Source organism: Juglans microcarpa x Juglans regia, chromosome 7D, assembly GCF_004785595.1.
Source record: "Juglans microcarpa x Juglans regia isolate MS1-56 chromosome 7D, Jm3101_v1.0, whole genome shotgun sequence".
Classification (NCBI taxonomy): domain Eukaryota; kingdom Viridiplantae; phylum Streptophyta; class Magnoliopsida; order Fagales; family Juglandaceae; genus Juglans; species Juglans microcarpa x Juglans regia.
In genome coordinates, this window is record NC_054606.1 from 19481393 (window position 1) to 19625571 (window position 144179).

General features: G+C 35.4%; 13 protein-coding genes and 2 pseudogenes across 16 annotated transcripts in view; 8 read left to right on the top strand and 7 right to left on the bottom strand.

Annotated features, from left to right (window-relative positions):
• The first annotated feature begins 6577 nt into the window (after positions 1 to 6577).
• Positions 6578 to 9695, top strand: LOC121239422 (40S ribosomal protein S14-3). The gene is made up of 6 exons (XM_041136674.1): positions 6578 to 6734; positions 8045 to 8164; positions 8263 to 8308; positions 8634 to 8719; positions 8867 to 8996; positions 9391 to 9695. Exons 1-6 carry the CDS (start codon positions 6732 to 6734, stop codon positions 9456 to 9458), a joined length of 453 nt encoding a protein of 150 aa, XP_040992608.1. The 5' UTR covers positions 6578 to 6731; the 3' UTR covers positions 9459 to 9695.
• A 1043-nt stretch (positions 9696 to 10738) lies between these two features.
• On the bottom strand, positions 10739 to 11599 carry LOC121239418 (germin-like protein 9-3). Its single transcript, XM_041136671.1, has one exon. It carries the CDS (start codon positions 11541 to 11543, stop codon positions 10911 to 10913), a length of 633 nt encoding a protein of 210 aa, XP_040992605.1. The 5' UTR covers positions 11544 to 11599; the 3' UTR covers positions 10739 to 10910.
• A 4852-nt stretch (positions 11600 to 16451) lies between these two features.
• On the bottom strand, positions 16452 to 17081 carry LOC121239420 (germin-like protein 9-3). The gene has a single exon (XM_041136672.1). The coding sequence runs from the start codon at positions 17079 to 17081 to the stop codon at positions 16452 to 16454; it is 630 nt and encodes a 209-aa protein (XP_040992606.1).
• An 829-nt stretch (positions 17082 to 17910) lies between these two features.
• LOC121239421 (germin-like protein 9-3) lies at positions 17911 to 26670 on the top strand. Its single transcript, XM_041136673.1, has 2 exons — positions 17911 to 18087; positions 26218 to 26670. Exons 1-2 carry the CDS (start codon positions 17911 to 17913, stop codon positions 26668 to 26670), a joined length of 630 nt encoding a protein of 209 aa, XP_040992607.1.
• An 11319-nt stretch (positions 26671 to 37989) lies between these two features.
• Positions 37990 to 48485, bottom strand: LOC121239691. Of its 4 annotated transcripts, none has more exons than XM_041136980.1 (8): positions 48431 to 48485; positions 41337 to 41399; positions 40739 to 41017; positions 40349 to 40617; positions 40055 to 40264; positions 39858 to 39950; positions 38282 to 38377; positions 37990 to 38150 (listed from the first exon to the last, which is right to left on the bottom strand). In XM_041136980.1, the coding sequence occupies exons 4-8, from the start codon at positions 40412 to 40414 to the stop codon at positions 38061 to 38063; spliced, it is 555 nt and encodes a 184-aa protein (XP_040992914.1). In that variant the 5' UTR covers positions 40415 to 40617; positions 40739 to 41017; positions 41337 to 41399; positions 48431 to 48485; the 3' UTR covers positions 37990 to 38060. The 4 variants fall into 4 exon arrangements, with proteins under 4 accessions (XP_040992914.1, XP_040992915.1, XP_040992916.1 ...); XM_041136981.1 differs by lacking the exon at positions 48431 to 48485 and adding an exon at positions 41925 to 42515 and having other exon boundaries at positions 38282 to 38374; XM_041136982.1 differs by lacking the exon at positions 48431 to 48485 and adding an exon at positions 41925 to 42515 and having other exon boundaries at positions 37990 to 38147.
• Positions 48486 to 50576: 2091 nt separating this feature from the next.
• On the top strand, positions 50577 to 51209 carry LOC121239962 (germin-like protein 9-3). Its single transcript, XM_041137377.1, has one exon. It carries the CDS (start codon positions 50577 to 50579, stop codon positions 51207 to 51209), a length of 633 nt encoding a protein of 210 aa, XP_040993311.1.
• A 15209-nt stretch (positions 51210 to 66418) lies between these two features.
• Positions 66419 to 67145, top strand: LOC121238183 (annotated as a pseudogene).
• A 4222-nt stretch (positions 67146 to 71367) lies between these two features.
• LOC121239961 (germin-like protein 9-3) lies at positions 71368 to 71994 on the bottom strand. The gene has a single exon (XM_041137376.1). The coding sequence runs from the start codon at positions 71992 to 71994 to the stop codon at positions 71368 to 71370; it is 627 nt and encodes a 208-aa protein (XP_040993310.1).
• Positions 71995 to 72596: 602 nt separating this feature from the next.
• LOC121238184 lies at positions 72597 to 73286 on the top strand (annotated as a pseudogene).
• A 6894-nt stretch (positions 73287 to 80180) lies between these two features.
• Positions 80181 to 80567, bottom strand: LOC121238185. The gene has a single exon (XM_041135025.1). The coding sequence runs from the start codon at positions 80565 to 80567 to the stop codon at positions 80181 to 80183; it is 387 nt and encodes a 128-aa protein (XP_040990959.1).
• Positions 80568 to 113937: 33370 nt separating this feature from the next.
• On the bottom strand, positions 113938 to 114570 carry LOC121238418 (germin-like protein 9-3). The gene has a single exon (XM_041135266.1). The coding sequence runs from the start codon at positions 114568 to 114570 to the stop codon at positions 113938 to 113940; it is 633 nt and encodes a 210-aa protein (XP_040991200.1).
• A 648-nt stretch (positions 114571 to 115218) lies between these two features.
• LOC121238419 (germin-like protein 9-3) lies at positions 115219 to 115845 on the top strand. The gene has a single exon (XM_041135267.1). It carries the CDS (start codon positions 115219 to 115221, stop codon positions 115843 to 115845), a length of 627 nt encoding a protein of 208 aa, XP_040991201.1.
• A 3115-nt stretch (positions 115846 to 118960) lies between these two features.
• Positions 118961 to 121670, bottom strand: LOC121238420 (peroxidase 60). Its single transcript, XM_041135268.1, has 4 exons — positions 121458 to 121670; positions 120337 to 120516; positions 119860 to 120019; positions 118961 to 119376 (listed from the first exon to the last, which is right to left on the bottom strand). The coding sequence occupies exons 1-4, from the start codon at positions 121668 to 121670 to the stop codon at positions 118961 to 118963; spliced, it is 969 nt and encodes a 322-aa protein (XP_040991202.1).
• Positions 121671 to 126895: 5225 nt separating this feature from the next.
• Positions 126896 to 127690, top strand: LOC121240097. The gene has a single exon (XM_041137573.1). The coding sequence runs from the start codon at positions 127078 to 127080 to the stop codon at positions 127627 to 127629; it is 552 nt and encodes a 183-aa protein (XP_040993507.1). The 5' UTR covers positions 126896 to 127077; the 3' UTR covers positions 127630 to 127690.
• Positions 127691 to 136868: 9178 nt separating this feature from the next.
• Positions 136869 to 144179, top strand: part of LOC121238844 (rho GTPase-activating protein 1) — an 8065-nt gene continuing 754 nt past the window's right edge. The window contains exons 1-5 of the mRNA XM_041135899.1: positions 136869 to 137751; positions 141167 to 141287; positions 141698 to 141817; positions 143402 to 143632; positions 144113 to 144179. The exon at positions 144113 to 144179 is cut by the window's right edge and continues 754 nt beyond it. Coding sequence (XP_040991833.1) covers positions 137312 to 137751; positions 141167 to 141287; positions 141698 to 141817; positions 143402 to 143632; positions 144113 to 144179 — 979 coding nt within the window. The 5' untranslated portion in view covers positions 136869 to 137311. The remainder of the gene's footprint in view (positions 137752 to 141166; positions 141288 to 141697; positions 141818 to 143401; positions 143633 to 144112) is intronic.

The window sequence follows — 144179 nt, forward strand, 5'->3', positions numbered from 1 at the left end:
CAGTCACTTTTTCTACCCATTCCTTTCATTACTCTCTCTCTCTCTCTCTAATTTTTTTAATCCAAAAAAGATAAGAATAAAAAAAGTTCTTAAAAAGACTTGGCTACCATTGAAGTGACGTAAAATTAAATCAATCTAATCCTTGCTACCTTCCCATTATCCTGTCCCCTTTTACTCTCTCTTTCTCTCTCTCTCTCTCTCTATCTCTTTTTATTTTCGAGACAATGGGTAAACTTCTTCTGCTTAGTTTTCCCAGCATCTTCCTCCCAACTTAAAGCACCCCCCGTCTAGTTATTCTACCTTGCCCACATTTTCTTTTTTGGGTAATCCTCGAACTCGAAGCCAACCAAAACGATCACTCTGAGCTTAATGGACCAAAAGCAATCTAGTTGGAAGCTGCTTCAGAAAAATAACTCTCTTTCCCATGAACCTCCCAGCAGGTATGATTAGAACGGTACCCAGAGTAATACTAGCCTTAAGCTTAATGGTATTGGGTTTCCGTTTGTTGAAGAGGGGCTTCTTGACATCATTCGCAGGATAGAACTTGGGGGGCTTCTCGGTTGGAAGGGTTGCCTTGGGCTTGGCAAGGAAAAAGGCCACCGTTTTTGGCCTTGATGGCCCAAAGGCCCCTCTTGTGGTACATCTTCGACCTCAAGTATTTGTCAATACCACTAACCAGATCAGGGTTCCTGCTCACCTTCGGGGTTCTCTGCATCGGTGCCATTGATTTCTCTCGCTCGCACGCCACGAGTGAAAATGGAACGTCAGGCCATGATCTTAGCTTATGACTGTCAAATGGATATGAGATGAAGAAGGGAATGGCGAGGGCTAGCGTCTAGGGTTGATATGAAAAAGCTTTAAGTGATTTTTTCTTTTAAACGCTAGTCGGTTGAAACAGGCATTTATCGAGTTCAATCTGAAAGCTTGTTTAAACCGTTTGGTCGGCTCATTCGGACGGATCGGATATTTAATTTTTCTGCACAGGCCTACTCTGAAGTCTCCAAGATTTGATGGATATGGGCCATGCTTTTATCAAGGATATTGGCATTTAGTTGGAGATGTAGTTTCTGAAGCAATGCTAGGTTTTCTAAATGATGGAAATTTTGATGAGAAGATTAATAGTACTCATATTGTGCTAATTCATAAAGTGGACAAGCTTATTTTAATGAGTGATTTTAGGCCTGTAAGTTTGTGCAATGTAATGTATAAACTTATGGCCAAAACACTAGCAAATAGGCTAAAAAAGGTACTGCTTGATATAATTTATCATAACCAGAGTGCATTTATACCTAGAAGGCTTATAACAAATAACATTATGATAGCTTATGAAGCTTTGCATACTATGAAGACTAGGCAAAAAGGAAAAAGGGGAAGTGTAGCACTCAAGCTGGATATGTCAAAGGCCTATAATAGGGTATAATGGCCTTATCTAGGGCAGTAATGGAGAAAATTAGTTTTTGGAATCAATGGATAGAACATATAATGAGATGTGTATCCACAGTGAAGTACTCAGTTATGGTGAATAGGCAAAATAGCAAAGTGATCACTCCTACAAGAGGATTGAGACAAGAGAATTGAGACAAGGGGATCATTTATCTCCTTACTTGTTCCTTTTGTGTGCAGAAGGGTTAACTAACTTCAGTGTTGTATAAAACATAAGGTAATGGGTCTATAAAGGGTGTGGAGGTGAGTAAGGGGGGACTAGCATTAATCATCTATTGTTTGCAGATGATTACATAATTTTCTTTAGGGCTAAAATGCAACAGTGGAGGGCTAGGGAATCTATACTGCATAAGTATGAGGAGGTATTAGGTCAGAAACTGAATATGCAGGAAACATCCTTATATTTCAGTGCTAATACAAAATTTGAAATTAGAGATGAGTTGACACAAGCTGTTGGGGCAATGGTTTGTAGGGATGCAGTGAAATATTTAGGTCTACCTACTATGGTGGTAGGTCAAAATATAAAACTTTTCGAGGAATTAAGGAAAGGTATGGTAGAGAATAAATAGTTGGAAAAACCAGTTTTTATCATAGGCTGGTAAGGAGGTTCTAATAAAGTCAGTCATACAAGCTATTCCAACCTATGCTATGAGTGTCTTTAAATTACAAAATCAGTTATGTAAAGAGCTATCTTAAATGATGGCTAAATTTTGGTGGGGACATATGAACTAGAACAGGAAAATCCAATGGAAGCAGTGGAGTAAGGTTAGAATTAGAATGTCAAAAAGTCAAGGAGGGATGGGGTTTAGAGATATGGAGTATTTTAACTAGGCCATATTGTCAAAGCAATATTGGAGGTAGCTCATAAATCCTAACTCTCTCATAGCTAAGATTATGAAAGAGAAATATTATAAGCATGGTGACATATTACAAGTGAAAGTTGGCAGTGCCACATCACAGATTTGGAGGAGTAGAAGGGGATCTGGACATCTGGTCAAAGTAGGGATGAGATGGAGAGTGGGGAATGGGGAGAAGATCAAGATATGGGATGACAGATGGTTACCAAGTCCTTCTACTCACATGATCCAGTCACCAATCAAAATTCTACTAAGGGAAGCTTGTGTTAAGGATTTTAATGATGCTAAGGGATGCTAGAAAGTAAATCTTATAAATGAAGTGCTCAATGAAGAGGAGGTAGACATGTTGAAGAGTTTGACAGTAAGCATAAGTGATTATGAAGACAGACTGATATGGGGCCCTACGAAGAATGATATTTTTTCAGTTAAGTCAGCTTACTTTATAGAGTGTCAAATGAAAAGGTCTGTTATGGGTGAGACTTCAGCGATTAACTTGGGCTAAGTTGTATGGAAGAAGATATGGGATCTACAAGTTTCAAATGTGGTAAAAGTTTTTATGTGGAAAGCTGTAAGTGAAATATTGCCAACAAAGAGAAACCTGTTCAGAAGGAAAATCACTGACAATGGCCTTTGTCCAATATGTGAACAACACGAGGAGACCAAAAGTCATACCTTGTGGAACTGTGTTGCAGCTCAAGATGTCTGGATAGATTCATCAAGTATTTTATAGAAATGGAAGTGTACATATGGGAATTTTTATAACATTTGGGAAGATCTGGTCTCAGGTTTACAAAAATCTGAGATTTAAAAAATAGCTTGTGTATTTAGAAGGATATGATTGAGGAGGAATAAGCTTGTTTTTTAGGAAAAGTTTGACAGCCCTTTGAATTTGCTACATGGAGCGAGGATGGAAGTAGAAATTATCAGCAAGCTAAACTGAGTACGAAAGATCAAGTAGCAGTGGCAAATCAGAGAAGCACTGGAGTTAGATGGAGCAAGCCTAAAGTTAATTGGTATACGGTGAATTGGGATGCTATATTGGATGTGAAGAAGTCTACTATGGAAGTGGTATAGTGGTAAGGAATTGGGAATGTGAGTTGGTGGCCTCTGCAGGTATGCCAAGGAGATTTATACGCAATCCACTATAGGTTGAAGCTTTGGCACTTGAGAGAGCAACATAATTAAGCATGGACTTAGGTCTTCAGCATGTGATATTTGAGGGGGATGCCCTTGAAGTGGTTAATGATGTTAAGAGTAGATAAGAGAACTGGTCTTGATATGGATAGATTGTAGAAGATATCAACAATTTCTTCTGTCATGGAGAGGTAATGAAGATTTAGTATGTTCCAAGAGATGGTAATCAAGCAGCACATCAACTAGCTAAGTTAGCATTAGACTATGGTGAGGAAATAGTGTGGATAGAGGAGGGGTTGGGTGAGATTATGCACTTGTAAGAAATAAAATATAAAAGGCCTATGGTATTTCCTAGGCCCAGCCCAACATGGGAGAACTCATCAAGACAGAAGAAAGACAGACGGAAGAAGGATACAAAAGGTTGAGAAGGGTGTCAGAAGGAAAAATATGAGAGTGAACATAAAAGAAAGATGACGTGACATAAAGCAAATGAAAGTGACACAAAACAAAAGGAGACATGAGATAAAAGGCAAGGGCATATACGACTTCGGGGACTTTTGACCAAGCTTTTTCTCAAAGGCTTCTTCAACCCTAGGAAAGGATGAGAGACTGTAAAAACAAACTTATTATATTGGATTATCCCCTCCTTAAACCTCTATGGACGTAGGTCTAGTGCCGAACCACGTAAATTTGTGTCTCATTTTCTTTATTTCTCCTGCATTTATTTGCTGTTCACCGCCATGCATGTACGTTGGACACTGTATAGTTGCACCGGACTACTGTCAGGGGCTCCACACAAGACAGATCCAAACCCAGGCCCAGAACAATATCATCGGGGTTGAGAATATATATTTCTCCCATTCTAGATTGTTGCACTATTTTTAGGCGTTAACACAATACATTAATAGTAAAAATCATTGTACAGATGTTCAGCTCAATGAATAAGATTGATCTTTGTTTGTTTAAAAAAAGAAAACTAATATGAAGGCCAAATAGTTACACAACTTAAACAAAGAAACCTAGATTTTATAAAAATCAATTCGAATCATTTTCTTTTTTAAAATTTATATAACTAATTAAAACATTAAAAAATATTATATAAAAAATTATTTAAAAACTCATAGATTAAATTTGATCTACCTGGGGTGAAAAAATCCCACCTTGAAATAGGGCTAAAAATCGAATTTTTTGAATTTTTTTGACCAAGACTAACTAGTCCTTTAATTTATCTTATTCAGAGTGATTGAAATTGCAATATCATAAGTAATAATTTATCCGAATATATATTATAATATATATGATTATATATAATTATAATTTATAAAGTAGATTTTTGTAAATAATAACAGATTTTTAATAAAACATATATTTTAAAAGCAGTTTTTTTTTAAACAGATTTTTTTATAACAAATTTACAAATGATTTAAACCAGACCGAATCAGACCGGAAACTAGTAAAACCCGAGTTACCGGTTTAGGAGGGTAATTGGTGCGTAATCAGTTTTAAAAAATATAAAATCGGTGCATACCGGTTTGATCCTAAATTTTATCCAAAATTAGACTGGACCGGAACAGTTATACCCTTACTTAAATGAATAATTCTACATTTCTACTGTATTTTTATCTTACTATATACTATATAAATAATAACAGATTTTTAATAAAACATATATTTTAAAAGCAGTTTTCTTTTTTTTTTTTAAACAGATTTTTTTATAACAAATTTACAAATGATTTAAACCAGACCGAATCGGACTGAAAACTGGTAAAACCCGAGTTACCGGTTTAGGAGAGTAATTAGTGCGTAATCAGTTTTGAAAAATGTAAAATCGGTGCATACCGGTTTGGTCCTAAATTTTGTCCAAAATTAGACTGGATCGGATCAGTTACACCCCTACTTAAATGAGTAATTCTACATTTCTACTGTTTTTTTATCTTACTATATACTATATAAATGTGACACTTCATCCCTCTTAAATTATCAAACTTTTTTAAGTAAAAATTAACAATTGATGAGTAATGCCACCTCATTATAATCGAATAAAAATGAGACGAAAGTGCAGTACGTAGAATGTTTTATTTAAATTGATAGGCCAATAAACCAATAATTAGGGGTGTAACGGGTCCGGTCCGGTCCGGTTTTGGACAAAATCTAGGACCGAACTGGTATGTACCGGTTTTGTATTTTTCAAAACCGATTATGCACCGGTTACCTTCCTAAACCGGTATTTTCGATTTTACTGGTTTTCAGTTCGGTCCGGTCTGGTTTTCTAATTTTTTTAAAATGTAAGTTTCACAATTTGTCATTAAAAATTTGTTTATAAAAAAAAAACTGATTTAAAAAAATCTGTTTTATACTTTTATTAATATATTAGACTATATAATAGTATTAATATTAGATTATTGGTATAGTTATAAGTTATATATTAGTATTAGTTATAAACTATATATTTAAAATTAATATTAGTTATAAACTTTTAGTAAAAACTTGTAGTATTAATTATAAGTATAACTATAGCCATTAGTTTATATTAGACTATTAGTATTAGTTATAAACTTTTAGTGATTTAGTATTAACATTTTATGTAATAATTTATAAATTATAATAAGAAATTATTTCATATATGAATATATATAATTATATATATTATATATAAAAATTTCACATAAAAATTTATAATTATACAAATATATAAAACTTATATATATTAATATATATAATATTTTGTATAAAATTTATATATACAATAATAAAAATATTATTTTATATGTATATTTTTTATCAACCGGTCCGGTCCGAAAAATCCTAAAACCAGAACCGGACCGGAACCTGCCGGTTTTCACATTCTAAGAATCCGTCCCGGATTGGACCGGTTCAAAACCAGTAAAATCGGTTTGGTCCGGTCTGATTTTTCGATTTTCCGGTTTGAATTTACACCCCTACTTATTATTAGCTGAGTTTTGTGTTTATTTTATTCTAAATTTGTTTATGATGAAGAATACATTTAGTGGGTTTTAAATGGGAAAATATTATTGGGAAAGAAAACAAAAAATAGAAAATATAAGGAGGGGTCCAAGGCCTATAATAAAATGATACCCCAAGTCAAGGCGTTATTTCATAATAAAGAAATAGATGGAGACTTCCTCAGTAATTTACAAAAACTTTTCCTCTGCCTGTAAAACCCTAAGTCCCAGTCCCTCATATAAAGCGAAGCTTTCTTCTCGATGAGAAAGCCGTCCTCCTCCGCCAATAGTTACTCTCGATCTCTCTTAAGTCTCTCTTCTACTCGAAGCAACCATGGTATGCAAATTGAATCCCATCTCTAATATATTCAGCAAATCGAAGCTCAATGTTATTCTTTTTAATATTCTGGTTGATTATCGAGAAAGGGTTGTAAAAATAGTGGGAAATTATTAATTGTATCTGCAAGGGTTATTGCAAAAGGTGGTAAGGTGAAACACAGTCGGATTCTCGTGTACGTTTGGATGCTGAATGAAGTTAGAAAGTGAAACAATGTTATTGATATTTTAAAAATATCGTCTTATTTTCGAAGCTCTCTTAGGTTGCTGAGAAACCTACAAAAACAATAGGTAAAGCTGAAGGATTACGTATAGTTATGCTTTTAAATTTATTCGTTTAGTTTCATAAGAGCAGGTTCTTGCAATTCTTCGTACTGATGTTGTGGAATCTTTGAGATGAGAACTCTGAATGCTTTTCCAACTTTAAAATTCTGATATGTACTCACGGAAGTAGTGGAACAATGTAGTTTTCTTTTTAGTAAATAGTTGTTTATTTCGGAAAGTTAATGAACATTAGTTAGACAAATACTAATGATGGCAATAGTGATTTAGTAGTATATGTATATCAATAACCATATCTAAGTACAGTCACTTTTGGACATGTGGCGTTTATGTTTCTGTTGGTGGGATATTTGCCTTAGTTTTGTCATGGCACTTACTATTTGGACTGAAGAGGATGGACCTCCCAATTACTTGGATCTTTCTTAATAGTTTATAATGCCGCCATGTATTTTTTTTTTTTTCATTTTTTCTCTTTTGAAAATATGTTAGAATGATTGGACTTAACCCATCATTTTTTGGCTTGACTATTAAGAGAAAATGTGCATTGGATTGTGCTACCTTTTTAAAGCTCACACACGTTGATTCCCTTCTATCTTGATCTAGATTTGGGTAGTGGTTTGGACAAACGAATGTTATCCCTCATAAATGGTTGCATATTTTGTGTGAAACACTGCAAAATTTAGCATGTAGTATAGTTGGACCAGGCACTTTATTCAGCAATTGGACTGTACTTTGTAAATTTTGTCTCATAGAAGCTTTTATTTTTAATAAGTATCCTGGATTTTTCTGTTTCTCAAAGTCACCATTTCCACTTGATAGGTTTGCACTTTAATTTAGGCCTATCAAAGATGTGAACTTCTACTTAGCTACTGGTTTACCACCCCAGTGCATGCATGTATTCACTTTTTCGCATGCTACTTTCCTCATTCCCTTGTTCAAGATTTAAAGTTTATGAGGATATGAAATCTTGATATTTGAGAAATGACATGAAATTTTCAATTTTTCCGTACATTTATTGGGGTTCCTTAGTCGAAGCGAAAGACAAGGGAGCCAAAGGAAGAAAATGTGACCCTTGGGCCTGCTACGCGTGAAGGAGAACAAGTTTTTGGTGTGGCTCACATTTATGCATCCTTTAATGATACCTTCTTGGTAAGTACCATTATTTGTTTTTGCAAGTAGATATTTGTTAGTCCAACTATAATTTTTTTGAGTTAATTATAAATGATTTGTTTGCCTGATAAAAACAGCATGTGACTGATTTGTCTGGACGAGAGACACTAGTTCGCATCACTGGTATGACTGATCTTGCTTCTTATGGTTTAGTTGAACACCGAATGCCTATTTTTTTACAGTATATTTAGACTTGAGCATTCACATGTGCATTGCTTGGTCTGTATTTGCACATTTGGTTAGTGTGTGATTTAATCCTTCTTCAAAACCTTGGAAAAGTAAATGATTTTAATTTTTTTTTTTTTGGTGCAACCATGTAATTGTCTTGTATAATTAATTACCTTGTGGTGCCTGTGAATTTGTCTCACTCATGGATCCTTTTGTATGAGGTGAAATGAATCTGGATCCTCCCATGAGACGTGAAATTGAATCGTTCTTTAATTTGTAGGTGGCATGAAGGTAAAGGCTGATAGGGATGAGTCCTCACCGTATGCTGCCATGCTTGCAGCTCAAGATGTAGCACAGAGATGCAAGGTTTTCTCGTTTCCTATTCATTACTTCAAACTATAATTATTTGATTTTCAATGCTGCATTGATAAGTAGATATTTCTGGATTTTGTTACGAAGTGATACGTCTCCAGTGTTTGCTAGCTTGATCAATTGTGATTCCATCCCATACAGGAACTTGGCATCACTGCTCTTCATATCAAGCTCCGTGCTACTGGAGGAAATAAAACCAAGACTCCAGGTCCTGGTGCTCAGTCTGCACTTCGGGCCCTTGCTCGTTCTGGAATGAAGATTGGTCGCATTGGTAAGGCTCACACATTTTTAAATGCCTAAAGTGTAATCACCAGATCTGGCATATGTAACCATAATTACCTGGTGGACACCTTGAAAGAGTTTGTCCTACATAAAGGCTTTGGACAAAAGATCCCAACATAGGATGAATATTTAGGATTTCCTTTTTTCTTATCATGGCTTCCTTTTCGAAGTCCTGCCCCCTTCCCCCCTCTTAGCAGTTTGTTTAGCGGGGTGGGCATCTTCCTGCCTTTCAGCAACCAGAGAAAATCTCATGTTGGATTGCTAAGAGCCATCCCTGTCAGAGTTTTGATATTTCTTTTATCCTACAATTTTCTTTTTTAAAAATATTTACTTTTGGGAATCTGAATATGGCCTTGAATCTTACATTGGGTTTATACTTACAGAGGATGTGACACCAATTCCCAGTGACAGCACACGAAGAAAGGGTGGTCGAAGAGGGAGAAGACTGTAGATTGGCCTTTTTCGCCCAATTGTCCCATCATTCAACTTTAGTGCTGGTGATGTGGTTGCTTCCCAATCTTGGGTGGTTTACTAGATGAACATATTTTTATTTTTATTATTTAACATTTTGCGGGTTTGCTTTCGTTCTCACAATTGACTTGTGTTCATGACTTGTGGTGCTTCCTGCTTCCTGCTCCCTGTGAGATTGTTATTCTTAAATGACTAATCTATGAAAACCATTTTGTTACTCTAGTAGCAGACAACAAAGGTTAAAAAGCTCAACCTTTGAGATCCATAGTCTTTTGAGATGCTTCATTCAGCAAACCTAATGTTGATTCTGTTTTTTGCTTATATTTGTTGAGTTGTGGTTTTCTAGGTTTTGGACAACTATACTATGTTGATGTCCCATTTCTATGATTATTATACATGACTTGACTTTGTTTGTGCACTAGTGTGTAAACCTGTTGTGAAAATCTCGTCACTTTGTTTGGGACAGTGTTATTCTTAATCAAGGATAAATTTAACTTGGAACATAGGCATTTTCCCTCTAATGTAGCATCAAATGAGAAAATAACAACTGTCTTTTCAAATCATATGATGGAGCGATGGAAGAATATTGGTCCAAATGATGATAAATAGCATTGCTCTTTTCCTTTGACCTTTCGTCAGTGTCTTTCCAACTCCTCAACTTTTTTTGATTGGCACCGGGTATCCAAGACCAGCGTCCCGACTAATCCTGAGGGTGCACAGGCCCTCAGCATGGAGTTTTCCGCAAGTGCACCTTGGATAAAATTCAAGAAGAAAATCTTCCAGTTCGATGACCCTCGGCATACTTCCAAACCGAAGGCCTTTACCACTTGAGCCAATCTCTAGGGGTTCACTTGAGCCAACCCCTAGGGGTTTCTTTCCAACTCCTTAACTTCTCAGAACAACATTTGAGTTTTGTATTTTATTCTTTTAGCTCTGCATATAAGACTGCATCTCATTTGCCTGAGCTCAAAGTGGCCGTCCCATTTTACCCTTACATGCTCATCACTGAATCTCTCACACTTAAATCATAACTCCAGAGTGCAATTATCAGGTTACTTCATGTGCATATACATTGTGGCCGAAAACAGCAATGCAGTTGAGTTTTTTATTTACTTTGGCAGCTGGTCCCAGCGGTGGTGCAAGAGAGAGGGCTTCCTTGTATGTCGAGATACTAGGGCCTTTGAGCACATCAACACCATTTAAATGGCAAATCATTGAATGCATAAACATCCATATCCAACACTATTAAAAGAGTTTTAAGTTTTATGTATCTTTGTTGATGGAGAAGAGACAACAATCAATGTGTTGATAATGGTAAATACTCTTCTTAACAAGAAGGATTATTATTTAACACTAAAAAATAAACCCCAAAAAGGAGAGCAGCACAAAGGAATGAAAGCATAGATTGCACTAATAGAAAGGAATGCTATCTTCAGGGCTTGGGAGCACCAAGAGCAGCCTTAAGAGCTTGAATGGTGGCAACGTCAGTCTTGAAGGATTTAGCCAACACATTATCGTCAATGCCAGTGGTGAACAAAGTGTTAGGAATTGAAACAGTTCCAGCATTTGCGCTACCAAAAGCTGAAAGTGCTAAAGCAAAACCTTGAGGGTCAGCATTGTACTGGAAGTGCACAAGTCCTTTGGGAAACACAAACAAATCACCCGCTTCCAATGTTTGAGTAAATAGCTTATTGGTTGTATCAACAAATCCTACCTGAAGGGTACCCCCAAGTAGGAAAAGGAGCTCGGCAGAGCGAGGATGGATGTGGGGTGGATTAATGGTGCCATTAGCAAATTCCAATACAGCATAGGAAACACTCTGCCCGTTGAGAGCTGGAAATTCAGCCATGCTTGCTTTCAATACCTTAAAGGTTGTGGGAGGGCTAGACAAGAAAAGGGAGCGCATGCCAGTAAATGTGAAGAAATTTCCATCAATTAAAGTGGCATTTTGGGGGAGTACAAAATCGGAGATGATATTTGGATCTCCGGCTGTCGCCATTCCGATGATGGCAATCGAAGAAATAAATAATGAGAAGAATTTGATGGAAAAGATTGTAGAGGCCATGGAAGAGAACTTGATGCAAGGGATATGGTATTTTGATGATTTTGAATGTGGTGGACTGAGGTGCATAGGCTTAAAAGAAAGGCTCTCTTAAATAGGGTGTTGTGAGTCCCCTATGGAATATTAAGGAAAGGGGATATATGTTTTACACCTGCAGGCCTTCGGGATGACAAATTTGAGATGAAAACTATGAGCCATTGCTCTTGTGACTGCCTGCAGTTCTACAGTCATTCAGCTCGTACAGGACACCAAGAAACTACAAAATTTTGCTTATCCTTGTAACTCATGCATGATATAGAATAGTTAAAAAGTATATGCTCAATTATTCTTTATAGTTGGGTAATTCTTAGGTTGTGTTTAATTGTTCAACCAAACTTAACTCATCTCAAACTAATCATTGATGTGACTCACTACTTTTTTAACTTCTTATAAAAAATTTAAATGCATCTCAACCTATTTCATACATTTCAACCTAAAAAGTTAAACTCATTTCAATAGGATATACAAAGAAAAATTCTACATATAACCGTGAAGTGCGTAAACGCCGCGTAATTGTTTTGAAAAAGAGTGTGGTTCACTATTAAAAAATTAATTTTTTTCATGTACGTCTCATGTTTTATTCACTTTTTTCAAAGCGATTACGCGACGGTTGCACAATTCACAGTTGCAAATATCTTTTCTTATTAAATTAATAGATTGATGTTCATTTCTTTTAAGGAATATTTAAAAAAAACTTAGGATCAATTTAATGTTAGAAAAAATATGAAGGAAGAAAAAGACACAAATAACTAATTTTTAATATATGAATAATGCTAGATACAATTTTAGGGTGTACAAGTCTCGGACACTCATTTTGAAAAAAATTAGGAGCCACCGTTAAAAAAATAAATTTTTCATATGGATCCTGAATTTATTCAATTTTTTCTTAAAGGGAGCGCGGAGATTTCACTAACATTGTAAATATCATTTATTATGATTGAAACTTGTAATTTTAAAGAATACTGTTGATAGACAATTTAAACGAGATATTAACAGAAAAATTAAATTTTAAAGAAAATTATTGAATTTCAAATGTTAATAGATAAAAAAAATATTCTGATCTCTACACTAAAATATTCATCAAGATACATGAAGTTCCGAAAAAGGGAAAAGTTTTTCGAGAAAAATAAACTTATTAAAATACCCATCGAGGAGTAAAATGAAAAAAAAAAAAAAAAAATGCGATGGAGACACTATCATCAGCTTCTTAATTATTATCATCTTTCTTTTATTTAAATTTATTTTCTTATAAAAGCGACTGTAGAGTGGTAGACTAATTTTTATGGGCTAAACTTAAGTTTTGCAAATATACATGTGGATAATGTTTAGTAGACCGAAGAAGTGTACCTCAGGCAAAAAGTGTACTGATAACTGCTTTTTTTACTTTTTTTTATTTTTTTTTTCAAGGTAAGCATAACATAAATTAATTAAGTGGTTATAAAGATATAAGAAATGAGGTGAGAGTCTCTAATAATCATCTCAAAATAAGCAAAAACAATACCAGAAAAAATAAAAAAGCGGGATTTAGAGTAAAAAATTTGACTCCCACCCATTTCCCACTAACGGGAAGCCGTTTAAAGCGGATTTAATATAGTTTGATAAACAGACTATAAAACTACGACTAAAAGTCGTAGTTGAGAGTTGCGTGATGCATTTTGCTGGTCTATTACGGCTGAATGAGACTTTAATGACCACTTTATCTTGATCATTAGTTAGGAAAAACAGAAACATAAAGAAATATCAACTTGAAAATGAGTTGATACGTTGGTGTATGACTGTCACTGGTGGTGGTGGCGCATGAGGCTCATGCACCACTCTAGGGAAGAAGGTAGTACTCGGAACTAAGAGATCCGAAGCCGCTAACTTCGATGATGTCACGTGTGGCGGCAAAAGACTCACCATGGCATGGCAGCGCGTGAGTTTCACACGCACTGTAAGCCGTGCGTGAGACACATGCGCCACTCGTTTGGACAGTTTTCTCCTTCAGTCTAACAGATCGGCCAATGGGGAGTCCGATGGTGGGGCGTGTGGCAATCGTAAAAGGCCGGTAAGCAACAGATCGGAACATCTTGGTACTATAGCCGAAAAAGTAAAAAAAAAGATAAAAAAAAATCGATATACATGGCTGTCGATGGCTGGATAGTCGTTGGGAGGGAGGAGCCGAAGCTCCAACCCCTGGGAGAAGAGGTTGAGATAGCTAGTTGTTTGGGTAGAGAGCAAACTCGTCTGGAGAGAGAAAGAAAACTTACCAACCAAATGAATTATTTTGTATTTAGAAAAAAAACAAACACTCCATTTATGAACTATACTTTATTTTTCTATCCATACATCACATGTTGCGGGACAAGTCCATAATGCATGCTGAATTGTTTCAGCCTCCCTATAACAGATTGGACACAAGTCATCATTTACAATCTTCTTTTGAAATAACATCTGCTTTGTTGGAGGAATAGCTATTAAAGCCTTCCATAAAAACTGTTTTGTTCATCCTTAAGCATCCAAACCATCTCCCATACTGGCTTTTGTTCATATGATTTTGAAGATGCCCTAAGCTTTTCCTTCTCTAAGCTCATCCCTAAATGATAGGCACTCTTAACGGAAAATTTGGCATCCTTAGAAAAGTTCCAAATTGCTTTATCATCTGCCTCTCTTTTACTCAAGGGTATGCTACATATTTTGATCGCTTCTTCCTTCTAAAAAATTTTGTGTATGAGCTTTTCATTCCAACAACCTAATTCCTCAAAAGTAATTCTACAGATGAGGGTGATAAACGGTCGGTCCGGACAGGACCGGACCGGTCCATGTTTTAGAGGACCGAAAAGTTTCAGTCCGGTCCCAGTCTAGGGTTTTTCCATCCCAGATCAGACTGAATGAAAAAAAATATTTTATGCATATTATTTATATAATAATTGTACAATTTATTATGTAATTTTCATCTAACCTATCAACATTAACAATATAAAATTTTAAATATGTTATTAACACTTGTTAATATTCTATCAATTAACTAATATATAATATTAATTAGCTAATTACATAAATTAATAATATAATTTCATTTAATTTATTATCATTGACCATATAAAATATTTTTTTATTGAATTAGTTATATAATCTACATTAATAAGCTACTTAATTTTAATTTAGTATTTTCAATAAATTTTTTTATTAATTGATTTAAAAAAATAAAAAAAATAAAAAATAATTAGGTCGGACCAATAGCTACTAGTCCAATCCAGATAAGTGATGGTTTGGTCCATCACTGGATTGGACTGATCGATTTGCACCATTATCTACAGATCAGCCACTGTAAACACCTCACACGTCATACCTATAGCTTTTTCATAGAGTATGAGGATGTTTTTTATAGGGTATGTGAGTATTTTTTATAAGATGTGAGGTGGTAAATAGTGACTGATGAAAATAATTTTTCATTCCTCAATGATTGGTGCCCTGACCTTTGCATCATCTTGCAGTATCTTAACTGGGGATTTAATTTGAAATGAAAGAGACTGTGGGATCCATTTTTGACCCCATATTGAATTTTTATTTTTTTTCCACCCTCCGAACAATCCCAACTCTTAAATCGGTTTACTAGCACTTACAAGCCGCCACTAAAAAACTTAAACGTTTTAGACTTTAGTTGCAGTTTAGAAGTGCCATGATTGATAATGTCAATGGTGGTCTTTTTGACGGTGTCTAGAATAATTAACTAATTTATTTTAATAATGGCTGTTATTTTAAAATTATCATTTGTTCTTAAAAATAAAGTATTAGATTCATAAAAAAAATCTCACTAAAATAAAATTCATCAACTAATATGACTTGTTGCGCAATGTTAGATTATAGAGAAATTCTTTAATCACACACAGATTACACGAAAGTAATTCTATAAATTGATGTGACTTGATATGATTCGTTAGATTGTAAAGTTACTTTTGTTGTAAAGTAGATTTGACAGATTATATAAAATTATATCAGTTTGTGAGATTATTTTATGTAATACGTTTATAGCTGCAGCACTCCTCTTATTAATAGTAAACTATGCTCATCAATTTATAAAGTCTACTTTTAGAAAATCTCGTTCAACAATAATATTTTCGCTCTCCATTTTTTTTTATCAATATTATAAAGCATTTAAGAAGAATAAGAAGATCACCTCTTTTTCGTTTCTACCACCCTAGCTCCACTTATAAAAATGAATCCCTCCAAATCCGTTGCATTCTCGTAGCAGTTTTTTTTTAAAACTTTTATTGAGTGGTGTGCCCCACAAATTAGGTCTCGTTTGAATTCAAAACTCATCTCAACTTATCCCATCTCATTATTACAATTTTTTTAAATTTCCACACAAAATATAATAAACAATTCAACTTTTATTTTACTATTTACAAACCATCTCAACTATTCTCAACTCATTTCTGAATCCAAACTACTCCGATATTGTTGATGAATCATGTTAGCCATGTCAATACGCATGCTTGAATGCGACCCACATGCATAATATCTCCACCTTGTTAGCGTACGTGCTTCTTGACAATGGTTAAACTCTCTCTATTTATCTTTAGGCTTAAATTTTATTTAGAAATACAAGATAAGCCAAAATTGTCACAAGTTAGAACAATTTAACTACATTTTTTGCCATATATTCATACCCCAAAATGTTGAAAAAGTGAAAGATGATCTCATTTATCATTAATGGAAGAGTACGTAGATAAACACAAGTTCATGCTGAAAAAAGTGAAGATACATCATCCTCTTGGAGGTTTATTATTCAAAGCTCAAAGAGAGATAGAAAGAGAGAGCACGAAACAGTACCAAATAACAATGAGATTTCATAAAAGTTCTAGCTTCTGTTGGTAACAAACCCTATCCTCATGGCTTGGGAGCAAGAGCAAACTTAAGAGCTTGAATGGTGGCAACATTGGTCTTGAAGGATTTGGCCAACACAGTATCATCAATGCCAGTGGTGAACAAAGTGTTGGGAATTGAAACAGTTCCAGGATTTGCACTCCCAAAAGCTGAAACTGCTATAGCAAAACTTTGTGGGTCAGCATTGTACTGAAAGTGCACAAGTCCTTTGGGAAACACAAACAAATCACCCTCTTGCAGTTTCTGAGTAAAGAGCTTGTTGGTTGTATCAACAAACCCTACTTGAAGGGTACCCTCAACTAGAAAAAGGAGCTCAGCGGAACGAGGATGAGTGTGTGGTGGATTGATGGTTCCATTTGCATATTCCAGTACAGCAAAGGAAACACTCTGCCCATTGAGAGCTGGGAATTCAGCCATGCTTGCTTTCAACGCCTTAAAGGTTGTGGGAGGATCAGACCCGACAAGGGAACGCATGCCAGTAAATGTGAAGAAATTTCCATCGATTATGGTGACATTTGGGTGGGTTAAAAAGTCAGAAAGGATATCTGGATCTCCGGCTGTTGTCACTTGGATGATGGCAAATGAAGAAATCATTAGTGAGAAGAATTTGAGGGAGAAAACTTTAGAGGCCATTGAATAGAACTTGAGATAACTGACAATTGAATTTCAGTAATGGTTAATGTGGTGGAGTGAGTGCTTAGACTTGTAAGAAGGGCTCTATTTATGGGGTGTTATCTTTCTGTTTTGGACTTGAACGAAAGGATGTAGTGTTTGTAATCATTCTGCAGGCCTTTTGGATGACAACTATACATGGAAACTACAAAGTGCTTCTTCTTGTGCTTCGGTTGTTCAGTTTGGCATTTGGCTGCTAAAGACAACAAGAAAGTATAAGTTCTGCTCATCTTTTGACTTATATACTTTAGCTAAACTATACGCTTGGTTATTCACTACGGCTACTTTCTTAAGCTAAAGAGGCACGATGGCTATTGTTCTTTAACACTTTGGACCTGAAGCAGCAAAACAGAACAAAGGTCCGTTTCGGTTTATGCTTGGAGTTTGGAATGAATATACCCTTAAAGGGCTTCTCATGCATTGAAACTTCCATCTGTCTTTGATATCATCCAAATTCATAATACATATATATCCATGTAACCTTATTTAGAATATCAAAGTGACAGTCAAGTTGCATTTGCCATCACAGCCAGTTGGAAGAATACTATTATATAGATATATATTGGACAGTACCCAGCTGGCTACATATATGGTTGAACATCTATTTACTTTGTGATCATCTACTCCCAGCTGTGATTCATTTGTGAATTGGATTCCCCCGAAAACCCCAGTCAATCCATACATATATACACGGCCAAAGAACCGATACTCATCAAAAGCTAGCTTTCTCTTTGGGTGAAGTATCAAAAGCCTTTCCTTGTACTTAGCCTCATCTATTTGTCATCAACAAATGGCCTCAACTTTGCTGGAAAATGTTCTCCTTTCCCTCCTAGTTGTCTTTGCTGCCTTTTGGGTTGCAAAAGCAAGTGATCCAAACATCCTATCTGACTTTGTAGTCCCACCAAATTCTACAAACATTGATCGAAATTACTTCACTTTCATTGGACTTCGTGGAGTACTATTCAACATGTAACACCCCTTCCCGTAGGCTAGGTGTGTCACGTATTTTTCATAAAAATAAACCCGGCAAGCGATTCTCTAATTTCATAATTGAAAAACAAACTGAAATAATTTATTATGATATAAAAGGTCTAATAAAATTGTCTTCCAGAAAACATTAAAGGAATAAACTGAATAAATTCTTGTCATAAAAGATACGTTTTATTTTAGAAAGTCTGAACTAAAACTAAAATGCTCCTTCTACTCCTGGCCTGCCTGCTCGTAATTATTATCTTCACCTGGGTGGTTAAAAACATAAAAATAAACTAAAATGAGTCGATGACTCAATAAGAAATCTATCACAACGTAAACGTAATAAACATAAGATTTTCATAAGAACTTTCATGCTGAGCTTAAAATTCATGACTATTCATGTTGATGCTTATGCTATGTATGACTGGTTTATCTGAACTAACTAACTAATTTATCTGACTTATCTGACTGGCCAGCACACTTAACCCTGTGTGCAAGGTTGTGCACCAGCCCCACATCCCGCTGCAGCAAGGGGAACTGCTGATAGTATTCTAGCATACTATGGTGGACCACGACTGAGTTCGTGGCTTGCACACCACCCTGAAACTAAACTGCATTGGTACCATGCATCTGAATGGCCATCTTATTAACTGATCTGAACTTATCTTACACTTGAAATTAAGATGGCTTACGTGTCTTATACACATGAGATGCATGACATATTACATACATAAATCATAATTTCTGAATTTAAACATGATGCGGAATGACATGATCGTATGCTATGCTGAATGGCATGCTTGCACATGAGCGATTCATAAATAATGGCTGTTAATGAACTGGCTTGAATAATACATACATATAAGCTAACTGTGATGACCTAATTTATGATCAAATTTACTTACCTCGATGCGTTTCTTCTTGAATAATACTTCGTAACTTGAGACCTATATTCAATAAATAACTATCACTAAATTGTTTGGAAATAAATAAATGCTAATATCTTACTTAACTAATTTCGGAATTCTAAAATATAGTCAAACCAATATTTGTTTAACACTAAAATCAATAATTCATAGTATTTAAATTACTTAAAATACTAATTTATAATTTAGTAGAAATACTCGAGCTATTTTAAAATAATTCACAAAAAAACTTAAATTCTTAAACTAAGTTTCATTTCTCAACATAATTATTAAATCTTATAAGAAACTTAACAAATTCTACTAAATTCTTAACATAGAAATTTTATTAAAATCTTACTAAATTGACAAAGGAAATTTAACTCAAATATTAGACTTAACATTATACTTTAAAACATATTTCCAATTCTTTAAACATTTTTATTAAAATGAACCTTTAACTAAATATATTTATTTAATAAACTCAACTAGTAATATTAAACTCAATATAAATCACTAAAACAATTATTGAAATAAAATAAGATCAAGTCTAACTTAAAATATAAGTTCAATTAAACATCATTATAATCTATAAAAAGGTTAAAAACTCTGGCCCATAATAATAATAATACTACAAGAGCCCAATCAAAAGAATCACACGTACGCACAAGGCCCAGGGCCCAAAGCCCATCAAAACTTACAGGTTTATTCGGATTCATTCAAGAATCCGAAAACACGGCAACAAAGGAAAAAAAAACAGAGAGCTGAGAGAGAGGGAGAGGGTCTACGATGGTGGCTCACCGAGGGAGGGCTGAGGCGATGGCGGCGCTGGTGGCTGGGAGTGACCGGCGGCACGACTGGGGGTTCCTATGGTGGTGCGGCACTGAGTGAGAGAAAGAGAGAGAGAGTTTAGAGAGAGAGAGATGTTTACCGAGAGGAAAAGAGGGAGGTGAGGGTGGCGGACGGCAGTGGGCTGTCGGAAAAGGAGTAGGTGCCACGGGGGAGAGCTGGTCGGCGGCTTCTGTGGTGGCTGGTCGGTGGTTCGACGTCCCTCTAGGTGGCTACCGTTGAAGCGAAACAGAGGCTTCGGCCTTCACGTCCGTGGCTGCTGCGGCGTGTCTTCGCGGCTGGGGATGGTCCGGTATCTTCTAAGGTAGCTGGTGGTGGCATCGGCGTGTTCTGAGTAGCATGGAGTCGCCGTGGTTGATGGTGGTTTGCGGCACGACATATTGGGTGCTCTGTTTCGTGAGAGAAAAACAGAGTCATTCTTTTCTGTCATTCCTGTTGGGGTAATCAACACAGCGGAAGGGATAAAAGCGGTAATAAAAGAGTACACTCTACGCACTCAGTGACACCAAGAATTTAATGTGGTTCGGCAACTGCCTACATCCACAGAAAAGAGCTTCACTATTAAATAGTGGTACACAAGAAAATATTACAGAGGAGGAGGATCACACTCCACTCAACTCAACTCTCTTCTTTTCTCTCAGAACTCTCCAAGCTCTCTCTCTTTTCTCTTCTTGGGTGTGAATTGAAGCTCTCGCATGGAGCTTCAATTTATAGGCGAGGATTGTGTATGAATGCATTTAATTTTGCATTCATTTGCTGGGCGTTGGGGCGTTGAGCGTTGGGGAGATGAGTGCTGAGCAGTCAACAATGACTGCTCAGGGCATGGACTTCAACAATTCTCCCCTCCATGCCCATTTACCTAGATGCTATCCATTCCAGCTATGTCTCTACATAGCTCAAGCTTCTCACTTGTAACCACCTTCGTCAGCATGTCCGCTGGATTCTCTTTCGTATGGATCTTCACAAGCTTCAATAGCTGTTATTCCATCACTTCGCGTATCCAATGATAGCGGATATCAATATGCTTGGTGCGAGAGTGGTACATTGAATTCTTGCTCAAATCTAGAGCACTTTGACTATCACAATGTACCTTGTAATCTTCTTGACTAACCCCTAGTTCTTGGAGAAAACGCTTCATCCACAACATCTCTTTTCCAGCTTCCGTTGCGGCAATGTACTCTGCCTCAGTTGTAGATGAAGCAATACACTTCTGCAATTTAGACTGCCAAGAGACAGCTCCTCCTGTAAAAGTGAAGAGAAATCCTGAAGTAGATTTCCTGCTATCCAGATCTCCTGCCATATCTGAATCTGTATAGCCTTCCAAAACTGGTTTAGCTCCCCCAAAACACAAGCACATCTTCGATGTACCTTTTAGGTACCTGAGAATCCACTTGACTGCTTCCCAATGATCCTTTCCTGGATTTGAAAGGAATCTGCTCACCATGCCTACATCATGAGCAATATCTGGTCTGGTACAAACCATTGCATACATCAGGCTTCCTACTGCTGAAGAGTAGGGAATTACTTCCATTTCTTCAATCTCTTTCTTTGAAGAAGGACATGAGCTCTTGCTCAACTTGAAGTGGTTAGCAAGTGGAGTATTGACTGGCTTAGCATCTCCCATGTTGAAACGTCTGATGATCCGTTCAACATATTTTTGTTGTGATAGCCATACCTTTTTGACTTTCCTATCACGAACAATCTTCATGCTCAAAAGTTATTGTGCTGGGCCTAAGTCCTTCATGCCAAAGGACTTGGATAGTTCCTTCTTTAGTTTGTTAATCTTGGATCTATCCTCACCAATGATTAACATATCATCAACATAAAGAAGGAGTATGACAAACTTGTCATCCTGGAACCTTTGAACATAGACACATTGATCTGCAACAAGTCTCTTGTAACCATGACTCATCATGAATGAGTTGAACTTCTTGTACCATTGCCTCGACGCTTGCTTGAGGCCATAGAGACTCTTCTTTAGCTTGCAGATTAAGAGATCTTTCCCTGGAGCTTCAAACCCTTCTGGTTGCTCCATTTCCTCCTCCAAATCTCCATGGAGAAAGGCTGTCTTCACATCCATCTGTTCGAGTTCCAAATTCAAGCTGGCTACCAATCCGAGTATGACTCAGATTGACATCATTTTCACCACTGGGGAAAATATCTCGTCAAAGTCGATTCCCTTCTTCTGTTGGAATCCTTTAACAACCAATCTGGCATTGTGCTTTATCAGCTTTCCCTGGCCATCTTTCTTCAGCTTGAACACCCATTTGCTCTTTAGGGCTTTCTTTCCTTCAGGAAGTTTCATCAACTCATAGGTCTGATTTTTCTGCAAAGAACTCATCTATTCTTGCATTGCCTGCACCCATAGGCTTCTATCAGCATGAGTTTGAACTTCCTGAAAGCTCTCCTGCTCCCCCTTATCAATAAGCAGAATATAGTCTGATTCCGGATATCTCATCGACGGAATCAGTAGGCAGCCTCTTGCCAATCTTCTTGGTTGAGTTTCATCAACCAAAGGAGGTTCATCACCATCTAACCCTTGTGGTGGTACACCAGCTGCTGGTGGAGAGGGTTCTTGCTCCCCCTGCTCAACACCCTGAGCTTCTTCTTCTGCTTCTGGATCTCGATCCTGCATATCCTCATTATCTGTGGCGAACTGTAATGGTGCAGGATGTGCATAAGAACTAAGCTCTACTGACATTGAGGAAGCTTCAGTTCCTATATGCTGGTTTTCATGGAACACAACGTCCCTACTTCTGACAATTCTCTTTGTCACTGGATCCCATAATTTGTATCTGAATTCTTCATCTCCATATCCAACAAAGATACACGGAGTTGACTTGACATCGAGCTTCTGTCTCAGCTCCTTGGATACGTGTGCAAAGGCTTTGCACCCAAACACTCTCAGGTGAGAGTAAGAGACATCTTTTCCAGACCAAACCTTCTCAGGAACTTCAAATTCTAGTGGTGCGGAAGGTGATCTGTTGATCAGGTAACAGGCAGCACGAACAGCTTCACCCCAGAATGGCTTTGGTAACTTAGCCATACTGAGCATGCATCTTGTTCTTTCAATGATGGTCCGATTCATTCTTTCGGCTACACCATTGTGCTGAGGGGTATATGGGACCGTCTTCTCATGTCGAATACCGCGATCAGCGCAGTATGCAGCGAACCTTTTGGAAACATATTCTTCTCCATTGTCCGTTCGCAGGCACTTCAACTTCTTTCCCGTCTCTCTTTCCACTAGGGTGTGGAAATTCTTGAAGTGCTCGAAGACCTGATCCTTTGACTTCAAAACATATACCCAGACCTTTCGTGAAGCATCATCAAGGAATGTCACGAAATATCTGTTACCTCCCAATGACTCTTCTTCCATGGGACCACATACATCAGAGTGTACCAGACTCAACAACTCTGATCTTCTCTTCGTAGAGGAATTGAACGAGACTCTGCATTATTTGCCAAACAAACAGTACTCACAAGGGTTTAACGCTATTCCTTTGGCAACCTTGATGAGTGCCTTTTTCGCAAGCGTATCCAACCCTTTCTCACCCATGTGTCCGAGTCTCTTGTGCCACAGATTCGGTGATGCCTCGTCTTCCGCTGCATTGAGGCTATCAGTATCAATCTTCACATGGGTCTTGTACAACGTACCGCAAATATGTCCTCGGGCGACAACCATGGCACCTTGTGACAGCTTCCAAGTGCCATTGCTGAAGTAGCTGTCATAGCCCTGTCAATCAAGGGCTGTTCCCGAAATCAGGTTGAGCCAAAGGTCAGGAATGTGTCGAACATCTTTCAACACCATGGTACAACCAACGTTGATTTTTATCTGCACTTCGCCAACTCCCACGATCTTCGAGGAACTGGCGTTCCCCATCCTTACCGTACCAAAGTCTCCTGCTTTGTACGTAGTGAAAAATTCACTATGGGAAGTGGCATGGTATGATGCTGCTGTGTCTACCACCCACTCAACATCATGGCTTGCAACGTGCAGACACGTCTCGTCACTGGTGGAGAGTATTGCCACAATCTCCCGAAAGAGTGACAAGGGTTTCACCATCTTCTTTCTTCAGCTTACTGCTTTGACCTTGCTCCTTTAAAAACTTGCGGCAGTTTTTCCTTATGTGGCCTTCTTTGCCACAATGGTAACATTTCATGTTACCCGTCTGCTGGACCTTCCACGTGGTTGAGACTTCTTTTTGTTTCTACTTCCACTTCTCCCTCTATCATCACCTCGAGGCCTTTCTCTACTCTCGGTGACAAGGACATGAGTGTGATTCATGCTTGTCTCTTTTCGTCTGGCCTCCTCATCAAACAGGGCATCCTTAACCATCGTCATGGTAAGTTTGCCATCTGGAGTAGAGTTACTGAGGGAGACCACCAGCGTCTCCCAACTATCTGGTAACGAACTGAGAAGTAGCAGGGCTTGTTCTTCATCGCCAAGATTCAGGTTGACGGATCCGAGCTGGTTAACTAGGTTTTGAAACTCGCTAGTGTGCTCGGCAACAGAGGTGTCGCTCTTCAACTTCAAGTTAACAAGCCGTCTCATCAAGAGGGCCTTGTTTCGAGCAGTCTTAGCTTGATACATATCCTTCAACTTTTTCCATAGGCTATATGCATCTGTCTCCTGGGCCACGTGGTGAAAAACACTATGGTCAATCCATTGTCTAATCTCACCGATAGTCTTCTTGTGCATCTTTCTCCACACTTGATCCGTAACTTCATCTGGCTTCTTCCCTTTATCTTCCAAAGGGTCAGACAGATCTTTATAGTTCAATAGATCCTCCATCCGAGGCCTCCAAAGACTGTAGTTTGAGGCAGTCAGCTTTATCATGGCGCCTGATGCTGAATCCTCCATGGATTTAGACTGATTCTAAATACAAAATGCAAGTACAAGATCTTTGAAGTGAAATATCGCAAAACGGACAGCACCGTTGTGTCCGGAACGCTTGATTTTGTTGGAAACGAGTCTTGTTTCGTCAAAATCGGACTCAGATAGCACAAGGAATGAGCAAAAGAACCAAAACAGGAACACTGTCGCGCGTGCAGCACATGGCGCGACTAATAGCGCGTAGGCGCGTGTTATTCACGCGCCAGAACCTCAATGGAGCGCATGGAACGCGTAGGCGCGTGTAACTCACGCGCGTTCTGGAGTCAATAGAAACGTCAGGCGCGTGAACTTCACGCGCAAGGGCCTCTCTGGAGTGCGTGCGGCGCGTTCCGAGAGTGGGTATCACGCGCTTGTTCCTCTCCTGGGCGCGTGCAGCGCGTGTCGAGAGTGGACTCACTATCCAATTTTCAGACGGCGCGTGGGAGAGCGTGTGGCGTCCGTCCGGCCTCTGGTTTTCACCGCTTTTCTTGTCTCGATGAGACGAACACAGTGGTATGCTCAAATTTGAAAACTGAGCTACACACTAAAATCGAGTTTTCTGTAAAAAAAAACTCTTCCCAACAATCGCTCTGATACCACTTGTTGGGGTAATCAACACAGCGGAAGGGATAAAAGCGGTAATAAAAGAGTACACTCTACGCACTCAGTGACACCAAGAATTTAACGTGGTTCGGCAACTGCCTACATCCACAGAAAAGAGCTTCACTATTAAATAGTGGTACACAAGAAAATATTACAGAGGAGGATCACACTCCACTCAACTCAACTCTCTTCTTTTCTCTCAGAACTCTCCAGGCTCTCTTTCTTTTCTCTTCTTGGGTGTGAATTGAAGCTCTCGCATGGAGCTTCAATTTATAGGCGAGGATTGTGTATGAATGCATTTAATTTTGCATTCATTTGCTGGGCGTTGGGGCGTTGAGCGTTGGGGAGATGAGTGCTGAGCAGTCAACAATGACTGCTTAGGGCATGGACTTCAACAATTCCGTGCGACGGTGGTTTCCGTTTTGGTCTAACGAGGTCGACGGCACTACAGGTAGCGGGGCTGAGCATGGGCTGGGCAAGGCTAGAAGTGGTTCTTGGTCTGCGGCGTGAGGTTTTCTTCATGCAGAAGATCTAGCGTATAAACATATATATATATATATATATATATATATAAATAGGTGGTAGAGAACACCCTAAAAATAAAACCCTAGGAAAAGAGACGTGCATGCATGGGAGTGGAGACGTGCGGGGCGGAGAGGAGGGAAAACGTGGAACTTAAAATATGAGAGTAGTTAACCTAATAACAATAAAATCTTAAATAGTAATAATAATCATAATACGATAATAATTCTATTAAAAATTTACACTTTATTAATAATATAAAAATTTGATAAAATAATAATAATAATAATAACAAATATAATAAATTTATAGCTATATGAAAAAAATTTACATAAAACTTATCTTATATCCTAATCTTAGGATCGGGTTGTTACACAACAATACCCTACCAAACTTCAAAGTGACAAAAGCTAACATGGCAGAGTTCCCAGCTTTGAATGGCCAAAGCGTCTCCTTTGCCATTCTCAAATACCCTGCTGGTGGTCTTAACCCGCCTCACACCCACCCTCACTCTGCAGAACTTCTGTTTCTTGTGGAAGGAAGTCTTGAGGTTGGTTTCATAGATACTACCAACAAGCTTTACAATAAGACACTCCAAGTTGGGGACATGTTCATATTTCCCAAGGGACTTGTGCACTTCCAATACAATGCAGATGGCAATGCAACTGCCACAGCAATATCTGCTTTCGGTAGTGCAAATGCTGGAACTATTTTAATCCCTACTAATGTTTTCACCACTGGCATTGATGATACAATCCTTGCAAAGGCTTTCAAGACTGATGTTGCTACCATTCAGAATATCAAGTCCGGTCTTGCACCCAAGGCTTAGTATTCAAATGCAAAGCAACATGTTTTGATATGAGGAAAGAAAATAAGACGATGTGGAGTATTAGACTATATCACACCAATGAAATATTGCATAATACTCCTGCAGTTTGAAGTGTGTTGTGTTTCAATTGCATGTATTGAATTAGTTTTTCAGAAATTTTCATATAATAATTGCCTAATTAATGATCATGAGGTTCATGGTTTGGAAAGAACGATTTAGAAATGCAGTTGATTTGACAAACTTGTGTCACTGTTAATTATCCAAAGACACTTCACCAGTTTGTTTTGCTGCCTTCTCAAGTTGAACTGAAGCAACTTGAATGAACCGGTATGGCTTATTGTGCCTAAAAATATGTCTTTTATTTATTTATTTATTATTTATTTTTAAATGTATTATTCTCGGTCTTTGATCAATAGCAGGTATCAGTAGCTGTGGTATCTAATTAACTAAATACTAACTGAAGGTTAATTTTTTTTTTTCAAATATTCTCAAAGTTATGTGAATATGTGTGTGTGTGTGTGTGTGTGTGTGTGTTGTGTGTGTGTGTGTGTGTATATATATATATATATATGTATATATATATATAATGTGAACTCATGGGAGTTAGTACTTTGGACAAGGATCTCGATTTTTGTTCGAATTTGATGGTTTCAAGTGAGAAAGATAAACATTAAGTGGCTCTAGTACAATATTTATTAAACATTTTTCGGATCACAGATCCTCTCTGAACATAAAAGTACTTAAATTTCAAGTAAGTGAGAGATAGACACATAAGTGAGCTAGCTATACACAATCTATTGTCCATTTAATGTTTGAAATATTTACACTTTAGCACTAAATAATATAGGCCCCATTTAATATGTATATTTATCTCTTCCACTCAAGGGGACATTTGATTATATGTGATTATCTCTTTTACATTTGATTATACCCTTTATATAGTTAGAGTCAGCCAGAACTTGTAGATATGTTTAATCTTTTTTTTTTTTCCTTCTTCTAAGCAAGCATATTATAGATATATTTAACAGTTACATGATATAAGAGTCAACAAGATGAGAGACCTCAACATTCATCCCAAACCAACAAATACAATACAAGAAAGAGAAAAAAAGAAGGATCTTGGGGCAATGACTTGACTCCACCCATTTTCCACAAAGGGAAGCTGCATGAAGCGGTTTTGATACAGTCCGATAAACGAACTATTATACTATGACCGGAAGTCGCAGTGAAATATTATGTTATGCATTTATCTAGTTTGGACTGGTTGAAGGAGACTTTCACTAACTCTTTCTCATAATCCTTGGTTAGGAGAAGTGAAAACATAGGAAGAAAGCAAGCGAGAGATGTGTTGAATCACCGGGCGGATGACTGTTAGGGACTGTGGAGGTGTGTGGAGACCACATGCCATACTAGGAGAGCAGTGCGGTGGCACATGGATCTCACGCTCAGCTTGAGCCATGCGTGAGATGTACGTGCCGCTCTGTTCTAAATTTTGCTTTGACCGTTTGAAAGATTTGCAGCTGGGGAGTCTTGTAGTGGGGCACATGGCAGTCGTGGGAGGCTGAAAAGTAGTATATTGGTGCTTCTCCTTATAATGGAAAAATCGAAAAAAATGGAGTTGGATAGTTTCGGGACAAGCCAAATGGGAGAAGCTCCACCCCCTTTGGGCGGAGAAGATGGGATGTTTAGATTTTTGGTTAAGAGCAAAATTGTCGGGAGAGAGAAAAACTGAACTTGTGGATATGTTTATTTTATATATTAGTAAGTGAGACTCACCAGGAACACGCCTTCAAAAAGTAAACAAAAAAAGTTCATTAATATATACCAAACGAATTCTTAACTTAATCTCTAAAACAAAAGAACTCCAAACTATTGTTTTGTAAAGCACTAAGTTTGGTGCTTTGATGATGATACAAATTTAGTTAATATATATAAATATATATATTACAAGAAAACAACTTATTTGCGACCAATTTTTTTAGCGAAATGACTATTTCTAGTTAAAATGAGCCTGTTTTCGTTACAAATAATTATTTTCGTAACAAAAAAATAGTCACAAATACCCATTTTTCTTGTAGTATATAATATTTCTCTTTCTTGGTAACACATTCATTGCTATATACAATACATTAATCTTCTCGAATTATTATCACATTTTGTTTTCTTGTAAAAGCACAATTTAAATACATTAAAAAATAATTCAATCGAATTATTTTATTTATGGATAAAGAAAATTTTTTCTAAAATCAACATTCCAAACATATTTTGCTAGTCTATGAACCACTTCATTTCTCTATCTACTGACATGCTGGATCTTGTAGCTTTTAAATCTTTTCATCATTATTTTAATTTCTAGAACAACATTAACTAGCAATGACATAGATTCCTCTTCAGCTAGCATAGAATCACTCTTAAGAATCAGGTCTGCAATTCCCATGTGCATGCATAACTGTAGCCCCCGAAGCATAGCCAACAGCTCAATGTCTTCAAGTGCTTTAACTTCATGATCTTTTTACCAGCCGCCATTAACACTCCTCCTTGTGCATCCCTTAGTATAGCTCAATGAACATTGCAACATCTACATTAAGTTTCAGCGTTCCCATAGGATGTTCCCAATGACAGTAAGAGCTCATCCTTTTTTGTTTGTCTACCTTGCAATTCTTATAAGCTTTTTGCAAAGCTAGAGCTTGATCAACTGCTTGCCATGGTTCTATACTAATCTGCTCATGCAACATCTTGTTTCTATTGAACCATATGCCCCAAGTGATAAGAAATGATTGTTCCAAATCAACCCTAACTTTAGCTAACTAGTCAATAATTTCAGGAGTGTAGTGTAAGAAGTGAGTTGTTTGATCATTTCAAGACTAGTTAGAGTATCTCAATACTACACGAGTACCCTGTTTGACTTGGGTGTGTCCTAGTCATTTGTGTCCACTACCTAGGGAGAGGCTGTCTATAGGCATCATTGATGCAACAAAAGGTTTCTGTAGCATTGCCTAATGGAGAGATGATATTTTGCACTAAAATGATTGTAGAGTATCTTTTGGAGATAGAAGGAGTTATCTTGGAAGCGGCTTTGTTAGTATTCAAGTTATTGGGTTTCAATATTATCCTAGGGATGAATTGGATTTTTAGGCATTTTGCGAGTATGAATTGTCGAGAAAGAACGGTAACATTTCGAGTGTAGATTGGAGGATATGGTTTTTTGGAGCAGTAAGTTTTGATCAATGCCAGGGGTAGTTACCTCACTACAAGCCAAGAAGGAGTTAGCGAGTGGTGGTGAGGCCTATTTAGTACACTTAGTACTTACGGAGAAGGAGCCCAAGGAGGTAAGAGGCATATAAGTAGTAAGTGAGTTCTCATAAGTGTTTGGAGAATTGCCAAGATTACCACCTCCTAGGGAAGTTAAATTTTCGATCAAGTTGGAACCTAAGATAATTCCAGTACATAAGGCACCTTATAAGATAGCCCCGACAAAGTTAAAAGAGCTAAAGAGCCAACTATAGATATTATTGACAAAAAGGGTTTATTAGGCCTAATATATCACCTTGGGGAGTACTGGTGTTATTTGTTAGAAAGAAGAATGAGACCCTTAGAATGTGTATCAATAATCGAAGAAGGTGACCATAAAGAATTGATACCCTTTACCAAGGATATATTATTTGTTTGACTAGTTGTGAGAATCTGTTGTATTTTCTAAAATTGATCTTAAGTCTAGTTATCACTAATTGAGGATTAGGAAAGACAACATACCAAAAACAGTGTTTTAGAAGAGGTATGGCCATTTTGAGTTTACAGTGATGACATTTGGGTTAGTTAACGCCCCAGCAGTGTTCACGGATATCATGAATAAGGTGTTTAGAATAATGTTTTAAATTCCGTTCTGGTGATCATTCCGGTTTAAGTACTGAAACTGAATATTTCGATACCGGTGTGTTTCGGTGTACCCTTTCGGAATTAACTATATATTATATATATATATATATATATATATATATATATAAACTATCAACTAATAGAATAAATACATGTATATGTAAGTGTATATCTTGTATATGTGTATATATATAGAAGAATTGAAGATCTATTAAATGAATACATGTTGAAAAAACCACAAAATTGAGTTGAGACAAAAAAAAAAAAAAAGAAAAAAAAAAGAAGAATAGAGAATTAAAAATAATGATAGTTAAAAAAAAGAGAATGATGAGACATATTTAAAGTTACAAAAAAAAATTCAAAATAATATAAATACATTTTATATTTTAGAATTAATTAAATACCATCTAGATTTAAAATTTACAAAAAGGTAATCCAAGTACAAGAAAATTATAAAAACAGTCTGAAACAGAATAGGACCCGAAATTTCAATTACGGCTGGAATGACTAGAATTCAAATGGAATGGACGAAATGGACCAAAATAGGTCCGAATTTAGAGCGAAATGGAATAAGGAGGTATAGTGTACCAGATACTACACCAGAACAAAAAATTTCAGCCTTTTCAGCTAGAACAAAATGGAATTTAAAACCTTGATTTAAACAATTATTGGATATGTTTGTGGTGGTGTTCATAGATAACTTTCTAGTATATTCCAAGAATGTCGAAAATTATGAAAGTCACCTAAGGTTGTTAATTGGGAAGCTTAAGGAACATAATTGTTTGCCAAACTCAACAAGTGCGAGTTTTGGCTAGAGGAGGTTAAGGGTCACATGATATCCAGGCAATGAGTCACAGTGGACCAAGTAAGATTGAGTCAGTCATGAATTGGCAGTGTCCTACCACGGTACACAAGGTTAGGAGTTTCTTGGGACTAGTTGGTTACTATAGGAGATTCGTGGAATGATTCTTCAAAATATCCAGTTCTCTCGCAACGTTTACTAGGAAGAACGCCAAGTTCATTTGGAATAAAAAGTGTGAACATAGCTTTGAGGAATTGAAGAGAAGGTTAACCACAACCCTTGTGTTAGCATTACTAGAGCCTTACAAGCCACTTGTGGTTTATAATGACACATTGAAGTATGGACTAGGACTTGTTTTAATGCAAGAAGGAAGGGTCGTGGCTTATGTATCTAGGCAACTGAAGGACCATGAGAAGAACTACTCCAATCGTATGAAGGTGAGAAAGGCTAGACAAAGGGTGAGATACGAGTCTAAGGTGAGCAACGGTTAAGGAGAAAAGCCATATGATCGTAAGGCTTTTCGAGATAACACAAAAATGCTCAGAAGGTAGTAGTGTCTTATGCAGAGGCCCATACTCCACCTGAAAGGTCACATTTGGAGTGGGTTTGCAAAAGAAAAATCATGACGTGCACATCATATCATCTGAACCTAGAGGTATGGTTTAGCGCCACGTGGGAGACCCACATTCGAGGAGGTATTACAGACTGGACTAAAGACAAGCCGTAGGAACGTGCATGCCTTGTCTCGTTAGTCTGTCTCTGTCATCATACACATCAATAGTAAGAAGGACACTTGAAGATCCTGCCCTATAAATGGCTTAAGGTAAAATTCAAAATCTCACTTTTGAGATAGTAGGTGTTCGAGTCTTCAAAGAAAGCAAGTGGCGTTGGAGGGAGTAGTGAGAGGAGCAGTGTTAGTGTCACCTTAGCATTTTAAATACTTTGAGGTAGGTTAGCTTTTAAGACAGTACTCAGAAATGCGAGGTAAATGTCTTGGGTATATTGTAAGTTCCAGCATTGCATATTATGTATCTTTTACCCTTTCTGTACATGAATTAATAAATATTTTTCTTCATTATGTTTACAAATATCTTTATTTTGTGATTTTAAGATTTTGACGTTTGAATGGTACAAATTGGTGATGTGATGATTTTGGGTGTGTGAGTTTTACTGTGAGTCAATTATTGTGGATTGGTTGAGGATTCCCTGGGCTATTCCTATGACATGTTGTCACAAGTTTCATACAGGTAGAGAGAGAGAGTCCCTGTGATGATTGGGGTTGAACACTTTTGTATTGGCCTCACTTGATAGATGGGTCGAGAGATTCTCCAGGCGTATCATGTGCAGTGTCATTGAGTTGGTAGACATGGTAGAATGTGTTCCCGGTGCAACATGTATACTTCGGTGTGTGTATTGGATGACTTGAAACAGGTGAGTCAATTTGCATGTTGGTCAGATGTGAGTGATTTCCCGAGCCGAACGGTGAAGTGATTTCCCCTACTTGCCATTTTATGAGATGAAGCTTTATGTGATGACAATCTATATGATGTGTCGAGATGAGTTTTACATGCTTGAAAAGAGGGTGATTCCTCGCTTCGGTGATACATATATATATATATATATATATATATATACACACACACTTGAGTTTTGCATAGAGGGTAATTCCTCAGAGGGTGAACTTTTGCCATACTTATATAATTGTGTTTTTATTCAGAGGGTGATTCCTTAGCATGACTATGAATGCGTACTTTTTGTTTTCCTTGTCATGCACAAATATGTGTTCGTAGATCTTTTACATAAAAGTGTGCATTACATCTTCACGTGCATTGTCTCTCATTAGCAGTCTTATCATAGCTATTTGACATACTTATGATTTCATATATCGGAACCGTAGACTTGCAAAGTTAGCTCTGGGAGAGGTACCCGAGGAAGAAGGACCAGACCCACCCAAGTAATAGCAATGGAGGCTTGTATCTGTTAATAGCTTTTGTATTATTTTTGAAATTTAACATTTAGTTAGGCGACAAATCACATATGACTTGTTGAACTTGGATGTAGGGAATCAACAAATAGTGTTGTATAATATTATTTGGATAGTGACAATGACATATGGATATTTGTGTTAATGAATGATTCTATTTATGGTTTAGACCTTTGGTATGAATATTATTTTAGTCTCCGACTAAACCTTTACTTATTCCACTACAATATAATTGAATAGTTAATGACACGTGCACTGCCTTAGGAACATTGTATGCCTAATCCCAATTTAAATCCTTGGTGTTGTCGATCGGCAGCACCCTTGGCACCACGGAACCTCGCCAAGTCCTTTAATGAGGAACAAGGTGCCATAGCATCCGCCACTCTGCTTAATGCCTCGTTGTCTTCCTCATTCTTCACCTGCAAGTGGACACTGCCCCTCGCCATCGAGTGATCCTCATCAAGGGGTTCCTCGCTATCATGTCACTGCGACTACGACCGAAAACTAAAAAAAATAAATAAGGTTCCTACTCAATTTTGTCAAAATCAGTGCGAAATTGGATTCAGAGCTGAATTTTCGATTGGATTTTTGCTCAGCCCTAAACATAGCATGCCACCATAGGTTGTCGCATTCACACAAGAACATTAAACATATTCACGTACCAACATGATTAATTGGTATATCGCGCTCAAAACATAGCCCTAAAGGGTTTTTCCAGCGCTCAAAATCGACGCTAATACATACCATAATCGCTGCAGTTAATCTCTTCTGGCGATTTTTACCTCGCTGCACGTTTGACGAAATAAAGATGCATTTTCTGATCAATCGCAATGAAAAATAAAATTCGCTTGGAATAATAATTTTTTCCGGTGAATTTTATTTGTCCCAAACCATATCATAACACGCTGCAAAAGAGCTTGTCCGTTTGGTGCGATATCATTGGGAAAAGTAAAATGCAACGATTTATATCGTCGTAAATGATACGTAAAATCACTGCAAAAAATTTTCTCTTTCCCAGCGATATTGTGATATCGTCGCGACTAGTATTATTTACGGCGATATTAGTCGATGTAAATGCGCCGACAATGATCACGACGATCTCAATTTTCGTCGCGGATTGTGATGTTCCAACGGATGAAAAGTTGCCGCAAAGTTGGTCTATCGCCGCAAAAATATTTGCGTCGATTTCACAAGTCGTCGTAATATGTATTTGATGGAAGTCTTGCAGATTTGCAGTGCATATAAATCGCTGCAAGTAAGTAATCGACGGCGATACATAGTCGCCGCTAATACTTAATTATTCTTAATTCCAGCGAGTTTGAATTCGCCGAAAGATGCTTTAGTTCAATTTTTTTTTTCCATTCGCCGTTTTGGCTGGGTTTTGTTATCATACTAATGCAGGTAATGTTAGTAACACATATTGCACATCTTATTAAATTCAAGTCAATCACTAAATATATATTTAGCATCTGACTTGAAATAAGATAAATTATACTTTAAAAGAATATTAAACACCACACATAAAATAGGAAACAGAATCAGCTCCTAATCAAATACATTCATTCATCCAAAGTCGATCAGTTACATAGAATTCACATTAATGTAATTATAGGCTACACTAGGGTGTACCAATTGGAGTCCAAAACCTACAACTCAACTACTAAATATATGTTCTAAACAATATTATCTGAAAATGGGCACATTCATTCAATATTTCTCAATTGTCTTGCACCTGAATTGAGCATTAAAAATTATATCTACTCAGCTATTTCAATATGCACCTGGGCTTAAGGGGTGGGTAGAACAAGCTTCAACATGACTTCAACAATGCCCTTATAGCTAAAATTTTTGCATATTGAATATTTTGATCTCTCCAACTCCAATCTGGTAATGATACACAAAAAAAAAAAAAAAAAAAAAAAAAAACGTTACAACAAAATAAACTTCACTACTGTGTATTGTTATAAAAATACCAAAGCAATGATCTTTTCACAAGCAATAAATTGACTAGTTCCCAAGAGGCTATGATTCTACCATACCCCACCCTTTTACGTGGTTTCTATAAAGGTTTCTCTAGTGTCATATATTGAGATTTTAAAGTCGGTATTCATAATAGTGAAATTCTAGAAATGATATACACAACTCAGTGTTAGAATCTATTGTGAATTCTCTTATTGTTTGCTTATGGGCTCCTCATAATTTCTTCATTTCTTCTTACATGAGACTCCACCATTGAATCCCCTCATACGCTCATGATTAAAGTTAGTCAATAGCTACATAATTGAGCCCAAACAGAAGCAAAGCAGAAAATAAATTCATGAAAAACAGCAGAGGAAAATAACTTCAGCTCAAACCAGTACATTTAATTCCCTATTCTCTTAACATTTCAACCTCTTATTTTTCATTTTCTCTTCCTTTATTCCATCCCTCCATCTCGCACCGAATGAGGTGACATGAGAAGTACCAAGTGATACTCATATACACAATCAAGAATTACCAGTTCTAAGCAACCAAAAACAGAATCTATATTATGCACATCCAAATGAGATGTTCTTGCTAAAAAAAGAACTGATTGCGCAAGTTAGGGAAGCACAAAACCTTAGTTCCAAATGATCTAAAAACTAATAACATCAGCTCACCAAGCAAGTAACATATCTAACTTGTTAAAAAGCTTGCAAAGCAAAAAATATATTCATGAAAACAGCAAGGAATTAGTTCAACTCAAACCAGTACATGGGATGTTCTTGCTCAAAAAAGATCTGATTGCACAAGTTAGGGAAGTACAAAACCAAACGTATCACCAAGATCTAAAAACTAATAACAAGTATCACCAAGGATGTATACAAATCTGACTTGTATATATATGACCCAAAGCAGAAAATAAAAGAATGAAAACAGCAGAGGAAATTAATTCAGCTCAACCCAGTACATTTAATCTCTCTGTTCTCTTAACATTTCAACCTCTTATTTTTCATTTTATCTTCCTTTATTCCATCCCTCCATCTCACACCTCAAGAGGTGACATGAGATTTACCAAGTGAACTTAAAGGCACAACCAAGAATTACCATTTCTCCTTGACCAAAAATAGAATCCATATTATGCACATCCAAATGAGATGGAGGGATAAAAAAAGAACTGATTGCACAAGTTAGAGAAGCACAAAACCAAACTTAATTGCTCTAAAAACTAATAACATCAGCTCATCAAGCAAGTAACATATATGACTTGTTAAAAAGCATGCAAAGTAGAAAATATATTCATGAAAACAGCAAAGGATGGGGTTCAGCTCAAACCAGTACATGACTTTTCCCTGTTCTCTTAACATTTCAACCTCTTATTTTTCATTTTCTCTTCCTTTATTCCATCCCTCCATCTCACACCTCAAGAGGTGAGATGAGAAGTATCAAGTGAACTCAAAGGCACAACCAAGAATTACCAGTTCTAGGTAACCAAAAACAGAATCCACAAAAAATTATTACACATCCAAAATGAGATGTTCTTGCTCAAAAAACCCATTACACAAGTTAGGGAAGCACTATATCTTCTTTCTAACGATCTAAAAGCTTATCACAAGTGTCACCAAGCAAGTAACATACATATCTGACTTGCTTAAAATTAATATGTGCAATACCAAGCCAAAATAACTAATCATTCATCAATGATCTACCCGTTTTGCCAGCTTTACCAGCAGGTATAATGCTTGAAATATCCTTCCTGAAACAATGGTAATAAATGACTAGGGTCATAAATAATTCTAAACAGGTTTAAGGTACCAAAATCTAAAACTAAAACATGAAAATATATAAGTGCACTTCTGACAAATATTGACAGCAAAATAAATTATTAATAAAAAAATCATAACATCCTCCCGAAGACAAATGGAAGACAAATCTTACTTTCTTTGCTGATTTTGAACCAAACCTTTGCAATCCAGCTGCTCCATCAAAATTTCCCTTTCCTGAATTGAATGAACGGTTTGTTAAAGCCTATCAGATTCTAAGAAAATTCAATATTATTTATAATCAGACAATATGATATTTGACAAAATACTTATGTCAACCACAAATTCATAAGAGAAGGAATCAAAGGATTACATAACTTATACTTTGTACCTTCACCATGCTGCACTGACAATAACCATTCACTTAATGTCCGTTCAAGGTGTGGTAATTCATTGGCTCCCATACGAGTCCGATCCTTACCCAACAATATGGCTATCTAATTGGAACTACTCATCATGATATAGCCAAACTCTCCATTTCACCAACAAGTCCAAAAAATCCCCCAACTGCCCAGACCTCTCCCACAACACAAAAGTAGACAACCTTGGTCTTCATATATATATATATATATATAAATATATATATATTTATATATTGGCCACCCACGATCTCTGACTACCAAAAATAGCCCAAAATACACAAAAAAAACCCTTCCCTCATTTCATAACTGATGTTCACTGGGTCTCTCCAGGACCTAGAAGAATGGAGAGACCCACTAGAAGGATGGAAATTGAAGAAGAATATCATCATCTTATCAGTTTCATTTTGCCTCTCACGAAGTTCTCTCAATTCATCCTTCACTTCATCAAGCTGCGTCTTGTAATTGTTGGCATCTTTCTTGTGTTTTTCAATTAAGGCAAGGTACTCTCTTTCTCAGTCACGGTCCCGTTATCTTGTCGACTCCGGGATGACCATCTCGCCTAGCCCCCTTGTGTATCTGGGTCTCTAACCAAGTACCTCCCTAAATACACTCGCAGTTGCCTCATCGGTGCGTTGTTCAGGCTCTAGACCATCCATCTTGCCAACCATCTCCTTCTACACATGGAAATTAATTATATGGTTATTCTTCAGTCTTGTGATGGCTCATGAATAAGCCACTTTCAAGTATAAAGTAACTAAACAATCCTTTTGGGCAGGAAATAGTTTTGAATATAGATCGCACTCACATAAGTGTCTTCAGCGGCTGAGGTGACAAATTTACCATTCTTCTTTGACCAGCGGGTCTCCTTATAGAACTCCACCAAATTCGCGTTCGTAGCCCGCTACAATTGTGTGGAATTAAAAATATTATTAGACCGAAATTTTGTTGAAAGGGCCAATCATATAAAAAAAAACCCATATAGTACAACCACACAAACACTTCTTTACAAAACTAAATTGAATCATACCTTACAATGCAAATGAGTGGACATGAACATTTCTGTGTAGTTCACTCCACAAATGCAAGGAAGAGATTCAGACTATATTAAACCAATTTGTTGAAAAAAGCTTCACACTGAAGATCAATCATCTTTAAACTAGAGTTTGACAAATTGTATGCACCTTGAAAAAATAGTTCACTCTCTCAAACCGAGAGCCTCTCTCGGTTTCTCATTAACTGAAGAATATCTCTCCTTCAAGAGATATTCCTTACAGCAGCAGAAAACTAGAGTGCTTTGAGTAAATGGATAGTTTTCTTTGTATTTGTGTTCTAACAACTATTACAGGGTCCCTAGCCCTTCCTTTTCTATCTCTAGTCTTAGAAAAATTACTATCTTGCTCTAAAAAACATTTTTGAGCTTTTAAAGCAAGTAGAAAAATTTAACATAAATTTATATAGACACATTTTTTAGCGATGCTAACGAGATTACCAATCTTGCTCGTGATGCAAATCCCTTATCATTTTGTAAAATATTGCACACACACTGGACCATCTCGATTGCTGCTCACTTCTTTTCACCTATAATGGTTTTCTATAGAGCCACACCCAAATTGTTCCGGACAAACCAAGCATTCATGTTTGCTTCAATCATCATAAGTTCTATTCATGTCCTTAATATATGTCAGAATTTTTTCAAGTTTAAGATACAGTAATAAAATTGTACTGTACCAGCTATAGTAAAGTTTTTCTGCTGCGCCTTTTCATTTTGTTTAAGGAGACTGCTCACTTCTTTTATCTGATGAGTCCTCTATTTCGCAATGGAATTATCTCCAAATCACACTAATCAATTAAAATGACCAAAACTTTACTCAAAATCCAAAAAATATGACTAAATTGAACACAATGGGTATACCAGATCTAAACACACAAGATCTAGAGAGAAAATCACTAATCCAGCAGAAAAATAACACTGAAAAATATTCTAGCAAGCAACAGACCAAGATCAGCAACATCCTGCTCCCATCTAACATATTTATTTTCTCTAATTCTAAATAAGAGGTCCTTCTAACCAATTATTATGTCTTATGTTATGTAAGCAGTCCCCAACTCTATTATGAAGAATCACATTCTAAGACCTTTATGTTTTGACAATAAACTTGTATTGAGTTTAGATCAGCGAACTGTATAAACTGCGAGATTTTTTTATAGGAAACATGAATTTTTTGCGTTATGAAAATGGATATGACCTTAACCAATGTGATTCTTCATGTTATGAGCACCCTTACAAACTTCTAATGAAATTAGTGGACTAGTATAAGTGCAGTAAATGGGTTGTGACCATACAAGTCTTACGGCAAAAATCCATTTAGTTATAGTTGTACCTTCTCCTCCAACATCCTAACAAAGGATTTGCGGCCTGCTGTGTGGTTAACGGTTAGTCTTTTTCTATTCTCCCGATTTTGTGCTGAGATTTTCTGCCATTACCATACAATGTTAGCTTACACACAAGTTGCGTAAGCACCTTGAAAGGACATGTTAAATTCCCCATGTTTGTTATTTTGAATAACCAAATGATTACCTTGAATTTGTCGGTTTCCCACCTCTCACACAACTTAACCCAGATGTTGTCGTTGACCATGGTACACCCAGAAGCCAATGCTTCTTCGTGACTTCCATATGATAAATATTTTTTGTGTAGTTCGTGATGGAATGCATTGAACAGCTTACGCAACGGCTTCAAGACGGCCAATCTATGATTCTCCCGATCCCAGTCCAAAACGAAGTCACCCTACATGGATGAAGTTCACGTTAACGTCATCTTGTATTGTACGCCCACTTCCTTACCCTCAATATGAAATAACAATTGTCTTACCCTCACACGTTCGATCAACTCATTCTTTTCAGCATCAGGCACATCAATCCACTTTGCACAACTCATGTCGCAATGTTATTTTACTATCCGTGTTACCCGTGTCGTGAACATGGATGCATTCTCGCAGCACGGGGCTGTTTCACCATCATTAATCTTCAAAAGCACTTTGCCATACTTTCTCGCTTTCTCGAACTCAATACACTTAGCAGGTCCACGTCTACGTTTGGGCTATTCTTGATTTGCTTTAGGCATTGTGGGGGCTGTCACATCTGTATTTCAAGTTCATAGAAAAAAATATGGCTATCAGTCTTCATAATTAATTTGACCTTGTTTACACATATATGTCCTACGGGTTTTGTATTGAAAAAAGAATAGAAATGATATTTGTACCGATATTGTCTCCATTAGGTGGGGGTTATATTACGGGTGACAATTCTCTATTTGGCCCGGGTGAGACTATTGGAGTTGGACATGGTGGCTCCCATGGATGACTGGGAGGCTGCGTTGAGTCATCCGAGCCTGACAGATCTGCATCTGAGCTAGTGGAATGGTATGAAGCGATGTGAACTCCACGTGGTCGGCGGGCTCTACATGTATATGGTACAAATCATCGAGCACGAATACCTTGTGCAGCCCCTCTTCCTAAAAAACTCTCTCCCGTCGCATCACCTACATTTGTACCACATTCCATTTGAGTTACAAAAAACCCCAATCCATTTAATAAATCATATTATCCACCTTAATTTTGACATGACTCTAATACCCATCTTGTAGATGACTAATATCTACAAACCAAATGATGTATATTTTATTTTGTTTAATACACCTCTATATATAGCAATCTCTTTAAAATTCTAATATGAGTTGAGAAACAACATTAAAGATCCAATGATTGCGTTTGTTGCAATCATGGATTTCATGAACTAGCATACAAGAAAATGGGGGAAACAACCTACTATAAGAACGTACTTAATCGTTTATTGTCTACCTTGAATGTTGATGCTCCTCATTTCTTGTACAATAAATGCAACGCCGTCTTTTTTCCCCCCACCTGAGAGATAATGGAATCAATATATAAGTAACATAATAACTTAGAAATTCCAACAAATATTTGATATTATAATGCAAACTATAAAACACACAGGGTTCACTTAATTATTAGTTCAGTCCCCTCATCAATGGGTTGTAATTCCATAGTTATTAAGAAATAAATCAACCCCGGTCGTATAGTTTTCTTTTATTAGTTATAGTTAATCGTAACTTCTACTTTGTTCATATGACTCACACGTGAAACTAAGTTTTAAACAAACATTAAACGTCTACTTGAATAATTTGACCAACCAATATGGGAGTCTATACTTATAAATAGACTCATCAATTTGGAACTAGAGATAGCTATCATTACAACTATATTCATAGTACGTGTGCCTTCAAGATCCATAACTTTAAAAAAATATTGATTATGAACTAGAAGCATTACTTGACCTAAATTGCTCAATCAAAGGTAACTGGAGCATGATAACTTAGTTGAAATGAACATACATGTAAGTTCTCACAATTTATATCTGCCACATACCCATTACAAAAAAGGTAAACTATGGAATAAAAGTGCATCAACTTTACGGCTGGTTGTCTATTCTGACACATACTCGTCGTCTGTGGGTAGGTCATCCTCATCTGAATATTCCCCATCACTATAAGCATCTCCTGAACTAGAAGCAACTAGGCCATCGTCAATAAAATCTGTTGAATCCATGTTTTGACCAGCCAAACCGTTGCCTTCTCGTGCATCAATCAAGATAGGTTCTATATCATCCCTATTCAATGGAGTTGACACTGGACATCCATCACAATCCAATGGTGCATAATCAATTGATGATTCATTTTCTTGATAGGCATCATCATCACTTGATTCGCCAACAATATCTTCTAACACCCTTGGCACCGGTGGAATGTTATATACATTCCTGTTCGTGTACTTTTGCACCACAAACCATCTCCCTTTCGCCCTTATATCTCTGATGTAAAAACATTAGGAAGCTTGGCATGCTAACACAAATGGTTCATCCTTATACCAAGTCTTGTCCATGTTGATACTGGACATATGGTTATCAACTCGTATCCCTCTCCTTGGATCACCAACGTCAAACCAATCACACATGAACAAGTACACCCGCGCCAACCCATATAGCGTTAATCCATGATATCATTAATAACACCGTAGAAGTCAACGTTATTTGTACTTTCATCACCGGTTACCAACACCCCTGAGAATGGTTTCGTGCCAGGGTGAGGAAAGCGTTAACCCCATCGGCGTATGCAGGCGAACGAAGTCGATCAGTCAAGTTCATCCAGCTTTTGTCCATCTAAAAAGGTTGAAATATACATAATAGTTAATCGGATAACTTCGATTTAGCTATATGGAGGACGGGTATGAGAAAGTGCATTATTGAATAAATAAGCAGGCGAGTCGAATTTACTTGCATGTGGAGCACAAGAGAAGGTGTTGAAAATGATACTAACCGGGGTTGTCATGAAGATCGTTGTGGAGTGACGAAGAGATAGTGTTGAAAATATTATTCTGTTTATGCCAGGAACAGTGAAGTGCTGTAGAAAATATATGTCATCATGTTGAACATAGTCATATATATGTGAATATTTTTGGTATATTCTAGATCAAGGTGCATATAAAGATTCTAAGTAGAAGGTCCACCTATACAAGAGTTGGAATAATTATGGAAGTTATGGAAGTGTGTAGGTGGTATGCTTGAATATTTTCATTATCGTTGGGAAAACAATTATGGCATCTATGAATTGGGTAAGCCTCATATGAACTGCACTTGTGAAAACAATACTTCAATTTTGAGGTAATTGAAACCCAAACCCGACTCCAAAAATTAATGGATGGTTGGAGAATTTTATGGTCTAAGGTACAAGAATTAATTCTGTTTTAAATTAGATTTCTGGGCAATGTTACATATACGATGAAAGGTTAGAAAATGCCAATAGATTGTCCCAGGAGATATCTCTACATGTTGGAAAAAATCTGGTGGGGGGAGTCCCATAACGAAAATATATAGTCATTTTTTTGGGGTTTTTAAACTATCTTTTATGCTCTTTTATTTAAAAAGAGTAGAAGGGAAGCTAGAAGGAAAAACTTGCATCAGTCTATTATTATAAAGAATAATAATAACTCAACTCAGCTGAAACTAATGTCAGGCTCGACTAGGCGAGAGCACATAACTTGAGCTCTTGCTGAAGTATTAGTTATTTGAGCCAAAATTTCCTAAAATACTAAACCAATTAACTAACAAAAGTTGATGGGATTAATTCAATTTGGATTAAGACTACATGTATTTTGGGGAGTGAAATTCCTTAAAATAAATGCAAGGAAGTGGGAGAGCAAGGGAAACAGAATCCAGATTTGGTCGATGCCCAATAATTCACATAGTTTAATGCATCTTTATGTATTTTGGTGAGTGAAATTCCTTAAAAAGAATTTAGTGGAATTGGTGCATTAATTTGAAGTCTAATCTTATACTTATTTGAACCTAACCGAGAGTTACCACTTAGGATTATTGTAACTTATACTAGAGTTTGATATCACATTAACACACCTGTTAAAGCCCCACATTTCCAATGATTCAGAAAAACAAAATGCTTCATAGGAGTTCGATGATTTAATGTATTATATATATGTGCAATTACTGGGTAAAAAACAAAAAAACATGTACAAAAAATAATTAAAATAAAAAAGGGAAAAGAAAGCTGGCTATCTAATTATAATTAAAGGGAAACAAACCCCAAGGAAGTCATGATCAGATTTGCTTCGGAGGAATTTTTTATTTTGTGTAACATGAGTTATTGGCTTTTAGGAATTAAGATTTGAAGCTAGCTTAGCTTAATTAGCTAGCTTTTGTCGTGCTTTCCATCATGTGCATGGTTGTAATTAATATGGATTAAGTAGTACTATTCTATTGATCTACCTGTAGGTACTGGCATCAAGTGATGGAATTCATTTCACCATCATATATATATATATATATATATATATATAGGGCAATATATAATATAATCTGATCAAAGACATTGATATGTTGAAGGGCTATTGAGAAGAGAAATTATCATAGAGAGAGAGAGAGAGAGAGAGAGAGAGAGAGAGAGAGATCTTATATTTGTCCATGATTTAATAATACAAATACTAAGACGCTTCTAAGGGCAGACCTTTATCTTTCCCCTTAGGGATTCGAGTCTTTTTGAGTCTTTTATTTCAATATCTTAGTTCTATAAGCATACCATAGATCTCTAAATTCCATGAACTCTCTGTAGAAGTGCATGCTAAGGTGAAATTAATATATCCATTTCCCAACATCGTTCAATCATTAGCTCCTAATGATTGGTTGTGGGGGAGAAAAAGGAAGCCAAAAAAGAAATTAAAATACTGAAGCAATTAGGTTAAATATGGGGGCCATATAAACATGAAAATATCCTTAAATTAATCTGCTCTCTAACTCATGAGCATAGGATCAATGTCCATATATATATAAAGTATATATATATATATATATATATATGAATATAGACTTTATAATTGAGTAATAGGATATGATCGATTTCCATATATGGGGGGGGGGGGGGTCTACCAAGCCTATATAATGAGATGAACTACACAAAAAAGCTTGAAGAAGTAATCATTATTTAGGGTTTCTGAATAACATGAGTAACTAGTCTTATAAGTCGGTGACAAAGTTAGGGAATCACATCCAAATGATTATTAATTGAATGACTAGCTAGGCCAGACGCTAACCCTTGTTTGTTACCAAAATGAAAGCTACACTTCAGCAAGACTCTTCATCAACCCTACTGCCCAAGAAATTATTGCCAAAAAAATGTAGAAGAACAAGCTTCAACGAATGAATTAAAGGAGGGTAAAGGAATGGCCGGGGGTACTTGAAAGCATATTTATATGCAACCAATAATGCAATGTCATGTAGTAGTAGTACTAGTTTTAATCTCTATCCTTTTCTTAGCAAGTCAATGATTTCTGTAGTTTTTCCTTTTGGTCTTGTTGGATCAACATGAGCTCATGCATGCATGCGACCAGTCATGTGTTAATTAAGAAATAATTAATGTTAGGACGAAAATGACAAGGGAAACTTCTAAATGCATAAGAAGATGCCAAGGAAGTAAAGGTTTCGTCAGTGAAAATATAAGAAATCGGAGGATGAGGTCCTTGGAAGACTCTTGTGGGGGTGATTAATTGGATCACCCTACGTACCGAGAGAGAGGGGAGAGAGAACTCTTTGGCCTACTGAAGATGTCCTTATCTATGATGCTGACAGCTGGACACAGTAACGCTAGTTGTACGTGGGTCCCAAGTATATAGTCGTTCGGATGATGGCTGTTACGTGGAAGGAATCTAGTGGCTTTTGTCTCTATATATAATATATGTTAGTGAAAATGGGACAAATACCAGTCCAAACTGACAGTCTTTTCGTCCATGATCATGATGTCAAGAACCAAAAATCAGTCTATTAAGTAATATCTAAGCAGAATATGGATCGAACCAAATATATATATATATATTAATTCATGAATTTAATATTTGTTTTTCATTAGTACTAATTAATTTGGATGATCTCCTTATCATTTAGAGATTTAATTGGTGAATTTTTTAATTAATCATGTACATGTGTATCACACTAGTACTCATCATGTGAAGTTAGATGGAGTAGAATATTTAAGTGAAAATATAACCTATATATTCAATAGTGATTATATTTCATGCATTTCGATTATTTAATCCATATATACACACACAATATATGTTGCAAGATAATCCCCAATATTATCTTTTAGTATATCATGAATCTCAAAAGAAATTTGAGATAATTGAGACAAAAACAGAAAATGAATTAACTCGAAACGATATGAATGTAACTCGGGGGGAAATATTGAATTATGAGCTTTCTATACAAAGAAATGAGAGGGCTGTGGACTAACAATCATCATGCATGTAAGAGATCATGCATAAACAATGGGACTAACATGAAAACAAACAGTAATAATAAGAAAGGAATAATTCATAGCATGATCATATTCGAAGTGCACTTAATTGCTCAGTTAATATTTAAGAATGAACTTGATTAATATTTAGGGAGTACTATATAATTGATACATATACCCAAATGATTGATAAAATCTGGATATTGATATTTTTCTCCAAAAAAGAAGTCATTGTAAGCAAGTTATCAAACTCTCACAATGATAATGTATTTCTAATTGTAAGAAAAATCTGATTGCTTTAGACATATGTGAGCGAGCTTCTTAGTTATACCAAAAGAACTAGTCAAAGTTCTAATTGGAGTTCCTAGTTAAAGTGTCTCATTATGTTTTCTAACTTAATTCAAACTATAGTTTGAATCCAATATTTCCAAACCACCACAACAGCATGCACTTTGTAACAAAAGTGAGAGAAGATCAGACTCAGTACTCGTTCATCATGATCAGCTAATTAAAAAGCTAAAATAAGCTGGACTTAATAACTTTTTTAATTTTTCTATTTTCACCGGCTGCGTTTTCACTTCTTTTTTTGGTTCTCTCACTTTGTTAACAGTACGTACAGTGGAGGAAATAAAACATTACAGATCAGATATGAAGGGATGAAAGACACTTAGATTACACGTTTGAAGCCACTAAGGGAGAAGCAGACAAGAAAAATCTCCTTTAATTGGTTGGTTTTTGAGCAGTAGGCAGTAATTGTTCGAAAAATATATATATTATTAATTTTTGCGATATGTTTCCAAAACATGATTTATATCCAATCCATTAATCACGGAAAGCCATTATTCTTTGGAAAACGAAGTTAGGAGTTTGTACCCCCCCCATTAAAATCAGTGCCCCTTCATGATCATATAGTTCAGTAGTCAGTATCAAACTTTTTTACACTACAAGAAAAAAGGGTTAATCCAGCGCAATGATAATGTGAGCAAGCTTCTTAGTTATACCAAAAGAACTAGTCAAAGTTATAATTGGAGTTCCTAGTTAAAGTGTCTCATTATGTTTTCTAACTTAATTAAGGCTGACAAATGAGATAAGTCTGATTAATTGAGATATAAAATTAGATATAACTCAATATCTATATATATATATATAAAATAATTTATTAAATCACATCTTAATATAAGAGTCATCCCTGTTCTTGATCATGGCTTGCATTAGGACTACATGCACTCAAACCAGTAAAAAGGGTTTTTTCCAGCACACAAGAGGTACATGCAGTCTGTTGTGGGTAAAAGGGGCATTTTCTATATACATTTGGGTAGCAAAGTTTGCCCAAGATGATTAATGTAAAGGCAGGCCCTAGCTAGCACAAATCCAATTTGAAGAGCACTGAAAAATTAATTGAATTGTTCAGTCTATCAAGACAACTTTTTTATCAGTTCATGAGAACTGGAAACTTGCTCAAAAAAGAACCAAATTCGTACAGGGTCATGCTTGGGAAAGACATACTTCTGAAAAATTTCCTCAAGCCTTGTGTGTTATCCTTAAAAAAGTCTTGTTGTGTTAGCCCCACGAAAAGACACACACACACACACATATGCCAACTTTTTGTGGATGTTAAAATTGTTCCCTGTTCTCTTCAGAACTTTGGAAATTTTTTACTCTAATGTCACTCTCTTGGTGACTGCACCAGGGAATAGTCCCAGAAAAATACAGATTTCCTTCATGTTACCGAAACACTAATCAATTAATTTCCATATTGTGTTATGAGAACAGGTACACTCCAAAAACAAGTAGGACTTGAAACTTGAGATTATCTATAATTTAGTAACAACTAATTAGTATAAGATGTATTGGTAAAATATATATTTTTTACTGGGTCATTCAATGTTCGAGCCACAGACATGAGTTATGTGAAGCACAAAATGCAGATATTGACAGCAAAATTCGTGAAAAAGTGGTAGATTTCACAACTGCACAAATAGAAATTAGTCTACAAACAAAAAGCTCCTAATTTTGTAAAGAAACAAGCGCGCAAAATCGATTCATTACCAAACTAGTTCTGAGTTGCAGCCATACCTGTGGTGACGGAAGGACCCACGCTATCCCTCAACTGAATCTCGACCAACCGAAGCAACTGACCCATATCCCACAGATTCAAAGAGACGAATCGCACGACTCCTAATCAGCTTTTGGGATTCCTAATCAGCTTTTGGGACTCCTAATCAGCTTTTGGGATTCTGTCTCCACCGTAGCTTTTGTGGGAGGAAAATATGGTAAAGGAGAAACCTTTGGGTGGTTGGGCGAAAATGGAGATGAAATCGTTCGGGGGACGTGGATGGAGTAGCAGCTGATCTCTCGGAAAGGCAAATGGAGATGGAATATTGGAGAAGAATAGAGAGAAGTGGAGGGGGAAAGAAATCGGGGGAAAAAAGAAAATATTTTTAGGGGATTGGCGCCAGACAATAATTTCGGCAAATTCGAGCGTTGCAACAGGTTTTTTCTTTTCCCGGCAAAATAAATCGCTGTAAAAAAGCTTATATTCGCTGCAATTAGTTAAAGTAACTAGCTGAATCAGCTTTCTAAACGGAATTAAGCGGCGATCAAAAACTCACCGGAAAAACTATCTCTAATGCGGCGTTTTCTTTTGCAACACTATAAAAATCATCGAAAAATCTTTTTTTCTTGTAGTGGATCGTTTGAACATGTAGTCTTGCTTGTTCGAACGTAAAGTACTATGGAATTACATTGTGCTTCAAAAGTCTGAGATTATTTGTTCATTTTCTTCATTTAGATATACAAGTTTAGTTCAAGTGTAAAAATTTAAGACTGAAAGAACATAAATTGAATGGCCTAAGAAACTCGTTGCAAAAATAATTACGTTTTAAAAATAACTCACCCCAAAAAGGTTGAGAACAAGTTAGGCATGCAAAAATAATATTTCAAGAGTTGAACTATTGAATATATAACATTTTGTGGCTTATATTCATACCCCAAGATGTGAAAAAAAAAGTCATGTTAAGCTAGCAAAAAAAAAAAAAAAAAAAAAAAACGATGTGAAAAAAAAGGAATTAAATGATTTAATATATCATTAAAGAAAGATTAGATAAACAGAAGTTAATTAATGCAAATAAAAAAGAAGGTGACGATACATCCTCTTGGAGGTTTATTATACCAAGAGTGTTAAAGAGGAACAATTAAAGGCTATTGCTTTTTCGTTCTGATTTTTATATGTTGCATATACCATTTTGATTTGCTAGAATTATTTTAAGTGCAATTACTTCCAGAACTGAATGTATAGGTTGGACGTACGACGTGCACATGAAAGATGTTTTCCAAACGTGGATTGCTTGAAATCTCAAAGGTAACACAAGTCATAACAAGCCGTCTGTAACTTTGCATGACCTGAACGAAAAAAACAGAACAAAAGCTCATTTTCGGTGTATGCTTGGAGTTTTAAATGAATATACCCTTAAGAGGCTTTTCATGCATTGAAACTTGATCCATTTCTGTCGTCTTTGATATCATCCGAATTCATAATACGTATATATCCATGCATGTATTTATCTTCCAGCTTAGAGTTCGAAATCGCTTTCATATTATTGGATTCGCCATCACAGCCAGTTGGCAGAAAGCTAGCAAAGCTGTCTTCTTACAAGTTACCCACTGATATTATTCCATGGCTTTGAAGTTTGAAACTGTGATAAGCTTTGACTGCAACCAGCTGGTTACATGGATGAACATCAATATACCTTGTGAACATCTACTCCCAGCTGGTATTTTTTTGTGAATTGGCTCCCTCCAAAAACCCCAGAAGCCTAATCCATATATATATATAATATATATATATATATATATCCATGCATGTATTTATCTTCCAGCTTAGAGTTCGAAATCGCTTTCAAATTATTGGATTCGCCATCACAGCCAGTTGGCAGAAAGCTAGCAAAGCTGTCTTCTTACAAGTTACCCACTGATATTATTCCATGGCTTTGAAGTTTGAAACTGTGATAAGCTTTGACTGCAACCAGCTGGTTACATGGATGAACATCAATATACCTTGTGAACATCTACTCCCAGCTGGTATTTTTTGTGAATTGGCTCCCTCCAAAAACCCCAGAAGCCTAATCCATATATATATATATATATATCCAGGATCAAAGAACCCTTACTCATCAAAAGCCTTTTCTTGTAGTAATTAGCCTAATTTATTTGTCATCAACAAATGGCCTCAACTTTGCTGAAAAATCTTCTCCTTTCCCTCCTAGTTGTCTCTGCTGGTTTTTGGGTTGCAAAAGCAAGTGATCCAGACATCCTATTTGACTTTGTAGCCCCAGCAAATTCTACAAACAATTTTGATGGAAACTATTTCACATTCATTGGACTACGTGGAGTGCTATTCAACAGTACCTCGCCAAACTTCAAGGTGACAAAAGCTAGCATGGCAGAGTTCCCGGCTTTGAAAGGCCAAAGCGTTTCTTTTGCCATTCTCCAATACCCTGCAGGTGGTCTTAACCCGCCTCACACCCACCCTCGCTCTGCAGAACTTCTGTTTCTCGTGCAAGGAAGTCTTCAGGTTGGTTTCGTAGATACCACTAACAAGCTTTACAATCAGACTCTCCAAGTTGGGGACATGTTCATATTTCCTAAGGGACTTGTACACTTCCAATACAATGCGAATACCACCGGAACAGCCACAGCCGTATCTGCTTTCGGTAGTGCAAATGCTGGAACTATTTCAATCCCTGCTAACGTTTTTACTACTGGCATTGATGATGTAATCCTTGCCAAGGCTTTCAAGACTGATATTGCTACCATTCAGAATATCACGGCCGGTCTAATTACACCCAAGACTTAGTATTTCAAATGCTTAATTTTCATTTCCTATTGACATGAAATAAGAAAATAAGACGTACCTCGAGTGTTAGATTATATTAAACCAATGAAATACTGTATACTCCTGCAATTTGAAGCGTGTTGTGTGTTTCAATTACATACGTTGAATGAATTTCACAGAAATTTTCGTACAGTGGTTTTTTACTTAATGATCAGGTTCAATATGGTTTGGAAAGAAGGATTCCGAAACCATGAACTGATGTAGCTTATTGTTTTGCCACCTTCTCGAGATGAATTTGAAGCAACTTTGCATGAACTGATATATATAGCTTATTGTTCACGAAAATAAGATTTTTTTTTATTTTTTTTAATTTATTACTCTGTCTTTGATCAATGGCAGGTATCATTAACTGTCATATGTAATAAATAGTTTGAATATATGTATATATATGTGTGTTGTGAGAGCGCGCTCATGTGAGGTATGAATTTTGGATAATTATACGAACTTGATGGGTTTAATATGGAGAGAGAGATATTTGTGAAGAGGGATCTAATAGATAAAACCTTTATTGATGATTAACACAGCTTTAAAAGTTGGCATAGAACAATAATTGTTGAACTTATTTTATGTACTTATCTCTTCTACCGTACTTGAGGCCCTAAAGTTGGACTAAAAACTTGAAAAAGCGCTAGTCTATAATTTAATGGGTGAAACTCACAAGGAAAGGCCTATGTCCTAAAAGGGTAAAAAAAGGTTCACGCGTATACCAAAAAGTTCACAACTCATTGTGGCGTCCCAAATTCTGCTTGGGATTTGATGGAGTTTAAAGAATCAGAAAATACAACACAATGTCAAATACTGCTGTATATGATACTTAAGGAAGCAGTGTTCAAGGTCACATGCATCTAACAGTATGCAGTATTCACAATGGATAATATTTTTTTAGCAATACCTAATGTACTAGAATAATAATCACAAAACATCCTTATGTTTCATTCATATAAGCATATCTCAAAAGCAACATTGTTATTCCAACTAGTCTTCAAACTAAATAGACATTGTAAATTAGAACTCCTTAGTTACATATTAAAAGAAATTTAGCCTATATGCCAAGCCACTCAAGCAGCTAAGTTATCAGTGCCAAAATCATATTTAAAAACTGAAGTATCATCACCATTAATTCTTTGAAACTTGTCCTCGACCTACTCGATGTCATCCAATCTGGGATACGGTGCTCCATCTGGCCTTGGCACAGCTCCTATCGTTCTGGAGGGAATGGTAGTTAGGATTACCACAGTGAGATTATAAAATCTCAGCAAATAAGGTTCATAAGCTATCGATAGTATGAATAAGCATGCATGACAGTAAAAGACATATATGCTTCATGACATGGACTTGAACATGTGTAACATGACTTGAAAATAACCTGGCATGAACTTGACGTGGAAAAACACAACTTCACATGAATGTAACATCACTTGATGTAAATATGACATGCTTGTGTGAACGTGACACCTTGTTACAAAAATATGTTTGTTTACTAAATTATTTGGACACAGTAAAATGCCTTCAACCTTGTGTTTCGTCAAGAATATTAAAACAAAGCAAACTGGCTCCACCCAAAGTATTCCATCAAAGATACTCAAACAACCAGAAGGCTTTCGCCATGAATATTTTATTAGAGGTACTCTTAACAAAACTTACCAAAATTTATATTCCTCATATAAATTTCATCCTAAATCCAAATATGAACTCGGAAAAATTTAAAATCAGTCCCAACTACGAGAAACATCTCTTTGCCAACTAATGTATAGGCTAAAATCATGCTTTTTGTTGCTATTTTGCCATTTAACACTTTAACATGCTTAAACATAATTTAGCAACTCTCAAGAATCATATCCTTAATTCTAAAATCACGCTAAGACATTAAATCACATATCTCTTAAATACTTGAACTCACTACATCAAGGAAAATGCCAAAACATTAAGATTAGGTCAAATAGAACCAAACCTTGGTGTTCTTGGTCTAATACCTTCATATCATCTCCAAGGACCCCAAACGTCCATAATTAACTCTCCTAACATTTTCATAATTCAAACCTAGGTGATAGAATGCTTGACTAATAAAACAAACTTCACAAAATACTTCATAGAACAACTGGTTTTCATGAAAACCTAGAAATAGACATGCATGCTCTTGGACTGTAAACAAAGTCACTAGATCTTTGATTTCTATGCAATAAATTTTTAAGTAACACAACCATATACCTCACATTCAATTTTAACTAGATTTAAGCATTAAAACTAGCACATCATAGCAAACATTTCATCAAAATACTCGTCAAACCCAAGAGCCTCTAGATTGAGTTTAAAATAAAATCTTGCATGTTCACCATCATTCCAACAAAGATCTAAACCATAACTCCTCAAAAATCTATTCTAAATACCTAGATCAAAGCCTTAAGAACAAAATTTATAAAAATCATAACCACTGAATCGAAGTCCTAGAGCTAAAATCACAACTAAACCAAACAAAGTTTTTTTTGAACCAATCAGTTTCCACCTCTTAAAAAATATGCAAAAAAAAAAAAAAAAACCATTTTGTAAAAATACTAACATGCTTTGAATCAAATAATAACTGGTATATAAAAATTTTAACATTTCATCCAATCAAGATCTACCTAACATTTTCTCAAAATCTCACAAAACTTTCAAAGTTAATCACAAACATAAAATACTGTCAACACCAAACTTTTCCACCAATAACACTAACTTTCATCCATCAAAACTTCAAGAAAAATAGACCAACACACACCCGAGTAAACTAGAGTCAATCATTGATAGAATGGAAGAGGTTAGAGCCCAAGAAAATACTTATAATTACTGCATAACCTAGTAAAAAATAATAAAACCATTTCCTTAATACCACGTATAGTTAAATGTAGCAAATGGACTAGGATGTCTCACATTAGGATAATGAGGATAATGCTGTGGAAAGTGGTGCAGAAAAGATAGGTATGAAATCACGGAAGTACCGAAAGCTAGAATGTGTTTTGACTAAAAAGAAGTAAAATCATACTATATGAAATATTCAAAAGAAGCAGAATTTAGGATGGCAAAGAGAAGTTCTAGAAGTAGAAAGGATAGGAAGTTAAGATACTTCACGCTTGTATGTGGGAAGGTGTAACACCCGGCCCAAGCCTACAAACTATTATTTTATTTAGGTTAATATTTATGAGAAGCCCATTTGAGATTTATCGAGTAAGTTCAAATAGGCTACGGGTCCAAAATTTTATGTTGGTTGAATATGGATTTTTATTGGATTTGTTAATTATGTTAAAATCATTTAATATTTGATGGACAAAGTGAAATCTATTGGTAATTGGCCTGAATAGTTATGGGACATGTTGGGTTATTTTGAAATTAGAGAATAGACCCATTGGGAATTTCGGAAACTTGGCCAATATATATATATATATACATCCTCCCATGCACGTAGATATCTATCTCCCTCAAATAGGGTTGCTGCACATCAGAAATTTCGCCAGTTTCCTTTCCTCTATATCTCTTTCACGTACAAGCATATCGTTCACATTTTGGAAACTACCATTATTAGATTATCAAGTAGTTGCGGCACCTCCACAAGCAACACCCTTCCTCCACATTCAGCGAATGAAAATCCGAAGCCCCACGTCGCACTCTAATCTCCTTCACACCAACCCAAACCGCAAGCCATTGCATCCTCCCACACCAAAACTCTTTCCACATCCATCGTGAACAACCATAAAACATCTGTTGCAAACTCCAGTCTACACTGAGCATGTTGCCCTCCACATCCAGGAAGCAACTGCTGCCCCCTGCACCACCCACAAGATTGCAAACCACCACCCACATTCAACCCATGCACACAACCAGCCGTCCTCCCCTATTTATACATTCATTGAACCAAAGCAGTGGCCAACCTCCATGAATGCAAAACAAAGTTGCCGTCATGCCCCTCCATGCTAAACCAAGTCATGGCCACTGTAAATCACTAGGAAATAAACCCTCCCCACCATAAACAACCAAGGGAACTCCTTTGTTTTAATCCCACAAAAATAGAGCATGGTTTTCATTAAACACAGCTTCCAAGCAAGCCGCCCAGTCACTTATCATCCGTGCACCATAACCTAGTCGTGCACTCCCAGTGGAGCCACCGAAAACTGCACAGTCTTCTCCAAGATAGAACCTCCACGCTGCATCACCACGCACCCACTCCAACCGTAAACCACCCAGAACGGCAACCTCTCCTCAACCATCGTGAGTTCCTGCCATTACATCGAATGGTTGCTCCATCAACAACCTCCCTACCTGGACATATGTGTGTATCCCTCTGTCCATTCACCATGCAACGCCGTTGTCACGTTCAGCACGGGTCCAGTGGCAATTTTGCTCTCTTCCACCATTTTTGTTGCCCATGGTGTCTCTTCCATCTCGAAGCTTCAACCTCAGCTCAGACACCCATTGCCCCGACTTCTCACCATTGCACTTGCTCAACCGCCCAGCTCCGCCTGAGTCTCCACCGCATTTTCTTTCCTCAATAAGCCCTTGTCGCAGCCTTCGTTTCTTTAACTAAGATGCCTCCTGCGTTCAAACCTAGAAATAAGTTTCCTAAGCTTTGGGTCTTCTAATGGTAATAATGATGATACCCTTATTATTTTCCAAACAGAATAGGTTTTCTTTTTAAATAACAATTTTTGTGAATTTATGGTCTTGTTTATTTTGGTTGGGCTTGATTCTAAGATCAGCCTGTAATTTACATGAGCCTTTATCATTGGGCTAGGTTTGGTCTCTAATTGAAATTTATTTTGAGTTAGAATTATGTTAAGTGCATATTAAGTTGGATACATATTTTACATGGCTTAGTTTTAATTGACTATAAATGCTAGCCATGCTTTTATATTTACAAAAATAATTTTAGTCAGAGAAATTAAGTGAAAATCGATGAATTTGATAATTGATGATATTTTAGGGTTACGAGAATATTTAGATTTTAGGAAAAATAGGTTATTTTAGTATTCAACTTTAAGTATCGAAATATGTGTTTACTGAGACATTTACGGAAGTTACGTGAATATGTTATAGGAGATGAGTAATATTCGTTCAGCACTGTTGGAAAAAATTTTGAAAAGCTAAAAAGTTCAAGTAAGTGAGGTTCCTATACTAGATTTGGGTAAAAAAGAAAATGAACTGATGTTGGTTTGTAAAATGTGCATGCTATGTTTTAAAAGAAAATGTGAAAATAAACGTCAGTTATGTGTTGCATTCACTCATGAAATTTGTATGAAAGAGAAAAATGCTTCTTGACATGAATAGTATAGACACGAGTAATATTTGACATGTTTATGAAATGTACAAAACAACGAATATGTTCATCACTTTGTTTGATATGATATGCATCCGGAAAACCTTTGGCATAACTTTCTGTTTCTATTTTGATTATGATTCTGGTTCTAATATGATAGTTCTGATTATGTTATATGGTTGATACCAACATTTCTGATATAATATGAATGTACCCACTTGGGAAACAAAGTAGTTTTTTGGTGTTCTTTCATGTGTACACACTCGGGGCTCCGAGAGTGAATAAGGGAAAGTTTCACATTCTGATATTGCCTAGTTTGGCTACCGGAGATAGCACAACCCTATCATAGGGGTTAAATATGGTATATGATATGATATGATGATATGATATGATATGATACGATACAATATGATATGAAATGATATGATGAGAGGAAGATGTTCAATCATGTTATGCCAAAGGGTTTTTGAATATGAACAGTTAGTTTATGGATATGAACAATTTGAAAAGTCACTCTAATTTTCTGATAACACGTTTTTGAGATCTGGATATTGAAACTGAAATGATTTGTTTCTGCATTCTGAAGACTTTGAAAAGGCTCATATTTACATACTAGTATATGTTTTCTGCTTACTAAGTCATTGATAACTCACCCCTTATCTACACAATATTTTCAGATGTTTGATTGTTTTATCTAAGGATCAAGAATCGAAAGCATGTATAAGGCTATGTGAGCATAGTGGATTAAGTACAAAGATGATACTTTGGTTATTGGAGATTTTATTCAATAATTTTGTTTTGCTCTGTCGACTTGGTATTTTGGAAGGTTAACGTTAATTTTGAGATTTTACGATGTTTAGATGAATCATATTGGAGTAGTTGATTGAAATAGTGAATTGTATGTGCCATTGAAAATTTTGGAGTCCATGACTATATAGTTGAGGGTACAGAAGGAATATCAAGAAGTACATCTTTGAATGTTATTAAACCTAGACAAATGGAGAAATTTTTGGTACAAGCTAGGATTAATGCAACTCTATGCTGATGGAAGGTTTACTTTTGTGTGTCTGCTCTTGAACACTCATTTTTTAAGTCCCAGTAAAGCAAGGTTCTTTCGATATCACAAGAAGTTAGAAACTCACACCAATAGAATACTTGAAGTAAATGGCATGGCCGAAATACACTCGTGTAAAAACTTCAAGTCTCTTGTTGTTGGTACAAGGGGTTATGAGAATTTATCTTTTGGAGAAAGAGAATGCTGCAATTATCTTTGTGAGGCGAGGCTAATTCATCTCATGCTACTTACCTCGTAGCGCTAATCGACTATTTCCGAAACGCGACTGATTACCTAAAAACATGTTAGTAATTTTTGTAAATTCCTAGTTAATCACGTGCCTCGTTATTAAAACCTGAAAGAAATCTATAACTCTCGAATCCTAAAATTTTGTAAGTCCTTAAATACTTTAATGTTTATAAAATTTCTCCAAAAATCTTACACGATTAAATCCTAAAATCTTATTATTCAAACTTATAATTCTATCTATGCAGGCACGTGTTGACCTCAACATATACACACATTAAATCCGTAATATCGACATTAAACTGTATTCAATATTCCTATATCTGTTAACTACTCTCAAAATATTCCAACTTTTCATGGTCTAAGTGCCCTTAAATTCATATGGCATCCCGTATTTAGTCTTGTGAGGCCTAACATATACTAACCTACTAACTAGTTTGTCTGAGAAAGAGAAAATAACGTGAGAGGAAGAGAGATAATTACCGAGAGAGTGAAGGGATAAAAGAGAGGGGAAGAGGTCGTGATCTTCTGGTGGGGATGAGCAATGCTTGGAAGTGGGGGGGGGGGGGGGGTGTGGTGGTGCTTCATGGCGGGTCAAGATTAGGCAAGAGAAGTTGGCAGCGACGGAGCTGACGGGTTGGGTCATGGTGATTCACGATTGGCGTTGGGGCATGGCTTCCTCGTTCTGGTTCCTGCTTGCCAAAGGGAGACAGAGACTACAATGGTTTTGCCGGTGGCTCAAGAGGTGTAGTCTTGGCAAGGTGGTGTTTGAGTGTGGGGAGGTTGTAGGCATGGAGGAAGAGGGCACGGCTAGCTTCATTCCTACTCTGTCTTGGGTTTTAAAACAAGGGAGGATGGCAACTACTTGTTGGCTCTCCAAGGGCAGTCGCTAGTGTCTCCGCTAGCTAGGCAACAAGGTGGTCAGAGGGAGGAGCTGCGACGTGGTTGGCTTGGCTTCGGAGTGGTGGGGCTGCGGGACGTGCCTGGTGGTTGCCGTGAGGGTGGTCTGCTGGATGGACTGAGGGGAGGTGGTGGAGGTTGTTTTTCCTGGACGTGTGTTGCAGGTGACTTGGACGTGGGTTATGAGAGAGGAAGGGCTGGTGGGTGGTGCCATGTGGGTGCGTGGGTTTTGTTTGATGTTTCCGTGGTAGTTCACGGAGAGGGAGAAGCGGCTTGAATGTAGAGGCTCACAGTGGAGGACTTAGGGCTTGGCGTGAGTGAATAAGGTCCCTTGCAACATACTAAGGGAAACCAGGGAATTAAAGTGGGATTTGAAGAAGAATGTGATGCACGTACTATGCATGGAGTTATACCATATATAGGGAATCGGTTTAGGAAATTTAGCGTGAAGGGATTTGTAAAGTTTCAACACTGTTGATAGACTTGTATTGAGGCATGAGTTTTAGTAGAAAGTAGAGACTTGCTTGGCTTAGAATTATAGAGAAACTAGTATTCTAACGGGTTTGGATTCATTTTATTGGTTAAAATTTAGTAATTTCAATTGGATTTCTAAATTATCAGTCTCTTAATTTCTTCTAAAATTCTCATACTTTAAAAAAAAAAAAAAATTTGAGTCTTTGGGCCTTACTAAATCCCAAGAATTTTTCATTTATAGCTAATCTTGTAACACCCGGACCCATAATTTGTATGGTTGGACTATGGATTTTATTTATTTATTTATCTAAGCTTAATATTTAGGTTTTTTGTTTTGGTTTTATGTTATGGATCGAGTAGTGATTTTTTTAATTTTATTTTGAGCTTTTAGCTGTTTGTTTGAACCTTGGAAAAACCTATCGGTTTATGAGCAGTTCCTCACCCACATGACTCTTTTCCATCCGCATGCACATTACTCTCTCATCTCTAGGGTTTTCTTTTGGTCATCCATCCATCTATATAATTCAGGTTCTTCATCCTCAACGAAGACCTAGTATAGCCGTTCTTCTTTTTCTCCATTTCCTCTCGGTTTCCCACCATCGCCGCACCACCTTAGGGTATCCATTGCCCAGCCAAGCGTAGCCAGCCACCCCCCAGCGTTGCATGCCACGTGAAGCCAAGCAACCACAATCTGCACCTCGTACCGAGAGTCACTCCACGAAAGCCCAGCCCCCCGTCATCCGTACTACGGCTACACGAGCGCACCCCCCTTGTAAGCATCTGATCAACCAACCCACAACCTAGTATGTCGCTGCTGCCCATCTCAAAAACTCAGCAAGTTACACTCCTGTTTTTGCTCATCAAAATAGAGCACTCCATTTTTTCCCTACCGTGAGATGGGTTTTTATCACCAAGCCGCTACCACCCCTCCTTTCAAGTTTCTAGCGTGTTTGCACTGCCATCCATCGTGAATCAACCACTGGCTAGCATCCCCTCTCGCTCTCTCTACTTCAGAGGGTTCAGCCCAGAAAACTTCGCACGGCACAGCTCCTCCCTGCGCAACCACCAACAACGAATAGTGAGGCCCTGCCGCCACAGACAACTGCAACAGAGGGCACCGAAGAACCTTTCAACACCACCAAACACCGCCACGGACAACTATAGCAGAGGGCACCAGAGAACCTTTCAACACCACCAAACACCGCCCAGCCATGCGTTGCCATTGTGAGATTTCTCTCTCTCCCTCGGTTTCCAACTCTACCTCCCTTTAGCTCTCTCTCTCTCTCTCTCTCTCTCTCTCACTCATCTCTCGCTCTTTCTCAGTGCCTCACCACCGTGATCTGCCACCGCCCTTAGCTGTGCCACTGGGACAACCATCTTCTTCGCCACACCGCACGCAGCTCCTCCCTTCTTGGTGAGTACCTCGCTCCCCTGTCCTCGCCGACTGTTGCACCGAAATCGCATGAAACGTTTTCTTTAAAGTCTACGTAAACTTAGTTTTGCGTATTATTTGGATATGGAATTACAGTATTGCCTTTATTATTGGATGGTTTCAATTTGAAATTTTTTTTATATTAAATCTGTTTTTACATGGTTTATGCGGTAAGTATAAGAAATTTTACAGAAGATAAACAGGATTTTCAAATTGTACTATTGGTAGCAAATTAATTTTTAGTAACTGTGTAATTTTATTTTGAACATTTAAATTATGATGAAAGCTATTTCTTTTATTATTATTTAACGAAATTTTTACTAGTACTTACCTTAAATGTTGAGTATTATCAAAGAAATTTAGAGAATGAGGATATTTTAAGGATATGAGAATTTTAAGGTATTGAAGGATTAAAATATATATAGTAGAAACTTAGGCCTAAATGATGTAAATTTGTGATTAATTGGAAATTTATGAGAATTACGTTATTATTTTATAGGTGACGATTAATTATTGTTCGACATTTTTGAGGAAAATTCTGAAAAAAATTAAGAAGTTCAGGTAAGCGGGGTTCCTATACTAGACTTTGCATTAAAATAAAATGAGCTGAGGTTGATTTTTGAAAAATATACATATTTGGTTATGAAAATAAATTTGAACTACCCCAGTTATTTTTTCTGCATTACTCATGAGATTCTATTTAAGAAGAAAGTATTTTCTGTCATGACTGGTGTAGACATGAGCTTATTTTTTACATTCTGTTTCTGAACTTTGAAAAAGAGAGCGAATATGAAATTTTGTGCATAAATTATGTTTGTTATATGATTTTGTTCTGTTCTGAAGATTTTCTGTACTCTGATATGATTTGATGTGATTTCTGAAAACCTCTGACATAACATTCTGTCTTTGTTTCTGTTCCATTCTGACCTTACCACGGGTGTAAAACTGTGGCCTCTATTTGAGTTGGTACCAACTTTTCTGTTTCTGATGCACCCACTTTGGAAATAAAGTGGTTTTCTGCGTGGTCTTTCCTATGTGCACACTCGGGGCTTCGAGAATGAATAAGGAGAAGATTCACATTTTGTTTCTACTCAGTTAGCTAGCTGGATTTGCACAACCCTACTACGGGGGTTAAACATGGTATTTGTTCTGATATGATAAGATAAGATATGATGTTTCAATTTATGCTATGCCAAAGGGATTTTGATTATGAATATTTTCAAACTTTCGCTCTGATATTTTTGATAACATGTTCTGACGCTGCATTTTGAAAACATTATTTTGATTCTGCATTCTAAATGAAAAATATTTTGTTCTGCATTCTAAACTCTGTAAATACTCATGTTTGCACACTAGTATATGTCATCTGCTTACTGAGTTGTTGATAACTCACCTCTTATCTCCATATATTTTTCAGATAATTTTGATGGTTCAACTGGAGAACAAGAGTATGAAGTTTTAGTAATGTGTGATGATCGTAATGGAATAAGTGCCTGAGGGTACAAGTGCTTATTTGAGGGTCGTAGTTAGTAAACTGATTTATTTTTTGGATATTTTGATTTGATGAGTTAATGATATTTTCGAGTTTTTGGAGAATTTCTAATTTATGTTATTGAGAATTTCTTTGTTGTCCCCATAGAGGAGCTTAGATATTTGGATTGATTAAATAGATTAATATTTTATGGAATTTTCTGGATTTTATAATTGTGTTATTTAAGTTGATATTAAGTATTAAGAGCTAACTCCTCGGACCTCCGAGAATGGGGCGTTACAAATCCAATATGGCCATAAAAAAATCCAATGGCATACAAAAAAAATCTTAATAGCTCGTGAACTATTCCAAATTGGCCCATTAAACCTAATTTAGCCCAAATGAAATTATCCATAATTTATTCCTAATAATATTGGATCGGGTCATTGAGCTTGACCCACAATGTGTAGACATTGTTACTTCATTCATGCGTAATAATCAAAATGTACAATGAAAGTCCAATCTTAGAATATATCATGAGAAATAAGAAAGCAACATGCTACATAAACTAAATATGTGGTTTATGTCTGACCATATGGCTCATCTTCTTTTATTTCAATCTCTTAAAACTTGAAATATGTTTTCATTGGACATTTCTTTAAGGGCTAGCTCTATCATTTTCCTTGTTGATATTTAGTAACTAAAATTTTGGAAGTAATATTGCTCAATGAATGCTCCCCCCACACCTCCTCCCTCTTTTATTTTTTATTTCCCAAGAGGCATTACACTTGGGAAATATACACTAAAGCACCATATACTCTATCAAATTGCTTGAAGCTAGTGGGTTTAAATATACACTAAAGCATCACTTTTGTTATATCACAACCTGAACCTACTGAAGAAGTATAATTTACAAAAGATCTATGTTTCCGAGAAATCGTCAAAGATCAAACACTAGAAGAAATCCAACTAATACACATTAGGGGAAAACAAATAGTACTAGATCAATCGATCCACACTATATTTGTGCAATAACCACTTTGTATTGACGTACAATATGCTTTTAACTGAAACATGATTCAAGACTTATTTGTGTACTTTGTTTTAACTGAAATCGAACCAATATACTTTGTTTTCTTAATTGAATCAAGACTCATTTGTGTCTTTCCTTAAGAAAAGACAGTACAATCATTGGTGGACCGACACAGAGACCGAGGGCCAGGACCCTTTGATCACTTAAAAGGTTTAAAAGTCTCTCAAAACTCTTAAGAAATATAAACTCTCTTTCAATTCAATCTAAAATTATTGAGTTTCCAAAAAATATTAAAAAAAAAAATGTTTCTTGGTAATTTTAAAATCCAAACTTTCCCTCCAGAATCTATAAAATTATACATTATTAAAAATTAAGAATTCAAACACTACAAGAAAAAAGGGTTTTTGCAGCGCTCAAAATCGCTGCTAATACATGTCCAAATCGCTGCAATTGATCTATTCCGGCGATATTTTAATCGTTGGTCATTCGACGTAATAAAGATGTCTTTTCTGATACATCGCAGCGAAAAGTAAAATTTGCCATGAATAACAACTTTTTCTGGCGATTTTTATTCGCCCCAAATAATATCATGACATGTCGCAAAAGAGCGTTTATGTTTGGTGCAATATCGTTGGGAAAATTCAAAAGCAACGACCTATATCGTTGTAAATAATTCAGAAAATTGCCGCAAAACCTTTCTACTTCTCCCAGCGATATTGTCATATCGTCGCTAGGAGGTTATTTTCGGCGATAATAGTCGCCAAAAATGACGCGGCTAATATCACGACGATCTCAGTTTTCGTCGCATGATTAGCTATTCCTACGGACGAAAAGTCACTGTAAATAAAATTATCACCGCAAAAAATACTGGCGTCGATTTAACAAGTCGTCGCAATAGTACTTGACGGAAGTCCTGCATATTTGCAGCGCATATAAATCGTTGCAAGTGATAAATTTCGGCGATATATGGTCGCCGCTAATACTTTATTACATTAATGTCTATGTTTAATTCCAGCATGTTTGAATTCGCCGCAAAGACGCTTTGGTTCATTTTTTTTTCCATTCGGTGTTTTGGCTGGGGTTCGTTGTCACACTTATACAATTAATCTTAGTAACACATATTGCACATCTTATTAAATTCAGGTCAGACACTAAATATATATTTAGTATCTGACCTGAAATAAGATAAATTATGTATTAAAAAAATAATAAACACCACACAGAAATAGGAAACATTTTCAGCTCACAATCAAATACATTCATTCATCCAAAGTCAGTTACATAGAATTCACATTAATGTAATTATGGGCTACACTAGGGTGTACCAATTGGAATCCAAAACCTACAACTCAACTACTAAATATCTTCTAAACAATATTATCTGAAAATGTGCACATTCATTCAATATTTGTCAATTGTCCTGCACCTGATCTATCTTTAAAAATTATATTTACTCAGCTATTTCAATATGCACCTGGGCATGAGGGGTGGGTAGAACAAGCTTCAACACGACTGCAACAATGCCCTTATAAATAAAATATCTGCATGTTTGATATTTTGATCTCTCCAACTGCAATGATACACAAAAAATAATAATAATAATAAATAAATAAATCGTTACAACAAAATAAACTTCACTACTGTGTATTGTTATAAAAATACCAAAGCAATGATATTTTCACAAGCAGCAAATTGACTATTCCCCAGGAGGCTATGATTCTACTATACCCCACCCTTTTACGTGGTTTCTATAAAGGTTTCTGTAATGTCACATATTGAGATTTTAAGGTCATTTGGTATTCCTAATAGTGAAATTCCAGAAAGATCTATACAACACAGTGTTAGAATCTATTGTGAATTCTTTTACTGTTTGCTAATCTCTTCAGAATTTCTTCATTTCTTCTTACATAAGACTCCACCATTGAATCCCCTCATATGCTCATGATTAAAGTTAGTCAATAGCTAGATAATTGAGCACAAACAAAAGCAAAGCAGAAAATAAATTCATGAAAACAACAGAGGAAATAATTCAGCTCAAACCAGTACATTTAATTCCCTATTCTCTTAACATTTCAACCTCTTATTTTTTATTTTCTCTTCCTTTATTCCATCCCTTCATCTCAACCTCAAGAGGTGACATGAGAAGTACCAAGTGAACTCAAAGGCACAACCAAAACCAACTCTAAGCAACCAAAAACAGAATCCAAACAAGAAAAGTAGAAAAATTATTTTTCATTTTCTCTTCCGTTATTCACATAATAAAATTCGGAGATATAAAAGTAGAAAAAAAACTAAAATTAAAACCTCTTATTAGCTTTTATTCTTATATCTTCTTCTAAGCAGTTTCAATAATTTTTTTTCCTCCGTGAAAAATTACACAAATGAGAAAAATTTTGCAAATTTGTTATTTTATTTAACTTGAGAATTTTAATATGACGAATTGTTAGATTTGATAATAATTTTTTGGCCGTATAATTGAATGGATATGTAATGAAATTACATCTAATAATTATATTTTTATAATTATAAATAAAAAAAAAATGCATAAAACACACACACGACACACCCAAACAAATTTACTTGTGTACCATAGGGTACAATAATTTGTAATCAATCTGCAGGCCTTTTGGATAACAACTATATAAGCTGCATGGAAACTAGAAAGTGTTCTTCTTGTACCTGAAGTTGTTTGGTTCAATCATTTCGCTGCTACAAGACACCAAGAAAATACAAGTTCTTCTTATTTCGTCACTGATAGGCTAGGATCTTATAAGGGAACCTAGGGTGCTATCGGTAAGCTAATTAATTATAAAGAGGCACAATGCAGGCTGTTTCTGATCTTTCATTTTGATCATTTTTTAATATATACTACATTTACTCTTTAACTAATTCCAGAGCTTAGTTTCGAATGGATATACCCTTTAAAAGGCTTCTCGTGCATTGGAACTCCCATCTCTATCCATGATGCATGGCATTCGAATTCACAATTAGTATATCGATGCATGTAACCTTGTTTACATTCAAATTGGATTTTCCTCATATAGACATTGGAGGGGGGGCCAGCAAGGTACAAGGATGAACATGATCATGTATCTTTGCGAACATCCCCTCTCAGCTGGGATTCATTTGTGAATTGGCTCCTTCCAAAAACCTCAGTCGACCAATCCATATATATACACACAATACCAAAGAAACTATACTCGTCAAAAGCTTTCTTTATGGGTAAGTATCAAAAGCCTTCTCTTGTACTTAGCCTAATCTATTTGTCATCAGCAAATGGCCTCAAATTTGCTGAAAAATCTTTTCCTTTCCCTCCTAGTTGTCTTTGCTGCGTTTTGGGTTGCAAAAGCAAGTGATCCAAACATCCTATCTGACTTTGTAGCCCCAACAAATTTTACAAACATTGATGGAAATTACTTCACTTTCGTTGGACTTCGTGGAGTACTATTCAACAATACTATACCAAACTTCAAGGTGACAAAAGCTAGCATGGCAGAGTTCCCGGCTTTATACGGCCAAAGCGTGTCCTTTGCCATTCTCCATTCTCCAATACCCTGCTGGTGGTCTTAACCCGCCTCACACCCACCGTCGCTCTGCAGAACTTCTGTTTCTTGTGGCAGGCAGCCTTGAGGTTGGTTTCATAGACACTACTAACAAGCTTTACAATCAAACTCTCCAAGTCGGGGACATGTTCATATTTCCTAAGGGACTTGTGCACTTCCAATACAATGCGTATGCCAATGGAACTGCTACAGCTATATCTGCTTTTGGTAGTGCAAATGCTGGAACTATTTCAATCCCTACCAATGTTTTTACAACCGGCATTAATGATGTAATCCTTGCAAAGGGTTTCAAAACTGATATTGCTACCATTCAGAAAATCAAAGCCAGTCTTGCAGTACCCAAGGCTAAATTAGTATTAATTTGTAATACTTTTCATTATGTGTTGATTTGTATTGAGGAAATAAGGCGAACATGGAGTATGGAATTGTATTATACATAGACAAAATATTATATATATACTTTCGCCAATCTATGTGTTGTGTTTTAATTTACATGTATTGAATTAATTTTTTCAGAAATATTCATACAATTATTCACAATTCAACTCATCTCAACATCCAAATACAGTCGTTGTGATGGATTTATAGCCTGTTGTGACGCAAACGGAAACTGTGGTTGATGGAAAGATGCAACACTTTGTTGAGCTGGAATAGTTGATGAAAAGACCTCATTCCTCTTCCTCTTCCTCCTAACGTCAAGTTGAATGAAGCGGTAATCCCGTTTTGATTTTTTCAATGAACATGTTTGCCTCACACCAATTACCTCCATCACCATCCTCCTCGCCGCCCCTCAATCAGTTTGCACCGGTAATCATCTTCTCTCTCTCTCTCTCTCTCTCTCTCTCATCTTGCCACTATGTGTCGTTGCCATGACGACCATCGCCCAAGCATTGCACCACAAGCATGTTGCCTAGGGGTGAGCATTGACTTAATTGGAGTCGGTATCTAGGGAACCCAACACTGACTCTGATTTATATAAGCTCCGATTTTTCTTTGACTCTGACTTGTCGGAGCGAAGTTAGATTTAGAATTTTGTTGGGCTTCATATTTAGCCCATTTTTAAACAAGATTTTGACCTATAATAGATCACTTTTTATGGGCTTTCAAGTTTTAAGATTACTAAAAAAAAAAAAAAAAAAAAAAACTAGAAACAAATTTTAGACATGAAAAATATAAATATATAACTAAAAATATTTCATATGCTATGCAAACATGAATTTTTTAAAAAAAAAAAGATTAAAAATTAAAAAGAAACAGTAGGCCCTAGGCTATTTTTGATATCTTATTATCTATAATTTCATATTAGAGTCGTTTGAATGTTGAACAGAATTGATTTGAATTGAGTTGAGTTGAAATGATAAAATATTGTTAGAATATTATTTTTTAATATTATTATTATTTTAAGATTTGAAAAGTTGAATTGTTTATTATATTTTGTGTTGAAATTTGAAAAAATTATAATGATGAGTTGAGATAAGTTAAGATGAATTTATGTACCAAACGAAGCCTTAGACTCTCAAATCAACTGAAAAGAATAAAAGGATTGTTCGACCATCTAGCCAAGGCCCAAGGTAACATTGAAGGCCCCAAATAACAACAAACATATATATAAGAGCAACCATGAGCCATTATAAGCACTATGGAACAAATTACAAACAAGGGACACAACCCGTCACTAGGCCAAAATATTGTTCCCAACTATCAACAAAACTAAAATAACACAAACTGAAATCAATTACATTACAAACAAAATAAAAACAAATATCAGCATGGTTTTTCTTGTTCGCAATCCAAATTGTGCTGGAAGAAAAGAGGATAAAATTAGAGAGGAAATAAGATACAAAAACATCACAAAATTAATATAGAGAAGCAATTAGAGCCACAATTTTAATTTGCAAGTGTGTAGAAAATTAAGCTCGATCGGTTGAGTGGCTAAATTAAAATTGATTGAATATTTCCTATATATCTCGAACATGTAACTAGTTTTAGACACTATCGCTTGAATGGTGAGATGGGATGAAATGATATGTTAATAATAGTGAAATAATTTGTGAATAACAGTGAAATGGTTTGAGGTGAGGTGTTTCACAGGATTTTGGAAAATAAGAAAAAAAATTGAATAAAAATATTATAAAGTTAAAACATTGTTAGAATATATATTTTTAATATTATTTTTGTTTTAGAATTTAAAAAAGTTGAATTATTTTTTTTAAAAATTTGGAAAAGTTATAATAATTTTAATTTTCATGATCATCAATGTGCATGAGACTCATATGCAAGATAAGTTATTAGGTACTCCTGGAGTACGGACAAGTGATACGTACTCTCATCCTATCATAGGATGTTAAACAAACAAATTTAATTACATGGCATGTAGTAATAAAATGAGAGTACTCCAAGTTTGTTTTCCTTTAGGAATCTGTGAGTTAGAAGTGGAGAGTGATTCATTGTTGATAGTCCACAAACTTGATCCATGAGATGAAGAGGATGTTACAAAGATTTCCTAACGTTATAGTCCAACATAGAGGTCACCCATTGTTTGGCAAGACATTCATGCATAGCATATTGATAATCTAGTGATTTGGTGGGACTCTTTTCCTAAAAATGTCTCTCAAGTCATCTGGCATGATGGTTTGATGTAATCTCTATTTTTCTAATAAATAAAATAGTTTGCATTGTTTATATATATATATATATATATATATATATATATATATATAAAAGAAAAAAAAGAATGAATGAGAGTACTATGTCATCCAAAAGAACCTAATAACTTTTCCGTACCTAGCATGGATATTGCGTGAGCATCACGCGTTAGTCATATGATAATGTTTTTTGAACTATATTGCAATGAGTAAAGTTATAGAGCAGTCTACTATAACACATCAGCCGTAGCACACTTAAGCTGACTTTTTTTTTTTTACACTCTATACGCTAGTTTTTTTTTCCCTATATACACCGAGCAGCTCACTGTACCACATCACCGAGTAGGTCCGTAGCACATCAGTCGTTCTACACGTAAGATGTGTTGCGGCTGCAATCAACAGTAGATTGATGTAAAGATTTATTCTATTGCAATATCGACATCTCGAGAATGTTTTGCGTGTAAACTTTGGTTGGCCGGAAGGCAATAGATAAAGGCATTTCCAAATTAGTGGTAAGGAAAACAGAAAAAAGTTGTTTATTGAACATTTGAGAATGGGAAATATTATGGGTATGTTTGACTCATATGACCATTTGACATGCTACGAATCACCCTATTTGATAACTATCAAATTAGAGGAAAGCATATGGTAAAGCCTAAATAGACGACTACGCTTAATGCTCTTTTCCTTTCTTGAAAAACTGAAATTGAAATAAAAATATAAAACTATAGTAATTTTTTATTTAAGAAAAAAAAAACAAATTGGAAAAAGTTGTTGAAAACGGTGTCGTTTGGATTCGAAGATGAGTTAAGATGAGTTGTGAATAGTAATAAAATTTATGAGTTAAAGTTAATAAATAGTAATAAATAGTAGGGAGATGAATTGCGAATACAAACAAGGCCGAATCTCCCCTCTCGACTCTGGGTTGCCAGATTGACCACGGTAATGGCCAGACTGCAATCATTGATTGGATAACTGAATCTAGTCAACTCGTGGATGTCAGAGTTGGCGGCAGCGCACTAGATCGTGGTGGTCCGACCAACAATTTTTTAGCTTTTTTTTTTTTTTTTTAATAATTTTCATATGATTAAATTATTATAGTTTTTTTTGAAAATAAGAGAAAATGAGTTTGACACGTAGCAATCTTATGAAGTGTCATGTGGCGAGACCCTTTTGGGTATGATCTTGCTAGGATTTTTACATTTTTCTTGAAAATTTTAGTGCGAAATAAACCCAGATCTGGGTTTGTCTCTACTGGTATATATCTCTTCCGTCCTTGATTATTTACATAAAAAGTTCTCATTTTGACATTCTTTTGGTGATTTTTGTTGTCAATTGGTCCGTACTGATTATATTTCTTTATAAATGAAAACGAAGCTTGCAGAAGATTAAATGAAGGACCTTCCCGTGTTTGGGAGATGAGGGACGAAAACCACACAGTCGCTTGAGGAAAGAGAGAGAGATCGAGAAAGCGACGGGGAAGGTGTATGGGAGAGTCCTTGCCTACAGTCGGCTCTATTTGTCTTCCGTGGGAAAGTATACGTGTCATAATATTATTGGAGGGTATAAATCTAATGTTTTTTCCTTTTATGAATTTCAACTTTTGACATTTTATGTTGTTTGAACGTTGAGGAGTTATTTACGAAAAAAATGAGTATTTTAGATTTAGATGAAGGAAACCATTTTTGTAGTACTTGTGAATTATACCCTGTCAACAAATTAATATGATTCGATCGATGTTTGTGGAAAAATTATTGTAAGTTGAAATATTAATTAATAACATGATTTTACGCCATCTATTCATCATACCCAAATTAATTACTAAAAGGATCCTTTTATATGAAAGTTGAGATAAACAAACGTTCTATCTGGAAAAACAGTGACAGTACACCTTAAAAGCTTAATTATTCAAGAAAGAACAAAAAATAAACAACAATGAAATGTCATAAGCAGAGGAAAACAAATGATCAGATGTCATAAAATAGCAGCTTCTACTGGTAATGAATTCTATCCATCCTCAAGGTTTAGGAGCAAGGCCAGCCTTGAGAGCTTGAATGGTTGCAACATTGGTCTTGAAGGATTTAGCCAAGACATTATCATCAATGCCAGTGATGAACAAGGTGTTGGGAATTGAAACAGTTCCAGCATTTGCACTCCCAAAAGCTGAAATTGCTACAGCAGGTGTTTGTGCAGCGTTGTATTGAAAGTGCACAAGTCCCTTGGGAAACACAAACATATCACCCGCTTGAAGTGTTTGTGTAAAGAGCTTGCTGGTTGTATCAACAAACCCCACTTGAAGGGAACCCTGAACCAAGAAAAGGAGCTCAGCTGAGCGAGGATGAGTGTGTGGTGGATTGGTTGTGCCATTTGCAAACTCCAATACAGCATAGGAAACACTCTGTCCATTGAGTGCTGGGAATTCAACCATGCTTACTTTCAACACCTTAAAGGTCGTGGGAGGGCCTGACTCGACAAAGGAACGCAAGCCAGTAAATGTGAAGAAATTTCCATCAATCGTGGTGGCATTTTGGGGGACTATAAAGTCGGCGAGGATGTTTGGATCTCCGGCTATTGCCATTCCGATTATAGAAAATAAAGAAACTAGTAGCGAGAAGAATTTCAGGGAGAAAGTTTTAGAGGCCATGGAAGAGATAACTTGAGCTGATCAGATTGAAGTGACGGATTGAGTTGCTTAGACTAGAAAAGATCGAAGGCTGTATTTATAAGGGTTTTGCCCCTATAGATCAATTACTTTGGAAGGCGGTACGGTTTGCAATCAATCTGCAGGCCTTTCAGATTACATGACACGGAAACTACAAAGCAGTGGTTCTTGATCTTGTAGCTGGAATTGTATAGCTTTGTCATTTGGGTTGTACAAGACAACAAGAAAGTATAAATTTTCCATATGGATTGGGTCTAAGCTACTAGGCTGCTATATATCATGAGTAAACTCAAGGGTAGAATGGTTATTGCTCTTTCGTTTTAAACGTTTAACTTGTTTTAAAAGAATTCTCGTGCACTATACAGCATAATCTTTAAGACTGCATTGGAACTTCCATAAGGTTGTTTGTTTACTTTTGTCAATTACTTCATTAAAGAATAGATTTTTATTTTAGATTTGTTATTAAGAAAGCATTTCAAACATACTTGTTTCTTTTCCAAATAGAAACATTGGACGGCACCAGCCTTCTCGTTTCTATGGACAAAGCTTTATGAGGATATGCTCGCAGCTGCAGGTATTTGTCCATGAATTGGATCCAAGAGAACAATGTTGCTGATCAACCAACCAGAGAACCCATACTTATCAAAAGCCTTTTCTTGTACTCAGACTCTCCTCCTTTTCATCAAGAAATGGCCTAAGCATTGCTAGATGGTATATTGATCTGCTTTTACCCTTCTAGCTGGCTAGCTGTCTTTGCTACTTTATGGGTAGCAAAAGCAAGGGATCCAAATATCTTCGGAGCCCCAAAGAATTCTACGAACGTCGATGAAAACTATTTTACATGCATCTAGTGGGTTGCGTGGAATCTTTTCCCAAAATATCCCACCAAATTTCAAGGTTACACAAGCTAGCTAGCTGCATGCATGGTAGAATTTCCGGTTCTAAATGGCCAAAGTGTCTCCATTGCCCTTCTCCAATACCCCTTTAGGTGGTGTTAACCCGCCTCATACCCACCCACGCTCTGCGGAGCTTCTGTTTCTAGTGCCAGGCAGTCTTGAGGTTGGTTTCAGTACTAACAGGCCTTACAAACAGACTCTCCAAGTTGGGGACATGTTCATATTTCCTATACGACTTGTACATGATTTCCAGTACAATGTGGATGCCAACAGAACTAAGATGTGCTTTCGATCGGTAGTGCAAATGCTGGAACCATTTCAATCCCTGCTAATGTTTTCACTACTGGCATTGATAATGTAATCCTTGCCAACGCTTGAATTATGTTGTAATTCAATTCCATTTCATTATACTGGTTTGTCAGAATTTTGATGTAATTGGCGATTAACTCTTCCGTTTTAAATTTTCATTGAATAATTAAATCGCAGCCTAGGGACTTCCTCTCATAAGAAATGATTAATGGAAAGGAGACAATTGATCGAGAAATTATACTGATTCATGATCTTAACAAAGTTGTGAAGAACTACTGGTGGGGTCAGCAGGTTAACGAGAACAAAATTCATTGGGTGAAGTAAGATCAGATAAGAAAAGCCAAGAGATTAGGTGGGCTTGGGTTCAAAGATTTCGAGGATTTTAATACTGCCATGCTCGCAAAACAATGCTGAAGGATTTTTCAAAATCCTAATTCACTGGCAGCACAGATCCTCAAAGCTAAATATTTTCCCAATGCTTCTTTCTCACAAGCAAAACTTGGCAACAATCCTTTTTATGTTTGGCAAAGCTTTCTGGTTGCTAGACCTCTTTCGGATTAAGGACTATTTTGGAGAATTGGAAAAGGGGGAAAAGTAGGCATCTGGAATGACAAGTGGATCCCCCAACCAAATACCTTCAAGTCTCAAAGTACTATCAGATTCCTCCAAGCAGACAAAGGTTTCAAAATTCATTGATAAAGATACCAATCAGTGGAATCTATCCTTAGTAAATGCTATTTTCTCCAAAGAAGAAGCTGATTTGATTAAAATCACTCCTATCAATCCCTGCAGTAGACCTGACAAACTGACAATGACCTCTTTTTTGTAAAGAGTGCTTAACAATTGCAAGGAGCTTTGCAAGAGTGCAAAAATGTCAACAATCTGGTCTGTAGACTATGAATGATAACTGGACAAAACTTTAGCATCTGAATATCCTTAATGCTTGCAAAACTTTTCTATGGAGTGCTAGTTTAGATGCACTTCCCACCATGTTCAACCTTCTCAGGAAAAAGGTGATAGACAATTCAAACGGCCATATATGTGGGTAGGAATCTGAGACAGTAGAGCATGTTTTATGGGAGTGTATTTCAGCCAGAGATGTTTAGGGACAATGCTCAATCAAACTCCAAAAATCCAAGACTCAAAGGCAAGTTGCCTTCAAGGATATAGTGGAGGAAATGTTTGACTTGCTAGATAAAAATGAAGTGAAAGAATTTTGAGTGATATCCTGGAAAATATGGGCAAGGAGAAATGGATTTGTGTCTAAAAAAAATGCATTCACTCATCCAAACAAGATAGTGCAATAATCTGTCCAATTTTTGCAAGAGGTCCAACAGGTTGATCGAAGTGCTGGTAACCCAAGACGCAGTCATCATAAAGTAGAGAAAAGCTGGCAAGCTCCTCCTCATGGTGTTTAGAAACTTAATTGGGATGCAACAGTTGGTAAAACTAACTATAAGGTTGGTATTGTAGCTCTTACTCGAGACTAGGAAGGATTTGTACTTGCCAATTTGAGGATGAATAGAGACTTATATCCTAATCTACTTCTAGCAGAGTCTTTTGCAGAACTTCAAGCTATCATGTTTTGCAAGGATTTGGGGCTAAAGAAGATCATTGTTGATGGTTATACTCTTCAAATTGTTCAAAGGATTCAAAAGAAAGATGAAAAAGAAGCTTTTATTGTTCATATCAGATATCATAGAAATTTTGGCTTCTTTTGATCAGTGGTCAGTGAACCATATAGGGAAGGCTTATAATAAGGCTGCTCAGGCTTTAAGAAAAGATGCTTTAGGAGTTATTGATTTTCTCATTGATGTTCTCAGTAGAGCTCCTCTGGTTACTCAAGAGCGCATAAAACTGAATGGCATCTCCTGAGTTGTCGTCTGGCGACAACAAGCTAAGGCGAGACAAAAATACTCTCAGGTCGATGTTGTTACCTCTCTACTGGCAAAGGTAAAGGACGCCTGGCCACGAACGCGTCGAGTGTGAAACTGGACAACACTTCTTACAAAATCACACGTATAGTCATTATCTGTTATGTGACGAAGGGAGCCAAAGTATGTGGATGGTCCATAAGGGTGACCATGGTGCATACCTTAACAAAATGGACTTTTTCAAAACAAAAATGTAATTTTTGGGTCTGTAATGCACTGTATGAAAGATTTGGAGCATACTTAAGATTGGCTAATTACTAAATGTCAAATATTATATTTCTCTATATTTTTCTTGTATGCATAATTTCTCTTTTCCACCTGCATGTATTTTGAGTGTTAGACTTAGTTCCACTTTTCACTGTGGTGGTTCCACATGCAGTTCCGCTTCTCAGAACCGTAGATTTTGATACAGAGAATAGGTCTTAGAACATCTATTGAGTACATAATTTCGTTTCAAAAATCAACTCGGATAGCTATAAATGTTGTTGGACCACCTTCATGTCTATCTCTCTTTAACTCTAAGCCCTAGAGTTTGGATAAAAATAATTGGAAATCTAAATAGCCAGGTATTATCCATATATAATTTAGTTATATGGATATGGCGATATTTGATGGGTTGATTGGTACTAGTATGTTGTCATCGATCATGGATGTATTTAAAGAAGTATTGATTTTGAATATTGATGCAAGAGACCATTTAGGAATATGTGGGTGTATGAAATTGGGAGGTAAGAAGACTTCATTTTATTAAAGTGTGGTAAGAGTTTTCTTAGTAGGTATTGAGTTGGATTAGACTCGAGGATGGTGTGTGTGTGTGTGTGTGTGTGTGTGTGTGTGTGTGTGTGTGTGTGTGTGTGTGTGTGTGTGTGTGTGTGTGTGTGTGTGTGTGTGTGACAGGTCTTAACTTTAGGCATTTTGGTGAAGCTATCAGAATGCGTACAAAAGCATGTTAATTAGTAATATTATGATGGTTGTGAGTAAAATTTAGTAAGGATGTTGTGAAATTAGTTGACTTGAGATCACTTAGGAATAAAATTTACAACTATGCATTCCAATGGAGGTTGATCGTGTTGTTGTATGCATTTATGGCTATTAATAGTTGAGATTAGAAGAGGCTGGTAGTGGACCAAGGTGAATGCAATAGAGGATTCGAAGTTAAGGCTTAGGCGTCAACAATGGGCAACATAATCTAAATCATGAGGTAATAATCATTAGGACCCATGGCTATTGTAGGATATGTCTCTATGGAACCAGAGATTTTGGATTGCATGGTCTGCCTTAGGATTTTAGACGTGACGTGCTATTGGAAGGTCCTATGGAGGTAGTGTAAAGATTGTTGACTCTATAAGTCCATAGGGATTAGTTATAGACACGTGAAGCAAAATTTCGAAGATGAAATTCTTATAAGGGGAAAGGTGGATGTGAGGCCCATCCCAACCTTGGCCCAAGAATTATTGAACCGAGCCCAAGCCCCTCACATACCCAAGCCCAACCCTCACATGCCCAATACTCGAAACTACATCATTTTGTGAAAAACGCTAATTTCCTTTCACCTCTCCATTCCCATTCTCTCTCTCTCTGTCACTGTCACCCTCTCTCTCTCTCTCTCTCCCTCCCTCCCTATTGGCTTCTCATGCTTCTCTCTCCCCATCGCCCTTTGCCTTCCTATTTTCTGTTGCACCACCGTGCACAACCACTGTAAACCTCCCATCACTAATAAGCTCATTTCTCTACATCTCTCTCTCCAACTCCCTTGTCTCTCTCATTCTTTGTGAGTTGTCGTCGTCACTACCCCTCCCGACCACGAGCATGCTACTGGTAAGCCTCTCGGCCTTTCCTCTACCTCTGTTTCATCTACTGGTGCCATTCTCCTCCCTCATATTTCTTTCCCTCTCTCATTCTCTTCTTCGTTTTCTCTTTGTTTGGTCTTCACCGCCACCATTTTCCACACTCCGGCACCATACTCATACCACTATAGGTGCTCCTCCTCCAACTCCCTCTCTGAACACCACTCAAGAAGCTCGGTCCCTTATGGGTTCGAAAATCCTAACCCTAGTCGCCACCATCAGCCATTTGTTGCCACTATCCGACATCGAGACCGAGTTGGTAAGCCTCTCGGTCTTTTACACTCTCTACTTTCTCCCTCTTTCTTCCTGTCCGTATCTCACTTCCTCTCAGTTGTGGTTTAGATCTGTACCCACCCACCCTGTCCAGCCACTGCTACTAGGGCTCCAATCCGGCCACCCCAAACTGAGTTTGGGCCCAACCTGACCCGCAAAAAGAAACAACAACCCAGCACCGAACATTTCGGGTCGGGTGAACCCAAGTTTTCCCCTAAGGCGCTAGAGGACCTGGTCAATGCTGCACTTGTGGATGTAGAAAGCTGAGATGGACATCAGTGAGGCCCCCACCAAGGCCGCCATGGCCAGATGGAAAGACGATGTTGAAGAAGAAGAAGAAGAATCTATGGAGGGAAAGAAAGATATTTTCTCACTGTGTTTGATTCTCAATCAGAGTTGATGAACACACCGATGACGAGGATACACATTTGCCATTTGATTTTCTCGTTGTTTTTTCTCTCCTTGAATATCCTTTAAACATGGATACCTGACTCACTCAAAAATGAGTAGCACAAAGGCTATCCCAAGTGCAAGAGGGTGTCGCGTAATAATTAGGAATAAATTCATAAATCGTCTCCTCATGGAAAGTTACTTAAAATCAAACTCGTTTAAAATGGTGAAAATATTCATAAAGAGAAAATAAAAATGGTGGTATGTACAAAGAATGGAAGAGTGCAACAAAAATGAAAAGGGCATTAGTCATGGACTAGATTCATATTTTTAGATTTTTTAGTATCGAAATGAAATGTAAAAGACTAACAAATTGAAATTAACAATCAAAGAATCAACTAAACTAAACAATCTTAATTAATCTAAAAATTAAATAATAAAACTGAAATTATTTAAGTCCTAATTAAGCTTTAATCAATCTAATAGCAATGGAATTAAGAGATTAATAAAACTAAGGTAAGAATTAAATTAGATTATAAAGTAATTGACAAAATATGAACTAAGAATTGAAAAGCCCCAAAATCAAGATTCTAGAAATCATCATTGTACTCAAATTCTCAAAATCAATCCATAGCAATTCTAATCATTGTTAAATGAAAACTTAAAGAAACGAGAAAAATAAATAACACGAAGTAAATAAACAGCAAATAAAAATGCCCAACGGTCTAAGCCAAATATCTCAAAAATACATCACAAACTTTAAACTAAAATTAAATAAATAGTAGATAGTAAAAAGAGCAAGCCAAATGAATGGAGATGGAGGTGGTAGGTAATGGAGGAGAAGGTTGGAGCGGCAATTGGACCCTGGAGGAGTTCTTCAAATATGCGGCGCTGCTTTCTTTCCCTTCAAAAAGTATGTTATTCCGTCCTCCAAAAAAAACCCTTGCCTTTTTTTTTTTTATTTCCTTTCGGTGCGGCGTGCGTGCGTTTCCCTTTTTTCTTTTCTTTTCTCTCTTCCGTGCGCCTTGCAGGTCTTAAGTCCCTTTTTGAGATAAGATCTTTTTTTTTTTTTTTCTTTTGTTACTTCCATCCACTATCCAAACACCAAGAAGTTGGTGTCTTTTTTACTTCTTTCTGACTTTTTGACTTGCCTTTTTCTTTGACTTTTCTCATGCATTTCTTTGCCTATATAAAAATAAATAAAAATTAGAAAAGAAATAAAAAAAATATAAAAAAAATAGAATATAAAAAAAATACTGTGCATGTGAATGAACATTGTCCAATTAAATCACAAGTTATAAAATTAAGCATAAATCATGCTATTAACCAATTTAAATCACAACTCAGATTTATTCATCTTAACTATTTTTTCATCTAAAATCAATAATAATGTAATAAAATAAATAAAATATATTGGTTCTAAATATATAAAATATGCAATAACTCAACTCAATCACACCCCCCAACTAGGGTTTTGCTAATCCTTGAGCAAAATAGTGAAAATTAATTGAGATGAATATTGCATAAAGATCAAAATACAAACAGAAACAATCAAACACAATTCTGAATTCTCACAAAAGTGACACGTTACTACTCAACGCCCAAGGGCTATACCCACCAAGACTATCTCAACAATCTTTCACATAGAATTGAGGCAAATGACTCAGAACTCAAATGTGTGTGTGGAGCTAAACTGGTTGTGTGTTCCTCATTATTAGCCATGATTTGTCATAGGATTTTTCAACCTTAAGATTAATCATTGCTGATTCTAACTACCTTAAAGTCCAAGGGACTAGCAGTTTTCACGCCAGTTCTGTTTTTAAAGGTTGAACACTCAACCCCCAAAGTCTTGGGTAATTGTTTCTAGCCCTTTACTTAGGAAAGCTCACTAAGTCGCTTTTATCCCTTTTTTTTTCTATTCTTTTCAAATCTCTTTTTTTTTTTTCTTTTTTTTCTTGTTTTTTTTTTTTTAAGCATGGCTCAGTAGTCCTGCAGTTTACTTCTCTTGTGTTAAATCAGTGAACAGTAAATAAGGAACACTACAAGCATAAGCATGTGCAAAATGTTCTTCAAAATTTGTCATTCGTTCTACAAAAATCTTATCAAGTCTCATCTCAATGAGTATAGCATCCCAGTGTTTCAAGCCACACATCAACAAAATATTATGCATCAAAATCATGCTCTATGCTTAAGTTTGAAAATAAATCTTCACAAAATGATTCCGCTCAACTACTCCACCAAAATGTTCAGATTTCACAAAATACTAGAAATAAAGTGTGTTAATCATGTGTGTATCAATGCACATCACATTAATACAAATATTTTTTTTTTAGCTGTGCACACTCGCTACCCCCAACTAGTAAGAGACATGGTCCTCAATAAATCGAACGAAAGAAAACAAAGTGCACGGAATAAACAAGCAAAACAAAAAGAAATCAACATGAAATATAAAATCAAAGCAAAACAACAAATAAAAACAAACAAAATGCAAGTAAAGAAAGCTGTAAAGGGTGAAAAGATCAAAACACTTCTCTAGAACCTTGCACAAGCAAGATCTCTTCGTGTGGATCAAAGACCTTCAGAAACGGCTTTAGACGTTGTCCATTGACAGTAAAGCTATTTCCATTCTTCGGATTGACAATGTCTACTGTCCCGTGAAGATGAACCTTCTTTACAATGTATGTCCCACTCCATCGGGATTTCAATTTAACAGGAAAAATATGTAAGCGAGAGTTATAAAGAAGAACTTCCTGGCCAAGTGTGAAATGCTTGGGATGAATTTTCTGATCATGTAGAATTTTCATGCGTTCCTTCGCCAACTGAGCGTTGTCATAGGCATCCCAAAGAGCTTCATCCAATTCATTGATCTGCAATTTTCTCAACCTTGAAGCTTTATCAAGTGACATGTTAACATGTTTCATAACCCAAAGAGTACCATAAATTAATCAATAAGGGGACATCCCTATATTTGTTTTAAAAGCTGTCCTATAAGCCCACAAAGCATCAAGAAACTTGATTGACCAATCTTTGCTATTAGAATTGATAGTTTTCTCTAAAATAATTTTTATCTCTCTGTTTGCCAATTCTGCTTGCCCATTTGTTTGAGGGTAATAAGGGGTAGAAACTCGGTGTGTGATACCATATTTCTTCATGAGTGTAGAAAATAGTTTGTTTCAAAAATGAGAACCCCCATCACTAATGATAACTTTGGGCATGCCAAAGCGAGTAAACAGAGATTGCAAAAATTTTAGAATAACACGATGATCATTTGTTTTGCAAGCGACGGCCTCCACCCATTTTGAAACATAATCCACAACTAATAAAATATGTGTTTCCAAAGGAAATTGGAAAAGGTCCCATGAAGTCTATTCCCAACAATAAAAAATTTCTAAGGTAATAATAGGGGAAAGAGGCATCATGTCTCTTTTGCTAATGGATCTCAATTTTTTACAAGACTTACAAGCCTTACAAAAATTATAAGCATCTTTAAACATGGAAAACCAATAAAAACCGCTTTACAAAATTTTAGCAACTATTTTCTTTGCTGAAAAATGACCACCACATGCACCCATATGACAAAATCTCAACACAGAAGAAAACTCGTCATCTGGAATGCATCTTCGAATCAATTGGCCTGAACAATATTTGAAAAGGTATGGATCATCAAAGTAAAAGTGTCGTACCTCAGAGAGAAATCAATGCTTATCTTGGGTGGATCATTCAGAAGGCATTCGCTCAGTCACCAGATAGTTAACTATATCAGCATACTAGGGAGCTCTATTAATCACTAACAGCTGCTCATCCGGAAAACTATCGTCAAGAGGAAGGCTGACATTTGGAGAGGAAGATGATTGCAATCTAGAGAGGTGGTCAGCTACCACGTTTTCAACTCCTTTCTTGTCCTTAATGTTGATGTTGAACTCTTGAAGTAGTAGAATCCAACGAATCAAGCATGGTTTTGCATCTTTTTTAGCCAACAGATACTTAAGAGCAGAGTGGTCAGTGAAAATAGTAACAGGAGAACCAAGAATATAAGTCTGAAATTTATCAAGTGCAAAAACCACTGCAAGTAATTTTTTTCAGTAGTGATATAATTTTTCTGGGCATTATTCAACGTTCTACTGGCATAATAAATCACAAAAAGTCTATTATCCACACGCTGCCCCAAAACAGCTCCGAAAGCATAATCACTTGCATCAGTCATGATTTCAAAGGGAATGTCCCACTGCGGGGGTTGTATAATGGGAGCAGTGGTAAGCGATTCTTTAAGGGTATCAAAAGCTTTTTGGCACTCACAGTCCAAACAAATTCAATATCATTTTGTAAAAGAGTGTACAAAGGTTTTGCAATAGAACTGAACCCTTGAATAAACCGCCAATAAAAGCCAGCATGGCCAAGGAAAGAAAGAATATCCTTAACCGTCTTAGGGATAGGAAGTTTAGATATTAATTTAATTTTTGCCTTGTCGACCTTTATACCTTCAGAAGAAACAATATGTCACAAGACAATGCCCTGAGTAACCATAAATTAAAATTTCTCTCAATTAAGTAAAAGATTTTTTTCCTCACCTCTCTGGAGAATACGTGCCAAATTATGCAAACAACTATTAAAAGATTTTTCAAAAACAGAGAAGTCATCCATGAATATTTCACAAATATCATCAATCATGTCATAAAAAATACTCATCATGCATCTCTGAAAAGTAGCAGGAGCATTACACAAACCAAAAGGCATTCTGGTAAAAGCAAAGGTGCCAAAAGGACAGGTGAAAGTGGTTTTCTCCTGATCCTCAGGTGCTACAGCAATTTGATAATAACCAAAGTATCCATCTAAGAAGTAATAAAATGCATTACCAACCACTCTTTCTAAAATTTGATCTAAAAATGGTAAAGGAAAATGATCCTTCCTACTGGCTAAATTAAGTTTTCTACAATCAATGTACATTCTCCAACTAGTAACCATTCTAGTTAGAATCAACTCATTTTTATCATTTTTTACAACAGTTAAACCAGAATTTTTTTGTACCACTTGAGTTGGACTTACCCACTTACTATCTGAGATGGGGTAAATGATACCCACTGCGAGCAGTTTAAGCACTTCCTCTTTGACAACTTCCTTCATGGTAGGATTGAGCCTACGTTGAGCATTACGAATAGGTCTAGCATCATCTTCAAGATGGATTTTATGGGTACAAACAGTAGCATCAATACCTTTGATGTTGACTATTGTCCAACCAATTGCGCCTCGATGCTTTTTTAAGACTTCAATCAACTGAGCTTCATTCTTCTGATTTAACTTTGAGGAAATCAGCACAGGAAAAGTGCCTTCTTCAAGACCAAGAAAAACATATTTTAAATCTAGAGGAAGTGCTTTCAATTCCAATTGGGAAACTTCTTCCACTGAAGATTTAAGTATGTCTGGTGGTGGTAGAGTTTCAAACTGGGATTTCTATCTTGCGCCTGCAAATTGTACTTCAAGTGGTAAAGAAGAATCTGCAAAATAGTCCAAAAATTCAAAGACATTTTCGTCAACATGGTCAGTTTTGTCTTCAAGTAAAAATTCATGTAATTGAAAAATGGAATCATTATCAGAGAAAGAAAAAGTTGAGCAAATAAATTTTGCTGGTGTCAAACTCTCCACAGTAATCAAATCACTTGTGTCATCAAAATGTGCTGGCATCTTGCAAGTATTGAAAACGTTCAACTCAAGTGCCATGCTCCCAAAAGTAAGCTTCAAAACTCCACTTCTGCAATTAATCAAAGTATTTGACGTAGCTATAAATGGGCTTCCAAGAATGACAGGAGCTTGATAAATAGTGGAGGCTGGTTGCTGCATATCAAGAACTACAAAATCCACTAGGTAGTAAAATTTGTCCACCTAGACCAGCACATCCTCTACAATAACCCTCTGCTCCTTCACTGATATATCAACCAACTGTAGCATGATGGAGGTCTTTTTCAGCTCACCCAATCCCAACTGCTCATACACTGAGAACGGTAGCAAATTCACACTACTCCCTAAATCAAGTAAAGCTCTCCCAATGCGTAACTCACTGATCATAATGGAAATGTTGGGAAAGCCGGGATCTCCAAACTTCTGAGGAGTCTCGCTCAATATCAATGCACTGACTTGCTCCGTTAGTAAAGCTTTCTTCTTTACATTCAGTTTCGTCTTCACTGTGCACAAGTCCTTCAAAAATTTTGCATATGGAGGAACTTGTTGTATGGCATCCAAGAGTGGAATATTAATCTTTACTTGCTTGAAGATCTCCTGAATCTCAGTGTGGTATTTTTTCTTTTGGCCAGCTGCCAATCTCTGAGGATAGGGAACCACAGGTTGGTACCCCCTACTAGTTTCAGCATCTACACTCACAGGCTTCTTCAGTTCTGGTCTCACTACCTCTGGTTCTTTTTCAGCTTCACCAGTCTCTGTTGCATCTTTAGGTGTAAGAGCAACTACCTATGTGTCCATAGTCATCTCTGGTTAGGGAACTTCCTTTCCACTTCTCAAAGTAAGAACGGCTTTCGCTGTCTCAAAAATCTCTCCTGAGACATTATGCACTTGCTGTTGTTGTTGTCGGTATACTTGAGGATTAGGCTGAGGTTGTGCTGGGAATTTCCCTTTCTCTATAATACTCAATGTCGTGCTCGTCTTATTAATGGTGCCCCACAAGTCATTTTTGGCCTGAGTGTTCTGATTGTTTGTGGTGGCCTGAATCTGCATGAATTGCTTAAGTGTATTGGCAATCTGTGTCATACTGTCATCTAGAGACTTCTTCGCAGATGATTGAGGTTGAGAACTTTGTGCAGCTACATGAGGCTGAAATCCTGGAGGTGCTACAAAATGATAGCTCTGAGAACTCTGATATGACTGACACTAGTGCTGAGGAACAGCTTGATGAAATGGCTACTGAGAAGGTGGTGGAGATCGGCCAGGTTGATCATTCCTCCATGAGAAATTTGGGTGATTCCTCCACCCCGGATTATATGTATTGGAGAAAGGTTGATTTTGTGCTCTATTTACCTAGTTCGCTGATTGCCTCTGCTCAGAGCCACTTTCCTGAAATACTGGCATAATCGGGCAATCTTGGGTCTTGTGGTTCGAATCAGCGCATATAGAGCATGCCTCTACTGTTTTCACGGTTTTCACTTTTTCCATCTCCATGACCTCTAATCTTCTAGTCAATGCAGCTATTCAGGTTTGAACATCAGTGTCCTCTTTAAGCTCATATCTGCCCCCACCAGCAATACCCCTCAGTGGCTGTGCTGTCAATGAAACTCGATTAGTGCGAGTGTTCCATTGTTGTGCGCTCTCAAGAAGATAGTCAAAAAATGGCAATGCTTCATCAGGTTCCTTGCTAAAGAATTCTTCATTGCACATAGTCTGAACAAACTGCTTGCATTGTGAAGTGAGACCAATGTAAAAATAATTCACCAACCTCCATGATTCAAAACCGTGATGTGGACAGATGTTCACCAAATCCTTAAACCTTTCTCAGCTGCCCTGGAAAGTCTCGTCAGATTTCTGATTGAACTGGCTGATCTGTTCTTGTAAATACTAAGTTCTCTGAAAAGGAAAATTTTTTTGTAAGAACTCACGTTGCATATCAGACCAACTAGAGATAGAATTAGGCCTCAAAAAATTAAATCAAATTTTCGCTTTATCCTTTAAAGAGAAAGGAAATAAACGAAGTCTAATAAATTCATCAGTATTGGCTCTATTGATAAAAAGTAGTACAGGCCAACTCAAAATTTGTCAAGTGCTGATAAGAACTCTCAGAATCCATCTCGTGGAATTGAGGTGTCACTAACATCATGCCATACTTAATAGAAAAATTAGATGCATTATCAGATAAAATAATGCATGATGGTGTAGTCGTGCAAGTGGGCTGCAAATAATCCCTAAGAGTGCGTGGTGCAGGTGCAGCCATGGTTTGTGCAATTTCAATGTTCTCGTCTGTAGAAAAAACAGAAGAGCTATCTATCTCTGACCTGTGTATACTACTTTCAGTGCTTGATGTAACTCTAACCAACCTATTTGAATTGTCTCACATCCATAACATGAAACATCAGTCTAAATAGCATAAGTAAGGTTCAAGTGACTGAGTAGTAGGTGACAAGTGAAATGTGTAATCAGAGATAAGATAGTGAAAGAAACATTTGAGATAAAAAATAAAAATAAAAAATAACGAGTCTAAATTTACGTCAAGCAACTATTCCCCGGCAACGGCGCCAAAAGCTTGACTCACTTAAAAATGAATAACACAAAGGCTATCCCAAGTGCAAGAGGGTGTCGTGTAATAATTAGGAATAAATTCCTAGATCGTCTCCTCAGGGAAAGTTACTTAAAATCAAACTCCTTTAAAATGGTAAAAATATTCACAAAGAGAAAATAAAAAATGATGGTATGTGCAATGAATGGAAGAGTGCAACAAAAATGAAAAGGGCACTAGCCATGGACTAGATTCATATTTTTAGATTTCTGAGTATCGAAATGAAATGTAAAAGACTAACAAATTGAAATTAACAATTAAATAATCAACTAAACTAAGCAATCTTAATTAATCTGAAAATTAAATAATAAAACTGAAATTATTTAAGTCCTAATTAAGTTTTAATCAATCTAATAGCAATGGAATTAAGAGATTAATAAAATTAAGGTAAGAATTAAATTAGATTATCAAGTAATTGACAAAATATGAACTGAGAATTGAAAAGTCCAAAAATCAAGATTCTAGAAATCATCCTTGTACTCAAATCACAAATTCTCAAAATCAATCCATAGCAATTGTAATCATTATTAAATGAAAACTTAAATAAACGAGAAAAATAAATAACACGAAGTAAATAAACAGCAAATAAAAATGCCCAAAGGTTTAAGCCAAATATCTCAAAAATACATCACAAACTTTAAACTAAAATTAAATAAATAGTAGAGAGTGAAAAGAGCAAGCCAAATGAATGGAGATAGAGGTAGTAGGCAATGGAGGAGAAAGCTGGAGCGGCAATTAGACCCTGGAGGAGTTCTTCAAATGTGTGGCGCTACATTCTTTCCCTTCAAAAAGTAAGTTATTCCATCCTCCAAAAAAAAGCCTTGCCTTTTTTTTTTTTTTTTCCTTTCAGTGCGGCGTGCGTGCGTTTCCCCCTTTTTTTTTTCTTTTCTCTCTTCCGTGCGTCTTGCAGGTCTTGAGTCCCTTTTCGAGATAAGATCTTTTCTTTTTTTTTCTTTTGTTACTCTGTTCACTATCCAAACACAAGTGGTTGGTGTCTTTTTTACTTCTTTTTGACTTTTTGACTGGCCTTTTTCTTTGACTTTTCTCATGCATTTCTTTACCTATGTAAAAATAAATAAAAATTAGAAAAAAAATAAAAAAAAATAGAATATAAAAAAAAATGTTGTGCATGTGAATAAACATTGTCCAATTAAATCACACGTTATAAAATTAAGCATAAATCATGCTATTAACCAATTTAAATCACAACTAGGATTTATTCATCTTAACCATTTTTCCATCTAAAACCAATAATAATGTAAAGAAATAAATAAAATATATCGGTTCTAAATGTATAAAATATACAATAACTCAGCTCAATCAATACCCGTCTCTCTGTATCTTCCCTTCTAATCACCATTTCCTTCTTCTCAATCGTAACACCTCCATCTCACTGCCTCGAGGATGATCCCTTCCTTGCCTGCAGTCGTACCTACAAGTGTGGAAACCTCAAAAACATCTCCTTTCCGAAGGTGATCGGCCTCAATGTTGTGGCCACAGAGTACGAGCTCAAGCGCCGGAACGATTCGTACGCAGTTCTGAAATCTGAAGAGCTTGAATTCTTGGTTTTGAACATCAACCAATCTGCTCGTAGCATGACCATTGCAAGAATGGATCTCTGGGATATCCAATATTCTTGTCCCCGAAAGTTCGTCACACTAGTCTAAATTCTCTTTGTTTGATTACGATCCTCAAACGGTTCAGAACCTAACTTTAGTCTACAACTGCTATTCTCAAGTGAATACATCGGAAGAGAAAAGGTTCATGTGCAGTTCAAAAAGTGGTGATAGATATAATTACACTTGCTATTTAGACGAGGTGAGATTTCAAAGAATGGAAATGGGAGGCAATGGTGATAACGGAGAGAATGCGGAGGGCAAGGCAGCTAGGGTTTAGCAGGTTCGACCCAAAATGTAATCCAAGTCAATTTTAACGAACGGGTCTATTCGGGTTCTTTGGGTGGGACGGGTCTTCGGGCCATTTGCACAGGCCTAACTGCTACACCACCTCATGCCTATAGCCTCGCTGTCTCCCCTAATCTTATCAAAATCATTTCCTATTGTCCATAGAATAATCTTACCAGATCAAAAACTCCAAAATACTCTTGTCGAAACACTAACTGAGTTAACAAAAATATTTCATTAAGATTGACAAAATTGACTTCACAAGGATAAGTAAATAAAATGAATTGATCAACCATAAAACACTAGTTTTTTCGTTTTCTTTAAGTCCAACTCTAAGAAGTTTTTGAAAAATGTTGGTGTTCCTTTGTGTCCATTCCAAACGAAACTTCAAGAAAGACGACTTAAAAACTTTTGAAGGGAATTGACCATAACTTAATAATAAATGAAGTCATACATTACAAACATTTTGCAAGAATTTCAAGAAAGGATCTACGTGAGAAGTGTAACAAAGTATGAGCGTAAGGATTTTTGAATATTTGAGAAGAATTAACTTGGAATTAGTCACGGCGAACACCACGGGTAGCGGTGATTAAACCATTCGCAACAAAGAGAGTTGACATTTGTCTCCTCAACTCCTATATGTGTCGATACATATACAAGTGAGCATCTTTACGATGGAGAAATTCCCAATTACAACTTAATGCACGTGGAAACCGACTAGAAGAAAGTCAGTACATCCCATTTAGAATTAAACAAGCTCAAAATTTCTATCACTATCCTAACCAAATAAACAAACGCATCTATAAATTCAACCCGGTAGCATATACTTGGGAACTCATCATCTCAATTCCAACTCACATTTAAGCTTATGGCAACCAACATCAATCTCAACGACCACTAAGCCTAGTCATAACCAAAAACAACTTGAATAAAGGCTAATCCACCTAATTTGATACTCTACATAGCTTGACAATATCCAACAACCTATCAAAACAATTACATCATTTCCAATGGTTTGTTGGAACTATGTCCTGAGCACCTACAAAAGTCATTTCATGAACTTCGTACAATCAATAACTTCAATCTAAAAAGAACATTTCTTAGAGTCCACAAAATCTAATATCTCATCACAATCATTTCTTAAAACCAGTCGAATATAAAACCTCAGATTTTGTAGTACACATTCCATAATGCCTGTAGATTTTAAAACCTTGAATCCAAAAATCATCTCTTGCAGTCCGCAAATGTCTACACCTCAAATTCAAAAACTATTTCCCAAAGCCCACAAATATCCAAAACCACAAATCTTATAGTCTGCAAAACCTTAAACATGTCTTTGATACCAACTGTAATGCCCCAGTCCCGCATGGGTCGAAGAATTACTTCTTGTCACTTAAAAATCATATTTCAACCATACAGTCATAAACTCCAAATTTTCAATGATGCATAGGATTCTTTGTTTCAAATCAACTACTCCCATATAATTATTCTAAACACCACAAAATCTCAAAATAAATATCAACCTTCCAAAATACCCAGTCGACAGAGCAAAACAAAACTACTAAATAAAATTCTCTAATAACCAAAGTATACCCTCTTTGTACTTAATCCACTATGTTCATGTAGCCTTATACATGTTTATGATTCTCGATCTTCAGCTGAAACATTCTAACATATGAAAATATTGTGAAGATAAGGGGTGAGTTATCAACAACTCAGTAAGTAGAGATCATATACTAGTATGTAAATATAAGTATTTTCAGAGAGTTCAGAATACAGAAACAAATCATTTTAGTTTCAATATGTAGATCTCAAAAACGTGTTTCTGAAATCAGAGCGATTTTTCAAACTGTTCATATTCAAAGACCTTTCGGCATAACATGACTGAACATTTTCATCATATCATATTACTTCATATCATATCGTATCGTATCGTATCATCGTATCGTATCATATATTATGTTTAACCCCCGTCGTAAGGTTGTGCTATCCCCGGTGGCTAAATCAGGCAGTATCAGAATGTGAAACTTTCTCTTGTTCATTCTCAGAACCCCAAGTGTGTATGCATGAAAGAACATACAGAAAAACCACTTTGTTTCCAGAGTGGGTGCAGCTTAATATCTTCATATCATTTTCATATGATCAAAACAAATCAAAAACATTTTCGTATAACATGTACAAAAATTCTCAGATTTCATATTTGCTTTTTTACATATTTTATAAACATGTCAAATATTATTCATGTCTATACTATTCATGTCAAAAAATATTTTTCTCTTTTATACAGATTCCATGAGTGAATGCAGAATACATAACTGAGATTGTTTTCAAATTTTCTTTTAAAACATAACATGCATATTTTACAAACCAACCTCAGTTCATTTTCTTTTATACAAAGTCTAGAATAGGAACCCTGCTTACTTGGACTTTTTAGCTTTTCAAAATTTTTTCCAACTGTGTCGAACGAATATTACTCGTCACCTATAAGATATTCAAGTAACTTCCGCAAATTTCCCATTAAACACGTATTTTGATACTTAAATCTGAAAATGACCTATTTTTCCTAAAAATTTAAATATTGTCGTAACCCTAAAATATTATAATTTCTCAAATTCATTAATTTTCACTTAATTTCTCCGACTATTTAAACTCTAAATTATTTCTGTAAATTAAAAAGCGCGGCTAACATTTATAGTCAATTAAAACTAAGCCATGTAAAATATGTTTCCAACTTAATATGCGCTTAACATAATTCTAACTCAAAACAAATTTTAATTAGTGACCAAACCTAGCCCAACGATAAAGGCCCACGTAGATGACAGGCTGATCTCATACAAGCCCAACCAAAATAAACAAGAACCAACATAAATTCACAAAAACATAAATTCACAAAAATTATTATTTAAAAAGAAAACTTATTCTGTTCGGAAAATAATAAGGCATCATCGTAATTACCATTTGCAGACCCAAAGCTTAGGAAACTTATATCTAAGTTTGAACGCAGGAGGCATCTTAGTTGAAGAAACGAAGGCTGCGACAAGGGCTTACCGAGGAAGGAAAATGCGGTGGAGACTCAGGCGGAGCTAGGCAGCTGAGTAGGCGCAATGGTGAGAAGTCGAGGAGGCAGTGGGTGGCTGAGCAAAGGTTGAAGCTTCGAGATGGAGGAGACACCATGGACGACAGAAACGGTGGAAGAGAGCGGAGGTGCCACTGGAACCGTGCTTAACGTGGCAACGGCGTTGCATGGCGAACGGACAGAGGGACACACGCATATGTCCGGGCAGGGAGGTTGTCGATGGAGCAACCATTCGGTGCAATGGCGGGGACTCACGATGGCTGAGGAGAGGTTGCCGTTCTTGGTGGTTTACGGTTGGACTAGGTGCATGGTGATGCGGCGTGGAGGTTCTGTCATGGAGGGTGAAACTCACGATGTGGAGGAGGGGTGGTTTTCTTCCAATCCCGCGGTGGTGCTCAACTGGACGACAGCAACGGTTGGCATGAGCTCTTCACGGTGGAGCTACTCGGGCTTGTGAGTGAGGATCACAGTGACAGGTCTGAGCAGTGGAGGTTTACCCTGGTGGTTCCGTCATGGGGCAGCGGCTGAGGTGAGTTATGGATCGAAAAGTTGTGCTCTGTTTTGAGTGTGGAAAACAGGGGTCTTCCACGAGGTTGAGTGCGGTGGTTTCCGACGTGTGGGGTGCTGTGAAGGAGCAAGGGTGGTGGAGGGTGGTTCGCGGTGTCTCAGCGCGGGCTTCTTGTGGTGGTTCTCTGCTTGGTTGCTGAACTTCACATGGTGGAAAATAGCCTGCGGCTTGGGGTGCTTTTGCCGTCGTTTAGTGGTGCTGCGCATTGCCGTTGGTTGATGTCGTGTGTGTGGTGCAGGTATGGTGGCTCGCATTTCGGCTGTGGGGCTCGCAATGTTTCTGTTGCTTGAAACAGCTTCTTGTATGGTGGTGTTTGAGTCTGTTACGAATGCTACGGTGACACAGGGCTGCGTCTCGGGCTAGGCTTCCATTTATGGCCGTGGTTGGGTTGCGCAGGGTCGGCCACGGAGCTTGAGAGAAATCGAGAGGGATATAAGCTGTGGGTTTATGACAGCGCAGTTGGCTCAAATCTGTGGCGGTTTTTGAGCTAATTGGGGTTGTTAAAAGTGGAGGAGAGAGTGTCGTGTTTCAGGGAGATTGAAGCTTGAACATGGGCTGCATTTTGATGCGATCTGAACGTGGAAGAAGGGTGCGGCTTAACTACTTGATAATCTAATAATGGTAATTCCCAAAACTTGAACAATATGCTTGTACGTGGGAGAGATATAGAAGAAAAGAAACTGACGAAATTTTGGATGTGCGGCAGCCCTAATCGAGGGAGATAGAAATATGCATGAGAATATATATATATATATATATATATATATATATATATTGGCCAAGTTTCCAAAATTTCCAATGGGTCTATTCTTAAATTTCAAAATAACCCAACACGGCCCATAACTTCTCGGCCCAATTATCCAATAAGAAGATTTCACTTTGTCCATAAAATGTTAAAAGATTTTAATGTAATTAACAAGTCCAATAAAAATCTATATTCTACCAAAATAAAATTTTCAACCCGTAGCTTATTTAAACTCACTCAATAAATTTTAAATGGGCTTCTGATAAATATAAACCTAAATAAAATTAATAGTTCGTGGTCTTGGGCCTGGGTGTTATAGGATGTCTGGCTACGAACATGTCAGATGTGGAACTGGACAACACTTCTTACAAAATCACGCGCACGATTGTTATTATCTATTATGTGACGAAGGGAGCCGAAATATGTGGATGGTCCATAGACGAGACCATAGTAGGGTACAAGTATGGAGGTCCGGTTGCATCTGAATAGTGCAGATCGAGGTTATCCCCCCTTTGTAATTAAGTGTTGTTTTTGGCTCTTTGTAATAATTGGAGGATTGCAATGTTCTGTGGCTTATGGGTTGGGGCAAGTGACTTACGTACAGATAAATGATGTAAATTAAATATTTTTTGTTATTGTTAGTTAGATTTTAATGACTATTATTTTTCGTTGTAGATTAACTGTACACATTTACTGTACATGGGAGCACAAACTATGTTTTTATCTGTGCAATGGGTGTATGACCTAAGTAGCTAACATACTAGCATAGCGGCTACCGCCAAACCACAAGCGGGGTCGAGGGCGCCACTTGAAGCAAGTTCTCAATTTCTACTATAAAACTATTCATGCATGTAAGAAGGACAATAAGTATGGCCCCTTTTTGCCAAATCAACAAAGGACCTCTAGGACTCATACATTATGGCCCCTTTTTTTCTCTTAACGAGCATGCACTTTATGTTGACTTGGTCTATAGATTGTGATGCCTCCAAATTTTGCTTGGGATTTTACTGAATTTGAAGTATCGGAACATGCAATACAAGGTTACCTCCTCTTTCATGACAATTAAAAATGCAATACACCTAGCATGCATCTAGTAATATGCAATATTCACAGTAGATAATTTTTTTTCTTTCAGTAATATTATGTACCAAAAGTAACATATCTCAAAACATAAACATACTTCATAAAACTCACATGATCACTAATATCTAAAAGGTTATAGTACTTGTCCAATAGGTCTGTAACATAAAGAGTATTGGAGATAGTGCTCCATAACTATAGTTTTGAAATAAAAACTATTGTACTAATTCGCTGAGCCGTTCACGTAGGTCAACTATGATATTCAAACTAACGTTCAGAAAATGGGAGTTAGGCTCCATCAACTCTTTATCTGCTCCATATTCTATTCGACCTTGTCCAATCTCTAATGCGTGGGTTCTCCAGATCCTGACACATCGTCTACCATTCTACGGGGAATGGTAGTTGGGACTATCAAGTGAAGTTTGATTACAAATCTCAGCAAGTTAATAGATAACTTAACATACAGATTAAAAATGTATGCATGACAGTAAAAGTATGAATGCATACATGATCATAAATAAGCTTGATGTGACTTGATATTTAACAAGACGTGTACTGACATGACTTGAGCAAACATGAGAAGAACTGAACTAACGTGAACTAAACATGAAACTGAACATGATTTGAACTTGAACTAAACGTGAACTAAACTGAGACTAATCATGAATTGAAATGAACTAAACGATGACTGAACTGAACTGGAAATGCTAGCTCGTGTAACTAAAATTATACATTCTGATTTAGAAAATGGGTGAACTCGGTTAGCTCCTACACCTTCACCATAAGTATCCTTTTGTATTACAACATATTAAACTCCTTCACTGTAATACCAGTTAGCACATATGCCTTGAGCACAGTACTAGGCAACTCATATATTCCTTGAACGTAGTATAAATTAACTGATAAAATAAACTTAAATTGAACATGAAATAAAATTGCATGAAATTGAAACTTGAAATTTACTTGACTGACGTGAAAATATTATTTTTGAGACACACTTTATACTCAAGATATGACATGATATGAAGCGAAAGGACAAATGACCTCACGTAACGTAACGTGACATGTACATAGATGAATGACATGATACAACATGAAGCAAACAAACATTTCATGACATGACATAACATGTAACAAATAAACGTTTCATGACATGGCATAACATGAAATAGAAAAATATTTTGTAACATTGCATGACATATAACAGACAAACATTTTGTGACATGGCATAACATGTAACAAACAAACATTTCGTGACCTGGCATAACATGAAACAAATAAACATATCGTGACATGGCATAATGTGAAACAGATTAACATTTAATGACATGACATAACATGAAATAGATAAACATTTTGTGACATAGCATAACATGTAACAAATAAATATTACATAACAGAATATATTATATAACAGATAACATGTAGTGACATGGCATGACATGGCATATTTGATAACATAAGTACATAAACTACAGTTCCCTTACCAACATGCAAACACAGTAATCTGACAGTAAGTTAGAAACTAACTTACAATAATCGTCACATTTTACAAGAAAAAATACGAAACACGAGAAATTGTAAGTAGGGATTCTAAAACTTAAAAATTTAATCACTATTAACTTAGTGATGTGAAAAATTCTAAATTAGAGTAAAATTATCATTTTATCCAAATGAGCATTTTATCCCTAACTAAATCCACATTCTAACTCCAAAAATTACTAAAATTTATATTTCTTACATAAATTTTATCATAAACTCACATATAAATTGAGAAAAAATTAAAATCAAACACAACTATTAAAAATATCATAGGGCTAAAACTTCCAAATGTCATATCTCTTATTTTTGTTGCAATTTCTTCCAACTTCAACACTTATTATCAAACCGAAATATTGCAACAAAGATCCCCTTTGACTCTCAAGATTTTGACATTTTTCAAAATATCTCCAAGAACGTCCAAATATTCAAAAGTTTCTTCTAACATGCTCATAACACATTCCTAAGAACTAACATGCATTGAATCACAATATAAAAGTTATCAAAAATCACAAAATCTAACTTGAAGTACTCAGCCCCAACACTTTGTCAAAAACAGATTTTTTTTTTTCTCAACTTCGATTTGATCAAACACATGATCCGAGACATACCATGATGAAATCTTCAAGCCAACAACATCATATGGTTTAAAAATATTTCCTAAAGTAGATCGAAACATTAAACTTAAAATTATATGGCTAAAAATAAACTAAAACATGGATCTAACCGAAATCATCAAACTTTGACCTAACCAAGTATTTTCTTGCATAAAAATCATATCTTCACAAATAAACACCTAAAATATTCAAAAAAGAAAAATATTCTAACATGTATATCCAAGGCTTAGAATTATCAATAAAATTATGAAAGTCATTGGAGTAAGATTAAACTACAAAAGATCCAAACTTTCTCAAAATAGAAACTGTTTTTCTCTTTCCAGTTTATAAGTTTCTAGATCTGAGAAAATATTTCATCAAAAGTTTTAATCATGCAATAAATCTTAAATGAACATTCATATAAACATGTTTTCAACACTCCATAAAAATTTCGGACTAAGATCTATCCATTACCTTGGTCAAAAACTCCAAAATACAACACACTATCCAATTTATCGCCTAGATTGATCTCTCTATGGTTAAAATATCTTTTAACCAATCAAATGTGAAATCAAATGCCAAAAGTAAACACGGAAACTAGACTCAAATAAGAACAACTTTTATGAAGTAATCATCATACGAAAATACGTACAAAATTCATGGCCCAATCAAATTTTCAAGATTTAAATGGCTAAATAATGATGTGATAACATGAATTTGAAGAATTAATAGCATATGAAAGTAATTTAATCAAGTGGTTAAATACAATGCTAGAAATCGGATCAAATAGGGTTTGAAAGCCAACTTTAGGATTTGGGGAAATCGATTAGGGTTTCGGTTTGAACCAATTTTTTGGGGTTTCAATTGAATTCCAACCATTCAGGATTTCTCTAGGGTTGAAACTCTCTTTGGTTTGGCACAAAATGGATGATTGGATGATTGGATGGAATAGCGTTTTGCTTAGGTGGCACAATCTCACACCTTGATTTCCTTTACATTTTCATCTCATGGTTTCTCTTGGTGCCAAGTGTCTGTCCAATACTATTCACCAAGTGTAGCTAAGATCTCTCCATGTGTCAAAATAAAAATTTCCTAACCTAATTTGGGTGTTCCACACTGTGATTTTGTAAACACTGCACTTGGTGCTACTATCGAGGTTACATTCACTCTAAGAAAAGTGAAAATAAATTTTATCCTATAAAATCTTAAATATACACACTAACCTAACTATGCAATTCTTTTATCAAAATTTAACTCCGAAGTGTCTCGAAATAAACAAAATGCGTTTTTGAACAAGAGTTTCGTCCGAAAAATGAAAATGGATTTATTGCTCCAGAAAATCTTAAATATTCCTCTGAGTCTAATGGCATAGACCATATCACATTCTGACTCTTCTAACTATCCCAAATAAATAAAGTTGTACTTCTAGTACTATAATGAGTATAACACTAACTATGCTAATAGACAAAAACGTACGCGATTAGTCGATTCGTGAAAACTTACAGAATTTCTAAGTTCCTAAAACCTATAGAAATTCTACCATTAAAGTTCTAACAGGTTGTTACATCCTCTCCTCTTAAAAAAAGATTTCGTTCTCAAAATCGACAAAAGTACTTAAACAACCATACTAGACAAAGGAGAAAATGTTGCTCACCAAGCCTAATGTCCATCACTGGACATATCTTCGCTGGTCGGTGCTGGTGGAAGTGCATCGATACCCATCAGCATGACGTGCTGGGGTAAGTAGTAGAATGCGTAGTCGCCCGAATCATACACCACATTATGACCTAGGCCGGGATGTTGTTCGACCTCTTCATCGCCGCTCTCTGGTACTTGACCCTCTACTAGCAAACGTCCACAATGAGTCAATGACATAGATGTCCTGACATTGTGTGCTCAACGTTGGTGGCTACGGCGCTCTCCTTTACCGCTCGGCTAGACTTAGCTCCATCCCATGCCATCCTTGCTTTGAAACCTTCTCGTTCCATCCATGCAGTCAGGTGAGGAGGTGGATAACATTCTTCGTGAGGTAAAACATTCCTCGTACTACTAAAGGGTATTATGTGTCTACACTAGTATGAACAATAATAGTCCTAACGCAAATTGTTACTCTTACCACCTGAGTAACTATTCGGCTTGCAAGCCGAACGCTTGTACAATGCTAAAGTCACTAGAAACAGTAACTCACTTGAAACCAATAGCGTATAAGCTACAAAGCATGATGGTTTGGCATTGCCTAATCATCAGTTATGCAGGAGTACTACTACTAATTATAGTCAAACTAATCTTAGCTATTCTTAAAGATGAAAAGGTATACAGATATACCAGGGATAACGGTAGCTCCTTCTTTTCCTAGGACATCAGCAGTTGCGTCTCCCAAAGTGACAGCGTACTCCCTAACAGGTACCTGATTCCTCGAGTTTGGTTTGCTATCAATGTTAGGGGCAATTCCACTTTTCTAAGCCTAATTGGGACAGTCTCTCTTTATATGGCCTAACTAACCACAAATGAAAGACACCCCTGAAGCAAGTATTTATTCACCTCCATGCTTCCTACCACACTTTCAACAAGCGAGTAGCGAAATGGGCATTTGTCCTCCAGTCATGATGTCCTTTCCTTTGTTTGCTCCGGTCATCACCCTCTTATTATTTGAGCTTCCACTGACAGCGAATGGATAAGCTCTCTTCTTCTTCGAATTAATGCGGGCAGTTAAGCCCCTATACTCTCCTTCAGCAATAGTTGCCACATTAGCCAACTCATGGTATTTCTCGATCCGGAGACAAGCCACTTAAATGCAGTTCCATGGCTGCAAACCTACTTGAAAATTAGGTGAGGCGCAAATCTCCTAGCCTAGGTGACGTAACAAGGTTAACCACTTTTAAAAAGTAGTAAATTATATACTACAGCGATAAGAAATAGAGAATTGACTTATCTGGTGGAGACTCCAAGTTGGCTTGACGACCTCTTGCTAGAAAGTGATAAACCCTTCCTACAGGTAGCACCAACCGTTGATGCATTTTTTGTCAAGAACAGAGGCTAACAATGCAGTCGAATAGTCCATGGTAGTGCTTGGATGCTCATCCATAATTTAAATGATGAATAAAACATATAAAATGTAAATAGAGAGATACCAAAATTTACGTGATTTGACAGTAAAACTGATACTCACAAGTCTTTTGAGAGAAAAATCTATTATATTTGGTGATAATCTCTTATGATTCACTTTAGTCTCAATACAACGGTAGAAATGGAGATAGAGTTGTTGAAGATGACCCTTTGAGAGAAAAATCTATTATATTTGTCAAACCATCAGCCTCCTGCATTATTCCTCGACAGGTTTTATGATCCCTTCCTTATTTTATTTGGCAATGAGCCTTTCAATTACTGATGGGATGGGCTATATACTACATTTTAGCTCCAACATTTACTATTTCGAATTATCTCTTGTATCGAAGCATTTGGCTCGACATAAAAGACATAAGTTATACTTCCATCTCTAAATTTTATATTGAAAATTCATTCTTGACTTTTCAAAAGAACACTACAAGAGATTGTGTTTTTTGAGACAAAAAATTTTGTCTCAAAAAACACAATTTTCGTCCCAAATTATATTTGAAGATGAAAAAATTCTGTCTCAAATTCTGTCTCGGAAAGACCGTCTCAAAAAGTTTTTGGAGACGAAAATCAAAATTCGTCTCAAAAAATCATTTTTAGAGATGAAATTGGGCGGATCCAGTCGAAACCGTTCAAACGGATAATTTTTTTTCAGACGAACCGATTTCGTCTCAATATATTGTTCGAATGAAATATTTATCCGTCTGAACCGAGATGTCCATTCGAACAATATGAAATATTCATTCGAACTAATGTCCATATTTGATCATGTTTAAAAATATTCATTCAAACATTTTTTGGTTATTCAAATGTATCATCTCTTCTAATCTCGCCTCCAAATCCGCTGCATGATCTAATCGGGCCAGCAGCTCTTTTTCCTTGGATCTCAATCGTTCTATCTCAAATGCTGCTTCCTCCAATTCCTCAGTCTTGTCGTCATTCGATTTGGCTCGAGAATAGGATGATGATGATGATGATGAGGATGGTTTTACGCAACGTCCTAAACCCCTTAAATATCCAAAACGTGATCTAAGAACTTGAGAAAGGATCTGAGCATCGTTGACAGATGATGCATCAGATGGATCAGCAGCAGTTTCCTTAAAAGATATCATATTGTCCTACAAAAATAAAAACATTAAAGTTAGTAAAAGTAACAAAAATATTATGTGACAATGAAACTAAAAAAACTTAAACTTACATAATTTGCCTCTGTTTCAGGACTGGCCCAAACACTATTACGATTTTTATGCGTTTTAGCATACAATTGGGTCAAATCATAGTCAGCGGGACTTTCTTCTTTCTGTAAAAGGAAAATCTATATTAAACCTTAAATCAGAAAATGTGTATTATATGTTAATATTTAACGGGCACTAAAATAACTTACCATTTTGTTAGACAAACGATGAAAAAATTGAGAACCTGCAAGATGGTTTATCTTTAAATTTGATCTATTTGCTTTGTTCACAGTACTCCGTTGCTAAAAGAAAAAAATATTAGTCTATATGTTTAATACATGTGTGATATATTTTTAAAAAAAGACAGCAGCTATATTACCTGATAAGCAGGGTCTTCAAACATATCACAAACTTTCTCTCATTCGTTTGGTGGAATATTTTGGAATGGATTTTGGCGCGCCTCTATTGTAGTACTGAACTTCTTATAATGTGCATGGCATCGACCTTTGTACCTCCAAAATGCATTCGACATCAGTTCCTCAATCGTTAATCGATCCTCTCTTCAGCCAAAATTAAGCTCGAACTCATCCTTTCAAAAATCATAAACAAGTACTATAAATACAAAATAATTTGAAAGTAACATGTTATATACTTAGTTGCTTGAGATGTAGGTTATTACCAAACAACGGTTTTTTATGTGGTCTTTCACATCTTGGAGAACTTTAGACCAAGAGGATGTAGAAATCGGTGCATACGTGCGAGTAAGTGTACCAACATAAGAAGCAAGCCACGCTGCCAAATCGCCGGAACCACCGGTGTGATCATTAGGAATGTCAACTTTAATTTTACCAACTTTTCTTACTTTCTCTATGCAGACACCCCTCGTAGTGCCTCTACCTCGACGCTTGTTTACAACAGCTATATATATAGCAATTAAAGCATAACTTTTTAATTAAATTAATTTATTTTATAGATATATTACTTAAATTGAGCATAAAATATGATATCTAATGTGATAAAATACCTTGTTCTAGGCCTGGTGATGTTGGCTCACTATTGATGACAGGTAAACCACACGGAGAGTCAATAATGGATGGGGATGACACACGTGTTGCTTTGCATTTGGGAGGCATATCTATTTGAAATTGTAACAAATTATTATTTAAACAATCGTTAAAGATATTTACATGTTAATATTACTTACAGAAATTCATGTTTGAAATTCATTCACTATCCGTTTTGCTGGACCAGTCGCCCTCATCATCACTAGACACTTCAGTTGATTCATTTTCTTCCAATATTTCACCCTCAATTACTTCAGGTTGAACATCTTCTCTACGCAATGGAACCATATCATATTGGCTTAAATCAACAAATAGATTGATGTCTACTTCACTTTCTTGATATGCTTCTTCATTTGCTGGACTATCAACTTCTTCATGTGGTTCGTCTGCCTCTGGAATGTAATTATATACATTTCTTGGTGCAAACTTCTCCACTATCCTCCATGGGTTTCCGTACTCCGGATCATCTAAATAAAAAACTTGATTCGTTTGGCAAGCGAGAACGAAAGGATCGTCCTCATACCATGTGTGAGATGTATTGACACTCACAAAATAATCATCATTATGCACTCCAAACCTAAGATTTGAGACATCCCACCAATTACATTTAAACAACCAGACCATATATCCCCCCACATACTTTAACGCTATGATATTTTCCACAATTCTGTAGAAATCAATGTTATCATCCCATGGCTTCCTTCGACTACGACCCCACAATTTTGAGTTTTCCTATATCTTTCTCTATCAGTTGTGTGAAATCTATATCCACGCACCAAACATCTTGAGTACTCGAAAGCCCGTCTGGACGGACCACATGCTAGAGCATACAGTTCTGGTGAGATTTCTGATGAATTTTCACCATATTTCAATGTAACCTATATCAATAAATATTATTATATATAAAAAAAAATAGAGTTTAGTGGTATGAAATTCGAATTATAAAATGGGGCTTAACAGTAATACCGTATTTTCAAACCACGAGGTAAATTTCTCTTCGTGCGTCTTTTCTACGTCAATTATACCATTCGAGCAAAGTAGTTGTATATGTTCGCTGTGCATGTTCATGTTCATGTTAATTTGTATGAAGTTATACTATATTATTATACATAAACTTAAAAATAATAGTGATTTAGAGAATCATCACTAACCTTAAGTACTGATCAATCTCTGCGCAGTTATTCAAGACATACCATCGAGCTCTTTCAAACTCTTGCGAACATAGATCGCAGCCACCTTGTGCGCCTATGGGACGCACGGTCTGGGAAAATACAGTAAATATCGATGAGACTGTCATCTCTCGCCCACCTTCATAATTTCGGTTTGGTCTTGTAAATCTAGTATCAGCCTCATGAAAATACATTGAACACAAGGTATGCCACTTATTATCAATATATGACTCTGCAATCGAACCTTCTGGACGAGCTTTATTCCCCACAGATCGCTTAAGTTTTCCCAAAAATCGTTCAATAGGATACATCCATCTATACTGAACCGGGCCATCGAGTAAAGCCTCACGAGGTAGGTGCACAGCCAAATGAACCATTACATCAAAGAATGAAGGCGGGTACAAACTCTCCAATTTACACAATATTACTGCAATGTCAACTTCCATTTTTAACAATGCATCAACTTTCAACGTTCTGCTACAAATGTCTCTGAAAAATCTCCCTAATTCTATGAGAGCTGTACGAATATCTCGAGTAAGCTTCTCACGCACACCAACCAGCAACAGACGTTGCAGAAATACATGACAGTCGTGACTTTTAAAACCAGTTATCTTCCAATCATGTGTTCGAACACATCTTGTCATGTTTGAAGCATAGCCATCGGGTAATTTGATTTTCATAAACCAATCACAAAATTTCTTTCTCTCATCATTTGAAAGTGTATACCATCCGATGGGCATATAAGCTGACGATCCATTATCTTGCAAATGCAACTCCGGTCTGATCCCCATCTCCTTTAAGTCTTTACGAGAGTTAGCTATATCTTTTGTCTTCCATTCTATTGACATCAGAGTGCCCAATATATTCTCACATATATTTTTCTCGATGTGCATAACATCTAAATTGTGGCATATTGTCAAGGTAGACTAGTATGGCAATTCAAAAAAAATACTTTTTTTTGTCCAATTCAACTCCACTACTTGTCGTTTTCTCTTTCAAACCCTTGAATATTTTCCAAATCTGTTTTCTGAAACATCCCCCAACTGGGGGATAATATCATTCACAGTCAACTTTGGCGGTGAAGCCCTGCGCTCAACCCTTCCATCAAACTATTTGTACGCCATCTATGATCATGTGGTAAATAACGACGATACCTCATAAAACATAATTTCCTATCATGACTCAACCATTGAGACTGTGTATCTTTATTGTAAACAGGACAAGCCATTTTACCTTTTGTGCTCCAACCAGACAAATTTTCATATGCAGGAAAATCATTTATTGTCCACATCACTGCAGCATGCATCTTTAACTCCCCCAACGAGGCTGCATCATACGTACTAACACCCTGATCCCACAACTCTTTCAACTTTGCAATCAGTGGTTGCAGATATACATCTAATTCATTCCCTGGTGACCTTGGCCCTGGTATCAGTAGAGTCATCATAAAATATGGATCATTCATACACTTACAAGGTGGCAAGTTATAGGACATTAATATGACAGGCCAAGTACTATGAGAAGTGCTCATGTTGCCAAATGGATTAAAACCATCCGTTGCTAAACCAAGACGTACATTGCGAGGTTCTTCAGCAAACCATGGATACTTGACGTCAAATTTCTTCAATTGTAAGAAATATGCAGGATGCGAGAGAAAGTTTTCATTTTGGACTCTTTCTGTTTGATGCCAAGACATATATTTGGCAGTTAACCGGGACGTAAACAATCTTTGAAGTTGAGGAATCAACGAAAAATGTCTTAACACTTTATGGGGTACATTACGTTTATCGGATGTCCATCTTGACTCATGACACACTGGGCATGAGTCTAATTCTACATATTGCTGCCAGTAGAGAACACAATCATTTTTACAAGCGTGGATGATATTATAATCAAATCCTAGCCCTCGTTTCAATAGCTTTGCTTCATAAAAATTACGGGGTACTACGTTATCCTAAGGAAGAGCCTCTTTAAATAATTCTAGCAACATGTCGATGGTCTTGGCAGAAATACGACAAATAGACTTAATATGAAGCAACCTCACCGTAAAAGACAACTTGCTATGACGAGTGCACCCCTCGTACAACTCTATTTGTGCATCCTCCCACAGTCTTGAAAATTTATCATTACTCTCAAATGATTGTGTAGATGTTCCTTCTCCATCTCTCATCCCAAATATTCCTACTCCCAGATTGCCTAACATCTCAGTCATAGCCTCTCTATTATCATCACTGTCATCACGATCATTCACATTAATGTCGTCTATGTCGATGTCGTTACCCTCCTCCATTTGATTGGTCTGACTGTTAAAATCTAACTCCTTTAGGAAATGGTTCGCCATGTAAGACCCAAGGTGAGTATTTAGGATCAATTTCATTTACAAATAAATGATCATCCACTACCACCAAGTTATAAGAATTAAGATTTTTGCACTTCTTGCACGGATATCTTATAAATCCTCGACTGTCAACACTTATGCGAGCAAACTCTATAAAAAACTTCACCTCTTGTGCATACTCCTTACAGTCTCGCCCAAGTCTATCTCCTAGTAGCATCCAACTTTTATCCATTGTATTTTCGTTACTTGTCGGATGTCTATCAAAAAACACAAAATTCATGGGATAAACACTATAAAAAAAAATCCAAATTTTATAAGGTAGTTGATCCTATTCCATTCGAGAGACTATTATCTATATCGCATATATACTCAATCCTAAACTCTAATGTTAGTACAAATTTCGGCAGCATTTCCCTACTATTCTCCAAGTATGCTAGTCATGATAAGTCGTCAACCCTATTAATGAGCCGAGAAACTTACAGACCACATACCCGAAGAATGTAAGGAATCGCTGAACCAAAATTTTAATTGCCTAATACAAGAGTTTAAACTGAATATATCTGCCGTATAGATAATAGAATCTCAAACTGTCCACTTTGGACAATTCAAGAGTTGTACCCAAACATTCTTTAAGAGAAAATTTGGCCACAACTCTCGATCGGGTCTAAGGTTTAAGTACATATAAAAATAACTCTAAAATTCAAAACTATCTAACTCATAATACAATTATACAATGAAATCACATTCCAAATCACAAATACATGATTGCAACATTACATTCCTAATTAATCACCAATTGCTACATTCTAATTTAATTTTAGTGCATAATATTTTGTAATTATACTATATTATTTTTTAATTAAATGTGTTATAAGTTTTATACATTAATTTAACTATTAACAATTGCTACGTTATATCTATATTTTAAGTTTCTAATTTAATTTTAGTTCATAATATTTTGTAATTATACTATATTATTTTTTAATTAAATTTGTTATAAGTTTTATACATTAATTTAACTATTAACAATTGCTATATTATATCTATATTTTAAGTTTCTAATTTAATTTTAGTGCATAATATGTTGTAATTATACTATATTATTTTTTAATTAAATTTGTTATAAGTTTTATACATTAATTTAACTATTAACAATTGCTATGTTATATCTATATTTTAAGTTTCTAATTTAATTTTAGTACATAATATTTTTTAATTATACTATATTATTTTTTAATTAAATTTGTTATAAGTTTTATACATTAATTTAACTATTTACAATTGCTATATTATATCTATATTTTAAGTTTCTAATTTAATTTTAGTGCATAATATGTTGTAATTATACTATATTATTTTTTAATTAAATTTGTTATAAGTTTTATACATTAATTTAACTATTAACAATTGCTATGTTATATCTATATTTTAAGTTTCTAATTTAATTTTAGTACATAATATTTTTTAATTATACCATATTATTTTTTAATTACATTTTTTATAAGCTTTATACATTAATTTAACTATTAACAATTGCTATGTTATATCTATATTTTAAGTTTCTAATTTAATTTTAGTACATAATATTTTTTAATTATACTATATTATTTTTAATTACATTTTTTATAAGCTTTATACATTAATTTAACTATTAACAATTGCTATGTTATATCTATATTTTAAGTTTCTAATTTAATTTTAGTACATAATATTTTTTAATTATACTATATTATTTTTTAATTACATTTTTATAAGCTTTATACATTAATTTAACTATTAACAATTGCTATGTTATATCTATATTTTAAGTTTCCAATTTAATTTTATATAAACTATGTTGTAATTATATTATATTAATCTATATTTTTATATTTTATTCATTTATAATTTTTGTTATATTTGGATTCTGTTCGAACAATATTCTACTCCCACAGGATCTCGTTCGAACTAACGTTATAGCGTTCGAACGAGACAAACCCAGATTCCAGACACGAAACAGAGAAAATATTTACCACAAAACACAATTTTCACAATCATAATCTCATAAGATGTATATTGCCAGAATGCCCATTTTAAATGGGATTGCACAAACACAAATATACAACATGCATCTTAACATAATTAATTAAAAACTATAAATTATCAAAAATCTAAAAATTATAAATATTACCTTAAATTTAAGCAATCCAAACAAAAATATCAATCCACAATACCTATATAAGCAGAAAGCACATTATGAGAAAACCTAAATCATGTGCAATAAACTAATATTAATGAAACTCGAAATACAAAAAAAACATAGAAAAAAAAATATACATTTTGTTCGAACCTCTCCTCTCTCTCTCTCAAGAATCTCTTCTCTCACTAAGTCTGTGAGTATCTCTCTCTCCACAACACTTTCACACACACAAAATTACAAAGCTGTGCTCTGCCTCCTATTAAACATTCATAAACTATGAAAATGAACGGGAGGTTCAGGTATATGAATCTGTGAAGTCCCGTTCGAACTGAAAATTTACCCATTCGAACACGAAAATTTCGAGTAGGCGCCAATTCTACCGCTATTTATTTCACGTTCGAACGTGTCATTTTGTTGTTCGAAGTAACAAATCAGAATATTCCTTGGCATATTCTTCAAATGTAGACCACCTCAAAGGGTATTTTCATAACACTGTTTCTTGCAGAGCGTTCGAATGACGAATTTTGACGTTCGAATAAACTAACATTCAGAGTATTTTGCACGAAGTTTCCTTCCAAACACATTCCACGAGATAACATCGTTAGAACGGAACGTTTTTGGGTTCGAACCAATCACAAAATATTTTAATATTATATACTATATAATAACTATATATTTTACCAACAATTTTATATTATAATTGATAATATATAATGTACTACAAGTCTAATAGTTAATATAATACTTATACTATATACTAACTATTAATATATAGTACTTATTAATATATATATATACTTTTGGTCTTCTAATTTTGCACTATATATTATATAACTTACTATCTTGGATATAATCTATAATAATTATAGTTATAGTAACTTATAATAGTAACTAGTAACTAGTTACTATAGTTATGATAATTTGTATAGTTATCATAACTTATAATACTTGCACTGAAGTAGCTATAGTAACTATTTTAACTATAGTACTTATGATAACTTGTATAATTATCAAAACTTATAATACTTACACTGTAGTAGCTATATAACTAATAAGTACTATCTATATTAATTATTTTAACTTGTATAGTTATTATAACTTATAACACTTACACTGTAGTAGATATATAACTAATAGCTACTATATATATATGGTAACTATATAATACTTACATTGTAGTAGCTATATAGCTAATATCAAGTATATCTATATTTATATTAATTATATTAACTTGTATAGTTATCATAACTTATAATAGCTATAACTATATAGTAACTATATATAATACTTACACTATAGTAGTTATATAACATATAACTACTATAGTTTAATCTTTAAAATTTGATGAATTCATGTTTAAAATCACTGCATTGGATTCACCAAACATTAAAATCTGAAACTTTGATGAATTGCACATTCCAATTCATCTTCAAATTTGAAGAGTCACTATTCACACTCTATAACTATTATTTTATTTACTTAAATTATTGTTTTCTAATTTTGAGCCACAATATATTTAAGTTGGGAAACAATAATTTAAGTATTAAATTATTAATTAACATATAGTTAGTATAATTGTAAAATATGAAAAAAATAAATTAAAAATATTATTATTAAAAAAACCATATTATATTATTATTTTGATGAATCCAATAGCTAATTCAATGTGGAGTTATGGATATGGAGGTTTTGAGTTTATGGAAAATATGTACTTTTCACCAAATTTTGAAGATGAAAATGATGAATTCAATGTTAATGCTCTTAGTATGTACTTAGTATAATAGAAACAATATATTTAAAAATAATATACTAAATATATTAATTAAAAGTATTATGATACTATTATTAGTTTCATTTTTATACTTTTATACTTTGTAATATTATTATTATTATTATTATTATATATTATTATTAGTAATATAATTTTAAATATATTAATATAATAACCGTTCGAACGGATATTTATCCAGTTCGAACGAGACGCCATAGTCATTATAGACCCAATTCGAATACAATGAAACAAAATTCTCTCATTCGAACCAGCAACTACCGAGAGCCTGCCGAGTTCGCCCCTTAACTCCACCGCGAAAACCGCCACTCAACCGCCGTAGAAACCCCACATTTGAACTTCTAAGAGGTATGGGTCAACTCTTCACCTCTATTGTTTAGTTTTTTGCACGAATGAGATGCGTTTGAGGGGTATGGATTTCGAATCCGAAATCCACCCATTTTAGTGTATTCCGTGGAAATAACATCAAAATAATTGGTAGAAATGATTGGGCTTCTACCGATTAAAACAAATGATAACATCTAGATATGAAGTTTTTCAGTTCGGGGCTGAGTCGACTCAGCCATGGCTGTTTGGCTTCTTCCGTTCGAACAAACTCTAGTCCGTTCGAACTCCTAGTTGCCAAACAGCATTATTTCTGTTCGAACAAAATAAGTTTGTTTGAATGAACAAAGAAACTCTATTCGAATGAACAGAACAATCCACTCGAATAGAGTTTTCTAGTTCGAACAAACTATGTTCTGTTCGAACGAATTATTTCAATTCAGTAAATATACTATAATTCTTCAATAATATAATTTAAAAATTATGATTAATTATATTCTTACTTTCATTATGGTTAAACAGTATATCAATGGCATCCAGCGGAAGAAAACGTGCGAGAGATCGGCCCAGCCAAAGTAGTGGATCAGCAGCTCATGCTCCGGAGACGAGGTCTACACTTGTCGAGCATCCAGTCATTTTGTCTGACTTCTCTGATCTTTTATGGGAGGGACGGAGCATACAGTCCATCTTCACCGAGCGGGGATGGATACCGATCTATGAGCAGCGGGGGACTGCATATCCAGAGATGGTCAGTGAGTTCTACCGTGCCATAGGATAACTTAGCGCTGATGCTCTGTTCTACACCATATCAGTCTGGGGAGTGAGTATTAATTTCTCTCCCCGCATTATTGCTGAGTTCCTTGACATTCCCCGTATAGCCGACTCATATCCTACAGCGGCTACACGGGGACCAGCGGCTGCACCATCTGATTCTGATACACCGGCCGCACCCTCCACGTTAGCCCCAAATGTAGATTCGGATGCTACTTCTGATGGTAGTGAGGATGAGGATCTACCTGATGATGGTCTCACAGACGATCAGGTGCGTCAGCTAGTGCGAGACCCCTCGGCTCCTCCATATGATGGGAGCAAGGTGATCCGACAGGCCGATTGTATAAAATTTTTTAGAATGCTTAATTTGATTGTTGGCTATAATATCGATCCGAAAAAACACAAGACTGATTTCGGAATCGATCGAGCCAGATTTTTGCTGCGGATAGCACGGGGGGATCCCATTGATCTGGCATTGTATTTATTCCCCCGCATTCGATCGGAGTCACGCTTTTCCAGTGGAGGTAGTCTACCATTTGCACTGCTGATATCTAACCTCCTACTCCGATCGGGGGTTACAGTGTCGGCCACTGAGCAGAGGTCGCCACAGATGGGGCCCCTTAACATGATCACATTCAGCAAGAGCCAGGGCCACTTATGGAAGACTGCACCAGAACAGCCTAGTGATCCTCCCACAGATCCAACTTCTAGTAGTGCTACCGCTGTTGAGAGACAGCTTCCTAGGGCTACTTTGGATTAGGTACGAGCTCTGTTTGTGGAGTTCGTTGAGCCCATCATGGAGAAACTTAGGGATTTGAAATGATCTATTAAAATGTTGCAAGAAGATGTTGATATACTAAGGAATCAATAATTATGATCGTTTTAGTTATTATTTTACTTTTTTATGTTGTACTGAACATTATATATTTGAGATGTAATTAATGTATGGTTTTTATTTCTCGTGTTTACTACTTTGTTTATTTTTTTAATTTTACTTCTCGTTCATGATAATATAAAAAATGATACTATCTTTAAAGTTATATTTATATAAATTTAACATAAAAGAAATCATTATAAAGTTTTGAAGTTAATTACATAAAAGTAATTTATGAATTTATAAATATTTTAACTCGCCGCAAATCATAATATATAATATATATACATTTTTAGATTTTGAAAATGATAACAAATTAATGGAAAAAATATTTATTACTTTAATGGAAAAATATATGCACAAATCCATACTAATAAAAAAATTAATTGAATCTCTATCCGTTTGAACAAAGAAATTTAAGTTCGAACGGTTATTAACTTACCCTGGAAAAAATAAATTAATTTCCCGCCAATATTATTATTCGAACAGATTATATACTGTTCGAACGAACATTAATTCCATGTTCGAATATATTTTGTTCTGTTAGAACGGTTTTCCTTTTTTTAGACGATTTTGTTCGTCACAAAATATCTTGTTCGAATGGATATTTTTCCGTTCAAACGAATTTAGTAGCTCAGTCATTTTTGGAGACGAAATGCTCCAAAAATGACTTTTAGGTAAGGGTGTCAAATCGTGTTAACGGGTCGTGTTCGTGTCGTGTCAAGACGTGTATATTATACTATATAGGTCAACTCTAACCCGACCCGTTAAGCTTATTGTGTCAAAATCTCAAACCCTAACACGACCCATTAACATAACGGGTCGTGTCGTGTCAACCCGTTTATGTAAATGGATTGAACAGAGAGAAAATTAACCCGTTTGATCTAGTTAAGTTTAGCATATTTTTATATAAATTTTAAAATCACAATATTTATAAAAAAATATAAAACTAACTGCAAGTCTAAAATTACAATCTAAACAATAAAAATATCAAAATTAAAATCCCAACAATTTTATTTTTTGATATAAAGGTATAATTGTAATTTTAACTTTCTTAACGGGTCATTACGGGTCAAAACGGGTTGACCCGTTATTAACCCGTTAAGCAATCGTGTCTTAACGGGTCAACCCGTTTTGACCCGAACCCATTAAGGCTAAACCTTAACCCGTTTTTATCGTGTCATGTTCGTGTTGGGTTAACGAATCGTGTCACATATTATCACCCTTACTTTTAGGGATGACCCTAACAAATTTCGTCCCTAAAAATCAAATTTCTTGTAGTAGAAGGAAGAAAAAGATAAAAAAAAAAAAAAAGGATAAAAATCAAAAGCTTTTAATTTTAGCATGTTATAGGTACTAGTACGTAGTAGAAAATAGCCACCAACCAACGCCTATGCCCCCCTCCTCATTGTTGCTTCTTTTTTTTTTTCCTTACTTTTTTTGTTGTATATTTTAGTATTTTCATTTTTTTATATTTAAATTAACTTTTAGATTTTACTAAATTAATGTTATTTGTTTCGGTGGTAGTGTAAGTACTCTGCTTTTTTTAATTCTCACTATGTACTTTTTACCTGCATCCATGACTTGGAAAATTGTACCATATTGTTAATATTTATAACCATCACAAATATAACAATAAATTGTTGGGCTCATATACGTAGTCTAGTGACAACGGCCAAAATAAGAAGAAAAACTCTATATACAGTCGGTATGTGCAGTCGAAATACAATCGGACGTCTGACAGCTTGAGTCCCACTCTCTTCTTTTCTTCCTCCACTTTCTTCCTCCCTCTTTCTCTTCCCTCTTTTTTCTCAACAGATGGCCTATTCTCTACGGGAGTGCTACGGGATTGGAGACACCCATCATTCGAAACAAATTTCAATCACTATTCTTCTTTCTGCTTTTTTAAGCTTTGGTGCTAAGTTGTTAGCCTACAGCCATACACACTGAATCAACATCCTCCAAATAAAAGTAAGAATAATGGGAAGAATGAATAAGAATGTCCAGCTCAAGCACCCTCACTTATGGAGGTCCCCCTTTCCACTCCAGACAGTCTCTATCTCAAAGGGAAAAACACAGACTGGTGACTGCTGGGAAAATTTTGCGTTGATTGCTTCTTGATAAAATAAAAAAATGCTGAAGTTAATTGGTTTGATTAGTTTTCTTTCTAGCTTCTACCTAGTCAAATTTTACCTCACCATTTGGTTGTTGGGAAAAATACAAAAGAACAGAATCTATATAAGAGAAAAAGTAGAGAGAGTAGTCGTTGGCTTACAAGACAACTAAGGAGGCACCCACAAAGGAAGTTGAACAGCCGCACCCATTTTTGCTCCCATGGAGTAACGACTCAAACTTAGAAGGAGAGAGAGAGAGAGAGAGAGAGTTGCTTGAGATAAAATTTGTATATAGATAACGGACTAATGTATGAAGAAGGAAAAAACTAACTTATCCAACATATAGATCTATTCAAAAATCTTAGATAAAAAATACAAAACCAGCCACAAAATAATTTATCCCAGAAAAAAAAAAAAAAAAAGCAAGAAAAAAAGAGAAAGAGACGAGAAAGAAGAAACCGAATAAGAAAGAAAAGTTTACCGGAAAAGAGAGAGAGAGAGAGAGAGAGAGGGGTATGGTTTGCTTTTATCCTTTTTAGTTTTTTTTATTTCTACGTTTACATGCCGCTTACATATACCGATTGTACCTAGCAAAATTGAAATAAGAATTATTCTGACGATTAATTAATTACCAAAAACTAGAGATTAAGGTGCGTATGGTTACCAAACTCACCTCAACTCATCTCAATTCATCATTACTACTTTTTCAAATCCCAACACAAAATATAATAAAGAATTCAACTTTTTCAAATTTCAAAATAATAATAATATTAAAAAATAATATTCTAACAATATTTTATCATCACAACTCAACTCAACTCAACTCACTTCAACATCCAAACACACCCTAAGACTTAGAAAAGATACAAAATATAGAAAAAACTTAAAAAAAAAATATTGATTAATGATAAAATTTGAAAATATTTCCTGAAGCCCGCTAGTTGAGCTCAATTAGCTTCAAAATTCAAAATTAAGACAATTTTTTCATAAAGAAAAAATTCAAATTATTGCATGGAAATTAAATATGCAAGTAGACAAGAATCCTGTTAAGAATTTCGCCAAAATCGAAATTAGAATCACTTCCAAAACTTAAAACGAAATATTTCCTACGAAGACAAAAATAAACTTAAATAAAATGTTTTGGAAAAAAAAATTGATATTGCTCCAATCCAAGGAAGATTGTTTTTCTTGCTATATTTGTGTAAATTCACATTCTTAAGGTAGTTCAGCGCATTCGACATAGAATCTGGACTCAGATCCCCGCATCAGTTTGGGTTCACATCATCTAGCCAGGGACTATTTTTTATAACTTCATATCCCAATATTAGTCTGTAAATTCACCAAACTTCAAGCACCTATAGTCTAAGTTGAACGGTGGAATTATAATAATACTTGACCTCATCTATTCATACCCAAAGTTCTGAAAAGGGACTGATTTCTTATTTCATTGATCAAAGATATATAAGAATTTGAATGGTGGCAACGTACATGAATTGATGGAAAAAAAATAAAATGATATATCTTAAGGAGAGGAAAATAAAATGAGAGGCCATAAAATTGCATCTACTGGTGATGCTCGTCATACTTAGGGCTTGCCCATGGGAACAAGGCCAGCCTTGAGAGCTTGAATGGTGGAAACATCAGTCTTGAAGGATTTAGCCAACACATTATCGTCAATGCCAGTGATGAACAAGGTGTTGGGAATTGAAACAGTTCCAGCATTTGCACTCCCAAAAGCTGAAATTGCTAAAGCAGATGTTTGCGCAACATTGTACTGAAAGTGCACTAGTCCTTTAGGAAACACAAACATATCACCTGCTTGAAGTGTTTGTGTAAAGAGCTTGTTGGTTGTATCAACAAACCCAACCTGAAGAGAACCTTGAACAAGGAAAAGGAGCTCAGCTGAGCGAGGATGGGTGTGTGGTGGATTGGTTGTGCCATTTGCAAACTGCAATACAGCATAAGAAACACTCTGTCCATTGAGTGCTGGGAATTCAACCATGCTTGCTTTCAACACCTTAAAAGTCGTGGGAGGGCCTGACCCGATAAAGGAACGCAAGCCAGTAAATGTGAAGAAGCTTCCATCAACCGTAGTGGCATTTGGGGGGGTTATAAAGTCAGTGAGGATGTTTGGATCTCCGGCTACTACCATTCCAATGATGGCAAATGAAGAAACTAGCAGTGAGAAAAATTTCATGGAGAAAGTTTTGATGGCCATCGAAAGAGAAGTTGATCAGCTAAGAGCTATTGTCTTTCAATGAAGGTTAATGGGATGGAATGAGCAGCTTTTGACTCAGAGAAGGCTATATTTATACGGGGGTAATTGGTTACCCGTATAGAATAATCTCCATGGAAGTCGGCACGTACGGCTTGTAATCACTGATCAATGATCGATCTGCAGGCCTCTTGGGTGAGTATTAGACGGAAACTACAAAGCAATTCTTCTCGTAGTGGCAATAATATTACGATTGTTAATTACAGCGTGTTGGCTTGGGTCTTACCCTCTTAGGCCGGTCCTTTCAGTACTTGGGGTTTTAATGAATGTACTGCTTGCTTGCAACCTAAAACGTTCTCTTACGCAACCAACATAAAATAATTACCTTTTTATAAGACTGCATTGGAACTTCCATCTGCCTTTGAATCCATGCCATATACAGTACCTAAAATGTTGTCAGCATGTACCGGGAGGAGAACAAGAAAAGAAAAAAAGCTTTGTTAACACCTACGTACTTCCAGCTGGGATTCGTCTATGATCAACCAGCTTATATATACGTATACACATAACCAGAGAACCCATACTCACCAAATTAAAGCCAAGCCTTTTTCTTGTACTCAGACTTTCCTCTTTAAGTGTGATCATCAAGAAATGGCCTCGGCATTGCTAAAGTATTCAGTTTTTACCCTTCTAGCTGTCTTTGCTACTTTTTGGGTAGCAAAAGCAAGTGATCCAAATATCTTATCCGACTTTATAGCCCCGGCAAATTCTACAAGCGTGGATGGAAACTACTTCACGTTCAATGGACTGCGTGGGATATTTTCCCAAACCCCACCAAATTTCAAGGTTACAAAAGCTAGCATGGTCGAATTCCCAGCTCTAAATGGCCAAAGTGTCTCCATTGCCGTTCTCCAGTTCCCTAGTGGTGGCGTTAACCCTCCTCACACCCATCCGCGCTCTGCAGAGCTTCTGTTTCTGGTGCAAGGCAGTCTTGAGGTTGGTTTCATAGATACCACCAACAAGCTTTACAATCAGACACTCCAAGTTGGGGACATGTTCATATTTCCTAAGGGACTTGTACACTTCCAATACAATGCGGATCAGGCCAACAGAACTGCCACAGCTATATCTGCTTTCGGTAGTGCAAATGCTGGAACCATTTCAATCCCTGCTAATGTTTTCACTACTGGCATTGATGATGCAATCCTTGCCAAGGCTTTCAAAACTGATACTGCTACAATTCAAAATATCAAGGTCGGCCTTGCTCCCAAGGCCTAATACCTGATCAAAAGTCCATATGCTTTTCATTATTTTTTATATAACAGAATAAAAGAAGACATAAATATTGGAATATTATTTGTGATTTCTATTGTAACAAGTTGATTTGATTTGATATAAGACATAATTGGAATATTACATTGATATATTAGCAGTATTTTGTAATTCAATTACATGAATTAATTAAGATGATTTTCAAAGTTACATGGAGCAAGCATTTAAAACTATATATCAAAACTAATAATTTGCATGATACGTACCCATGCAGCTCGTTCAATTCTAGTTTATAATATGTATGAAAAATAGGTTACATGACATAATCTTAATAGTTGGATCTTTTAAGATTATTCACACTGCAACACTTTATTCATTTGATGGTGTAATGTGTTGGTGTTGATGGTCTAGATGCAAACTATTAGTTGGAGGGTGAAGAGTATTATTAATGAAGTTTTACTATGCATCATCCAGTACTATTCACCCTCACACCCCATATATACCTGACAGTTTTTTCTTTTTTTTTCATAAGGTGCATGTGAGATGTAGGTAATAAATAGTGACTGATAAGAAAATTAATTCTTTTTAATATTATTACTGCGTATGCCATTTTTTTTACGGTATAAATTAAAATGATTTCACAATAATCACTAGTACAGCTTTGATTTCATTTCAACAAAATAAAGATTATAATACATAACTTTGACCCTCAAACTCAAAATGCTCGTAACCTTAAGATCAGTTCAACCCAATTAATTAAAAAATGACTTTATTCATGTACTTTAATTTCTTAGGGGACAAAAGCAAGTGTAGTACTTATATATATGTACTATAAGCTAATGTCTATTATTTACAAATTTTTCTTACCAAATATCTCAAATATAACGCCATTATAGTACCTTTCATTTGGGTTCCCTCCCCAAGATGAAGGCCGCCAAGGATGCATTATTAAATATCTATATATATAGAAAACAAACTCCACCATATATACATATTTCATCAAAATTATAAATTATCGACTACCAAGCTAGTACAGCGACAATACTTTTATATATTGCACATGTCAACTGTGTCTTCGTCCCCTCTCTCTCTCTCTCTCTCTCTCTCTCCTCCTACTCTCTAAAACAAAAGCATCATCTCCCACCACCGGTGGATAGGGGTGAAAAAAAAAAAACCAATGAACTAGTAAACTGGACCAGACCAATGGGTTTGGTCTTATACCGGATTTGATTCAGTCCTGTACCAGTTTTATTTTTCTCAAAACCGGTTAAAATCGGTCCGATTCCGGTTTTCCTTTTTCTAACACCACTCTGAACTGATTTATATATATTTTTTAATTTTTTATATTGTATAAAATATTTTTATATGATTTTTTATATAATATATATATAATTATATATAAAATAATTTTGTATTATATGATAAATTACTAATTAATATAATATTAAATTTTAAAATCATATATCACTATAGTCTATTGTATTAATAGTTAAAAAAAAAAAATTATTTGCATCTGCCGGTCTGCCAACACACACTTCCCACACGTTACGTGGTAGCTCGGTTCAGTAAACCAGTCCCTCTCGACGAAGACCAAAATCAAAAGCTAGCAGAACAACCCCCCCCCCCAAATGCCCTCCCACTTGAGGAGAGAGAGGGGGAGAGCTGATGAGAGAGAGAGAGCTAAGGAAGGAGAGAGAGAGAGCCGAGGAAGGAGTGAGAGAGAGAGAGAGAGAGCTTGATGAGAGAGAGAGAGAGAGTTGATATGAGAGAGAGAGCCGAGGAAGGAGAGAGAGGGCTTGAGGAGGGGGAGAGAGAGAGCTTGATGAGAGAGTCATAGACAAGAGAGAGAAGTACTGATGAGAGAGAGAGAACTGGTCTGTGTTTAGAAGAAGAAGAAGAAGGAAAAAAAAAAAGTAATGCCAACTAAGGTGTGCTACGGATCAGTTGTGAATAGTGGTTGATCCGTAGCACAGCTCTAATAGTTATACTAATTCAATATCAATATATATTATAATATACTATAATATATCACTATAGTCTATAATACAATTATAATATATATTATAATATACTACAATATATTATCATTATACTATTATATATTATAATATACTATATTATATATTATATATCGAAAAAACCTGACTGGAAGTATCAGTTCAGGGGTGTAACCGGTACGGTATCGATTTTTCAAATCTCAAAACCGGTATTACCGGTTAGTTCTAAAATATGTCCAAAATCAGACTGAACCAGACCTGTTACACCCCTACCGGTAGATTAGCTTAGGCTCCTCCCTTGCCCTCCACGGCCCCTTTCCCTCTTCTCCTTCTCCTATCCCTTTCTTGTCCATAAATTATCTATGGCTTTTTCTCTTATTTTCTCTTTCCTCCAGGTCCAAAATGATCAAAAGTCTATTGCATTTGGAACCATCAAATTAACGACTATATATGCTCCCATTAATCCCTAAGCTCCCACGCCGTCTATATATCCTCAAGATCAAGATGTTAATATACATATATCCCTCTAGTACCTCTATTTTAGTTTGTTTAGGGCATCTCACCCCTTGATCTTTTGGTACCTTTATTTTAGTTGAGTTAGTCTATTATTGAGTCACGTCGGTGCCCACCACTCATATAACTTAAAATTTTTAAATATATTTTTTAAATTAAATTATGTCATATAAATACTTTATTAAATATGTTATACATACGGCCGCTATGATAATAATATTTTTTATTTTGTTCAATGAAAGTTTATTGTTTAAAAAGAAAATTGGGGAAGCCCATCTTCATAAATCCATATTTTCATGCAATATCATTAAGGAGGTCAGCCCAAAGCTTATTACATGATCAATACGTACTGCTAAAGCTTATGTGCCAAAAAGTAGAGGATATTTTTTTTATCAATCTTCTTTGATCATAAAGAAAAGTAATCAAATACAAGTCAAGACTGATTAAAATAAATGCAAAATATGTATTTATAATGGCGGCAAAAGAATTAGAAAAAATCAACAAAGACCAGAAAAAATGAAACAGATCAACAGAAATGAAAGCCAAAATCAACTCGTTAACATGATTAACTCATGATATCCTCGATCGCATCAGGAGAAGGCTAGGGATTGTTAATTAATAACACTGCATGATTTTCTTATTTCTCCTTCTGTGCCAGTAAGGACTTGGATTGCTCCCATCTTGATCATGGCTTCCCCGAATTTACTGCCGAAGTCAGAAGCACGACCACTGGCTATCGTTGTCACTATGTCCCTGGTTCTTGGGTCCAACGCTAGCCGTTGATCGATTTGGAGAACCCCCCTTTTCCTTAAGATTTGCTGGTAGAATGAGTTATCAACGATGAAGGAGCTCAAAAAGTTCTGGTCGAGACTGACAATGTTGTAGCCTGTCGACTTCTGGGGACACCTCGACCTTAGGGATCTCACTAACTCCCGATCCATGGTTGGGTCAGGTCTTCCAGTATTTTGGAAATTGTAAAGTCGATCTTGGAAAAAGAAACAATGTGCAACACCAACGGTATGGCCACCTGTGTGTATATATATATATATATATATATATATATATATATATACACACATATATATGTCAATGAAACATGCATGAAATATTATATATTAATGCATATTGCTAAGATTGAATAAAAAGATATGCAATGCTCTACCAATTTTTATCTTAAATTTATCGTCTTCCGTCACGTCAAATGAGTAGCATAGTTTAAAATGACTTTTCAATTAAGCATGCCTAGTATGATTGAAGATAAAAAAAAAAAAAAAAAAAAAAAAAATTACAATATCAAAGAGAAATTCATTTTCCTAAATAAAAATTATATATGCAGTGACTTTTGCATATTCATTTGTGCACTCTACTAATGTGATTGATTGCGTTAAATATAAAATAATTATTTTGACCAATCACATCAGTAGAGTACATAAAGAATATACAAAAATAACTATATATAATAGAATTCTTCCCTAAAACGATAGAGCGGAGAATTGCAAATATTTAGTACCCAGAAGATAAACCATATCAGTAACATTAAGTCCTTTTCTTGCAAATGCAGCAATGGATTCTGATACAGGTATTTGAGGACCAGGAAGATCAACATTTTCAGCAAGGGATTCAAAGCCATCCCTTCTCCCTGTTTCTACTCGGTATCGCCCTCCTCCGCTCTGCATCCATCATCAAATCTCACAGATCATGAACTTGTCATTATTATTCCATTATTTTATCTCATGTCGATCTTTTTAACTTCATTCTACTTGTCAATTTTTTAATCCTACAAATAATATTAAAATTATTTTATTTTCAACCCTGTACGTATTACACACTAATATTTACCTCATTTAAATAGTAAGTTTTGATTTATAAAATTTAAATTTTAAAATTTCTTTTAAATTTAATTATGTCACTTTATTAAGTATTTTCTCATACGGACACACCGATTATAATATTAAAAATAGGAAATCACAGTACGTAGAATTAATACCAGGGAAATGACGTCCCTCGTAGCGATGGCAATGATATCAGCACAAGAGACCAGTCCAGGGCAGAAGCTCTCCACGGCATCTTTCACCTCGTCAATAAATTCATAGCCCCTTACACTCAGATTTGGAGAAGCAAATCTCTCGCTGGAGCCCCCATTTAGAAGAAGCGATGCATCACATCCCTTAAATTTTCATGGTAAACATGGTAGTAGTGTCAGTCGTTGGACAGCAAAAATAAAAAACAAAAAATAATAATAATAATAATAATAGCTAATAACTAATGATATATTATATATCTCCAAGAAAACATAAGAAAATGAACTAATGTTGTATTACGTGCGTGTCAAGAAAACAAAATCTTGTATTCATCGATCTAAATATTAAGAATATAATATATCTACATAATTAAATTAAATCTGTCTCTTTTAATCAAATTATGTTTTTGAGATACTTGGTTATAAAGTGAATTCAACAATACATATTGAACAATATCCAAGAGTATTGGCATTGGCTTAGTCAAAGCCAGTTCATCTTCAAAATTTGAAGAAATATATATGGAATCATCTATATTGGAGGAGTCAAATACTAGTGGCTTCAACTATGAGCTACAGCATTTTAAAGTGTTTCTTCGTATTTGAAGATGTACTATTCATCTTCAAAAGTAATATTTTATTTTAAAATATCATACTCAACTGTTTTAATATTTCTCACGTTTTATTTTAAAATATGTTTGTTGAATAATTAGGTTGAGGAAAAAAATTAATTAGAAAATAATAATTTTAAGTAAAAAGAAATTATTAATTAACATATTGTTAGTTTAGGAAAAGAATTTTAAAATAATATTAATAAAAAATTAATATTATATTATTATTTTGACTAATCTAATGTAAAGTTATGATTTGAATGATTTTAAATTTATGAAAAATATATATTTTTAGCTAAATTTTAGAGATAGTTTTGATAAAATCAATACTAATGCTCTAAAATTATCTTAAAATATGCATTCCGACAATTATAAATATTGTAAAATTCACTTTATTCCTTTCTTTAAAAGATGGAAATCGAAAATGTAAAACATCAATATATAGTAATCTAAGGTGAAACTAAAAAGGCCAGTACTTACGCTGACAAAGCAATCGTGGAATTGCATGCGAATGAGCGCCGGCGCAATTGTAGGGTCCTTGAAAAACTTAGCCTTGACAAGACCAGCTACAATGCCCTCAACATCGAAGATCCCACATTTTCCCTTGTAAAATCCTACCTGAAGTGCTGCACTGCTGCCGGCGTAACATTGGCCTGCCAAGCTCACAATGATTAGGCCAAGGGCTAGTGCCATTGCCGTACCTGTGCTTGTCATTTTTGGCTTCACCACTTTATTTGGAAATATTAGACCTGAAAACAAACGACATGTTTCTTATCTATTTATATTCACAAGGATCGATGCCTGATCTACCATTATGCTTAGCACGACTGCCTTTAACATCGTGCAAAATATTCTATTTAAGCTGTAGACCTGGTATATACGCACTCATACCATGCCAGCAAATATTATTTCTTTCCATTTGCAAGCCAACGTAAGAGACACATCTTCCATACCACTTACGTGATAAGCTTTGACTTGTTAAGAAGTTAGATTTTTAAACTTCTAGATCTCTTTAATCAAATGTAAATAGAATTTTTCATATATAAATTAATTGAGAAATACTTTAATCATAAAGAAATTATATAAAAATAATTTTACAAATTAACGTGACTGGATCATGTAGTTCATCAGATTGTAAAATGTTGGTAAAAATTCACAATAATATAATAAAAATTACAATGAAATTAAAATTAAAACGAAATCAATTTGGACTAAGGTACGGAAATATCGCTCTCTTTAAAGAGATTCAAGCCCTCTACAGTGTACAAAATCTCAAATTAACCAATGCAGTAGAACTCTTCTTGACTTGACTCATCCAAGATACAACTGCTCAACTGATCGTCGTATAGCCCAAACCAACTCTGCACAAGTGGTTAAATTCAAAACTCCACCAAAAGAACACATTTTTTTTATCTGAAAATACTCTCAAAAATATTATACTCTCAATATTTATTTTTCTTATCTCACTTTCTCTTAATAGTCCCATACACGTACCCAATGATCAAAAGAACATATATAGACCATATGGAAAATAAACGTCCCAGGAGGTAAAAATACTTAATGGGCAAAAATAATAAAAAAGAATTAAACACAAGCAGCCCACCAACGACTACAATAAAGATACCAAACGGCTACTTTACAACAAGTCTATTAGAAAAAAATGTTATTGGCAATCAAGAGAATAAAGATGGGCTGAAAAACGTTCAAGCAATAAACCCCATAACGTACAGTAACGCTTCAACCATTAAAACTATTAACGGAATAAAAACACTTAAAAAACCCTTCTCAATATCAAATGCCACCGTAACAGCACTAAAAGAAACGTTATAAATAAAAATTATTTATTAAAAATATCAACATAAAATTATTTTTATTATAAAGTAGATATAACAGATCATATGAAAATATATTATCAATTTGTAAGTTTATTTTTATAGAATCTCTTTGTATATCATGTAGCACTATAATTGATTAGAAGGCTTTGTATTTGTTAAATCAAAATAACTTAGAACCGGTCTGTCTTATTATAAAAAATAGTCCACCAATAAGTGATCACCACGTAGGCGGTCCATTGAAAAACATATTGGACTCCATGGTAGGAGCCTCATTCGCTCAAACCCCTCATCTCCTTCCCTCAAACCCGTCGAAGCCTCCAGCGTCATAGCCTATCGAAGCTTCTAGCGTCGCAACCCCTCGAAGCCTCTGGCCCCTCAAAGCCTCCAACCTCGTCACAGCCCCTCGAAGTCTCCAGCCCTTCGCAGCCCCCTTATTGAAGTCTCTAGCCGGGTTGCAACCCCTCAAAGCCTCCAACCGGTTGTTTGTGGTGACGTATGTTGCCTCCCATTCCAAGACATCGACGTCTTGATAACCATCAAAAGCAATTCTATCCTATAATTCATTTTTTCTCGAGACGTATATTTCTATGCCCGTTGATTCCCTTTCAATTCAATTTGATCCCCATCCTCTATCCTTCAAGACACAAGTTTGTGTGAATCTCATATGCTCTACTCATTCAAGAGTCGTGTTCTTCTAAACGTGCCGCTTTTGTTCTTTGTATAATGTATGTGATTATTGTTTCAACTTATTTTCTAGGGCTGCAATCAAGCCTAGCTCTTCAAGTTGCTGGTTGTTCATGATTTAATTCTGTATTGTGTAATTTTTTATTATCGAGGTGAAACTTGGTGCCTGGGTTCTCTGGCCATTGGAGGGGAGGGGAATCTATGAAATTATCTGTTATTATGCATTGGGTAACCACTGAATAGGGTAGTGGTGGGCAGATGGTGGGCGATCGAGATGCTGGACGTGACAGAGATGGTTCTTGCACAGAGATGGTGGGGTGAAACTGTTGGGTCGTTCGATGGCACTGGGGCGTTCGACTAAGGGCACTGGACTGGGGCGTTCGACGGATCTAAAGTTTGTGAAGGGGGCGTTCCTTCGACTGGGTTGAGTTTCAAGAGATGTTTTGGCAGGGGCATTCGACTAGGGCATTCGGGAATGTAATGATCCTCATGTTAATTGTGTTGAATCGATGACGTGGTGGCTTACAATTGTGGCTAATATTCCCTTAAAAACAGTCGAACCACTCAAAAGCGATTCTGTTGTTAAATATATACGAGCTACCCACATGATATGGTTCTTTTAGTACATTATTATCGCCAAAATGATGTCAAAGAAAAACATGATGGAGGACGAAAATTTTGCATCATCCGATCGAGTTTGCATGTTTGAAAAATATAAGGAAATCTTCAAAACAATAACAACTTGGCAACGAGGATGGGGGTTCACATTCATGCGTTGTCTTTCGTGCTCACACGTCATGTTTTCGTGGACATCTAGAAAATAGGTGTGACATTGACTCGATCGTTAATTTGGTAGATTTTTAATTTGTTGTATACAAAATGGCCTCGAAGGGATGCATATCATGCCCGGGCAAATCATAATGTAATGGGGTTAAATTAAAATAAATTTAATGAGATTTGATGCAGCTTGGACTCAAGATAATACTGTCTGCCAATTTATTATTTTTAAAGAAAGATCAAATGTTTGCAGTCGATCCCATATATCCATGCATTTATTAGAGTATTGCCACTAGATTAGTCATCTCACCACTAGATTAGTCATCTCAATCTATAAAATTTGACTAATATAAAACTTTTTTACTTTTAATTAATCACTCAAAACTTGAAATATACATTGAATTAGTCATCACACTCTCTATAATAATAAAATATTATTAATTTTTCTTCAATTAAATTATATAGATGAACTTACTTATATTATAATTTGTTATAAGATATGATTATTGCATTATTTTTTATTTTATAAATACTTAATAAAAAGTTTATTCATATTTTCTTATATTATTATAATTTTTGCATGATTATAGATAGATGAATTAATTATTTTTATATTTTAAAAAATATTAAAAGAAAGATTATTAAAATTATTTTATAAAAATATAATTAATAATAGAAAAAATATATCGTAATTCTAGGGAAACTTTGAATAAGTTTTGGGTGTTGAAATTCTGGTAAAGGTTGGGCTCCATTTTTCTCTTGTTGCTTGTTGTTCCTTTTTAAACACAGGTTGGCCATCTTGATTCTTTGTGCAGAGTTGATTTCAAGTTTCTTATAGAGTTGGAATTGAAATTGAACGAGATTTTGATTGTTCAATTGACCTTAACAGGTTTATGCGACACAATTAGTGGAAGACAGATGAGAAAACAAGGTCTCCATATTTCGTTGTGAGCATTTGCACTGATCCCAGCCTTTTCTACTTCTAGTTTCTCTGTCCAAAACTGAATCCCACATCGATTAGAAGCAAGAAAATTTAGCATTTTATAATACTACAATGAGATTTGGCTATATGCCGTGGTCGGTAACGCGAGTATTTTTCCCACGTGGGTATCAGTTTGACTATTTGTTATTTTTTTTTCTTTTTTATTTAATGATTAAGGAAGTAATTTTAATTATATTGAAATATTTTTTTTAATTTTTTTAAAATATTTAAATATATTAAAAAATATAAAAATAAAAATAAAGAAAAAAACAAAAAGTAACGTGCAGTACACTTGAACTGGCCCGACTCCTAATCTTTATACCGGAAGTTAATTGACCTCTCACCAAACATTAGCTTTCTTGAACAAGGACAGGGAGAAGACAACAAATAGACTTTCAGATAAGAATCTTAAAAGTTTTGGCACCACATTTTCAATAGATAACACCAACAATATTTTTTCATGCTTGTTTAAATTGGAGAGCCTTCAAGAGTATTAAAAAGGTTTCGAATATCAGCACTACTTTTCTGAAAAGGTCGGACTATTTTCTTCCAAGAAATCTACTTTTTCTTTACACGACCCTTGTAACCACTCCAGAAAATTTCTGAAAAAGCTCTATGAATAACCTTAGGACTCGTTTATTTTAAAGATACATCTCATCTCATCTAATCTTATTTCACTTTATCATTACAATTTTTTTAAATTTTTATACAAAATAAAATAAACAGTTCAATTTTTTCAAATCTCGAAATAAAAATAATATTAAAAAATATATTTTAATAATATTTTATTCAACTTTTTAACTTTAATTTCAATTCATCTCATCTCATCTCTAAAAACAAACGAGTCCTTAATAAACTTTTTTGAAGGAGTTCAAATATGAATACATCATTGATTTGATTATGTCTCCCACAAAATCAGTGGGGAAAGCTTAGCTGATTTCTAATTCAATGATAGATATATAATTTTTTTTATAATCTTTTATACAACTATATTTAAAATAAGATGTATTTTTATAAGATAATTTATAAAAATACATCGATTTATATAAATATTCTCATTTTAAAACATGATTATAAAAAAATTCTAAAAAAAAAGTTATATACGTATTCATTGAATAATGATAGTCCAACCGATTTTCTACTACCATTCTACTATTTTTTTTTAATTTTTTAAAAAAATTTCTTTTATTGACTAGTTAAGAAAGTAATTATTAGTAAAATTATATATTTTTTAAACTTTTTTAATGATTAAAGATATTAAAAAAAAAACTTCAAAGAAAATAAAAATAAATAAATACACTAAGAGTAATAAAGTAGTGGTAAAAAGATTGTAAAAAAATATTGTTGAAATCAGTTGAGATGATTTATGAATAATAAAATAAAATATTATATAATATTATTTTTTTAATATTATTATTATTTTAAAATTTGAAAAAAATAAATTATTTATTATATTTTGTATGAAAATTTTTAAAAATTATAATAATAAAATTAGATGAATTTAGATGTGATACGAATTCAAACAAGCCGATTCAACCTCAGAAAATGATTTTTTTTTATTTTTTTCCACTTTTTTGTAACAAAAAATTTCGGTTTTGCCCTAGAAAGCGTGCTGGACAATTTTCAAGTAGCACTCAAAGAAATTAGAAAGTGCGCTCGGCCTCGACTTTCAGACCGCGAGTACGGACGTTCTTTCCATTCGAGGGCATTATTGTCATTACGCTTGACTCAAAATCCCTTCAAGCCCACGACCAGAGTAACAAGTCTATCTGTAACGCGAAGAACAAGACGACGACGCCGACGGTAATTTACTCCAAAGACAATGGGCAAAAAGGTAAAATGGAGCTGGAGCTCGGCTGTGGTCGGAGCGGCGTCGGCGGTAGCAGCGACGGCTCTTCTGTCGGCGAAGCCCAAGGATCCAACATTCCATTTGGTATCGATTAACCTCACCACCTTCAAGCTCAACCTCCCCGTCCTCGACGCCGAGCTCGTCCTCACCGTCCACGTCACCAACCCCAACATCGTCCCCATCCACTACTCCTCCACTACCATGTCCATCTTCTACGACGGCTCCTTGCTCGGCTCCGCCCAGGTCGAAGCCGGCTCCCAGTCGCCCCAATCCTGCCAGCTGCTCCGCCTCCCGGCCCGCCTCGACGGACTTCAGCTAGCTCACCACGCCGCTCGCTTCGTCGCTGACTTGGCCAGACGCGAGATGCTGCTCGATGCGGCGGTGGATATCGGTGGTTCGGCGAAGGTGCTATGGTGGGACCACAAGTTCAAGGTCCACGTGGAGAGCCGCGTCACCATTGATCCGGTTTCTTTTGATGTGATTGATCAGGAGAACATGTCTGAGCTGGAGCTTCTCCATGCTTGATCATAGTGTATGCTGTTCTCTGGAAGATGTAATAGATTGTACTGGTAATCAACTTTCTTTTTTTCTCTTTGTGAAAACCAAATCCGGTGACAATAAACGCAGCTTTCCACCACAAAAAAAGAAAAAGAAGAAAAAAAAAAAAAAAACTACAACAACATTGAGGCCGACAATTTTGAAACTGCAAATTTGATATGCATATGTCACAAAAAAACAAGAAGATTAAGGTTAAAATTTCCCATTTTGGTACTCATACGTGTAAAGCTGCTTGGATATTTATTGAATTGAGTTAAGTTAAATTGAAATGATAAAATATTATTTTTTTATATTATTATTATTTTAAAATTTAAAAAAATTGAATTATTTATTATATTTTATATTAAAATTTAAAAAAATTTATAATAATAAATTAAGAAGAATTGAGATCTAATCGTACCCTAAATGTTTCTGTGTAGAAAGAAGCAAAAGAATTTAGATTGCGGGAAAAATCAACAGTTGTGCATAGTAGTTAATATTCTTGTAAAAATCAGATTATGACCAAATTCAAAGACAGCATTGTTATTATGTTTTGGTGATTATTATACTTTTGTTATTTCAATTGCACACCCCTCATTCACCAACCAACAACAGCTGAAAGTTATGCACAACAAAGATAAAAAAAACCTTAACAATCTTTTTAGTGTATATATACCAGTTCCTACCAATTTTGTTTCCCAAACATGATTTTAGAACAGCAATATAGGGTTTAGTGTTATTATATATGTTGTAATTGTATTGGTTGGGACCTTACCATATAAATGATAGAGTGACAAAGCATCCAATATTTGGATTTGTTTTTCAATATTTGTTTCTTTATGTTATAAACTTATAAATGATGAATAACGTTAGATACAATTTTAAGATGTGTAAACTCTGCGTATTCCTTTTAAAGAAAGGTGGAGTTCGCCATTTAAAAATAATTTTTTCATGTGAATCTTAGATTTATCCAATTTTTTTAAAGAAAGTGTGCGAGACTTTCACACCCTAAGACTGCATATATGATTTCTCTGTAAACGATATATTTTTTAAATATTTTAAAATTTAGATATAGTCTTAGGGTATGTAAGTCTCACACACTCTTATTGAAAAGGAGTGGAGTCACCATTAAAATATTTACTTTTTCATGCGAGTTCTATATTTATTTATTTTTTTAAAAGAGTGTACGGAATTTGTATACTCTAAGAGCATTAGTAGTGGCTTAGCTATTTTTTAGCCAAATTTTGACTAGAAAATTCACTTTTTCTAATTTAGCTAGCCACTTTTCAATAATACGCTATCTAAAATATATAAATATTCCAGTAAAATATCTATTTTTATTTTTTCATTTATTATAATTCTAATGGTAGTTGAAATATTTATTTCATAAAAATGTCATTGTTATTTAGAAGATTTGTGAAGCGGGCATCTAGGTGAGTTCTTGAATCCATAGCTGAAAATTTAAGAAAAATCTCTAATTCAAAACTCTGTTAACATTTGTGATACATCATTATGTCTTTTAATTATCAAAAATGTATATTTAACTCAATTTGAAAAATTCTCAGATTAATGAGGAATATGGTACTTGAAGCAGCGAACTTTCTTATTCAACTTTTGGAAACAAAAAATAGCCAAAAAAATCGAATCCTTTATTGTAGATATAACCAGCTAATTACTTGCTATATTTTGGAGGAAATAGCCAAATTTGGGCTAAAATTTTACTTTAGCCAACCCACCACTGATGTTCTAAGACCGTAAATATCTTTTTTTTTTAACATATATATAAGTGATGGAGGAAAGGATGACATGTTTTACGAAGAAAATGTTAATGATATGATAAAGCAAAACCCATTAGATGCATCTGTGGAAAGGAAGGAAAAGTTTGGAGCATAAGAGGATCACCCGTACGTTTGAGAGTCTTTTTAGATTCCTCCAATTGTGTTGGACCAAAGACCCAAGCCCAAATGTATTAAATTTAGGGTTTTTTATTTTTTAACTAGGTAATAGTTGAGGAGATTGAGTCTCCGGTTCATAGTTCCTCAGAGCATTGATATTAGTTTCATCAAAGTCAATTTCAAAATTTAATAAAATGTATATGTTTTCCATAAATCCAATATCTCCTTATCCATAACCTAACATTAGATTAGTCATTGGATTTATTAAAATAATAATATAATATTATTTTTTAATAAGAATATTTTTAATTTTTTTCATATTTTGCAATCACACTAATCATATGTACTTTAATACTTTAATTCCATACTTAAATTATTATTTTCCAACTAATTACCCACATCATACTTCTTAGCCTCATCATCTATTACTTCGTTACTATAATTATTGCTTGTCAGATTCAATGACTCTCATTCCATCACTATATGTCAAGTACTTGTTTATTTGTATTGGTACTTGCACATGAAAAATAAAAAGACGATTGTGGGATTTTACATTTGGCTAAATATAAAATGCAGCTGTGTTTGGAAGAAATAAGCTATATTTTACATTTGGTTAGGTGTTTTTTATGAAGTCAATACCAATACTCTAAGTACCAGGGGTGGTGCCATTTAAGGCCAAGGGATACTTTTGGTCCTTCAAAATAAGGATTCTTTGTGAATAGTACCTTTAGTTTGTAAAGTTGAGGGTGGAAGATTTTGGGAGTTGTTTAGACTTTAGATCGAGTAAGCCACTTGGTACAAGACAATATTTCAATCAAAGGGATTAATGTACACTGATAGGAATGGAATATAATCAAACACTTTCCGAGCGTGGCCGGCAAAGTTGAAATCTGTTATGACCCGAGATTTGCTAGAGTCCGAAACCTCAAGGTAACACTGAGACCATACCAAAATCTCACGAATCAAGCGTGCTCACAAGCAGCATTCTTGCAATTCACATGTCTATTGTGCGATTCAAAAGAAATATAAACAAATTTAAAACACATAATGTTTTTGTGCAATTAATGTGATAGGTTTATATATTATTTTAGGACTCACTAAATAGACTTGTAAGTTCTTTTTTTCAATATATACTATAGGGCAATTCGTAATAAGCTCAATAGGCCCATAGCCAACACAAAGTTGTAAGCCAATTTGAAAAAGGTGCCCTTACAACTACCTGCGAATGAGAGTTGATGGTAGGGATACGGCTGAGTAGCACCCTCCACCACCCCCTACACCCGCGTGGACGAGGTGGTAATTTTTCACCCCTCCCCTGACCCTGTCCTGAGCCGCTGACCATCCGCTCCTATCTAACGGATGGGCGGAATTTTAGATAATTGTAGGAGCAATTATTAATAAGCTCGATGGGCCATCAATCAACACAAAGCTATAGATGAATACTTTAATTGTTATTGATGTAAGTTAATGTGGTACGTCAAATTATAAAATTATTTTTATTGTATCACATGAAGTCGATTAGTTTGCTAGTTTTTTTTTTATGAAATCTTTTTATGACTCTAGTGTAGTTATAGTAAATTCATAAATAAGATGCATGAGATCTGAAACACTTGTTCCAACTATTTGAAGGTTGACACCGACATGAATAGATAGCCCGACAATAAAAAGCATCTCAAAAGCAAATCCCTGTTCTAACTTTAGCATCATATACAGTCCGGCCCCGGCATATGATGAAGAGATCAGGATTGATTACAAGGCCCTGAAGCAGCATCAAGATATAATATTATTACTAGTTTTGGGGCTTCTTGCATAACAACAAATAAGCTGCTTCTTCCACGATGGATCAAGCATATGGGGGGTGAAAGGGGTAGGCCCTCAGAATTTGGTATGGTACAGTACCATTGTAGTCAGTCACCAACCATACATCATTAATCATAAAAAATGTGAAGGTAGGCCTTTTATGGAGTATTTTTTTCCTTTTTCCTTTTTTTTCTTTCTCAGTTCCCAAGTCTCCTAAGCATCTGTGTTTGAAAGAAAGCGAAGGAATTGATGATGTTTAAAGTGAACAAATAGTCTAATGCTCTTATCATTATTACCCTCATGACTATTAACTCAGCAACAGCAATTGCATTTGTCTAATGTCTGGGCCCCTCCTCCCTACCTTTTATTATTATTATGTTCAGAAACATGATCAAAGATCGTTTCTTTGACAGTAAAGCAAAGAAAAGAGTTAATAGAGAGAAGATTGCATGCAAAGAAACAGCAATAATAATTATTTCAAAATCCGATCCTAATCATTCTTATCACTGAAACATAACCCCAGCCCAGATTCTTCTTGTAGCACGCGTCAAGCCAAGCCAATGATGTGAGTCCCAAACGATGGATGGTCATGAGGATTCTTGAGCCTCTCCCTTTGCCCCCTTTTGCAGCTGTGGAATGAATGACCTTTGCTGAAATTCTACCCGCGTACGTCTCGTATATATAAGTCTACGATAAATTTTTAATTCAAGAGTTCGATTTATCATTTTTGTCCTTTTTATATTAATATTTAAATATGTATATATTTAAATAAACAAATAAAAATAATAAATTACTGGAAATGTACAATGTAAGATTTTCTTATAATATTTCTATACTTGGCATTCATTCAATGGTGTTTTGTATCAAGTTTCGACTACCGCTAGGGGCGAAAGTTGGTGAATCGAAAAAAATTAACTTTTCGGACTGAACAGACCAACCGGACTGGAGCTACCGGTCCGTCTGGGGGGTGATGGGCCTAAATTTTCGATCCATCATTTTTTTCGGACCGGACCAGATTTGACTAGACTGATTTACACTCCTAATTACGAAAATGCTCAGTATTGGAAATAAAATAAATCGACTCCACCTATTGGAATCTCGTTCTCAAGAATAAAAATAGAGATAAAAGAAAAAGTTGGAAAATGATACTTAGCTCCCTCAAAGTTACCGTTCGGGTATTTTAGTTTTTTTTTTTCTTAACGGTTAAGGAAGTAACTATTAATGAAATTGTATTTTTTTTAATGGTTAAAGATGTTAAAAAATATTTTTTTAAAAAAAGAAATATACTAGGGGCACGTCTAATAATACATGCTAGGCGGCTCTGCAGCTTTGTCCAAAAGTAAAAAAGTTGACTCAAGTACAAACATAAAAGTGACATAAGGCAAATATATTTATTGGCTTCCCCCAACATAATTCTTTTTATATGCTTTTATGCATAATCACATAAATTGAGGGTTAGGTCTTTGTTCTCATTTTTTTAATACATAACATATGCCCTTATTTATAAATGAATGGAGTTAGAGAAAGAATAAAAATACAATAAATCAATGATATTAATTGATTGACATAATAAACTAAATATGGTAAAGGATAAGTTATATTACCATACGTACTAAAATATTATAAATATATTCTATAATAAGTATGGTAATATTCTAACATCTTCTCAAACTCAAGATGATTATGAAGATCATGTTGTTGGCCAGGTGAATGAGACTTAGGAATCTAATTGGCGACCTAACAAAATGTATCTCCGTGGCGTGTGGCGCAAGTGGATGGCGAACAATAACAAATCAATATACGAGATTGATGAAGAAAATGAGGACAACGATCCGTTAAATGACACGTTGAATGAAGCTTTTGAAAGACGTGTAGTGAATGAAAAAAAAAATATATCGAATAACACGTTGAATATGAGACTTATCACTAATAGGAAAATGATGCTAGATACACTAGGAAATCCGTGGCTCTTATGCCAAAATGCCAATAGAAACTCATACAATCAATTGGTGGTTTGATATGAGAAAAACCAAATTGAAAAATGGATGTAGCTAAGAAGTTTTTTTGAAACATAAAACTAGCAGAAGAACTTTAAAATCGAGTCTGGCATTAAGAAATAGTCTATAAAATCGAGTCGTTGACCAATGGCTTTGATATCATTTAAAAAATAAAATATAATAGAAAAGGAGATGGATAAGAGAATGAGGGAGAGAGACTTTAAGGACTAAATCTTTGCTATTTTCAATTATTTTTTAATACATAACATATGGCCCTAGGCTAGAGAAATAATGAAAATACAACAAATAACTGATATTGATTGATTTACACAATAAATTAAATATGGTAGAGAATAAGTCATATTACATACATGTTGTATTATAAATATATCCTATAATAAGTCTCATGTTGGAATTCAATCTGATTATGATCTTCAAATTAATTAATTTGTGAATGGGGGAAGTAATTACTCTAATAACGATCTGAAAAATGATAGGACTTAAGCTGAATGTAATTGGATTAAATTAAGCTGTAATTAATTCTCTTATATGCAACGCAATCATATAGTACGTGTTGTTGGAATTTGTCAAGTACGTGTATGATCACTATTTGAGGAGTGAAGCAAAGGAATCCAGTCGTGGACCCATGTCTACACTCATGTTGAATCATATTTTAATTAAATATAATTTTCATTGAATCTTATTTTAATTAAAAAAAGTTGCTAACATTATTTAAACAAATTTTCAACAATATTCTACTTCAAAGAAAAGATTGTAATGAGGATCCTCGTGGATGTAATTATAACAAGAATTATTCTACTCATCATCTCTATACCATATACTTGCTAAAGAAAAAATAAAAAAGATAAAAAAATAAAAACAGACAATGGTCGCTGTAACAAAGTTTTGGTAGATACTAGACGATAACGGTGATGGTGATGATAATAAAGCAATGACAACAATAGCAAATGATAGCAAGTACACCCTAATATTGACAATATTAGTGATATGGGTGATAATGTCGATATAATTTATGCAATAGAAAACATGATTTCCCATGATCTAGCTTAAACTTTACTACGTTTATGCTTGAAAATACAAAGTTGCTTCATATGGTTTTCATAATTATTCTAGTGTTAGCTCAATAGAGAAAAACAAAATTAAAAATTTCAGGTAGATGCATAATTATGTTTGATTTACAAAGAAATCTCATAAAATAAAACTCATAAATTGATTGAGTTGGCTTATTGTGGTAAATTAGATTGTGAAACTAATTTTAATTATAAAGTAGATCTAACGTATTACATTTAATCGCATTAGTTTATAGACCTTATTTTGTAAGATTTATTTATAAACCTAATAGGTATATATATAAATATATTGAATAATATGGAAAGCAGGTAAATTACAAACCTACTTTGGAATATAAATTTTATTGAAAATAGTACTTTTCTTGAATACATGACTTTAAATTTCAACTTAAATTCAAACGTACAGGGATACATGAGAAAAAAACAAATGAGGGATCTCTTTCTAATTTTTTTTCAACTTGCTCTTGGTTATTAATATTTTCTCGTCGTGCCTTTTTTGTTTATTTATTCTTCTTTTTATATAGCCGGGAATGATCTGAGGATTCCTCTAGCTATGATTTTTTTTCTTTTTCTTCTGTCAAATTATTTTCTTTTTAATTTTGACAACATGAGAGTACTCTAAAGATTCTTGCAGCTGTCGTTTTGCTTTTTCTTCTGCTTAATTATTTTATTTTCGACTTGGCAACACTAAAAATTTCTTGTCTTGTAGCAATCTTTAACACCCAAAACTTCTACAAACTTGAGACGAATTTGATCATGGGATGACACATTGTCCATGAATAGTACTTTGTCAGATTTTACTATTTAATTATAAATAGTGTCGATATACATTAAATTGCCTTCAATTATGGTTGTTCTATCTAACGGATGGCCTTACAACAAAAGGAGACAAATTGAGGTTCTCCTCTCTAATTTCTTGACGGGATTGAAAAGTACATAGATAAATAAATACACCATCAAATGTTTATGTGGAATCTACAATACTCAAAAACCCTATACGAGTAGTATTAAATGCTGCAAAACTCATGTAATATGTCTATCTTTAGTCAAGATTAAACCATCCAACTCGATTAAGTAATTGAAGAGAATCTCTATTTGAAGAAAACCTCAGTCCCAACTGGTCTTGTTAATTAATCAAAACAAGATCATGTGAATGATCAAATGATTAGATATGAAATATATCAAGGGTTTTGGACTCTTTGCTTCCAAACATACCAACAAAGATGTGAAGAAATATTATATTCCTTTATTTTGTTAATAACTTATCCCTTACCAAAGACAATTGTACTTTAGGCTCATGGTTCTTATAAAATAAATCAACTCATGTGGGTTGGGTAGATATGTTGCATGATAACGATCCCTTGCTACCTAGCCCTACTTCTAGTCATAAACGCTAGCTCTATTCTCTCACCTATTAGATGCTTTTTGATTACTAAGATTGTCTAATTTTCTTTAATTTTCTTGAGTTATTGTTGGTCTTTCTTCAACCTTATTTGAAATACTCCAATTACATATGAAGAGTCAAGAGTTTTCTCTTCTTCCTTTGGCCTCCTTTTATACAGTTATCTTTCATTATTTTGAGTAGTTGAGTCTTACTTGTCTTATATCATTTTCACATTTTTTATATTTGAGTCAACTTATTTTAGCTTTATTTCTTGACATTGTCTCTTTCTTTCCTTATCTCTTGTCCTTATCTCTCTTCATTTATTATTGGTAATTGGTTCCCGATAGGCTAGACTCAATTTATTTCATGTTCAACATCTATCAATCTAATAAGAGTTAGTCCACATACAGTCCCAAAATAGAGACTGCTCATACAAGCTCATACAATTATGTTTAAAAAAAATTAAAATTACAATAATATTCTTTTTAAAATGATATTTTTTTTTCTTTTTATCCTCATTCATCAATGTGACTGCACATGTAGTCCTATGTAAATAAAATTTCTCATCTAATGATAATGGGAGTTTGCCACAACAATAATATGTCACGTTTCAATTTTGTATTGACTGCCATGATATATTGATGTTAAGTATGGGCCAATCAAAAAGTGACACATGGCATTATGCAATCCTTCGTTAATTCTTAAACAGCCGATTGATTAAGGTACTTAATCATAAATTTTGAAATTCAGGTATTAGCTTTGTAAAATGTTAAAAATCTAGATCATGATTGATAAAAACTAAAATTCCAATTTTACAATTAATCCCTAAAACCAAGAAAAAATATATAATAAGAGGAAGGGAAAAAGTCTAAAAAAAAGAGAAGAGGAAATGAAGAAAGAAAAGCGGGCATGAGCAGTCGGTGGACAGAGAGCGGTTTTTTTGAGGTGGTTTATGTTGATCACATGGACAGGAGTTGAAGGCAAAAAGATATACAAATACTTAACATAGATGCTATTTCAGTTGCAAGACACTTTTCATGGAAAAATGCTGGAAAGATGGAAGGGAGAGGTTCTTCAGATTCAAGTTGAGTCATCTCTAAAACCTACCAATACGTAGCCGTCTAACTGAAGCAAACTCCAAAATTATAATCTTTAATATATAATTACTCCCTACACCTCAATGCCACTCTGTAATTTCTCTGTTAATTTCCTACCAATTCTCTCTCTTGCTGTCTCTCTCTCTCTTCTTGTTCAATGTTGAGCTCTCCACAACTCCAAGGAAGCCCGAAATAAGACTATTGAGATAATGATACTCACGTCCCACATTCTTCAGTCCCTTTGCTTCGACCCAACTCCACCACCCCAAATGCCGTCCGTGAAAATTTTCTTTCCTTCTCAGAATCTTTTTTAGTATTTGTTTTTTTTTTTTTCCATTGTTTTTTAAACCAGCAAGAAAACATTTTTCTTTTCTACTTCAAGAATAGGCCTTTTTCATTGCCAGCCATGACTGATGTCCTCAACCTCAACCATTCCCCATCCCATTTCTCTGATTCTTCTTCTTCTCCTACAAGAGTCTCTTCCCCTACTTCTTCCTTATCCTGCGTACCCCCTCAAAATGAAGACATCGATCACTCTGACTGTGACTCACCCTCTTCCTCTGTAGCTGAGGACAGCGATTTTACAGCAACTGGCTGTGAGGCAGAGGAGGAACGTGACAAACGGAGAAGGGATCAGTTGTCTTTGTTGGCATTGCTGTTGGCCATTTTCAGGAAATCTTTGATTGCTTGTAAGAATACTGACAGGAGGGAGCTCTGTGCCATGGAGATCGGGTGGCCCACTGAGGTGCGCCATGTCGCGCATGTTACCTTTGATAGGTTTAATGGGTTCTTGGGATTGCCTGTGGAATTTGAACCTGAGGTGCCCAGGAGGTCTCCCAGTGCCAGGTACATTTTGGGGTTTTGTAAATTCTGGTTGTTTGTTATTTTTGGTTGGAATGTGTGGGTGTAATTTTCTTGATTCGATTATTATTAGTTGCTCATTTAGTATTAAATCGGTAAAATTGGTTGATTTTGATTGATGGGTTTTGCTATTCAATTTCTAGGTTTGTGAATTTGCTCCTTTTGCTCTGTGTCATAGTTCGTGGAATTTGGCTTTCTTTTCTTTTTTGCTTTCTTTTCTTTTTGTTGTTGGGTGGGTTGTGGTGGGGGAAGGTTGGGTTACGGTGCTTACTTGTCGTGGAATACAAACTTGAGATTGTGAATTTGGTGTGCGTAATTGTTGGGTTTTTTCCTTTTCAGATACTGTAGTGGTTTTTGATCGGAGATACTGTAGTGATTTCTGGCATCAATTCTTCAGATTGTGAGGTTGTGTTGTTCAATTGCCGAATTCCCCCTTCTTCTTTTTTTCCTGTATGTTTGTGGCCTACTTTTTAGTTTTTTATAATCGATTTCCAACTTGTAAAATCGAAAATTGTAAAACTTTTTGGTTGCAATTTACCGAAGCCATTCGTTATTTCTTTTTTATAAGTAATTTACAGAACCCCCATTCTTTTTTATTGCGATTTACAGAACACATTCTTTTTTGTTGCAATTTACAAAAAAAATTTATGTTTATTTGTTGTTTAACGCACTTTTTGGTAATTGTGGTGAATGCAATCTAATATATGCGAAAAAATAAAATTACTGGGAGGCCAAACAAAGTAAAACCCAAATCATGATATCAGGAGTTTATCAACAACTTACCATTGGGAAGTTGCCCCATACCACATGACATTTGCTATATCAATTTCTTCTCCAGCTTTGATTCCCCAGCTACCAAGTGTATGCTCTTTTTACTATTTGTTATCTCAAATTGGTCTGCCTTCACAATGGGATAGAGAGCTGAGTTTCCCAATTAGGGAAACAGGTGCAATGAGGTAGTATCCCTTCCCGAGGGTAGCTAAGTTAGCCTTAGTTGCAATTGCTTGGATTGTGTTTCTTATTTGAAGTTGTTTAATGGAATGTTTACTAATTCTCTGTTGATTAATAATTTTCCCTTTGCGTTGGTTAAATCAGCTTTGACAAACAAGGACCCCTCTCTATCTTATTCTTGTAGTTATTTTACACACAAATATTAATCATCAGAGCATTAGGGCTCGTTTGGATACATAAACCATCTCATCATTACAATTTTCTTAAATTTCCACACAAAATACAATAAACAATTTAACTTTTTCAAATCTCTAAACAATAATAATATTAAAAAATAATATTCTAACAATATTTTATTCAACTCATCTAAAATCATCTCATCTCACTATCCAAATGAGCCCTTAATATACACTCAGACGCACTAATATATACACACAAATTAAGTAGAGTAATGTTGCATACAGTTGTGGAGTGCGCAAGCGCCGTGCAGTCGCTTTGAAAAAGAGTGAAGTCCACTATTAAAAAATTATTATTTTTTCATGTGGGTCCCGTATTTATTCATTTTTTTCAAAGTGATTGCATGGCACTTGCGCACTCATGACTGAAACTATCATTTCTCATAAAAGGGTTTTCCCAACTTGCCATTGTACATGTCTGATGGACTCTGCATGTTTGTTTCTTCATATATAAATATCTAGAGAATTTGCTATAAATGTCTTTTACTTTTCAAAAAAAAAAAAAAGATCTAGAGAATTTGAAGCTTCCCTAGAATCACTTATAAAGCATGTTTCTCCTAGTAGATAGCCAATGTGGAACTTAACACCCATGACTACCCTTATAACCTAACCACTTTATGCGGGTCATTCATACTCCCAATTTGGAACTGGGATGTCATAAACTCCCCCGCTTAAATTTCTGATGTCTCAAGGCAATATCATGCAGTGCTCCAGTTTCACACAGCCAGCCTCACCAGATGTCTCTGATAACGTATATAAGGGCCCAAGGAAAGCACTTACTACATTTGCACTATAATCCAAAAATTTTAGTCAATTTAAAACTTCCCAAGAATCACATATATAACCCAGCTTCACCTAATAAGTAGTAAATATGAGACCTAGCAACCATGACTACCTTTATAACCTACCCACACTATGTAGGTTATTCATATTCCCAAAGTAGGAATTCGGGTTACATAATATACAGTTTACCGATTTATATCCATTTAGGAGCATCCCTTGTGATTGGTGTTTTCATTAAAACACATGCATTTCAGATTGTTAAATGTTTTTGTTGAGAAAGAGGATGTTACCCCACAATTTTATTAGTAGCCTTCCCTTTTGGCGGAGTAATACCGTAGTTACATTCATACACCTTGGGGGTTACATCATATATATACACCCAAAACCAAAGGTGCCCAAAAAAAAACAAAAAAGAATTATCAAATATTTTATTCCTATACAATTTAAAATCATTTACAGCTGGAAGTCCAGCCCTATCCAGTACCAAAGCACGTCGCATGTTCCGTGTCATTTCATCCCAATTATTGAAAATACAACTCTTCCAATGCTCCTAAGTTGGCCAAGTTGTCTGCGACATGATCAACTTCTCAAAAATATGTTTAACTGATAAATTTCATAACCTTTGATTGTTATCAATCTGGTCCTACAACTCTCTGAAATACCAGGGGCAGCAACCTTTTCCTTCCAGCCATCCAACCACCACCTAAGAGTCTATAATAGGCACCAAGATGGACCTAGTCTTAAAGATCATTTTTCCTCAACGGGTCTAAATTTTCCATTAGCTTGATTTTGACTTTCTTGGGTGAGTTTTCAAATTGATTGTGGGTTCAAGGGATTCCATTCCCACAGGTTCATATCAGTCTAACTCCACTTCAACCTCCCAGAGGTTTTGTTGAATGCACAGCTTAAGACTGTTTAGGATGGCTCTTACCTCAGCCACAGTATTAGTACCTTCCCCATGGTAGGAAGAAAAACCACCAGAATCTATCCTCTTTCTTCCTCACCATGCCTCCACCACCACTCACACCTGGATTTCCAAAGCAACAACCATCCATATTGTGCCAAAATCTATCCTTCGGCATTTTTTTGGCACCAAAATAGGGTTTGAACCTTCCGCCTTTTAACCTTTACAATATGTTTTAACTGGTTTATTTTGGAAACAATACCAGCCATCGTCATCTTGATTTTTAATACAAGCACTCTCCAAGTAGTGTCTGTCATCTCAGAAAGATTTCATATTTCTCTTAAATTGTAGAATCTTCATGTAACTCTCTGATGACATCTGCATCACATTAGATAGTATAACTTTTTTCCTTCAAAGCTTTAAAGCATGTTAATTTTTCACCTTTTTTGATGAGTTTCTGGTTAATTGTTTAACTGGTACGACCTCTATTATGCTTATCCTTTGACTTGTTTTTTCTCAAATGTAGTACTACCGTCTTCGGAGTTTCCACGGAATCCATGCAGTTGTCATTTGATTCTAGAGGGAATAGCGTGCCGTCCATTCTCTTGCTAATGCAAAAAAACTTGTATGCACTAGGTGGCCTGGAGGTATTTCACCTTGTTCTTTCCCTTTTCCTCCATCTTGATTCTTCTTTAACATCATGATGCCGACTCTAAATTCAGGACATGATTTGTCTGACCACATGCAATAATTGGAAGAAAAATTCTATTCTCAAGCCGTGAAGCACACCTAGTAAAGTACTTACATGGCATAATTTGATTTGGAAGATAAATTTTAAAATTTGAATCTTACAAATCCAATATTACCATTTAAGTGATGTGGATGGTGTACTCTACATACCAGCTTGAGAATTGAATAACTTGAGTTGGAAATCGAAAGAAGTTTGTAAATTCAGTGGTTTGACTTCTGCGTGACTCGGCCTTTTGTTATTTATGCTGTTGCATGTCGAGTTGTGTTTTGTGGACGCTTCCTCAAACTATCATGTTTACAAGTTTAGGCGGAAGGCGTTTTCAGAATCACTGCAGAAAATAGTCAAGAGGAGTTTGCCAGGGATCAACTGAATAGAGGAGTGGTACCAGAAGGCATTGATGTACACTGTTTGGCGGGACTTATCAAGGTATACCATTTTTATTCTACTAGCGTTCATTAAAGATACCATTTGTAGGCATCATGTATGCCATATAGTTCTTTATGAGTATGCTGAAGTGAGTTGATCAAAATAAGAGCTATTTTAAAAAATTGCAACTCCTAGCAATAGGCAGATTAATGGCTCGTTTGGATAGTGAGATGAGATGAAATGAGATGGTTTTAGATAAGTTGAATAAAATATTGTTAGAATATTATTTTTTAATATTATTATTATTTTAGGATTTGAAAAAGTTGAATTGTTTATTATATTTTGTGTGAAAATTTGGGAAAGTTGTAATGATAAGATGAGATGGGATGGTTTATGTATCCAAACAAGCCCTAAGTTTTTCTTTTAAAAACAGAATGCAATATAATATACAAATGCTTGTAAAACGGTGGTCCTTGTTTGTTTGGTTACTAAACAAAGCAACATAATTAATTCCATGGTTGAATACCACTTTTCGTTGCATTTGAGAGCAAAAAGTGATTTAGATAAATATGCATTTTTGTAAAAGTAAATTTTTTTCAAAACCTAAAATTCCTGTTGGGATCCATTTTTGTAATTGTTTAGAAAAAAGCTACTTTTTTATAACATCTGTTGGCTTTCTTAGTTATTTTGGATATTGTTAACTGTTAAGTTTAGGATTTGTCTGTCATAAGTTATGCAGTTTAACCAAAAATAGCAATTTAGTGTATAGAAATAAAATCAGTTCTTTTAAGGCTTCTAAGATTTAATTTCGAAGGATGAGTTTCTTGATTAAATATCATATTAGTTTGAATTTAATAATTTTCAATCAGTTGTGTATAAATTTATCAAGAAAACACCAACATTAGAGAACGCACCACTTGCCCAACAAACTTATTGTTGAAATATAAAAAGAAAATTGTTCATGATAATATATGGTCTAAGTTGACTTTAAAAATCTTCTTGCAGTTACCAGGCTGCTGATTGGAATTTTAGATTACCTTCCAGATGCTTGAGAAACTGTAAAAAGCATATCTGTGAAAGGCTCATTGTCCACCTAATATACATTCAGTATTCACCAAGAAATATAAGAAACAAAAAAATATCAACCAGTCTTTCTACTGCCACTGGTTATTTTTTTATGCCACAATTTCTGTCCTTTCACTTTCTGTGTTGGATGGACAGAGGCCCTCCTATGGAATACAACAAGAAAAGCATAAAAGGTAGGAGAATATTATTAACATATATACATGTGGGGTAAGTTTGGACCAATTAAGGAGGATGTCTTCTTCCTTGACATGTATGGACCTAAACAAGGGATTGGGGCCCCTGAAATTATAATTAACGGGGGGAGAGAAGTTTGATCATACTTGTTTTACTCATGTTTGATCAGTCTTGCTATCACACTTAATCTAACGGATGTCAAGTTCAAAGCAAATATATGTCAAGTTCAAAGCAAATATATGTCAAGTGCAGTCAACAGTCACTGTGGAAATAGTGTTTGGCCTATTCCAGATTGATTGTAATGTCGATGCATGGCCCTATGATAACTGAGTTAAGGCCTGTGACTACTAAAGGTGTATTTACTGACTTATATTTATCTTTCAGGCTTGGTTTCGGGAACTCCCAACTGGGGTTTTGGATTCCCTATCACCCGAGCAGGTCATGCAATGCCAGACAGAAGAGGATTCTGCTGAACTTGTGAGGCTTCTACCCCCAACTGAAGCTGCTTTACTGGATTGGACCATCAACTTGATGGCTGATGTTGTGCAAGAGGAACATCTGAACAAGATGGATGCACGCAACATTGCTATGGTTTTTGCACCAAACATGACTAAGGTGAGTTTAATAATCTCACTTCTTAAACTCCAGAAAATTTGCACAAGCTCATAACAACGACTATAAATTTCTTTCTTTCTAAGAAGGCATTTGAGCTTCCCTCTAAATCAAATCAGCTTCTTGCGTTCCATGGGACCTAATCTAGAAGCATGTTTCCAATTGCATTTAAATGCATCCATATTCGGACCATTTATTTATTGAGTATTTTAGGATTACAAAGAGGTCTCTCCCTTTCATTTCCATGTTAGTGATGTCATGTTACCTGCTAACTATCAAGTCATGTGTCAAAATGATATGTAATGATAAAAGTTTGAGGGAGATTGGCAATTAGAGCTACAACGTATCCCTACAACAGCTCCTAAGAATTCATCCTTTTTATTATCATTTCCCTATAAACTGAAATGTATCATGGGAATGCGGAGGTCCGATTTATCCAATGGTTGGTGGAATGACAGGTATTTTTTACTTCTTCTGTTGCAGATGGCAGATCCTTTGACTGCCTTGATGTATGCAGTCCAAGTGATGAACTTCCTCAAGACCCTGATCT

Excerpts from the sequence above, each read along its gene's own strand:
- LOC121239422 (XM_041136674.1), top strand. Across the intron at positions 8,165-8,262 it reads CCTTTAATGATACCTTCTTG|CATGTGACTGATTTGTCTGG; the intron begins GTAAGTACCATT and ends TGATAAAAACAG. Across the intron at positions 8,309-8,633 it reads GACACTAGTTCGCATCACTG|GTGGCATGAAGGTAAAGGCT; the intron begins GTATGACTGATC and ends TTTAATTTGTAG.
- LOC121239418 (XM_041136671.1), bottom strand. The coding sequence starts at position 11,543 with ATGGCCTCTACAATCTTTTCCATCAAATTCTTCTCATTATTTATTTCT.
- LOC121239420 (XM_041136672.1), bottom strand. The coding sequence starts at position 17,081 with ATGGCCTCTAAAGTTTTCTCCCTCAAATTCTTCTCACTAATGATTTCT.
- LOC121239421 (XM_041136673.1), top strand. The coding sequence starts at position 17,911 with ATGGCCTCAACTTTGCTGGAAAATGTTCTCCTTTCCCTCCTAGTTGTC. Across the intron at positions 18,088-26,217 it reads TTCGTGGAGTACTATTCAAC|AACAATACCCTACCAAACTT; the intron begins ATGTAACACCCC and ends GGGTTGTTACAC.
- LOC121239691 (XM_041136980.1), bottom strand. The coding sequence starts at position 40,414 with ATGAGTTGTGCAAAGTGGATTGATGTGCCTGATGCTGAAAAGAATGAG. Across the intron at positions 39,951-40,054 it reads GGGAAACCGACAAATTCAAG|AAAATCTCAGCACAAAATCG; the intron begins GTAATCATTTGG and ends TGGTAATGGCAG. Across the intron at positions 38,151-38,281 it reads CAGCCGCTGAAGACACTTAT|AAGGAGATGGTTGGCAAGAT; the intron begins GTGAGTGCGATC and ends TTCCATGTGTAG.
- LOC121239962 (XM_041137377.1), top strand. The coding sequence starts at position 50,577 with ATGGCCTCAACTTTGCTGAAAAATCTTCTCCTTTCCCTCCTAGTTGTC.
- LOC121239961 (XM_041137376.1), bottom strand. The coding sequence starts at position 71,994 with ATGGCCTCTAAAACTTTCTCCCTGAAATTCTTCTCGCTACTAGTTTCT.
- LOC121238185 (XM_041135025.1), bottom strand. The coding sequence starts at position 80,567 with ATGTCACTTGATAAAGCTTCAAGGTTGAGAAAATTGCAGATCAATGAA.
- LOC121238418 (XM_041135266.1), bottom strand. The coding sequence starts at position 114,570 with ATGGCCATCAAAACTTTCTCCATGAAATTTTTCTCACTGCTAGTTTCT.
- LOC121238419 (XM_041135267.1), top strand. The coding sequence starts at position 115,219 with ATGGCCTCGGCATTGCTAAAGTATTCAGTTTTTACCCTTCTAGCTGTC.
- LOC121238420 (XM_041135268.1), bottom strand. The coding sequence starts at position 121,670 with ATGGCACTAGCCCTTGGCCTAATCATTGTGAGCTTGGCAGGCCAATGT. Across the intron at positions 120,020-120,336 it reads CGAGGGACGTCATTTCCCTG|AGCGGAGGAGGGCGATACCG; the intron begins GTATTAATTCTA and ends TGATGGATGCAG. Across the intron at positions 119,377-119,859 it reads TGATATGGTTTATCTTCTGG|GTGGCCATACCGTTGGTGTT; the intron begins GTACTAAATATT and ends ATATACACACAG.
- LOC121240097 (XM_041137573.1), top strand. The coding sequence starts at position 127,078 with ATGGGCAAAAAGGTAAAATGGAGCTGGAGCTCGGCTGTGGTCGGAGCG.